The sequence below is a fragment of the Mesoplodon bidens genome (assembly GCF_964165515.1).
Source record: "Mesoplodon bidens genome assembly, contig: HAP1_SCAFFOLD_707, whole genome shotgun sequence".
Lineage (NCBI taxonomy): Eukaryota > Metazoa > Chordata > Mammalia > Artiodactyla > Ziphiidae > Mesoplodon > Mesoplodon bidens.
This window is the reverse complement of record NW_027672104.1, coordinates 7,172-151,033: the sequence shown is the minus strand read 5'-3', so window position 1 is coordinate 151,033 and position 143,862 is coordinate 7,172. Positions and strand designations below refer to the sequence as shown.

Genomic DNA, 143,862 nt, shown 5'->3' with positions numbered 1-143,862 from the left:
CCAAAACAATTAAGAAAATGGTCATAGGAACACACATATCGATAATTACCTTAAACGCGAATGGATTAAGTGCTCCAACCAAAAGACACAGGGTTGCTGAATGGATACAAAAACAAGACCCATCTATATGCTGTCTACAGGAGACCCACTTCAGACCTAGGGACACATACAGACTGAAAGTGAGGGGATGGAAAAAGATATTCCATGCAAATGGAAATCAAAGGAAAGCTGGAGTAGCAATACTCATATCAGGTAAAATACACTTTAAAATAAAGAATGTTACAAGAGACAAGGAAGGACACTACGTAATGATCAAGGGATCAATCCAAGAAGAAGATATAACAATTATAAATATATATGCACCCAGCATAGGAGCACCTCAATACATAAGGCAATCGCTAACAGCTCTAAAAGAGGAAATCAACAGTAACACAATAATAGTGGGGGACTTGAACACCTCACTTACACCAATGGAGAGATCATCCAAAGAGAAAATTAATAAGGAAACACAAGCTTTAAATGACACAATAGACCAGATAGATTTAATTGATATTTGTAGGACATTCCATCCAAAAACAGCAGATTGCACTTTCTTCTCAAGTGCGCACGGAACATTTTCCAGGATAGATCACATCTTGGGTCACAAATCAAGCCTCAGGAAATTTAAGAAAATTAAAATCATATCAAGCATCTTTTCTGACCACAATGCTATGAGATTAGAAATGAATTACAGGGAAAAACCTGTAAAAAACACAAACACATGGAGGCTAAACAGTACGTTACTAAATAACCAAGAGATCACTGAAGAAATCAAAGAGGAAATCAAAAAATACCTAGAGACAAATGACAATGAAAACACGACGATCCAAAACCTATGGGATGCAGCAAAAGCATCCCATAGTTCTAAGAGGGAAGTTTATAGCTATACAAGCCCACCTCAAGAAACAAGAAAAATCTCAAATAAACAATCTAACGTTACACCTAAAGGAACTAGAGAAAGAAGAACAAAGAAAACCCAAAGTTAGCAGAAGGAAAGAAATCATAAAGACCAGAGTAGAAATAAATGAAATAGAAACAAAGAAAACAATAGCAAAGATCAATAAAACTAAAAGCTGGTTCTTTGAGAAGTTAAACAAAATTGATAAACCATTATCCAGACTCATCAAGAAAAAGAGGGAGAGGACTCAAATCAATAAAATTAGAAAGGAAAAAGAAGTTACAACAGACACTGCAGAAATACAAAGCATCCTAAGAGACAACTACAAACAACACTATGCCAATAAAATGGACAACCTGGAAGACATGAACAAATTCTTAGAAAGTTATAACCTTTCAAGACTGAAGCAGAAAGAAATAGAAAATATGAACAGACCAATCACAACTAATGAAGTTGAAACTATGATTAAAAATCTTCCAACAAACAGAAGTCCAGGACCAGAAGGCTTCACAGGTGAATTCTATCAAACATTTAGAGACGAGCTAACACCCATCCTTCTCAAACTCTTCCAAAAAATTGCAGAGGAAGGAACACTCCCAAACTCATTCTCTGAGGCCACCATCACCCTGATACCAAAACCAGACAAAGACACTACAAAAACAGAAAATTACAGACCAATATCACTGATGAATATAGATGCAAAACTCCTCGACAAAATACTAGCAAACAGAATCCAGCAACACATGAAAAGGATCATACACCATGATCAAGTGGGATTTACCCCAGAGAGGCAAGGATTCTTCAATATATGCAAATCAATCAATGTGATACATCATATTAACAAATTGAAAAAGAAAAACCATATGATCATCTCAATGGATGCAGAAAAAGCTTTTGACAAAATTCAACTCTGATTTATGATAAAAACTCTCCAGAAAGTGGGCATAGAGGGAACCTACTTCACCATAGTAAAGGCCATATATGACAAAGCCACAGAAAACATCATTCTCAATGGTGAAAAACTGAAAGCATTTCCTCTAAGATCAGGAACAAGACAAGGATGTCCACTCTCACTACTATTCTTCAACATAGTTTTGGAAGTCCTAGCCACAGCAATCAGTGAAGAAAAAGCAATAAAAGGAATCCAAATTGAAAAAGAAGAAGTAAAACTGTCACTGTTTGCAGATGACAGGATACTCTACAGAGAGAATCCTAAAGATGCCACGAGAAAACTACTAGAGCTAATCAATGAACTTGGTAAAGTTGCAGGACACAAAATGAATGCACAGAAATCTCTTGCATTCCTATACACTAATGATGAAAAATCTGAAAGAGAAATTAAGGAAACACTCCCATGTACCACTGCAACAAAATAATAAAATACCTAGGAATAAACCTACCTAGGGAGACAAAGACCTGTATGCAGAAAACTGTAAGACACTGATGAAAGAAATTAAAGATGATAGCAACAGATGAAGAGATATACCATGTTCTTGGATTGGAAGAATCAATATTGTGAAAATGACTCTACTACCCAAAGCAATCTACAGATTCAATGCAATCCCTATCAAATTACCAATGGCATTTTTTAGAGAACTAGAACCGAAAAGCTTAAAATTTGTGTGGAGACACAAAAGACCCCGAATAGCCAAAGCAGTCTTGAGGGAAAAAAATGGAGCTGGAGGAATCAGACTCCCTAACTTCAGCCTATACTACAAAGCCACAGTAATCAAGACAATATGGTACTGGCACAAAAACAGAAATATAGGTCAATGGAACAGGATAGAAAGCCCAGAGATAAACCCACGCACCTATGCTCAACTTACCTATGACAAAGGAGGCAAAGATATACCATGGAGAAAAGACAGTCTCTTCAATAAGTGGTGCTGGGAAAACTGGACAGCTACATGTAAAAGAATGAAATTAGAACACTCCCTAACGCCATACACAAAAATAATCTCAAAATGGATTAGAGACCTAAATGTAAGACCAGACACTCTAAAATTCTTAGAGGAAAACATAGGAAGAACACTCTTTGACATAAATCACAGCTAGATATTTTTTGATCCACTTCCTAGAGTAATGGAAATAAATACAAAAATAAACAAATGGGACCTAATGAAACTTCAAAGCTTTTGCACAGCAAAGGAAACCATAAACAAGATGAAAAGACAACCCTCAGAATGGGGGAAAATATTTGCAAAGAAACAACTGACAAATGATTAATTTCCAAAATATATAAAGAGCTCATGCAGCTCAATATTAAAAAACAAACAACCCAATCCAAAAATGGGCAGAAAACCTAAATAGACATTTCTCCAAAGAAGATATACCGCTAGCCAAGAAGCACATGAAAAGCTGCTCAACATCATTAATTATTAGAGAAATGCAAATCAAAACTACAATGAGGTATCAGCTCACACCAGTTAGAATGGGCATCATCAGAAAATCTACAAACAACAAATGCTGGAGAAGGTGTGGAGAAAAGGGGACCCTCTTGCACTGTTGGTGGGAATATAAATTGATACAGCCACTATGGAGAACAGTATGGAGGTTCCTTAAAAAACTAAAAATAGAATTACCATAGGACCCAGCAATCCCACTACTGGGCATATACCCAGAGAAAACCATAATTCAAAAAGCCACATGCACCCCAATGTTCATTGCAGTACTATTTACAATAGCCAGATCATGGAAGCAACCTAAATGCCCATCGACGGACGAATGGTTAAAGAGGAAGTGGTACATATATACAATGGAATATTACTCAGCCATGAAAAGGAACAAAATTGGGTCATTTGTAGAGACGTGGATGCATCTAGAGACTGCCATACAGAGTGAAGTAAGTCAGAAAGAGAAGAACAAATATCCTATATTAACGCATATATGTGGAACCTAGAAAAATGGTAAAGATGAACCAGTTTGCAGAGCAGAAATGGAGACACACATGTAGAGAACAAACGTATGGACACCAAGGGGGGAAAGCGGCAGGGGGTGGGGGTGGTGGTATGATGAATTGAGAGATTGGGATTTACATGTATACACTGATGTGTATAAAATGGGTGACTAATAAGAAAAATATAAATAAATAAATAAACATTTTTAAAAAAGAGATAGAAAAAAAAAAACCGTAGTCAGTGCTTGGGGGCCTTTGTTCTCTTGTGCTCTGTTTACTGTCTTTCCCTCTGTAACCGATTCTAGGTACACAGTTTCAGTCCTAGAAATGGTGCTCTAGAAAGGGCACAGATTGTGTATGGTGAACCTAGGAGATTCTAGCAGGATACTGTAGGCTCCATGAAGGCAAAGGTTGGGCCCAGTAACCTTCTAGAACTCTGTTAGGACTGTGGCTGTTTGTTTGTTCTTTATTCATCCATCCATCCCTCCGTCCATTAATCCAAAGAAATATTTTGGGGGGCCTATTCCGTGCCATGCCCTCTTCCAGGCTCTGAGAATTCAGCAGAGAACAAGACAGACATGATCCTTCCCCCTGTTATGCTCTAGTGAGGGAGACAGAATAAACAAGTCAACAAATACATGCTCTAATATTTAAAGGAACTAATGACTCTCCTTCAAACCTGGTTTTGAAAAAACAATGAAAGTAACAGGTCCTGTAGGGATTATTAGTGCAAACAGCTACCTTGACATGTAGCTGACACATTAATGAGCACCTTTTTCTTGAACTGAACCCAATTTTGCTGAAATATTCCTTTCAGTTATTCTCCCATTTCAGAGCTTTCCTGAGAAAATGACATGTCTTTTTCAGGTACATGGATGAGGCTGAATTATTCCCACATACCTTTTTTTTTTTTTTGGCCGTACCACGCGGCTTGCAGGATCTTAGTTCCCTGACCAGAGATCAAACCCAGGCCTCCAGCAGTGGAAGCACAGAGTCCTAACCACTGGACTGCCAGGGAATTCCCCACATACCTTTTTTTAAATAATTGAAATATATTTGACATAGAATATTATATAATTTCCACGTATCTTTGAATATCAGCCGGTCCCAATTTGAGTATTATTTAAAGTGGCTGCCGATATCTGGGGGAAAAATGTTTTTTTACAAAGATATTATCTAGAAATAATTACACTGATGCATCATGCTGTTGCCGCCCCTACCCCTGGAGCTTCACTTATAACTGAAGAAGAATATTTTATAGCAAGGCATATATGAACCAGAGGCTCCATCGGTTTGAACTCAAATCGAGTTTCATCCACTGACATTTTAGTTTCTTAACTATTCTACTGCCTGCAGGGCATTCCACCAGAAGTGTAAGCCACATGGCAGGTTGATTTATGGTTCTGATTACTTTATGTGTTTTCCCTGGTCCCCGAAGGTGTGTGCATAATGATTTGCTCTCGCAGATCTTCGATCTGCTACAATATCACTAGAAAATTCTTACCTCCATGTGCTCTTATACACCTGTGGTAATTAGAAGCCAAATTATCATCCTGAAACAATCACTCCTCCTAGCACTCTTAACTTTCTTATGATTCAGTGCCCATTTTGTTACACAGCTTAACAGACATTAAACATCTTGGAATTTATGCCATTACAAACAATATGGATATTTACTTTGATAGTAAAAGTATCAAAGAGGTTTGAAGACTCGTTGGAGTTTTCCAGCAATCCGAAATCCTAAAACTCTGACACTCAGATTGAAATATTTTCAATCTGTCAAAACCACTGGAGTCTTAGAGGGGAACGTATGTTTTCCCTTCTGGAAGTTTGTCTCTGTGTGTTCTATCTCTGGTATCATGCAAATAAAAGCATCAAGCTGAGAAGAGCTTACAAACACTTTCAGTGTTCCAAGGACCTTTTATGGAAAAGTTGTATTTCCCCCCAACAGAGAAAAGTAAGATGTGAAAGAATTGTTTCACTCAAAGTTTCCAAAGCACAAACATGCAAAAGTATAGCCTTGGGGAGAGTGGGGGTCAGAGTGGCCTGTGTCCCTGCAACTTCTATCATAGACCCCCCCCCCAATAATGTCTCAGGTGCCCCAGGGAAAAGGTAAGTGTAACTGCCCCAAATGTCCTAGACTCTGAACCATGATGGTGCATGAAACGAGTCAGAAAACTTGTGAGACCTTGACACTTCTGTTAATTCTACCAGAGTAATAATGACAAGATTTCCAAGGACACAAACCAAGACCAAAGGCTGTGCGCGCCATCTGGTGGCCATATCAGCACGCCCGAACTCCATTACCTGGGCATGCCCACCACCTCCCCCCAATCTTTTTTTTTTTTTTTTTTTTTTTTTTAGTGTGATGCCTGCAACCTGGTCTGATGGTAAACAGGGAAATTCCTGTATTTCTTCTTTTGGAGGGATTATTTTTATTTAAGATAGTGAGTCTCTATTTACTCTTATAACAGTTATATTTAATTTAATGCACGTTTTTAAGTTTAAAAAGGGAGCTGCTTCTACGAAAAATGCTAAGAAATTATAGTGGGACTAGCCAAGAGACATGGGAAAAATGGTGAAAGTGGTATATGAATGACTGAAGTTTAGGAACTCTCTTCGGGTGGGGTTGCCAGATAAAGTAAGGACACCCAGTTAAATTTGAATTTTAGAATTTCGTTTTAGTGTGTGTCCCAAATATTGCATGGGACACATTTGCACTGAAATATTATTCATTATCTGAAATCCTAATTTAAGTGAACATCCATTTTTCCTCCCCTAAATCTGGCAAACTTACCTTAGGAGAACAATGAAATTGCACCCATAACTTCCCTGGTGGCACAGTGGTTAGGAATCCGCCTGCCAGTGCAGGGGACACGGGCTCGAGCCCTGGTCTGGGAAGATCCCACATGCCGCGGAACATCTAAGCCCGTGTGCCACAACTATTGAGCCGTCGTGCCACAACTACTGAAGTCCGTGCGCCTAGAGCCCATGCTCTGCAACAGGAGAAGGCGCTGCAATAAACCTGTGCACCGCAACAAAGACCCAACACAGCCAAAAATAAATAAATAAAATAAATAAATTTATTTTAAAGAAAAGAAAAGAAATTGCACCCTTCTCCTTGTCACTTCCATTTTGATCTATCAAAACAAGCTAGTGGGGCTTCCCTGTAGCGCAGTGGTTGAGAGTCCACCTGCCAATGCAGGGGACGCAGGTTCGTGCCCCAGTCCAGGAAGATCCCCCATGCCGTGGAGCGGCTGGGCCCGTGGGCCATGGCCACTGAGCCTGCATGTCCGGAGCCTGTGCTCTGCAACGGGAGAGGCCACAACAGTGAGAGGCCCGCGTACAGCAAAAAAAAAAAAAATAATACTAAAACAAAACAAGCTAGCTCTTGTCCTGTCTACGGATTGTGTGGCATTTATGCCCCAATAAACGTGTCCCTGTGTTAGTACTGAGGCCTCACATCTGAAAAATCACAGGGCAAAGGCCCACAGTGCACCTTGAGGTGGGAAAGTCCTGGCCACTCAGAACAAGCAGTCTGGCCACATCAGACCGAGAGGGAGGGGGTTCCAGGCCCAGCTCTCTTTCCTGGCCTCTCGGGTACCTGCTCTGTGGAGGCCGAGGCCTGGCAGCTACTTTCGGGCCCTTACCAACGTTGCCTTTGATGGAGAGCCTTCCACACCCCACGTGTAGACCTAGACCCCTGGAGGGGGGCCCGCCCTTGAGGGGGCTCTGAGCCATGGACTTAGAGGGTGCTCACAGCAGCCATAGATAGAGCCGACCTGTGGTCCTCCCACCCACGATTCCTGTATTTCCTCTTTTTTTTCTTTTTTTTTTTTGTGGTACACATGCCTCTCACTGTTGTGGCCTCTCCCAGTGCAGAGCACAGGCTCCAGACGCACAGGCTCAGCGGCCATGGCCCACAGACACAGCTGCTCCGCGGCATGTGGGATCTTCCCGGACTGGGGCACGAACCCGCGTCACCTGCATCGGAAGGCGGACTCTCAACCACTGCACCACCAGGGAAGCCCCTGTATTTCCTCTTAATAACAACCACACTGGCGTTTAAGTGAGCCTGGCAAGGCTTACAAATGCACACATAAAGATTACCAACTACCTTCCCCAGAGACGGACGAGGGAAGCTGAAGCTAAAACACCCCGTGAGGGCTTCCCTGGTGGCGCAGTGGTTGAGAGTCCGCATGCCGATGCAGGGGACACAGGTTCGTGCCCCGGTCCGGGAAGATCCCACATGCCGCGGAGCGGCTGGGCCCGTGAGCCATGGCCGCTGAGCCTGCGCGTCCGGAGCCTGTGCTCCGCAATGGGAGAGGCCACAACTGTGAGAGGCCCGCGTACCGCAAAAAAAAAAAACACAAAAATCCCCCGAAACAAAACAAAAAAAAACACCCCGTGGGTAGTCAGAGGAGAGGACCGTCACAGCTCATCCCCCTGTGCCGTGTGCCAGGCATGATCTGAGCACTTGTACACATGTTAACTTATTAAAATACTTCTCACAATCCTATCAGGTTGGGACTACCATCACCCCGCATACAGACTGAACAAAAGGAAACAGAATATGGTGTCCTCCTTGTGTTCACAAAGCCCGTTAACTGGCAGAGACAGGACTTGAAGGCCACAGTCCGGCTCCCGAGTCCATGCCATGCTTTACAGCCTCCAACTTCTCACGCTCATTCCTAGAGCCACCTGGGAAGGAGGAACCAGGCAACTAAAGACTGGGTTTGAATCAGACACCACGTCTGACCAGCCACATAATCCCGAGCAGGGGGCCTCGCCTCTTTGAGTCTCAACCTGGCTCCGTTGCAAAATGGGCACATTAATGGGAACGTCAGCCTTCAGCAACGCTGTGACGAGTATCAGTGTAGCATGTGTGAACGGGCTTTGTAAACTCTGGAGTGTTCTGTGAGGTATAAACTACCCTCTATTCTCATTAGAGGGAATTCATTTCATAACCTGCTCCCGGCTCTTGAACTTTGCTGTGCATCCAGTCAGTGCTGGATGATCTGGAACCAACAGCTGGTCTATTTATGGCTGAAAACCCACAGGTCATAGGAAGACAGCAGCACCGGAGCCCCTGGGTGGCCACAAAGATAAGGTTCGTGTCTCGAGGACCGATGACATGGTGGTCACTGAAGGAACAGGCCCCTCCTGCCCCTTCCACTAGTGACAACTGAAAACCTTGGTTTCCCCAACACCCCGATCCAATGTCAACCCGACTCTTTGCCCAACGTTGGAGAAGTACCGGCGTGTCCTGCAGGCCTGGCTGGCCCCCTCTGACTGTGTGTTGCCTCCTTCCACAGATCAGTGCCCTACAGCAAGGCTACAACCAGGTGCTGTGCCAGACCCTGTCTGAGAGAAAATTAGAAATCACCTCCCTGAAGCACGAGGTTGAGAACTTAAGGAGGGACGCCGCCATCACGTCAGGTGAGGCCCTTCTGCATTCAGGCCCCAGAGCTTCTGCCCTCCCCCTGCAGACATCACCAGTCAACCAGCACACCTGTGCCCTTGACCTGGGTGCAGCCTCAGGGATCACCCGTGTCGGTGCATTAGAGTTCTCCCTCAGTGGAGGTTTCTTGCCACCCAGTTCCGAGGGCAGGGCCAGGTAAATATTTGAGAGAATGGTATCTCTTGGCTACAAGGTCTCCTGAGCACTGGCCCCACCAGGGAGAACACAGGTCGCCTTGTGGCTTGGGTGGTTCCACAAAGCAGCCTGAGTGCAAACTAGAGCGTGGACAAAATGGGGTCACTCCTTTAAGGCACCCATTGTCTCACACATTTCAGCCGAGTGCACTTGGGCCCAAGGGAAACCATTTTCTAATTTGATCAGAGGTGGTTCCCTGATAAAGGGCTTGGGTTGGGAGAGGGGCAGCCAACGCACAGCTGTGACTGAGCTTTGATTCCCTGGATTCCTTCATTGCTTCAACATGTTTCTTGAGCTCCTACTAGGTGTCAGGCCCCGTTCCAGGCTCCGGGGAGGGAGAGCCAAGCAAGACAGTCAGATTCCTGTACTCACAGATTTGGGAGGGGGTGACAGACAATAAAAGTAAACGGATGAATAAACAAGCCCACTTCAGAGAGCAGTGGTGCTGTGGAGAAAATAAACTGTGTGTCGTGGTGGCCAGCGCTTCAAGGGGGGAGGCCAAGGGGGACCAGCTTAGTGGGTGTGCAACCATGGAACTCAGGTGGGACTTGAACCCGTGGGCTGGGACTCGAACCCAGTCAGAACCCACTATCTTTTAATCGAGATCACGCATGTGGTCTCGGGACTTACTAAAGCTCAGGTTCATTATGTCTCATCGCAGAAAGAATTCAGTGAAAGGCAAAGTAAGAAGTGGATTTCTTTAGAGAGAAACACACTCCACAGACAGAGTGTGGGCCATCTCAGAAGGCTAGAGGCCCCCAAATATGGGGCGGTTAGTTTTTATGGGCTGGGTAATTTTATAGGCTAATGAGTGGGAGGATTGGGACAACTCTAATATTTTGGGGAAGGGGCGGGGATTTCCAGGCATTGGGCCACCACCCACTTTTTTTTTTTCTTTTTCTGTACGCGGGCCTCTCGCTGTTGTGGCCTCTCCCGTTGCGGAGCACAGGCTCTGGACGCGCAGGCTCAACGGCCATTGCTCACGGGCCCAGCTGTTCCGCAGCATGTGGGATCTTCCCGGACCAGGGCACGAACCCATGTCCCCTGGATCGGCAGGCAGACTCTCAACCACCGCGCCACCAGGGAAGCCCCACCACCCACTTTTTGACCTTTATGGTCAGCCTCGGAAGAGTCCTGGTGCTGGTGCGTGTGTCATTTTGCTCATGTATTACAATGAGTCTGTAATGAGGCTCCAGTTCCCCTGGAAGTCGAATCATACACCCCCTTGGACCTAGCCGATTCTAACCAGTTTATGCTGCATCCTCCACGGCTATGTCCTTCTTTTAGAGAGGACCTGTTTCAGGTGGGCAAGGACAAGCCAAGGGCAAGCGAGGCTGCGTGGAGTGAACAGGGGATTGTGAGGCTGGGCAGGGTCGGGGGGTCTGGGTTTTTATTCCAAGGGTGTTGGGAATCCAGTGGAGTTTTTTAAGCAGAAACTGACATGTCTAGAGACCTGAAGAGGAGGGACCACTCACAGACGAGGGGAGGGAGAGAAGCAGGTGACAGGGAGGAGGCAGTGAGCCTCGGAGGGGCACATCACTCTGAAAGCAGCCAGCGCATAGCAGGAAACATGCCCACAGCTGTAGAAGGCAGGCATAGCATTGAGTCGCACGTGAATCCCCATCTCTGTATGAATCTGTGCTTTTCTTCTGCCTCACTCTGCAACTTAATCACACCCAGCCCCACCCCCTGCTACCCCCTGGTCTCTGCTTATGCTCCTCCCTCACTTGGGATGTCCTCAGATATTTTCTGAGCACCTCCCCCAGGCTAGGTGCTGTTCTGGGCACCAGGAATGGAAGGATGAACTCGCTGGTCCTCACCTTCCTCCCGTATGTCGCCCAGTGAAACCTCATCCAAGCATCAAGCCTGTCTCAGATCCCACCTTCTCCGATCAGGGAGTCGGACAGACCTGGGTTGGGATAACGCTTGAGATGGGCTGGACCCACTCAAAGTGTGGCAAGCCCCAGAGGGATTTCCAAGTAACTGAACTGTGTCCTGGAGGCAGAGCTCATTTTTAAAATGAAATTCTGGAGCATTTTGTGCTTTATTTCATAGACATTCTTGATTGATACCTACCACTAAAACTAGGCCTGATGTTCTTTCAAGAAAACAACTGTAGGAGATAACCCAATACCACTGCATTTATGCACCCTTCTTCCCACTTTTATTCAAAATGATACTACAATGCAAGAGGGAAGAGATATGGGGATATATGTATATGCATAACTGATTCACTTGGTTATAAAGCAGAAACTAACATACCATTGTAAAGCAATTATACTCCAATAAAGATGTTTAAAAAAATGGTGCTACAGTAATGGAGTAGTTATCTATTGCTGCATAACAAGTTACCCCAAAATGTAATGGATAAAACCCCAACCAATATTTATTATCTGCCCCAGTTTCTGTAGTTCAGGAATTTGAGCGGGGGGTGACTTAGTTCTCATGAGTTGCAGTCAAGATGTCAGCTGGGGCATCAGTCATGTCATCTAAAGCCTCGGGGGGAGCCGGAGGATCCCCCTTCAGAATGGCTGCTCATGTGGCTATTGGCTGGAGGCCTTAGTCCCTCAGCACACATGCTTCTCTCTAGGGCTGCTTGAGTGTCCTCATGACACAGCAGTTGGCTTCCCCCGGAGTGAGTGATTCGAGAGAGAGCAAAGAGGAGGCCACAGTGTATTTTATGACCCAGCCTGGGAGGAAACATTCCATCATTTCCACAGTATCATATTGGTTACCCATGGCAGCCCTATTCAGGGTGGGAGGGGCTACACAGGGCATGAATTCTAGGTGGTAGGGATCATTGGGGCCATTTTGGAAGCTGGCTGCCGAGAAAAATAATAGGCGCCATGGAACAAACATAATTTAGCCACTTTGAGTTCTTGGGACATACCGCATCATTTGACCCTTACAATAACTCTGTGTGGGACAGACAGTGGGAGGTGAAATAACTTGTCCAAGACCACCAAGCTAATAAGTGGTAGAGAGGGGTCCAAACTCAGAGGAGTGTGAAAACCACCACCCCATCAATAGCGTCCAGCAGTGCCCTCTGCCACACGCCCGTCTCCTGGCCTCTGGAGAAGAATTCCTGGACCTTCCCTGTGCTGGGCCTTTGTTCCCCAGGCCCATGGTGTGGCCTCTCCTCCCAGGTTTGCCTGGCCTGTGCCCACAAGGGGCCCCCAAAGGCTTCTCCTCTCGCTGGTGCTGACTGCCCCTCATTCTCACTGAAGCCTCAAACCCTGTTCCGTGGACTTTGCTCTCATTCCCATTCCTGCTCTGGGACCCTTGGAAAAAGCCTCCCCAGTTCTAGGAGGGCACCGGTGGTGGGCCAGACTTGGAAGGTCTTGTCCAAACGTTGGCTGACAGCCATGGTGTTGCCAATAATCCTTCCTGCCTCTTTCACCTCCATGAGTCTTTTGTTTTGGTTTGGTTTGGTTCTTTTACAGAGATGGTGTCATCTTTGCAAAGAGACGTGTTAGTAAAGGATGGTCAAGTTCAACAACTAAAACAGGAGGTGAATCAACTGAAAAGTGAGAACAAAGAAAAGGATCACCAGCTCGAAGCCCTCAGCTCCAGAGTGAGTGTCGGGTCATCAGCAAATTGTAGCTGCAAAAAGCAGACACAGTGGAGTCACATGACACACGGTGGTGAGATGAGGCCAGTGCCCAAGGACACAGGGAGGGTAGCTGCTGGGCAGGTGGCCAACCTCTCTGAAGCCTTTCAAAGGACAGTGTGTATGTGGCTCAGAATAAGCAATATATATTTTCAAATCCAGCAAACATTTTCTAACCCCTATTATAAATGAGTTTGTTTAATCCCAGCAACAAACACACCTATGAGCATATACTGCCAGTACAAAGTTTAACATTAAACAGAATACGATCTCTCTGTGAGCAAGGATGACCACACGGCTGCATCATGGTCCCAGCACCACTGGTTCTCATAATTGTCTTCAAAGCAGAATATCTGAAGATCCAGATGCAAACACGCAGACTCTCATTTTTTCCTTAGACTTTAGTGTGTAGAATGTCTCTATGGAAGATGAACGTGGTAGGCAAGCAAAGAGTTTTTTACATGTAACTGACTATTTGCAACTCTTGCCTTCAATGCTAACTTTAGAATCCTGCCTCTATAGGATACGATTTCTCAGTATTTGTATGATGTGCCTGTTTCTGTGAATCAAGGTAAAACCTCAAAGCTTTCATCTCAGGTGGCAACTCAGAGATTCCCAGAGGCTACCCGATAGCTAGGTCTGCATGGGGGTGGGGTGAGAACAGATCTTGAGGTTCCAAGGAAAAGGCACAATAAGTAATACCTGGTACGTAGTACCATATCCAGTTTGGAGCTGGTGAAAGGCACTGCATGAGCTTTGGGATCAGACAGACCAGGGTCCCATCCCAGAGCTTTCTTTTATTGTAACTTATTTGGCCTCCATTTCCCCATCTGTGAAATGGGGATGACAAAATCGTTTTCCGAGAAGTGGGAGGCTGGTTTTAGCTGTGCTGTTCTGCCTCTGCCCTGGGTTGGCTGCCTGGCCAAGCCCTCTGCATTCGTTTCTCCCAAGCAGAGTGTCTTCCCAGGCATGTGCTATAGCTGTTTTATGTGGGGTGTGTGTGTGTGTGTGTGTTTTGGGGACGGGAAGGGGATGCAGAGGTGGTGCTAAGTAGAAGGAATCTGCAAAGACAGCACCTGCTTGGCTCTTCTACCTCCTGAAATGCATTTGGATGATTTATGTCCCCGTTTCCCCTTCCTCGTTGACCTCGGAATGAGGTCCCTTCTCGTCTAGACTGTGCTGGCCAATAGAAGAAGGGCTCGTCACCACCAAGGGTTCTGCTCTTGTGAACATTTGATATGCCTTTTTTTTTAATGACATACATCATGTGTGTTAATTTTAGAAAAATAAGTAGATGACATTGAGAAGAAAAAATAAAAAGAGAGGAGAGGAAATGCAACCTTGAGAAATCAGTGTTAATATTTTCATGTATGTTCTTCCAGTCTTATTTCTATATATTGCCTAGAAATCAATCAATCAATCATTTTATAGTGAATTTATACTATGCACATTTTTAAAAATTTTAAATACTTACTATTTTCCCATGCTAATAAATCAATGCTCTTATCATTCGTCTTAAAAGCTACATACTTTCTCCTGGATGTACCCAGTGTTATAAAGTGGTCTGCTGTTCTAAACAACACTTGGGTTGTTTCCTCTTTTTTTTTTTTTCTTCCACTGTTACGGACAATTCTGTGAAGAGCATCCTTGAAACTACAGATTTACTTATTTCTCCAGTCATTGTCCTTAAGGTACATTCCTAAAGTGGGAATTGCTGGGTCAAAAGAAGGCACATCCATTCTGATGCCGTTAATTCCTGTTGCCGAGCCGCCTTCGGGCAAGACAGCTCCGTTTACCCCTCCACACCAGTCGGCGCAGTTGTGTCTTTGAGACTCAACCTGCACAAAAGCCGTAAGATGGACCCGAGCTCACTGGCTCGGGCCCCTCCACCCTCACCGGTCACAGCGTGAAAACATCCCAATTCCTGCACCCTAAGTACCCAGACTCTGCAAAGCTGGATTTCCCCTGCAGTGAAGTTTGCTAACTTTGAAGAGGAATTTGGATGCTCTATTCCTCAGAACTCATGAGAGGGGTGAACTGGGAATGACTGCAGGATCCCGTGCTCCCATCACACAAATGGTCTTACCTCTCAGAATTCAGAGGTGTGATTGGGTTATACAGCAGGAAACACTCCTGGGCGTGAACACAGGTACTTGGGACCCCCAGCCAAGCCCCTGTGGCCTTGTCCTTTTTCTCCACAGTGCTCAGTGCTGAAAGAAGAGTTACAGAAGGAAGATGCCCAGAAGGAGAAGTGGGAAGCCCAAGAGAAAGAGTTAAAACTCTGCAAAACCGTGCGTTGAACCTCCTGACCCCTAGGTGTCCACTGAAAGCCTAGATTGTGACCTTGAGTGTTTTGGAGGGGTTCCTTGGCTCATTAGCTAGCACAAGCTCTGGGGCTTTCTGGGTGTTTGTCTGTTAATGTAGTCTCCTAATTCTTTGATTTGCTAGCCTCAAAGAGATGGGTGAAAAGTCCATGGAAAACACACTCTCCCCAGATTTTCTGGGCAGTTGGCTCAAGGCCCCTCATCAGGTTTCCCCTGGGGAAAGGGACGGGAGGTGGCCACCGTATGCTGCTAGAAATTCAACGTGGTCCCTACCCCTGGACTTTGATGCCCAGACTTTCATGATCCACTGTCACAAGTTTTATCACGGCCCTGATCACTGTTATTAACACAACTCTTCTTGAATTATTTTTGCTTAAATACATTCAATTTTACAACAATTCATAAAAACAAAATAAAAAGCAAATGTATCACTGGCCTTCTATGGAAGGTGAACATAAAAATCAATACAGTGAAAAGATGACAACTCAATATAAATGTTCACCCCCTGTACCGGCCCGAACCCTCGTGCACATCACCAGGCATACGTTTTCCATCCGTTGGGAAGGACGGTGCCTGGGACGGGGAAAGGAGACGTGTGTTCTTCTCTCTGTCAGGAGCACACTTCTCTGCCTCAAATGAGATAAAAGAAAAATGTCATTGTTCTTTGCTTCCAAACTGTGCCCATTGTGTCTTCCAAACAGCCCTTATTTAGATTGAACTCAAAAATATACCCCAAGGAAAGAGACTCTAATGAGTGGATAGGTATCTTATACTGTTTAATCCAGGATCCATGCTGATCTTCAAAAGAAACTCAAATTTTCCCTCACCCAGCCCTTTCTCTGCATCCGTTGAAAGAAAGTCTACTTTGCCTCAAAGATGTGGAATTGTCCCCCAAGGGAAGGAATGAAGCGAATCCCGGACTAGGTTTCTGCCTTAATGAACCGGATGAAATGAGTTCTGAAGTTGACTTCCCTGTTGTTGGAACTCTTTCAGCAAATCCATGACATGGAAAAAGAAATGAGGAAGCTGAGGGTGGAGCTGAAAAGGAGCAGTACCGAGCAGAGCCTGATCTCTATGACGCTGCAGGAAAAGAGCAAGGTATGGCAGGGACAGGTCGGCCTGGGAACCACTCTGGGGCCAGCACTCCACCTGCATCATCTCTGTTCATCCTCACAATGACCCCATGCGGTCTATACTGGTATTAACCCCACTTTACAGTCGGGAAAACTGAGGCTCATAGAGGTGGAGGAAGTTATCCAAGTTCACTTGCATAAAGTAGTTGTGGCAGAACTTGAATCCAGGTCTGCCTGACTCCAAAGCTCCTGTGAGTAACCACTACCCTAGACTGCCTTCAAATCTTAATTGTGAAATTATCTAAGAAAGAATTGATCCATTAAATCAAGTTTGCCAATGATGTTTTTCCAACTTAAATTCTCATATTGATTTTTTTTTGTCTTTTTGTTCCATCATTGAGAATGTTTTTAAAAATCTCAACATGTTTGTCATTTGTGTGTTTCTTCTTTTAATATGAACGATGTTTGCTTTATATGTTTTGAGGCTGTGTTACTAGGTGCATATAAATTTAGAATCCTAACACTTCCTGTAGAGCAAAACTTTAGATCATCATGAAATGTCCCTTTTCATCTCTAGTAGTGTTTCTCCCTTAACGTCTCCTTTGTCATTTAGCTTCCTCACTGGCTTTCTGTTGGTTAGAGTTTTCATACCATATCTTTTTCATATGTTCTCTGTCAATTTTTGTCTTAAGGTTTAGACATATGCCTTCAAATAGCGTATCATTTTTACAAAATCCAGTTTGACAATCTTTGACTTTTAGTCCATTTATATTATGTAATTACTCGTGTACTGGGGTTTAAATCTACCTTCTTGCTCAATACCAGTTGTACCATCTGTGCTATGTTCCTTTTTCTCTCCTTTCTTGCCTCCTTCTGAGTGGATGGTTTTCTCTTATTCCACTTTCGCCCTCTATTAGCTTGGAAATATTTCACTTTTTTACTATTCTTTTAGTAATAGTAAGACAATAGCATTCATCCTTGACTCACCAAAATCACACATTAATTAAGTTTTTCACTCTTCTACTATTCTCTTAGTAGTCATCCTGAAGACTACAATATGCATTCTTTTTTTTTTTTTTTTTTTTTTTGCGGTACGTGGGCCTCTCACTGTTGTGGCCTCTCCCGTTGTGGAGCACAGGCTCCGGACGCACAGGCTCAGTGGCCATGGCCCACGGGCCCAGCCGTTCCGTGGCATGTGGGATCCTCCCAGACCGGAACACGAACCCATGTCCCCTGCATCGGCAGGCGGACTCTCAACCACTGCGCCACCAGGGAAGCCCTGCATTCTTAACTTACCAAGAGGCAATAGTAGTTGATAATTATGCCCTTCTCCTTGACAGTGCAATGAGTTTCAAACACCTTAACCTCACTTACCCCCTCCAGATTTATAAGCCATTGCTGTCATTTTCTAAACTCCTCTTGATAGTTAATACCCCCAAGACATTAGTAGTGTTTTGCTATAGTCAGTATCATATCCACACATTACCCTTACTGTTGCTTGTCTTTTCTGCATCTCTGATCACCCACCTGGGTTCATTTTTCTTGTGTCTGAAGAATACCCTTTAATGTTTTCCCTCATGGTGGCTCTGCTGATGACAAATTCTCAAATGTGCCTGTTTGTCTGTCTGGAGATGTATATTTAACCTCCATTCTTAAAACACATTTGACTGCGTATTGAATTCTACAATGGCAATTCTTTTCTTTCAGCACATTAGATACAGCATTAGATATGTCACTATTGTCTTGTGGCTCCTATTATTTCTATTTAGAAGTCATCTGTAAGCCTAACTGTTGTACCTTTGCATAATCTGTCTTTTTCTCCAGTTGCTTTTAAGATTGTCTTTTCCCTTGATTTCCAGCAGTTTTATTATGGTTTATCTAGGGGTGGATTCAGTTTTATTTACCTCGTTCAGAGTTCGTAGGGTCTTCTTGAATCCCTAGCTTGGTGTTTTGCCTTAGTTCAGGCACTTGGGCTCTGTACCACACAGGCAGTGGGGAGCTCCTAAGGCTTCTGAACAAGTGACTGATGCAATGACATTTGTGGACAGTAATCAGGGTGAAAATGATTGTTACAATTTCTCACGTACTAGGCGTTCCCTTGAACATTTCATCTCTTCATCTTCACAACAGCGCTGTGATCTAGAAATCATCCTCTCCATTTTACAGATGAGAAAGTCAAGGCTACTAGTTACTAGTAAAGTAACTAGCCCAATGGCACAGTCAGTTTTGTCTGACTCCAGGTTCGTCTGACTTCAGTGACGCTGGCGTAGCAAACAGCCACATGCTACTGTTTACACTGAAATTAATGAAAATTAACTAAAATTTTTAGTTCAGTTCCTCCGTCACACCAGCCCCATTTCGAGTGCTCGATCCCCAGATGTGGCTGGTGGCTGCCGTATTAGACAACACAGCCTCGCTCAGAGTACCTGTACCGCTGGAGAAATTTCTGTTGGACAGAGCTGCCTTACAGCTGGGTAACTCTCAGAGTACCGTTAAGATTGCACTGGAAGAATCTAAACTCGAGGCGAGGAGGCCAGTTGTCACAGTCCAGCTTGCATGTGAGAGGGACTGGAGGACAGGCGTGAGACCACCAAGTGTGAGGGAGGGAGCAGGGCGGCCGCTGAAGGTGACTCTGAGGCTTGGGGACGGGAACGGGGGCTGTTCATGCAGAACACAGATAAGGGCAGAGTCCAAGGCTGGACTTGGCTTTTGCAGCACATGAAAAAGGCTGCTGACATAGAAGTCCGAGCATGTTTAGACCTGGGAGAAAACTAAGGCCCAGAGAGCTTAGATGACTTTTCCAAGGTAACGGAGCTGGGTAGAGGCTCTTCCACTGGACCACACTACTCAGAAGAAAGCTCTTAAGGGCTTTTCTGGGTCTTTTATTACATCCCTGTGATCCCCCTCTTCAGATCCCTAAAAAAACAGCCTGTGAATTTGTTTCAGCACAAAAACTTTCCATTTATTTATGAGAGTTTGCCTCATTTCCTGTTAGTGCCAGGGCCCAGGGCTCAGCAGGTGCATCCAAGAATTGAGCAGCTGCAAGGCCTACACTGGCCAGCCAAGGGTAGCGTGGAGCACGCCCAAGCTTACCGTGCGTTGACTGTTACCCAAGCAAGGGGGGAAAAGTAGGCAAGCTTCTCCACTTTAAATACCTTCCTTGGCAGGCTGCAGTTCTTAATAGACATTGCTTTAGCAAGCCTCCAGAGAGGTTACCACCAGTGAGTGTGCTCAAAGTGGTAACGACAAACAGTTATGATAATAAACCCAATCATAACATTTCCAAGTACCCATCACGAGTTATTAGAACGAGACTGTACGGCGGACATTCCTGTCCACCTTTCCTAGGTTACAACAGTACTTAACACACTCACAGAGCCCTTAAGCACTATTCCAAACATTGAATCCCCACAATAACTCTATGCAGTGATACTAGTATCATCATCCCCATTTGACAGATGAGGACACTGAGTCACGGAGCAGTGAAATAACTTTCCGAGTGTCGTACGGCTTGTTTGGGACCGAGCTGGGATGGGAGTGTGCGGTAGAACATAGTTGAGTCCCGGGTGCAGAGCTCGGCCCTTTCCCGTAGGGGGCAACTCCCTGTGAGTTTGCCTCCACCCTGTGCATGCCTGTGACCCCTGCTGCTGGGCTGCAGCTGTCCCTACCCCTCAGGGACTCCCCCACTGCCATTAGCAGCCCCCCCAGAAGAGTTTCCCCAGAGGGCATGATGATCACATTAGCAGCAAGCCCACGCTTTCATCATCCTTTCAGGTGGAAGAGAAGCTTCGGGAGGATTCCAGAAGGAAATTGCTTCAGCTGCAAGAAATGAGGAACAGAGAAAACCTCATTAAAGCCAATTTGGAAAGGGCAGTAGGTCAGGTAGGCGTGCTGCAGAGCCCCTTCACGGGCCCGTGCTCTCCACGGAATCCCGCACCCAAGCGGCCGGCAGGGATGAATGAGGAGGAAGACGGCCTGGCTTAGTTCACCCGCTTATCTCAGGGGCATGGCTTTGTGCGGCTTCGGCATCCCCGTGGATTTCACTAAAGAGGCTTTTCCTTCTGGGAAGCTGCCCACTCCAGTGTTTGCTGTTGCCTGAGACCCTGACCAAGCAGCCAGTCCCAGCTCAAGGCCCACCCCAGGGAACCAGCTGTGCGGTTCCCTCTTGGGAAGGGTTTGAGCTCTTGACCCCGGTGGTGTTTCTAGCACTTTCTCCTTCACATTTTTTGTCCTGACATTTACAGCGATCTTTCTTCCTCTGGGACCCCAAACAGATGCTACAGTCAGTGTCCCCAGGGAAATGCCACATTTCTGTTTGTTGGTTTGTTTGTTTGTTTGTTTTGTTTGGCTGAACCGCGTGGCCTGCAGGATTTTAGTTCCCCAACCAGGGATGGAACCCGTGCCCCCTGCAGTGGCTGCGTGGAATCTTAACCACTGGAGCGCCAGGGAAGTCCTGCCACTTTTCTTAATAAAGTAAAACCCAGAATACCACAGCTTATGCCAGGTGGAGGTGGGCAGGGTGGGGAGAGGGCCATTTCCCAGGACTCTGACCCACGATGGCCCAGTGGCCCTTCCTCTGACACGTGGCACAGACATGAGGGCCAGAACATGCAAACGAGCCTTCACCAAAGGCTAAGGGAGAGCAAAGGAGAACCCAAGACGGGGCACTGGCCCTCCAGAACACAGCCCACCGAGGGCAGCCCATCTTGGACCCCCTCCACGAGGCATCCTCTCCTGGCAGCCACGGCTCCAGGGGGACCAAGAACGTTTTGCATGTATGTGTTTGTGCTTTTCTTTTTCTGGGAGAGTGAGTCCACCTCGTCACTCATTGGGTGCTCAGAAGGATCTGTAAACCACCAAAAAAGGTTAAGAACCACAATCCTCAAAGGAGCCCTCCGTCCCACCTAGCCCAGTTCCCAAAGCCCTTGCGTTTGGTAGCATCCAAGCCTGAACCATCAGTGTGACCGGAATTTGTCCCACGCGCTAAACTTCAGAGGCACCCACAAGTTAAAGGACGATGCTGACCCTCAGGTAGGTTTTAAAGCCTCTTCAACCAACTTCCACACCATCACCCCCGGTGTCCTTTCTCCTGCAGGGTGCCGACCCCTTAGCAAGGCAGAGAGCCCGCCAGCCTGGGCTTCCCTCCGTGCACCTGGGCTACCCCTCACCTTGCTGGCACTCTGCACTCACGGCGCACACCCGCCTTGAGGGCATGATCTGCGCCACTTGCCGAGCGCCTGGTCATGGCTCTGGTCAGGGGTCATCCGGGAAGACCCTCAAAGACACTGAGATTCCTCCAGGTCTAGACTCGAGAGAGAAAGGACGAACGAGGCTTCTCTGCGCTGCCTGGGCCTTCCTGCTTCACCCCCTTGTCTCCACAGCCCACTCCCGGCCTAAAGTCCTGCCCTTCCCCAGGCCAGTGACCACAGGACTCAGCCCATCGTCCAGCAGGACCTGTCCCTCCCCACCCCCACCCCCCACCAAGCAGTCCTGTAGGGCGCCTCTGGTGATAACGCGGGCCATTGCCCACAGGGCCCTCTCTACATAACCTCTTCCTCAGGCGAGCTAGGACCCTCCCTTGGCCATGAAACCAGCAGACGACCCAGAGTCCCTCCAATCACCCGGCTGGCTTCTGGCAGGATGACTGCAGAGGTGTCCTTAGGAGAGTCACAATTCCTCTACTTGGCTTCCCAGAGCTCCCTGGTGTGCAGCAGACTCCTGTGTCTTAGGACCTGTTGACGTTCTCATTGATTCCGTGGCCCTTGTGGTCCTTCAGGGCTCTGTTTTAGAGCCTTTCATGACCACATTTTGCCAGTGAGCCAAAAACCCAGGCCAAGGGCCATCACGTTGGGAAATTTCCAGAGAATCTTGGGCTTCTTTGCCGTTCAAGTCTCATGAGCCTGGGGCATCTTGAACTCGTCATTCTAGAAGCCCTGATTTAATTTAACTGCATTGTTTCATCATCCATAATATGAAGACACCAGCATCAGGGAGGCACTCAGTAAAAACTGGCTGAACTGAAGGAGAGGACTTTGAACATCTGACTTGACAGGTGTTTCTGTTCTAAGCATTCGATGAACGTTTATTGAGTGCCTGCTGTGTGCCAGGCACTGCACCAGGCTCCGGGGACCTGGAGAGGAATACAGGAGACGTCGTCTTCAGGACACAAGGTCTAAGGCACAAAACGGCAGCAGGCAGCTCCACCTTCTCTCCCCAGGAGCCCTTGCTGATGACACGAGTTACCCGGGCTGGCAGCCTCAATGTTTATCTCACAGCCTGGTGCCAACGTAGCAATTACGGAAGAGCACTCCTGGCCCTGGACTTCCCACTGGATAATTGGCAGCAAGTGGCTCTTCCGAGAGCCTGAGACGTGTGTGTGCTGACCGTGTGCGTCGGCTAGGTTAAGCGGGCACACCTGAAAAGTCATTAAAACCTGCTGTCCCCCTCTCTTGTGTGGGCACTGCCCCTTCCGGTGAGAGGTGAAGGTGTTAATTACCCATAATGACCACTAAAGGCGTGCAGAGCCTTCTCACCGATTTCTCCCAGACCCAGCGATGGAGGTGCCTCCCCTAGCCTTGCAGCTGCAGCTGCGCCACTCACCTCATCCCCTTCCCTTTCTTTGTGCTGCAGCTGGAGCTTTTCAGAGGTCAGGTCCTCAAGGCCACTTGCGGACGCATGAAACCATTCCAGGACAAACCTGTCTCCAATCAGACGGCTCGTCTCTCTTCCCCACTTTCTCCTTCAGGGACCCGGGGCTCCAGACACTGGGAGCATATGTTCCTGTTTTTTGTTGGTGGCACATATTTTTCACACTGTTGCTACACCATGAAATTTGTTTTGATTTTCTGGGATTTCCTGGCTTTTAAAGTAAAAGCCAGTTAAACTCCCTTGCAGTGTTTCTGTGAAAATCAAATTAAACCACCCAGGACTGTGTCTGGTCGGCAGACCCGCACGGTGAACCTCCGTTAGCCCCGCGAGGAAAGGGGCGGCCTCAGCATGGACGGTGCGTCCTCGCTCGCTCGTTCCTCCTGAAGTGGCAGATGGCAGTGAGGGTGGGCCTCTGGCTGTAACGATGCCTTATTATCCTTCCGTTTATCCTCTCCAATCCTGGGTGTCAGCGCGCGGGTCACAAGATCACACCACGGGCTTCTCTCGGACGACCTCCTTTTTAGGAGCCCACAGCATCAGGCTCAGCGTGATGAATCCCTCCCAGAATGCAGAAGAATCTAGAACACACTTGTGGCCACATGACAGGCCTTTGGCTCTTAAAAAACCATCTCTGATCCTGGGAAACATGCCCCGGTGACAGAGCCAATATCCACCCTCCAGAGCCATCCCCAAAACACGCCAGGACCTCCCTCCTCTGAGCTTAAGCTGAAGCCCTCCAGGTCCCCTCCCCCCAGAGCCACCCTGCATTTTAATTAATTAATTTATTTATTTTTGCTGGGTTGGGTCTTCGTTTCTGTGCGAGGGCTTTCTCCAGTTGCGGCGAGCAGGGGCCACCCTTCATCGCGGTGCGCGGGCCTCACTATCGCGGCCTCTCTTGTTGCGGAGCACAGGCTCCAGACGCGCAGGCTCAGTAGTTGTGGCTCACAGGCCCAGTTGCTCCGCGGCATGTGGGATCTTCCCCGACCAGGGCTTGAACCCGCATCCCCTGCATCGGCAGGCAGACTCCCAACCACCGTGCCACCAGGGAAGCCCCACCCTGCATTTTAAATCTTTTTTTTTTTCTTTTTCTCACCAGTTACTAGAGAAGAGCAGCAGGGTCACAGAGGACAATATCAACGTTTGGCAGAAAAAGCAGACCCTGCAGAAGGAGACCCAGCTCAGCAGCTGCAAAGAGGAGGAAATCACCCAGAACATCAAGAAGCTGAAGACATCCTTAGACCGTTGCCAGGTGCCCCCTTCTCCATTCCTCAAATGTCCCCTGTGTCTCATTTTTGTGCTCCTTGTTCAGGAAATTGTCCAGCTCTGCTTTTAGTCCACCTTTTCTCTTGTTGGAGAAATCTGTTTGAGATCAGAAAACAAAGGACCTCCAGAAATGCCTCCCAGGTGAACTTGGTGTGGCCAAGGAGAAGCTGCCCGACACACTCCAAGTAGTGCCTTTGGGAGGCCCCAGACCCCGGGGGAAAAAAAAACAGCCCCGTGTTATTTCCAGAGAAACCAAAGAAACATTCTGCTCTTTATTTGCAGTTTTCTTTTCTGTCCCAGCAGTGGAAGGCTGCTCTTACCCTTATTGGACCAGAGGGTCTGGCAGAGCCCCCACTTCATGGCTCCCATGCAGGGATCCAGCTTATCACATCAGGCAGCTGCTTCTGCTTTCTCTGGAAATATGCAGCTGCTATCTGGGGAGTCTGGGCAAATGTTGGCTTGTCAGCACTCTTTCAAATCAGGAAACCGCACTTTATGACCAGCTTGTGTGTTGATCTCAGCAGGAATTCTGTAACCAAATTTGCTTCCCCTTTCAGCCAAATCGTCCTTGGCAATTTGGCTTTGGAATTGCCTATACCTAAACAAAGGGTCTCTTTGACCATCCAGAGTCCCAATTAGAGTGCACGTGAAATAAAAGCTGCCTCCTTCCTTCCGCCCCCCCAAAAAGGGAAGTAGAACTGGGCCGTCACAGGGCGGCCAACATACGGCCCTGCCTGCTTCACGGGCCCGTCAAGAACACTGCTCTGTGCGGGTCACAGCCATCAGGTGGTATTTCTGGCGATGGTGCCCGGGCTCCTCACGACCTCATCTCTTTCCAGGCATGCATGACAATGTCTTGCTGTAGCAATGACCTGAAGAAGGAGGTCGACCTCCTGCAGCACCTGCAGGTCAGCCCACCTGTCTCAGGGCTCCAGAAGGTGGCGCTGGACATCTTGCGCCTGTCACTGTCCTGGCTGGAGGAAACGGAGCATCTCCTCCACGAGGTGGGGATCCAGTTCTGCAGCTCCGACAAAGGTGATTGAAACTCTTTTCTCACATAGTTACATGACTGAACTATTGCGTTGAATCTGATCACGATGGGACATCTGTTGAGGGAGGCTTCTTAGGTATGTGGCCAAGTGTTCCCTTCTCCAGACTTCACTTTGCTTCACCACTTGAGAAGCAGTGTTCCTGGAAACAAGTACACAAGTGCGACGTGATTACTGGAGAAAAAGGAGACGTGACAGAGTCAACAGGAAAAATCGAAATTATGCTCAATCTTCTCTCTCAGAAGTAACCCTGTATATACATAGAGAGAGCAGAGACGTTTTTCAGAGCAGTTTTATGTTCATGGCGAAATTGAGAGGATGATACAGAGATTTCCCAGGTACCCCCTGTCCCCACTCATACACAGCCTCCCCCATGTATCAGCATCAGCACCAGAGAGGTACAGTTGTCAGGACTGATGAACCTACATTGACACATCCGAATCACCCAAAGTCCATGGTTTATATTAGGGTTCACTCTTTTTCATTTTAATTTTATTGGAGTGTAGTTGATTTACAGTGCTGTGTAGGGGTCACTCTTGCTGTTGTACATCCTATGGGTTTGGGCTTGGACAAATGTGTGATGACATGTATCCACCATTATAATATCATACAGAATCGTTTCACTGCCCTGGCCTTTCTCGCCTTCTGAGGTGGCCCACGCTCTGTCTGTGGAGTGTGTTTCTCTCTAAATAAGTCCACGTCTTACCTATCACTTTGTCTCTCACTGAATTCTTTCTGCGATGAGACATCAACAACCTGAGCTTCATTAAGTCCTGAGACCAGCAGGTCCACCAATAATGAGGCCCACCCCGGGGAGGACCCAGAGGCCCTGTAAATCACGATGCTCCACCGGGAAGATGGTCCAGTCCTGAAGGTGCCTTTGATCCCAAATCTACTGCCCTAAGCAGAAGCCAGGGAGCATGGTGGGGGATGTGGTTCAGATCAGGCCATCTCTGAGCAGATTGGTGGATTCTGTGCACAAAGCCCTGGTATTAGGTCAACTCGATTTATGAGTTTCACTTCTCAGGTCACTCTGTAACTACACAGTAACAGAAAGGACAGAGAATTCATTAAAAGCCACCTGTGGAGTCCATAGAGGGGAAGTGGGGTGGGTGAAGTTACAGATCAGGGACGTGGTAATAAAGCAAAATGATGATAACCCATAAACCCAAATATCTAGAAACTGATATTCTAGAAATTGAGGAAAGTAAAGCTACAAGTTTAACAAAATAAAAAGAAGCAAAGGAGAAGCCAACTTCAAAGCCAGCCTATGCAATTCCTCCAGGGCAGCGCACATTTGTCTGATTGAACCCTGGCCCTGCTGTTCTTCAGTGCCCTCCTATTAGTGCCTTAAGTAATCAACATCTCCAGTAATCCCTCTGCAGTGTTCAGGAATTCAACTCGTCATGGGGAAACCTGTGGTTTGAGGACTTACGTTTTTAAGATAACGTCTTTTCTTTTCAAAACTGGACATTTTTATTTCAAATAAAAGAACCTATCCCCCCCCCAAAAAAAAAGAATAGTTTCACTGCCCTGAAAATCCTCTGTGCTCCCTCCCAGCCCCCGCGCAGCCCCTGGCAACCACAGATCTTTTTACCATCGCCCTAGTTTTTGCCTTTTCCAGGATATCATGTAGTTGGAATCATACAACTTTTCAGATTAGTTTCTTTTATTTAGTAATATGCATTTTCGTTTCCTCCAAGTCTTTGCATGGCTTGATAGCTCTTTTTTTCTTTTTAAGTGCCCAATAATATTCCATTTTCCATTCACCTACTGAAGGACATCCTGGTGGCTTCCAAGTTTTGGCAGTTATGAATAAAGCTGCCATAAACGTCCACGTGCAGAGTTTTGTGTGGACATGTTTTCAACTCCTTTGAGTAAATACCAAGGGCGCGGTTGCTGAATCATGTGGTTAGAGTACATTTAGGTGTTTTTTTTAATTTTAATTTATTTTATTTTATTTATTTTTGGCTGCGTTGGGTCTTCATTGCTGCGCACGGGCTTTCTCTAGTTGCCGCAAGCGGGGGCTACTCTTCCTTGTGGTGCACGGGCTTCTCATTGCAGTGGCTTCTCTTGTTGCGTTGCATGGTCTCTAGGTGCGCAGGCTTCAGTAGTTTGGCACGCAGGCTCAGTAGTTGGGGCTCACAGGCTCTAGAGCACAGGCTCAGTAGTTGTGTCACACAGGCTTAGTTGCTCTGCGGCATGCGGGATCTTCCCAGACCAGGGCTTGAACCTGTGTCCCTTGCATTGGCAGGCGGATTCTTAACCACTACGCCACCAGGGAAGTCCGTAGAGTACGTTTAGTTTTTAAGAAAACCACAAAACTCTTTTCCAAAGTGGCTGTTTTGCGTTCTCGCCAACAATGAATGAGAGTTCCTGTTGCTTCACATCCTCGCTAGCGTTTGGTATCGTCACTACTATCATATTTTGTGTGGAACTTCCAGGGCATTTTCCCATGGAAAGAGCTGTGTGATTCTAGGCAAGTTACTTCCCCTCTCTGTGCCTGTTTCTTTACCTGTAAAATGGGGATAATAGGGAATACTCACCCCGTAGGATTTTTGTGAGGATTAAAATGCATTGATATATGTAAAGTATTCAGAATAGTACCTGGCATAAAATAGGCACTACCTATCCACGTGTATTGATTTTTTAACTTTACAAAAGAATAATGTCATATTATACCCAATTTCCTTTAGTTTCATTCCTAACAGTACATCTGGAGCATCCTTCAATGTCAATACACACAGATCTACATCATCGCTGTCACTGATGGCAAGGAACCCCATTCTGAAGGATATACCGTAATTTATTTAGCCAGTCCTCTATCATGGGCATTTAAGTTGCTTCCAGTTTTTCACACTTAATAGATGAGTCTGACATAAATATTATTCACACATACCTGTTCATCTTATCTTTATCATCCTAGATGTGGAAGGATATGAACCACTTTCATTCAACAAAGATTTATCTCAGGCCTCCTAGATACCAGGCACAGTGCAGGATGGAAATATAATGGGGTCAGAAACAGGTAGAATCCAGGTTATGGGGTATATGGATGTTGGCTGTAAAATTCCTCCCTGTTCGCTGTACATTTGAAATCTTTCATTATAAAATATTGGGGAACTAACAGGCACTCTCCCTGCGCTTGTAGATCTTAGGGTCTCAGGGAGGAATAGGGTGGGGCATTAACTGAAAAATCACTCACATGTAAAACTTTAATCATGACAGTTGCTTTGAAGGAGAAGTGCAGGGCTCTGACCTGGTCAGGGACGGCAGGGCACCTGCAGGATGCATAGGAGTTATTTGCCAAAGAGGGGAGGGGAGGGCATTCTGGGTGGAGGGAGCAGCGTGGTGGGATCGAAGGAAGCATGGAGAACTCAAGGGGCTTAAAGAAATGGAGGCGGAGGGCAGGGACTGGTGAAGGAGGTCCACAGGGGCTGTATCATGGTGTGGCCAGGGGCTTGCAGAGCCCTGGTAAGAAGCTCTGCTTTAACCTGAGAGCAGAGAGAAGCCCACGAAAGGTTTTAAGGAAGAAACTGATGGAACAGGCTTGCATTTGGAGACAGTCATCTTGGCCACGAGTGGAAAATGTACAGGAAGGTGGCCAGCACAGAACCCCGGGAGAGCAGTTAGGAGGCTGTCACAAGACACGATGGTGGCCCTCACTGTGGCAATGGAGGGGACGGAGCAAGAGAGAAGATTCCAGGGGCATTTAAGAGATGAATCACCAGGCCTCAGTGATGGAGTTAGATATGGCTAGAAGGGAAGTGATGGAGAGAAAGGGGGCTACAGATCTCCAGGTTTCTGGCTTGTGTTAAAAGTACAGATGTGGTTCCTTCACTAAAATCCAGAGTAAGGAATGCCACAGGAGGACCGGGTTTGAGAGGGAAGATGAGTGTGAGGTGCCTGTAGACATCCAAAGTGAGGTGCCAAGGACGCAGCTGTCACCCTGGTTATCCAACCATATCAGTGATGTGGCCCCGGAACCCAGAAGAACATGTGCCACATAGCGGGTGCTTAGTCAGATGGGATGGATGGACGGGTGGATGGATGGATGGTGATTAAAGCCATACGTGTGAATGGTATCACTAAGAAGAAAGTATTGAATGAGAAGGGAGAGCCCAGGGCCACACCTGGGAAACTCCAACATTTATCGTTGATCCTTCTTGCCAAAGTGCTCTCCAGGGAGGCTGCACAAACTTGACATTCTTGCAATAATGAATGAGAATAGAGGAGTGATTTTCAACTCCGGTGATTAAACAACCCCAGCCAGGATATGTCTAAGGTAATCCAGAAGGTGGTGCGAATTTCTTTTAAATGTGTTTAAAAAGAAAGGCAAGGCTTCCCTGGTGGCACAGTGGTTGGGAGTCTGCCTGCTAATGCAGGGGACACGGGTTTGAGCCCTGGTCTGGGAGGATCCCACATGCTGCGGAGCAGCTAGGCCCGTGAGCCACAACTACTGAGCCTGCGCGTCTGGAGCCTGTGCTCCACAACAAGAGACGCTGCGATAGTGAGAGGCCCGCGCACCGCGATGAAGAGTGGCCCCTGCTTGCTGCAACTAGATGAAGCCCTCTCACAGAAATGAAGACCCAAGACAGCCAAAAAAATAAATAAATAAACAAATGTGGGGTTTAAGAAAAAAAAGAGAGGCAAAATCAAGATTAACTTTTCTGTAAGTGCCTGCCCCTCACAGAGAGCATAGAGAAGAGGGGCGTTGCATTTCTCCCGGCAACCCAGACCCTCCCCAACCACTGTATTACTGTTGTTGTAATCATGGCAGAGTCTGAGTGTGCGTGAAACCAAGAGAGATGTGGCCCACAGTTCTAGCTGTTCTTCAAAATCAGAACTAAAACAAGGAAAGGTCATGATCTCTATCCTAGTAATAGCGGGGCCAAGCAATGTGTGCACTGTCCCCTCCCCAGGCTTTAGGAGTCACTGAAGCCTCTGTCTCTAAATCTAGTCTTACATTACCGTAAAGAAACATGGGTTGCAAAATTAAGCCATCAGGGGCTTCCCTGGTGGCGCAGTGGTTGAGAGTCCGCCTGCTGATGCAGGGGACACGGGTTCGTGCCCCGGTCCGGGAAGATCCCACATGCCGCGGAGCGGCTGGGCCCGTGAGCCATGGTTGCTGAGCCTGCGCGTCCGGAGCCTGTGCTCCACAACAGGAGAGGCCACAACAGTGAGAGGCCCACGTACCGCTAAAAAAAAAAAAAAAAAAAGAAGAAGCTGGCTCAAAAACTTTTTGTGTGTTAGACCACCATGATAAGTGATTCAAGGTACTTCCCATTACTGAGGCCAGCAGGGGATCCCCCAGTCACTCATCACCATACACAAGCAGTCCTAAGAGCCTTGTGTGTTCACAGTTCCTAAGAGGAGGGTAGGAACCATGGTTTGTTTAATTCCTCCTCGGTACTTGTCACTGTGTTAGTTGTTTTACATGTACTGTGTACTTTCATCTTCCAACAGCCCAATGAGCCAGGTACTATTGTCGTCTTTATTTTGCAAGTAAGGAAACTGAGTATCAATAACATTAAGGAACTTGCTCAAAGTCACACAGCGGGTACATGGTAGGGTCAGGACTCAAACTGAGGTCGTTGTGACCCTAGCACTTGTGCTTTTTCTGTGACCCCACATGCCCTCTGAAGATCCAGAGGGGTACCAGGTACATGCCCAGTTCCTAGAGGACAGGTTCTGTCGTTAACTTGAACAGAGACAAACCTGAGAGTTTCATTCCCTGGAGTGAAGGGTGTCTGATGCGCACCGCGGGCCTCGCCCCAGCAAAGCCCCATTTGCATTAGAGCGAATAATTCTGAGTTCAGGCTTTGGAGACCAGCTGCTAAGGTGTGACTCTCAAGTGTGCGCTTACTCATTGTGTGAGCAAGTCTCGACTTCTGTGTGCCTCTGTTTACTTGGTTATAAAATGGGGTTAAGATCTCACCAGGTAGTTGTGAGGATTAAACGACTTGGTACCCAAATCATGGGGTCACACATAAGCCTTAGTAAATGGTAGCTGCCATCCGCATCAGCCTTGAATACTTGTTGATTGAATGTGAACTAAATGTGGATGGCAAGCAGATGGGTATGCGCACAGGCAGGGCAGCTTGATTTACTCACGCCGAGGTGCCTTTACCTGTGACCCCTGCCGCATCTCTATTTGACAGCTAGTCAGATTTTCTTAGCCGTGAGCACTCAGTTCTCTTCCCAGGCCTTCTTCCTCAGCTCTTGACAATGGGCTGCATTTCCTAGCTGCCGAGTGGTAAAGCTGGGACTCCATCCAGGTCCCTGTGACCTCAAAGCCCCTGCTCTGAACCACCATACTACCTGCCTTTTAAAATATTGTCCTAAGGGATAAAACACACGTAACGAGCTAGCTCTGTAAAATCCTGGAATAAATCCCTCAGGGAAATCCAGGTTGAGTAACTATTGTTGGATCATGTCATGAGCAGCCCAGGAGATTGGGGTCACTACTAAAGATCTGATTGGTTAAGATATCACCTAACACCTGTCAGAATGGCCGTCACCAAAAAGAACACAAATAACAACTGTTGGCGAGGATATGGAGAAAAGGGAACCCTTGTACACTGTTGGTGGAAATGTAAATTGGTGTGGCCACTACGGAAAACAGTTTGAAGGTTTCTCAAAACACTAAAAATAGAACTATCATATGATCCAGCAATTCCACTCCTGGGTATTTATTCCCCTAAAATGAAAACCACTAATTCAAAAAGATACATGCACCCCAATGTTCATAGCAGCATTATATACGATAGCCAAGACATAAAAGCAACCTAAGTGCCCATCAACAGATGAGTGGATAAAGAAGATGCAGTAGGGAATTCCCTGGCGGTCCAGTGGATAGGAGTTGACGCTTTCACTGCTACGGCCCAGGTTCAGTCCCTGGTTGGGGAACTAAGATCCCACAAGCTGCATGGTGTGGCCACCCCCCAAAAATAGATGTGATATATCAATATCTATATCTATATCTATATCTATATATGCAGTGGAATACTACACAGCCATAAAAAAGAATGCAATTTTGCCATTTGCAGCAACATGGATGGACTTGGAGGGTACTATGCTTAGTGAAATAAGTCAGACAGAGAAAGACAAATACTGTATGATATGACTTTTATGTGGAATCTAAAAAATAAAACTACTGAATATAAGAAAAAAAGAAATAGACTCACAGATATAGAAAACAAACTAGTGGTTACCAGTGGGGAGCGGGAAAGGGGGAGGGACAAGTTAGAGGTAGGGAAATAAGAGGAACAAACTACCGTGCTCACTTCAGCAGCACATATACTAAAATTGGAACAATACAGAGAAGATTAACATGGCCCCTGTGCAAGGATGACACGGAAATTCATGAAGCGTTCCATCCTTTTGTGACCAGAATGGGAAGGAAATTCAAAAAAGAGGGGATATATGAATACATAGAGCTGATTCACATTGCTGTACAGTTGAAACTAACACAACATCGTAAAGCAGCTATACTCCAATTTTAAAAAAAGAGGTACAAACTACTATGTATAAAATAAATAAGCTACAATGATATATTTTACAGCACAGGGAATATAGCCAATATATTTTTTTTAATTTCACTTTTTCCTAATTTTTTTTCTTTTTTTTTAAACCCCACATTTGTTTATTTATTTTTTTTTTTGGCTGTCTTGGGTCTTCGTTTCTGTGCGAGGGCTTTCTCTATTTGTGGCAAGCGGGGGCCACTCCTCATTGTGGTGCGCTGGCCTCTCACTATCGCGGCCTCTCTCGTTGTGGAGCACAGGCTCCAGACGCGCAGGCTCAGTAGTTGTGGCTCACAGGCCTAGTCGCTCCGCGGCATTTGGGATCCTCCCAGACCAGGGCCCGAACCCATGTCCCCTGCATTAGCAGGCAGACTCTCAACCACTGCGCCACCAGGGAAGCCCATAGCCAATATTTTATAATAACTATAAATGGAATATAACCTCTAAAAATTGTGAATCACTATGTTGTACACCTGAAACATACAATATTTTACATTGACTATATCTCAATTAAAAAATTAAAAAGCTGTGACCTAAAAAAAAAAAAAAACTGATTGGTGAAGGATTACTGTGTGGTCCCACTGGAAGACAGGAAACATGTAAGGAGGACCTTAAAAGTCAGCTCCCCTCTCCTCCTGCCTGGTTTCTCAGCTTCTTTTGTTAAGGGAAAGAAAGGACTTTTTACATTGATCTTTGCAAGCTCAGTTGATTGTGTCTATGTCTGCAAGATTTTGTTGCAAATAAAAGGATTCCCTGCATACATAGAAAATCGCTCTTTCTCAGATATCCAAGATACGCAGTATTTTTATGTGAAAAAAAAGAAAGTTGTAATACAATATGCACAGTGTTCTCCCCTTTTTTTTCTTTTTTTTTTTTCAAATGCCAATATCCGACCACAGGAGAAATCTGGAGGAAAAGACATAAAAGTGTTGAGAGTATTATCCCAGCATGATGAGACTGCATGAGCCATGACTTTCACTCAGTCGTTCAACAACTATTTATTGCAGCCCTACTGTGTGCCGGCCACTGAGGATACAGCGGGGGGACACTTTCCACTTTATGGGTTTCTGCCCTGTTTGGATTTGTGTAACAGGCATGTGTAACTTTTGTATCCAGAACTATAATCAAGAATTGCTTCTTCTCCCAAAGAAGAAAATCCCTCTTTCCAACAGCCCAAGTCCGCATCACCCATCTCTGCCATCTCGGGATCCGCCCAGCGCCCCTCTCCTCACGCACCCTTCACATCAGCCAGCCCAGCCCTTCACTCTCCAGCCTCTAGTCTCTCTGAAAAGAGAATGAGAGACCTAGGTCTGAATTCTGATCCTACTGCTTACCAGCTCCATAGCTTAACCTTGCTGGGCGTCTGTGTCTCACCTATAAATGCAAACACATTTCCTTGCTGGGCTGTTTGTAATGATCAGAAAATATCACGTGGTAAACTTCTGGCATGGTGCCTGGCACACGGCAAGTGGTTAATACTGAATAGCTATTATTATAATATTATTATTCTCACTCTTCCAAGCTGGAAATTCTCAACAAGTGGCAATGTCAGAGGTCAAGGGCCCAGGCACGAGCCTATTCAGCTCCCCTCCTGTCTCTCTCCGCACCCACCTTTCCTCCTTTCCCTCCATCTTCCCTCACTACATTCTCTTTCCAAATGCAGCTCTTCCCTCCCTGAGTCTCCCCTTCTCTCTCCCTCCCAGACGACCTTGTGCACAAGCTCCTGAATCACGACCTCCTTCTTCAGCGTCTACAGCCTCCCACTCCATCTTTCTCCTTCATCATCAAACATGCACTTCAAGCTGGTGTATCTTCACTGGGACCACTTCTTCTTCAGCTCCTTTTCTACTGCTTGTACTCCTGTCCCACTAAGACCTTGAAGTGCATTACACCCTGTGTGCTCACCACCAACTTCCCACATTGTCTTTGCCTCTTTGGCAACTGACGTGGCCCCCCTGCACTGAAGCCCCAGCTTCCTCCCCCCACCATGTTCTCCCTGGCCTACCCAACCCTCTCGGTTTGCTTTCTTGAAACCCTCTCATCTTTGATAATTACAGCTTGGGTGGGTGATGCTCCTGGCAGCCAGTAGGTGGAGGCCAGGGATGCTGCTAAACGTCCTACGGTGCCCAGGACGGCTCCCACAACGAGGACTGTCCAGCCCAACACGTCGAGATGCTGCAGTTGAGAAATGCTGCTGGCTCCTTCGTCTCTAATACATCCCGGTTATTTTTCTGAAAAAAAAAATCACCCTTCATTAAGCCAGCTCACTGCTCCATCAGAAGCTGAAATAGCAGTGACTCAGACCCTGGAGTCACACCACTGTGATCCCAAGCCCTGGCTCAGCCATTTGCCAGCTGTGTGGCGTCCAGCAGCCACAGGTCTCAGAGCCCGACCGCCTCGTGTGTAAAAGGAGGCGATGGCGGGACAGTACAGTGGGGTGATGCGTTGATTGCTTGGCAGAGGGCCGGGCACACAGGTCACACTCGTGACATTTCAGTGATGTTTAAATCAAGTTTATACTCTTTAGGCTACTCTTCTAGGCTGGCCACAAACTGAGCTCAGCTTTCCATCCCGACTCTTCCCTCTACTCCTCCCCTCCCCCATCATCTGCTCTAACCCAATTAAGCTCTTCCAGAACATGCACTGCATTTCCCTACCTCTCATCCTACCTCCTGCCTTCACCCCCCATATTAGTTTCCTATGGCTGTTCTAACAAATTACCACAAACTTAGGGGCTTAACACCACTCATATTTATTCTTTTACAGTTCTGGAGGCCAAAGGTCCAAAATCAGTTTCGCTAAGGTAAAGGCAAGGGGCTGGTTCCTTCTGGAGGCTCTAGGAAAGAATCCGTTTCCTTGCCTTTTCTAGTCTCTAGACTGGAAAAGGCGAGGAAATAAAAATTCCCCGCTTTCCTTGGCTCACGGCAGAGGAGCACCTTCAACTCTCTGCTTCTGTCACAACACCGTCTCTGTCTGTAGTCAGACTCCCTGTGTCTGCTTCTTGTAAGAACCCATGCGCCTATGTTGGGTCCGCCCAGCTAATCCAGGATAAGCCCGCATCTCAAGATCCTTACCCTCATCACATCTGCAAAGGTCCTTCTGCCCTGTCAGGTAATGTTCATAGGCTCTACGGATTAGGACCCAGACATCTTTGGGGGGGAGGCATCATTCACCCAACCACCTCTTCCATTCTGACACGCCATCCCCTCCAACTCTGCATACCCACGCGTGCCCACGCCCAGTGGGGCCTCAGCCAAGCAGTGATCACACCAGGTGAATGATGGCGCCTCCCCTGGGACTCTTTCATAGACGGATGCTGTGCAAGGACCAACCTTGGGGTACTTCCCAGGATAAATACCCTGTTTAGAGAGAATAGGGCTTTCAAGAAACCAAGCTTGCTGCTGGGTGGAGCCCTGGGCTAGGACACAGAAGCCTGCGTTCAAGTCCATCCTCACACCTGTGGCTGAAGGTTCCCCCTCAGTGCCCCCGCCCTGGGAGGCTGCAGCCTCATATGAGCTGTGTGGCCTTGGACAAGTCATTTCACCTCTCTGGGCCTCGATGCCTCACCTGCCAAGGGAGGATGGTGAGCTAATTAGTACTGGCCTGTGGTAAGTGTCCAGTAAATACCAGCTGTGACTTTTACATGCAGTAACTTCTTCCTGAGCCTTTCTTTTGAGTGTAAATTATTTCTTTTATAGATCACAAGGACCACATGGATGGATCATTTCTAGACTTAAAGACCCTCGGGATGGAAAAAAATGTTCGGAAAATATTGGAGGTAAAACCTGACTTGCCAACTTTTTCAAGAGTAGAGATCGGAATGGTAACCAAAGAAACTTTGTCTCTGCATTGACTGACACGTGGGGAGGGTGGGCGTGAGGACAGACACTAGCCGTGTGCCCTGGCACCACTGTATACATCATTGGTTCGAGGCCAGGTCCTCCCTGATGGGCTGGCACCTGTATGGACTGGTCGGTACCTGGCCGTAACAGCGATCCAATGTTTGAATAGAAAGGCGGCTTCCCATCATGTACAGCATGATATAGCATTGCACTGATGCTGGCCAGGTCAATCTCTGGGCCCTCCTTTTCACATCACATGTTGTATTCTGCAGAAAATATCCAACAAGCTAATGTACAACAGTATGTCATGAGCTAGCCTAACATTTGCTTTTTGCTATAAACTGAAAAACATGAACACATAAAGGGCAGCAGAAGGGAGCCATGATGATTAAGAAGACACAAGTTCTAGAATCAGAGACCTGTGTCCTAATCCCAGCTCTGCAAGCTCTGTGACCTTGGGCAGCCTCCTAACCTTTCTGGGACTTCAATTTCACAGCTGTAAAATGATGATGGAAAAATTAAAGGAGATCATTATGTAAAGTGCTTATCCCAGTGCCTAGCTCATAGCGAGCACTTTAATAGATGATAGTTATTATTGTCAAACAGTATTTAAAGAGTATTATCCAAGAAAACCTTCCTTTCTTAGGGAGCATAGTTTGTGTTTTCCAGGATTTTCAGAGGTAATTTGATTGCTAGGTTGAAGGTGCCCTGTATCCTAAATGGATGTTTGACCGGGTGTTTGACTGACACATGACAATGGACAGCTCAGGCCAGCGTGGCTTGCTGCAGCAGCTGGTCTAAACCAGCTTTTGGAAAACATAATAAAGCCATCCTCTCTGTACCAGCATTTTCTCCTACAATTTTTCTAGACATTTGCTCACACGTCTAGAGATGTGAGTCTTCAGAAACTTGTTGGTCTTCCTGATAAAATCGAACCTTCCTTCTCTGAGGTTGGGAGTAGAGGGACCGTCTCCAGGTGGGGAGCTCAGCTGGATCTCACGTCCTGATGGTCCTGCTTCCAAGACCTTCTCCTTGGCAACAAGCCCTCATCCCACCACTGACACCACAGAGCAGGAAACCTCCTAACTCTCAATCCTCCAAGGTTGGCAGTAATTAAATGAAAGAGCAGGAGGAAGAATAGCTGACATCTGTGAACTGCTTACTGTGTGCCAGGCGTCGAGCTCAGCCGGCTCCATGCCTTATGTCATTTAACCATCATAGCAGCCTTGTGTCATAGTTACTATTATTGTCCCCATTTAACAGATAAGAAAAATTAAGGCTTCAGGAGGTCAAGTACCTCACCCAAGGTCACAGAATAATGATTGAAGACACACCAGGGGTGTGTCCCTGGTGGTCTGTCTGCGAGCCTGCAGAGACCGGGTGGGGACTGTGTGCTTGGATCCTGTAGCCCAGGCTCTTCCTTAGTGACCCTCCCCTCAGGAAAAGAGGGGGCGTCTGGAGCGGTACAGAGGATGCAGCTCAGGGTAGCTGAAGACACTGAGCAGCATCTCAGGTTCTTTTTGCAGCAGATCTGCCCGGTTTATTGTCATCTTCAGATACCCTCTTTTATTCTCATCTCCATAGATACATAGACAAATATGTCCACTCTTATCTATCACAGTCACTTTGGGGGCCATTATAGTTTTTTAGTTGTTTTGTTTTTAATCTCAGAGGTTTTCAGGGTAGTGCCAACAAATGCTAGGGCTAAGAGGTGCTCATGGCAAGCATTAAAAGCCAATTTATTTTTTAAGGAGGCTTATTATGGTTATTTGTAGTCATTCAGATCGGGTAACCTATTCAGACTGGTGGCCATTCCATGCAGTCATTTGGGCTTCCAGCAGCCAGCTGGCTGGTTGGGGTCTTAGGGAGATGCAGCTGCAAACACTATCTGCATTGTCTCTGGAAAGGGTCTGAAGGGATGCCCACCCACTAGGTTCCAGAGCTAGGAGAAGGTTGGGCCAAATTTTGTGAGGGTATGGTTTCTGCTGCACAGAAATGAGATTCCTTTAATAAAAAGGAGGGAGGCTATTTTCCACTTAACCTTCATTCGTTCATTCAACAAACATGCCCACTATGCACCACTCGGTGCCAGGTGCCATGCTGGGCACAAGGAGGGAGATAGTGAGCAAAAGCCACATGGTCCCCATTTTTCTGGAGCTTGTCTTCTCAACATCAGCGGTACTGATTTTTTGAGCCAGGTAACTCTTTGTTTGGGAGACTGCCCTATGCATCGTGGGGTGTTTAGCAGCATCCTTGTCCTCTACCCACTAGACGCCAGCAGCAATTATGACACCCACAAATGTGTCCAGGCATTGCTAAATGTCCTGGAGTGGGTAGGGTGGACAGAGTCACCCCCAGTTGAGAACCACTGGCCTAAAGGGAAGACAGACGAGACGGTGGCCAAAGAATGGCACAAGTGATGCATCATTTCAAAGGCAGTCGTGCTCTGAAGGGGTAGGAACACAGTCATAAAGAAAGCAGTTCACAGAGTCAGACTGGATTTAAAACCAACTCTCTTGGCATGGACATATATACACACACACGCTACCAAAGGTAAAATAGATAGCTAGTGGGAAGCAGCTGCATCGCACAGGGAGAGCAGGTTGGTGCTGTGTGTCTACCTAGAGGGGTGGGATAGGGAGGGTGGGAGGGAGATGCAAGAGTCAGGGGATATGGGGATATATGGATACGTATAGCTGATTCACTTTTTGATACAGCAGACACTAACACACCATTGTAAAGCAATTATACTCCAATAAAGATGTTAAAAAAATTAACTCTCTCAAATTATTCTTTAGTATCTTTCCAGTTCTTCCATTATTCTTTGGGTTATTCTTCTGGATGTAGAAAATCATAACGGAATGCCAAGAGAGTTTTTCTTCTTTTTTTTATTTCAGCCTCAAAATGGCCTTTCCAGCCCAGGGTCCATCATGGTCTCTGAGAAGTTAAGGAAAATGGATATGGCTGACGCTTTAGATCTTAGTGAAAAGCTGGTAGGTATACCCAGCATCAGTCCCCTCCTGTCCAAACGTGCGTGCCCTGCAGATAGTTTAAACATCAACTCCACATACATGTTTAGTTGTTACAGTAGCTCCACGAGACCCACCTCCTATCCCAGCATGGGCTAGAAATTGCAGAGCCCAATTCCTTGGAAGACTGGGTAGTAAGAATGAATGTTTATGTCTGTTGTCATTCCCCCTCCCCACTTCCCCCCAATTCTCAAAAAGGCATAGTGTAAATGGATGCGGGGGAAAATGAAAGTCGTACTAAAAGCCCCAAATGCACTCATTTGCAAAGCATGTGTTTCTTCTCTGCAACTGCAGAAAATGAATGAAACAGAATTAGACGTTTGCCTCCTCAAAGTGGCCTCCAGCGGTCTTGGGCCAGGCCTCTTACCTGAGAAATGCTTTCTCGTAGTACATGGACATGAGCAAAACCCTCGGGACTTTGATGAACATCAAAGGTATGTCAGGTCACGTGTCCATGAAACACCTCTCCCGAAAAGAGAGGGAGAGAGTCTACCAGCTTCGACTAACAGACCTGTACCTGGTGTTTGATAAGATCACCCTACTCAAGAACCAGCTGCAGAGAAAAGAAGAGCTTTTGAGACGATACGAGAAGGACATTGAACAGCTCATGTGTGGCCCATGTCTCCGGCAAAAGGCCCAGGCCTCCATTCTCCAGGCTAAACCTCGGTGCAGCTGCAGACCCGTAGGGACCAGGACAAGAGGACAGAGGCCTGGGTGTGGAGGGGGGCAGGCGGGATGGTGACTCAGGGCCTGATGGACCCAAGTCTCTGGGCAAGAAAGCAGCAGTTAAAGTACCCTACTGTTAAGGAATAAGGTGCACCTTTTATAAATGTGTCTGATGTTTCACCATGTGTGTGCTTTTCGTAATTCCATCCTATTTTCAGTGGTATCCGTTCCCCCACCCTCTCTGGGAAATTGGGAGGGGCTGGTAGCATAACCGTTGCCCCCTTCATGGTGCACGTCCACAGCCAATGGGCTATTTATTCTGCCCTCTAGTCCCCACATCTTCAGCCTTCCCTCCACTTGTAAGGAAACCGCGAAGCCAGGCATATATGGAAGTGTTCTGAGGATCTCCCAGGTCAGGAGCATTGGTGGTGAGTGAGAAAGCTGAGGAGAAAAGAGACTTTGTCTCTCCTGTGTGCTCAGGCAGAGCAAAGTGTCGGTTCAGATGTACCAGTCACAGGTGGCAAAGCTGAAGGACATCTCCAGAGAGGCCGAAGAAAAGGCGCTGCTGAAGGAGGCCCTGGCGCACATGGAAGAGTGGCTGCACCAGGAGAAGAGGGTCACCAGGGCGATCAGGCAGCAGAAGGTGAGAGGTCCCTGCTCGGAGCAGAGCCTCTGAGGCTGCCCCTCAGCTCCCTTTAGAAACAGCCAACTGAGGCCCCAGTGGGATCCAGGCAGCAAAGAATGCATTCACTCATTGCAAAGGAAGGTGGCAGAATAGCTTTAGCTTTAGGCAGACTTAGGTTTAGACTCTTGTTCTGCCATTTACTGTGTGACTTCAGGCAGCTTTTTGTTTTTAACATCTTTATTGGAGTATAATTGCTTTACAGTGTTGTGTTCATTTCTGCTGTGTAACAATGTGAATCAGCTATATGCATACGTATATCCTCCGATCCCTCCCTCTTGCGTCTCCCTCCCACCCTCCTTATCCCACCCCTCTAGGTGGTCGCAAAGCACTGAGCTGATCTCCCTGTGCTATGCAGCTGCTTCCCACTAGCTATCTATTTTATGTTTCGTAGTGTATATATGTCCATGCCACTCTCTCACTTCGTCCCAGCTTACCCTTCCCCCTCCCCATGTCCTCAAGTCCATTCTCTACATCTGTGTCTTTATTCCTGGCTGCCCCTAGGTTCATCAGAACATTCTTTTTTTTTTTTTTTTTAGATTCCATATATATGTGTTAGCTTAACCTCTCTGAGACTCATAGTCTAGCTTGCCTCTATTTTTTTTAACTTTCTTTTTTTTAATTTAATTTTTATTTTATATTGGAGTATAGTTGATTTACAGAGTTGTGTTAGTTTCACATGTACAGCAAAGTGATTCAGTTATACATGTACATATATCTATTCTTTTTCAGATTCTTTTCCCATAATAGTTATTTCAGAATATTGAGTAGAGTTCCCTGTGTTATACAGTAGGTCCTTCTTGATTACATGTTTTATATATAATTGTGTGTATATGTTAAACCCAAAATCCTAATTTATCCTTCCCCACCACATTTCCACTTTGGTAACCATAAGTTTGTTTTCAAAGTCTGTGAGTCTCTTTCTGTTTTGTAAATAAGCACATTTGTATCATGTTTTTTAGATTCCACATATAAGTGATATCATATGATACTTGTCTTTGTCTGACTTACTTCACATAGTATGATAGTCTCTGGGTCCATCCATGTTGCTGCAAATGGCATTACTTCACTCTTTTTTATGGCTGAGTAGTATTCCACTGTATATTTGTACCACATCTTCTTTATCCACTCCTCCATCGACATTTAGGCTGCTTCCATTTCCTGGCTGTTGTGAACAGTGCTTTCTGAGACTCATAGTCTAGCTCATCTGTATTTTTTAACTTTTGATAATTTGTGTATTTTATCTTGTTTTTTCTATCCAGATAACTATTTTTTCTACCAGTTGTATTGAGACATAATTGACACACAGCACTGTACTGAGCTTAAGGGTGTCCAGCATCATGATCTGACTTCCCTGCCTCCTGAAATGATGACCACAATCAGTTGAGTGAACAGCCCGAGTGTTTTTAAAGGCGGCGCTTCTGATTTTCATTGTTCTGCCAGGTGCCAGGGATACACCGAGGAATAAGCTTTCTGAGAATAAAGATTTGGGTTTGCTCTTCTGAGTAGCCAGAATAGTACTCCAGTCTTTCTGACTTGGGGCTGTGTATTTGTACACGCATGCTTGCGTGTATCTGTGTACATGTGAGTATGTGCTGTGTGTTTGCATGTGTGTGTATTTGCATGTGTGTGTTTGTTTCCTGCATGAGCTCTAAGGAGGCCAAGGTGATAGAAGGGTGCCCTTCTCCTTAACCAGGAGGTGATGGTCAGATAGTTCCTTGCAGAAGCCTGCCCTCCATCCTGCGAACCTTCCAGGCAACAGGTTTCCAGACAGCAGGCTCTCTGACTTAGAGCCCCAGAAATGAAAAGTGGCTGTCCTGCTCTGAGGGAGCCTGGATGCGGTGTTTCCAGTGCTCACTGCTGTGAATTAAACATCACAGGCCTTAGTCTGCATGTGTCATGGGGCTGCCTCAGGCAGAGGACAGTTTCCTTTCACACCAAGCAATGCCAGGGAGAGGTGGGCCAGTGACAGAGTTGTGACTTTCCCTTTGATCTGCCCTCTGGAGAGCTCACCCCTCCCCGAAATGCCCCCCCCGCCCACAGGGCTTGGCAGACTAGGCCCCAAAGCAGAGACACCAGACCACAGAATGGGAGAGAGAAGGGCCCAAAAAAAGCCATTGTCATGTACTGAAAACCTGAGGATTTACATAATCAGGCTTCACATGCATTATTCATGGGCTGCCTCATTCATACACAATGCAAGGGACGTGCCAGCCTGTTTGTCAGGAAGAAAACAATAATACATTTTAAAGTTTTGCTGGATCCTAAAGGGCACTTGTATACATCTGTCTTGGCATCCATTCCTTCAAGGGAGTATATCTTCGTTGTCTTTAAGCAGAAATGAACAGAAAGCAGAATTCCTCTTTTCTAAGTTTTACACTTAGTATTTTCACAAGGAGCCTTAGTTCTTTAGCTTCCTGTATAAAACTTTGAAACTCTTCACCCGTTCACAGAGGTGGCAAGGTTGAAGCACTGAGATGAAATTACACATCTTAAGCTTCAGAATTGCCCCCCCCAAAAAAATGGAGTTTGTAGTTTTAATGTTTGATCATCTCTTCACCAAGCAGATCTTTCAAGAATCAAAAGTCCTATTTCCACACTAATATCTTTGGCTGTGAAAATGAGACTTGGTATAAGATGCTGGGCCTTCACAGCGAACTGGGCCTGTGGCTCTGTCCATGTGGCAGAGGGACGGGAAACGCGGCCCAGGCCGTGCTCACTCGAATCCACTTCCCACATCACTCGAGAAGCCGGCAGTGTCTCTCAGAGTTCAGAGGCCAGATTTGGAGTCAAACAAATAGGGGTCAATCCCCACCGCTGCCCCGAATGACCCTGAGTAAGTGGCTTGACCTCTGTATCGCAGGTTCCTCAACAAAAGCAACCAAAACTCTTAGCAAGGGGCCTACTCCATGGGGCAGTGGGAGGGTTAAATGGCAAAATGCCTACAGTGCCTGGCATATCACAAGCCCTGTTTCTAAGGGGGAAGAATAGGCAGCTCATGGATGGGTGGGGATTCCTCTATTTTTTTCAGGGAGCTTCCTGCCAGCTGACGCCTTCCCCGGTCCTCCCAAAGCCGCCAGCTCTTATGGGACGCGCTCTTCTCTTTGGTGAATACGACTAGGGCCACGGCCAAGAAAGGACCCAGATACCTTTTGTGAAAGGGCTAAGGCTGGGATTTTCAAGAGGAAATTTTTAAATGCACAGAAGTTGCCACTTGGGAAGCACGCAAGCCCTTTCTTAGGGCTTGAAGTGTAAGAAAGGCTGAAGGGCACCAGCTGCTTCTGGCAGGAGAAGCCGCTCAGCTCTCCTGCCAATCAGATCTCCAACCAATCAAGTCCTGGCTAGGGGGCGTGACCACCGCTTTGCCTTGTGGTCTCAGCCAGGAAAACCCCCTAACCTTCCCTCTGCTTAATTAGCTCAGATCCCTCTTCTTTAAGATGAGAATAAAAATGGCACCTAGCTCGTAGCCTTCCCAATGGGAGCTTGTATACAAAACCCTTAGCACATAGGACCACAAAGCATACATGCTCTCCTACCATCGTCATTATGCTCACTATTCTCTTTAACTCACTATCTTCCAAGATTTCCTTGGGCCCAGGTATTCTCAAGATTCTGGCTTCCTCCGTGCCACTTGTGTGTTTTGTTTGTTTGTTACTTTGTTTGTTTTTGCGGTACGCAGGCCTCTCACTGTTGTGGCCTCTCCCGTTGCGGAGCACAGGCTCCGGACGCGCAGTCTCAGCGGCCATGGCTCACGGGCCCAGCCGCTCGGCGGCATGTGGGATCCTCCTGGACCGGGACACGAACACGTGTCCCCTGCATCGACAAGTCGACTCTCAACCACTGCGCCACCAGGGAAGCCCCACAATTGGTAGATGTTGTGTAGGAGGGGCGTGGGATTGGAGGGGCTTCGGGTGGTGCTCTTCCGCCCACAATGATGAAGTAGAACCATGTGGCCAGGCCTATGCAGCATACGGATAGAAGAAGGCTAAAGAAAAAGACCCTCCCGCACCCCCTTCATCACATCCCAGTGAGTTCAGTAAAGTTCAGGAAAAGCAGGTGCACAGGGGCCAGGCTCTGCCCTCAGTGCCCAGCTGCCCACTGATGGAACTTAATCCAGGAAGGAATTTTGCAGCAATGTTCAAACTGGGGTTCCCTGGAGCCTTTGGGTGCCATGGAAGGGTGTGACTCTCAAAGCACACACACCTTTCTCCCGCCAGAGAAGCTCTCCGTTATCTTATACCCCAAGTTCCTCATGGGATTTTGCTTGGATAAACGGTTCTGCAAACAAAACGGGGGGGGGGGGATGGGGTGGGAGAGAAGAAGGCTGTTGGTTTAAAACTAAGCCCTGCTCTGTAATATCTGGGAATTTGGATAGTGATTGTCTCAACGGAGTTTGTGATAAATACCGAGTGGCCGCAGGCTGGAGGCCTTCTCCACGGAAAACGCCTGGAGGGCAATTGTCAGTTCAATACGGGCCCATCAGCCTTCACGGACAGTCCTCTGAGGGTAGAGTTAGCATCCTTCTGGGAGAAGGGAAGAGGCTCGTAAGCACCTATGCCCTGTCCCAAAAGACAGCCTTATTTCCTCCCTGAGTTGTGTGACTACCCGGTAGGGTTGCCAGATTGAGGGGAAAACAAACAAACCAAAAACACGATGCCCAGTTAAATTTTAATTTCAGATAAACAACATAAGCTATTCGGTATAAATGTCCTAAATATTACACGGGGCATATTCACACTCACAAATTTGTTGGCTTCATTCTGAAATTCAGATTTAACTGGGCATCCTGTATTTTATTTGGCAACCCCTCCAACATTTACTGAGCACCAACTAGACACCAAGCAGGGAGGTTCTGAAGCGGGTGTCGCAAGATGGCAGCCCACAGATATATTCCATTTGGCTCATGGGAGTTTTTTTAAAGTTACATTTCAAAATAGGGCAGTTTCCTGGAATACTCTGGATTTCCAGCTTCTCTGGGAAACTTGGAAGATCTGGCGACCCTAGGCCCACAGACCCACAAGCCACCATCACAAGCCTCCATCTTCCAGGCCCCTTAGAAAGGCGCTGGGCTCGTGTGTTTGCTGCTGTCCACCACCACCCCAGCTCACTTCACCCACTTCTTTTACTTTCCTGGCCGCTGTAGGAATCAGGTTGGCGACCCCAGTGGATGCTCAGGGCTCTAGGAGAACGTCTCCTTCCTGACACCACTGCACATTCACCTGCGGAGTGTCAGTCTGCAAGGGAGACCCCAGTTCCCTCTCACTTTTGTGTCTCCAGTGCCTAGGGGGTGCTCTTTCTTTGATGAGCTGCCCCTGAGGTGCAGGGTCTTGAGCAGATCAGGGTCAGCAATAGTCATCAAACCCCAGGGGAGCGGCAAGCTCCAGGTTTTCAGTGATGCTGGCTTCCCAACAGGCCCCTGTAGTCCCTGCCAGGGAGGTTAGCCACTGGGGCTTTCAACATTTCCACTGGGTGGAAAGCCACTGGACATCTACAGCCTCTTCCACTGATCTAGGAGGCTCTGCTTCCAGCTAAAGCAGATCTGTCCTCCAAGAAGAATACAGTATCCTTCGTAGCCTTCTTGGTTGACCACCTCCTTCTCTGCTGGAATCTGGAACAGAGATTCCCTAAAAGGTGCAGCAGGACAGTGTAGCGTTACCCCAAAGCCACACCCCCTTCTGCAGACCTCTATCCTCACCTCCTCACCTAGGAAGGCTCAACATTCCATCCAAATGGGTAGCATCTGAAAGTTGAGAAAAATCCATTTTTCTCTGATGCAAAAGGCAAAGAAGAACATAAGCTAAATGTTGTCAATATTCTTTCTGTGTTAAAGAGACGAATGTTTGGAGAGCTGATGAAGAACTCAAAGATGCAGAACTCACATTTCCAGGTGAGCCAGAAGAGAGAAGAGAGAAAACCCTAGAACGTCAGCAGGAAGCCCAGTGGACAGTTATCCCACATCTATTATGTACTGAGCCTTTGGCATGTGCCGGGCACAGAGCCAAACACCCGACGTGCAGTATCTCCTTTAAGCTTCACAACAACCCTATGGGGTGGGTGTTGTTATTATACCCAATTTACATATGAGGTGTCTGAGGCTCAGAGACTTTCTTTGTCCAGAGCCACACAGCTCAGTAGGAGAGCTGGGAATCAGTGCAGATCTGACACCCAGGGGAGTGCTAGCTTTTCCTCCTTTAGGTTATAAACCTCCAGGTAATAAACCTGATACATTTCCAGTGGAATTTGTCTTAAATTTCAAGGAAGCATCCTCTAGAATTCTCTTCAAAGTCGAGAATTAAGACTATGAAATCTTGAACATGTTGAAACATTGCCATTGACAAATCAGCCCTGGAACTGGAATTAAGCCAGTCCACGTTCCCACTTTGCAGACAGTAGAGGCGAGCTCTCAGGAAGCTAGAAAGCCAAACACATTTTGGTTGAATATGAGAGAGGAGACATTCAAGTTTGATAAAAGGCCACAGTCATGCTGAGGCAACCAAATTATCATGGGAAGAAACGAAGATATTCTAGGTGAGGGATATATTTGAAAAATAGAAGCTTCTCAACCAGCATCCTTGTGCTAAGACCAGAAGGTGGTTACTCCCCAGAGCAGGATGTTAAGAGGATAGAGAGCATCCTGAGGGCCCCACTTGATCTGAGACGTTTGCCACCCTGCAAAGTGGAAACGACTGGAAGTTTGTTACTTATTCACTCACATATATGACTGAGCTGGGAGGAGGCAGAAACTGCCCTACATCTAGGTTTTGTCTGAGGACCACCTGCGGATGTAAAATGGCAGAGGAGATATTGGGATGGGCCCCGGATGTTGTGGGAACATTGTGCTTCTCTGAGATGTGAGACGCCCTGGAACTTCACGCTGCCTCTGGCTTTAACAGAAGCGGGGCAGATGGTGCTTCGGCTAAGAGCAAAGAGCCAGCTTCCCATTCTCCCTGCCCTCCAGCCTGAGCTTAGAAGTTTGGTGTCTAGGATCTCCTCAGTACAGAAAGGTTTCCTCCAGGTTCCTTGCCAAGTGTAACTTGGGCGACTCCTTCCCCAAGAGTGGGCCTTGGGCTTCCCTGGTGGCGCAGTGTTTGAGAGTCCGCCTGCCGATGCAGGGGACACGGGTTCATGCCCCGGTCTGGGAAGATCCCACATGCCGCGGAGCGGCTGGGCCTGTGAGCCATGGCCGCTGAGCCTGCGTGTCCGGAGCCTGTGCTCCGCAACGGGAGAGGCCACAACACTGAGAGGCCTGTGTACCGCAAAAAACAAAAAAAGGTGGGGAGGGGGCTTTTTTAAGGATATAGGGGTGAGTGCCTCATAAAAACTGGGAGCTGAAAGAGAGCCTGGCCTCGAAATAGAACTGGTAAGCCATCAGATCTCAGGCATCATCTCTTTTACACACACACAAGCATGCGCACATGCACACACAGGCCGTATCTCCTCTCTGTGTCTCTGTGTGGCTCCCCTGATCTCTGCTCTCTCCAGCCATGTGACAGGAAGGAATGACCTCATGGTCCCCCAGTTCAAAGGACCAGCCCAGGAAGCAAGTAGCACCTTAGAACCCATAACCCAAATCCTGGGAGTGACCATCTTAAAAGCCCAGCCCGTGCCAAGTGCCCGATCAGCTATGACCAGGGACAGAGTCACACACATGGCTGCCTGGATCCAGGAGTAGTGCTCAGAAAAGGGTTAGACAGACCCCCTAGAGTATGCTGCATTTTACCCTCCTAAGACATCAGAGACATAAGGCATTCAGTTCAGTAACAGCTTTTCGAGAGAAAGTCCATCCCAATGAAATTGCCTATCATCAGAAACTGCTGGTTCAAAAAAAGATGCAAATGTCAGAAGAAAACGTTATCTGTGTATCTGGAAGAGTGTACACCAAAATGTGAATAAGGTTACCTGTGGGTAGTGTGATAATGGTGGATCATTTTACCTTCGTTTTGCTCACGTCTATGTGTGTATATAAATACTTTTTACAACAAAGATTTTATTTTCAGTAAAAAAAAATGCCATTTGAGAAATATTTGGGGATCTCCCTACAATTATAGAGTTTGGGCATTTGTTGCTCTTGCTTGTTGTAGGTTGGAGCCAGAAAAGGCACCCCAAAGATGGACCAAGGAAGGGAGATGCTGAAGAGAGAAATGTCCAGCAAATCCAGCCAGAGCCTTCTGTTTACTAAACCTGGTGGAAGGAACTAGAAACGTCGTCCCGCTGGGCCTCGCGTGATCCTCCGTGAGTCAGTGTAACTCTTCTGCGTCAAACTACTAAGATGCTTTTTTAGGACATTAAAGGTTGCTACCCTAGTGTGTTGCTTCCTAGACTGGTATTTTGCACAATACTGTATTTTGGAGTGTGTGAGGAGAGGGGTTCTTTTCACAGATATTATGAATGTAAACATACGCAGGCATATGAAGAATAAGTTTGAAATTCAGACTCCTAGGCCTGGTAGATGCAATTATGTGTTTGGGTAGTGACAAACCCAAATGTCACACCTCCAAGGAGCTCTGAGAAGCCCGCAGTTGAGAAAACCCAGGGCGTGTACTGGGGCCACAGGACAGAATGGTAACCTCAGGGCTGTTGGGGCCATGGTATAGTGCATTTATATCTGAATTGATTATAATAAATGTGAACAGCAACCAGTTTTATCGCTTCCATAACAGTGAGTCATGTTTATATGGCGCTCTGCGGTGTTCAAAACACTTCTCGTCTAATCCTCTCTCAAGCCCTGGGAGGTAAATAGCATTATGTTCCCCATTTTACAAATGAGGAAGCTGAGGCCGAGAGAGGTTAAATGGCCCGTCTAAAGTCACACAGCTAGTAAATTCAAGAATTGGGTCTGGAACCCAGGTTTCTAACGTCATCTCACGCTGCCCATTCTGCCACACCAAGACAGCCCAGTAGGTCAAGTCCCAGGCCATCAGGACAGACCAAGTACCCAGTCATCAAAGAACACACACTGCCCAGGTGGACACACCCCTTTCCCGTGGTGTTTGAAGAGACCCTCATTTTTGCCTTCTCTCCAGCCATCTGTTCTCTCCCTGCCTTTCTTGTGTGGCCAGAGACCACCAAAAAAAAAAAAAAAAAACCCAGGAGGAAGAGCCAGAAGCCATGAATATCATTTATTTTTATTTTTAAAAAGCCACAATAAAAGTATTTTGATATTTTAAAACCAAATGCATTCTTTATACTGATTAAAACTAGAAGGAAATGGGAAAAATGATTTGCATGATCTTCCTCTAAAGGTGCTTCTTACACAGTGAGAAGGGTGAGCATCACCTGACCTTAAAAATAATCTTGAAAATCCCAGCAGTTTTCCATAAAGAACATATTACTTATACTGTACCATATCCCCCAAATCCAAAACAGCCATCTCCAGCACCAGAAAAGATCACTTGGTCAGGCAGTAGTTAAGTAGCTGGCTCATGTTTGGAAGCCAAATTGTGTGGGAAAAAAACTACTTTGGTTGAATACAAATATTTGAATTTGCATAAGTTAAATGTAATGCCTATGTGACTCCACTGTTTTTGAGGTCTTTCAAAGGACGTGTTAATCTTTACCGTATCAACATTGCAACCCACAATGGCAATGTCCTTTCTTCACTCCTTGAACTAGATGGTTCTTTAGGTGTCTCCTCAGCCACACACCCCTTTCTCTGAGAATGCACATTCCCCAACCAGGTTTACCCTACCTACTGCTGCTCTCTTGGCCACACCTGACTGGCTGATCAGTAGATAGTCTACCCAAGCCAGACCAATCAGGTTTCTCTTATAACCCAAGCTGGGCCAATCAGCACCTGTGCCCCTGATATTTGGAAGTGGGACACGGAGTTACCACACAGGTCATTAAGGGTCCGGAGCTGAAAGTCTTGATGCAGTTCCCAGCTGGGGTGGCCATTTCTCCTACTGTGTTTGGAGAAACAAAGCCAGTCTTAGAAAGAGATGGCCAGGATAGATAAGCAACAGGTAGAGACAAGAAACCAAGACCCAGGGAATTCCCTGGCAGTCCACCCTGCCCTTTCACTGCCAAGGGCCCGGACTCAATCCCTGGTCAGTTAGCTAGGATCGCATAAGCCACACTGTGTGGCAAAAAAAAAAAAAGTAGAAGAAACCAAGACGACCCCCAGAGAGACAGTGCAGCAGACACTACAAGCCCCTTAGTCATTGCCTCCCTCTACTGTATAAGCAGCACGCGAAATGCCCTCATTTCCCAGCCTCCCTTGCAGCTAGACCTGGCTGTGTTGTTCAGTTCTGGCCAGTGACATGCAGGTGAAGGCCCTGGGCAGGGCTTCCCTTCTGGAATTAAAGACAAGGCTTTGCTAGGAGAAAGTTTTTCTCTTTGTCCCTTTGCATTGTCTCCTTTTCCTCTCCTGGAGCTCGGACTTGGAGCTGGAACAGCCATGTTGGGGATCACCAGGTAACAAGCAAGAGACCAAAGCCAACCTCAAAGGACAATGGAGTGGAAAGACATGAAAAGCCTGGTTGGGAGCCTAGTGGCATCACTGTGCTCTGCACTGTACCTGAACTGCCTACCTCTGTACATCCTGTTGTATAAATAAATCAATCCTCTCAGTTTCAGCCACTGTAGTCAGATGTACCTGTTTGTGCTGTGGAGCCAACCACTCAAAAGTTAGTGACTTAAAATGGCAACTATTAGTTCTCATGATTCCAGGCATCAAGCTGGCCCCTTGTACTGGTCTGGTTGGTTTGGCTGGGGCTAGTTTAGGGTGGCTTCGTGTACATGCCTGCCTGGTCATTGCCAGGCAAGCTGGGTTAGGACAGTGGTTCTCAACTGGTGACGATTTTGCCACCCAGGGGGCATTTGGCAATGTCTGGACACACTTTGGTTGTTAAACTGGGGTGGGGGTGATCCTGTCCTCTAGGGGTAGAGCCCAGGGATGCTGCTAAACATCCTGCAGTGCACAGAACAGCTGCCCACAACCAAGACTTATTTGATCCAATATGTCAATAGTACCGAGAATGAGAAACCCTGGTCTAGAAAGGCCTCAGCTGGGACGTCTGATTCTGCCTGGTGTGGTCCCTCATCACCCAGCAAGCCAGACGAGGCCACGTGTGGTGGGTACAGGTTTCCAAGAGCAACAGGAGAGAGAAAGCCCCAAAGCACACTTTTCAAGTCTCTACCTGCCATGTGTTTGCCAACATCTCATCAGACAAAGCAAGCCACATGGCTAGAGTTCATTTGGGAGGGGCTCCAAATTTTTACCATCTACCCACATCCAGGTTTCTGTTATTTTAAGCTGAAGGCAGCGCGCGCCCAGAGCGTTAACGGGCGGGGGCGGGGGTGTGGAGTTGGGAGGTCAACTGGGCCTCCTGGTAGCCTCCCTGAGTTCAACCAATCCAGTGAGGAGAAGCCGTGGGCGGGGCGAGCTCCGCTGCCAGAGTGGCGTGAAGAATTTCCCAAGGCAGAGCGAAAACCTTTCCTGAGCCACTGAGCATGCCCGCTGGTGAAAGGTCCAGCCCAACTTTCACCACATCCCAGACTCCAGAGAGACTTTTCTGAAACCCAGAGAAATGACCATGTCCTCAAACAGCTTAAAAATCTTCCATGGCTCCCCCATGCCTCCTCAGGAAAAGAAGATCACACTTCAGTGGATTTTTTATGCTTCATCCTCAACCAATTTCTTCAGCCACGTCTCCCACTACTTTTGCAAGAACTCTTTTGCTCCACGGATGTTGCAAACTTGCAGCTTCTCATACATACCATGTTCTCTGTGCACACAGGTTCACCTACCTGCGATTCTCTGCCCAGGCCCTCTCTACCAGGATAATTGCATCTGGGCTTTCTAGGTCTATGAAGACAGTCATGCTTCATCCCTCTGGCATAGTTCTTGTTTTTTTTTTTTTTTTTTTTTGCATCTTTGTTGGAGTGTAGTTGCTCTACAATGGTGTGTTGGTTTCTGCACTGTGGCAGGGTGAATCAGTTATGCATGTGCATGTGTTCCCATGTCTCTTCCCTCTTGCGTCTCCCTCCCTCCCGCCCTCCCTGTCCCACCCCTCTAGGTGGTCGCGGGGCGCCGAGCTGATCTCCCTGTGCTGTGCGGCTGCTTCCCACTAGCTATCTATTTTATGTTTGCTGGTGTATATGTGTCCATGGCATAGCTCTTCGTATTCTGTGTTGTGAATATACTCTATGTGCTCACATGTCTTACCTTCACTAGAATGTGAGCTACTTGAGGGCAGGGGTCTTGGCATATTTTACACCTGTATGGAACTCTAAGACCTAGCAGGGTGCCTGGCACAGGATAGATACTCAATAATTGCTTATTGAAAAAATGAATGGATTATGAGCTCCATGAAGGAAAAAAAAAAAAGCTGTAGGCATTCCAACTGATGCAGAAAGTTGCCCTGATTCCTGATGACATTCTGGTTCCTGGTTTCTTTCCTTGGAAAGGCCCATTCCAATGCCTGCCCTTGGGTTCCACTAGGACGTTTTGTATCACTCAAGATTCTCTGGTTGCAACCAACAGAAATCTCCTGTGGCTAACTTAAACAGAAAAGGAGTTTACTGAAAGGAAATGCGGAAGGTTAGAGACTCAAAGGGCAAGCAAAGCTGAGGAGTCTGAACAGGCAGGAGCCATCTTTTCTTCCCCGTAGATGTCCCCTTTTTTGCTTCAGCCAGTTTGAGTTTCTGTTATTTGCAACCAAAATGGCATTTACTAAGACGCTCTGCACAGCCCCAACTGGTAGCTCTGAGAAGCTACCAGCGACCTTTCGTTCCCCTGACGTTGTACCAAGGGACAGCAAGGTACCTGCATTCCCCCCCCCAGAACTCCCAATCTTCTGATCCCCCAAGAAGCTAAGCCAAACAACTTCCTTCCACCCTTGCCAATGGGGGCCCATTTGGATTCGTGACTTTGCAGATAAGGTGCCCTTCTCCAGCAACTTGGCAGAGCCAGCAGTGCCTGCTGTTGTGGAAACTGGGGTCATGAAGTGTCTACGGAAGAAAACAGCTTCCCCTGGATCCGTGTTGCAAAGTGTGTTCCTGGTAAGTGGAGTGGTTTCCAATTTTTTAGGATCTTAGGAATGAAAGCAATATACTAACGATGAGAGGAAACCCAAAATCTGCTAATGCATTTATTTTTTTATTTTTATTATTATTTTTTAAATTTATGGCTGCTTTGGGTCTTCGTTGCTGCGCCCGGGCTTTCTCTAGTTGTTGTGAGCAGGGGCTACTCTTTGTTGCGTTGCGCAGGCTTCTCATTCCATGGCCTTCTCTTGTTGCGGAGCACAGGCTCTAGGCATGGAGGCTTCAGTAGTTGTGGCTCGCAGGCTCAAGAACGCAGGCTCAGTAGTTGTGGGGCACGGGCTTAGTTGCTCCGCGGCATGTGGGATCTTCCTGGACCAGGGCTCGAGCCTGTGTCCCCTGCATTGGCAGGTGGATTCTTAACCACTGCACCACCAGGGAAGCCCCTCATTTACTCTTAATGCTTCCCCCTGTTGAGGACAAACAAGAGAAAAAAGAAAGGGCAGGGCTTCCTTGGTGGCGCAGTGGTTGAGAGTCCGCCTGCCAGTGCAGGGGACACGGGTTCGTGCTCCGGTCCGGGGGATCCCACATGCCACCGAGCGGCTGGGCCCGTGAGCCATGGCTGCTGAGCCTGTGCGTCCAGAGCCTGTGCTCCGCAGCGGTAAAGGCCGCAACAGTGAGACACCCACGTACCGAAAAGAAAAGAAAAAAAAAAAAAGGGCAATAGCAAGGTTCCAAATGAGCTGAGAAATGACCTTCTAAAAGGGCTCTCAATCTGGCCTCTGGTAGATGTCTGTCGGGGTTTCTGCCCAGCCTAGACCTTCCTCAGGAGAGAAGACGTTTAGGGCTTACAGTGGGCTGACTGGTGGCCCCAAAGATCTCAGGCTCTAATCCCTGGGACCTGAGAATGTTACCTTACAAGGTAAAGTTTTGCGGATATAAGGATTTTGAGTTGAGACTATCCTCGCCCTAAGTGCCATCTGTAAGTGTACTTATAAGTGAGAGACAGGAGGAGATTATATCCAAAGAAGAGGCGGAGGCAGTGACCACAGAGGCAGGACTAGAGTGCTGCACCTACAAGTCAAGGGATGCCAGCAGCTTCTGTGGTTAGAGTCTTTTGAACTCCTTGGCTTTTCAGCTCCTAGGCTGTAAGATTTGAATCCGCAAATGCCCCAAGGAGAAAAGCTGCACCAAATGTCAAGCTTGCGTCTGTGTTTCCCTTCTCTCCAGAACTTGGCCCACATGTCTTGGTGTCTCTCTAACATTCAGATGCCAGCGAACAGATGTTTTCTTACTTTATCCAGGTTTTCTAAAATTTCTTTAGACTTCACCTGATCTTATGTTATTATTGAACTACCATCTCAATTACCCCTAGGAAGAAAATTGACAATTTTTAGAGAAAATGGAACCCCGGTACAGTGTTGGTAGGAATGTAAACTGGCACAGCCACTGTGGAAAACAGTATGGAGGGTTCTCAGAAAACTAAAAATAGAACTACCATATGACCTCGAAACTCAACTCCTGGGTATAAATCCGAAAAAAACAAAAACACGTGTTTTCAAAAACATGTATTTGAAAAGATACATGCACCCCAATGTTCAGAGCATCATTATTTGCAATTACCAAGATATGGAAGCAACCTAAGTGTCATCAAGAGATGAATGGATAGGGGCTTCCCTGGTGGCGCAGTGGTTGACAGTCCGCCTGCCGATGCAGGGGACACGGGTTCGGGCCCCGGTCTGGGAAGATCCCACATGCCGCAGAGCGGCTCTGCCCGTGAGCCATGGCCACTGAGCCTGCGCGTCCGAAGCCTGTGCTCCGCAACGGGAGAGGCCACAACTGTGAGAGGCCCGCGTACCGCAAAAAAAACACACAAAAACCCCAAAACAAAACTAAAAAACACCCCGTGGGTAGTCAGAGGAGTGGACCGTCACAGCTCATTCTCCTGTGCCGTGTGCCAGGCATGATCTGAGCACTTGTACACATGCTAACTTATTAAAATACTTCTAACAATCCTATCAAGTTGGGACTACCATCACCCCGCGTGCAGACTGAACAAAAGGAAACAGAATATGGTGTCCTCCTTGTGTTCACAAAGCCCGTTAACTGGCAGAGGCAGGACTTGAAGGCCACAGTCCGGCTCCCGAGTCCATGCCGTGCTTTACAGCCTCCAACTTCTCAAACTCATTCCTAAAGCCACCTGGGAAGGAGGAACCAGGCAACTAAAGACTGGGTTTGAATCAGACTCCACGTCTGACCAGCCACGTGATCCCGAGCAGGGGGCCTCGCCTCTCTGAGTCTCAACCTGGCTCCCTTACAAAATGGGCACATTAATGGGAACGTCAGCCTTCAGCAACGCTGTGACGAGTATCAGTGTAGCATGTGTGAACGGGCTTTGTAAACTCTGGAGTGTTCTGTGAGGTATAAACTACCCTCTATTCTCATTAGAGGGATTTCATTTCATAACCTGCTCCCGGCTCTTGAACTTGGCTGTGCATCCAGTCAGTGCTGGATGATCTGGAACCAACAGCTGGTCTATTTATGGCTGAAAACCCACAGGTCATAGGAAGACAGCAGCACCCGAGCCCCTGGGTGGCCACAAAGATAAGGTCCGTGTCTCGAGGACCGATAACATGGTGGTCACTGAAGGAACAGGCCCCCTCCTGCCCCTTCCACTAGTGACAACTGAAAACCTTGATTTCCCCAACACCCCGATCCAAGATCAACCCGACTCTGCCCAATGTTGGAGAAGTACTGGTGTGTCCTGCAGGCCTGGCTGGCCCCCTCTGACTGTGTGTTGCCTCTTTCCACAGATCAGTGCCCTACAGCAAGGCTACAACCAGGTGCTGTGCCAGACCCTGTCTGAGAGAAACTTAGAAATCACCTCCCTGAAGCACGAGGCCGAGAACTTAAGGAGGGAGGCCGCCATCACGTCAGGTGAGGCCCTTCTGCATTCAGGCCCCAGAGCTTCTGCCCTCCCCCTGCAGACATCACCAGTCAACCAGCACACCTGTGCCCTTGACCTGGGTGCAGCCTCAGGGATCACCCGTGTCGGTGCATTAGAGTTCTCCCTCAGTGGAGGTTTCTTGCCGCCCAGTTCCGAGGGCAGGGCCTGGTAAATATTTGAGAGAATGGTATCTCTTGGCTACAAGGTCTCCTGAGCACTGGCCCCACCAGGGAGAACACAGGTCGCCTTGTGGCTTGGGTGGTTCCACAAAGCAGCCTGAGTGCAAACTAGAGCGTGGACAAAATGGGGTCACTCCTTTAAGGCACCCATGGTCTCACCCATTTCAGCCGAGTGCACTTGGGCCCAAAGGAAACCATTTTCTAATTTTATCAGAGGTGGTTGCCTGATAAAGGGCTTGGGTTGGGAGAGGGGCAGCCAACGCACAGCTGTAGCTGAGCTTTGATTCCCTGGATTCCTTCATTGCTTCCACATGTTTCTTGAGCTCCTACTAGGTGTCAGGCCCCGTTCCAGGCTCCGGGGAGGGAGAGCCAAGCAAGACAGTCAGATTCCTGTACTCACAGATTCGGGAGGGGGTGACAGACAATAAAAGTAAACGGATGAATAAACAAGCCCACTTCAGAGAGCAGTGGTGCTGTGGAGAAAATAAACTGTGTGTCGTGGTGGCCAGCGCTTCAAGGGGGAAGGCCAAGGGGGACCAGCTTAGTGGGTGTGCAACCATGGAACTCAGGTGGGACTTGAACCCGTGGGCTGGGACTCGAACCCAGTCAGAACCCACTATCTTTTAATCGAGATCACGCATGTGGTCTCGGGACTTAATAAAGCTCAGGTTCTTTATGTCTCATGCAGAAAGAATTCAGTGAGAGACAAAGTAAGAAGTGGATTTCTTTAGAGAGAAACACACTCCACAGACAGAGTGTGGGCCATCTCATAAGGCTAGAGGCCCCTAAATATGGGGTGGTTAGTTTTTATGGGGTGGGTAATTTTATTGGCTAATGAGTGGGAGGATTGGGACAACTCTAATATTTTGGGGAAGGGGCGGGGATTTCCAGGATTTGGGCCACAACCCACTTTTTTTTTTTTTCCTGTACACAGGCCTCTCGCTGCTGTGGCCTCTCCCGTTGCGGAGCCCTGGCTCCGGACGCACAGGCTCAGTGGCCATGGCTCACGGGCCCAGCCGTTCCGCGGCATGTGGGATCTTCCCGGACAGGGGCACGAACCCGTGTCCCCTGCATCGGCAGGCGGACTCTCAACCACCGCGCCACTAGGGAAGCCCCACCACCCACTTTTTGACATTTATGGTCAGCCTCGGAACTGTCCTGGTACTGGTGGGTGTGTCATTTCGCTCATGTATTACAATGAGTCTGTAATGAGGCTCCAGTCCCCCTGGAAGTCGAATCTTACGCCCCCTTGGACCTAGCTGATTCTAACCAGTTTATGTTGTATCCTCCACGGCTATGTCCTTCTTTTAGAGAGGACCTGTTTCACGTGGGCAAGGACAAGCCAAGGGCAAGAGAGGCTGCGTGGAGTGAACAGGGGATTGTGGGGCTGGGCAGGGTCGGGGGGTCTGGGTTTTTATTCCAAGGGTGTTGGGAATCCAGTGGAGGTTTTTAAGCAGAAACTGACATGCCTAGAGACCTGAAGAGGATGGGACCACTCACAGACGAGGGGAGGGAGAGAAGCAGGTGACAGGGAGGAGGCAGTGAGCCTCGGAGGGGCACATCACTCTGAAAGCAGTCGGCGCGTAACAGGAAACATGCCCACAGCTGTAGAAGCCAGACATAGCATTGAGTCGCACGTGAATCCCCATCTCTCTATGAATCTGTGCTTTTCTTCTGCCTCACTCTGCAACTTAATCACACCCAGCCCCACCCCCTGCTGCCCCCAGGTCTCTGCTTATGCTCCTCCCTCACTTGGGATGTCCTCAGATATTTTCTGAGCACCTCCCCCAGGCTAGGTGCTGTTCTGGGCACCAGGAACGTAAGGATGAACTCGCTGGTCCTCACCTTCCTCCCGTATGTCGGCCAGTGAAACCTCATCCAAGCATCAAGCCTGTCTCAGATCCCACCTTCTCTGATCAGGGAGTCGGACAGTCCTGGGTTGGGATAACGCTTGAGATGGGCTGGAGCCACTCAAAGTGTGGCAAGCCCCAGAGGGATTTCCAAGTAACTGAACTGTGTCCTGGAGGCAAAGCTCATTTTTAAAATGAAATTCTGGAGCATTTTGTGCTTTATTTCATAGACATTCTTGATTGATACCTACCACTAAAACTGGGCCTGATGTTCTTTCAAGAAAAGAACCGTAGGAGATAACCCAATACCACTGCATTTATGCACCCTTCTTCCCACTTTTATTCAAAATGATACTACAATGCAAGAGGGAAGAGATATGGGGAGATATGTATATGCATAACTGATTCACTTGGTTATAAAGCAGAAACTAACACACCATTGTAAAGCAATTATACTCCAATAAAGATGTTAAAAAAATGATGCTACAGTAATGGAGTAGTTATCTATTGCTGCATAACAAGTTACCCCAAAATGTAATGGATAAAACCCCAACCAATATTTATTATCTGCCCCAGTTTCTGTAGTTCAGGAATTTGAGCGGGGGGTGACTTAGTTCTCATGAGTTGCAGTCAAGATGTTGGCTGGGGCATCAGTCATGTCATCTAAAGCCTCGGGGGGAGCCGGAGGATCCCCCTTCCGAATGGCTGCTCATGTGGCTATTGGCTGGAGGCCTTATTCCCTCAGCCCACATGCTTCTCTCTAGGGCTGCTTGAGTGTCCTCACAACACAGCAGTTGGCTTCCCCCAGAGTGAGTGATTCAAGAGGGAGCAAAGAGGAGGCCACAGTGTCTTTTATGACTCAGCCTGAGAGGAAACAGTCCGTCATTTCCACAGTATCATATTGGTTACCCATGGCAGCCCTATTCAGGGTGGGAGGGGCTACACAGGGCATGAATTCTAGGCGGCAGGGATCATTGGGGCCATTTTGGAAGCTGGCTGCCGAGAAAAATAATAGGCGCCATGGAACAAACATAATTTAGCCACTTCTTGTTCTTGGGACATACCGTCTCATTTGACCCTTACAATAAATCTGTGTGGGACAGACAGTGGGAGGTGAAATAGCTTGTCCAAGACCATGAAGCTAATAAGTGGTAGAGAGGGGTCCAAACTCAGAGGACTGTGAAACCAACCACCCCATCAATAGCGTCCAGCAGTGCCCTCTGCAACACGCCCGTCTCCTGGCCTCTGGAGAAGAATTCCTAGACCTTCCCTGTGCTGGGACTTTGTTCCCCAGGCCCATGGTGTGGCCTCTCCTCCCAGCTTTGCCTGGCCTGTGCCCACAAGGGGCCCCCACAGGTTTCTCCTCTCGCTGGTGCTGACTGCCCCTCATTCTCACTGAAGCCTCAAACCCTGTTCTGTGGACTTTGCTCTCATTCCCATTCCTGCTCTGGGACCCTTGGAAAAAGCCTCCCCAGTTCTAGGCGGGCACCGGTGGTGGCCCAGGCTTGGAAGGTCTTGTCCGAACGTTGGCTGACAGCCATGGTGTTGCCAATAATCCTTCCTGCCTCTTTCACCTCCATGAGTCTTTTGGTTTGGCTTGGTTTGGTTCTTTTACAGAGATGGTGTCATCTTTGCAAAGAGACGTGTTAGTAAAGGATGGTCAAGTTCAACAACTAAAACAGGAGGTGAATCAACTGAAAAGTGAGAACAAAGAAAAGGATCACCAGCTCGAAGCCCTCAGCTCCAGAGTGAGTGTCGGGTCATCAGCAAATTGTAGCTGCAAAAAGCAGACATAGTGGAGTCACATGACACACGGTGGTGAGATGAGGCCAGTGCCCAAGGACACAGGGAGGGTAGCTGCTGGGCAGGTGGCCAACTTCTCTGAAGCCTTTCAAAGGACAGTGTGTATGTGGCTCAGAAGAAGCATAATATATTTTCAAATCCAGCAAACATTTTCTAACCCCTATTATAAATGAGTTTGTTTAATCCCAGCAACAAACACACCTATGAGCATATACTGCCATTGCAAAGTTTAATATTAAGCAGAATACGATCTCTCTGTGAGCAAGGATGACCACACGGCTGCATCGTGGTCCCAGCACCACTGGTTCTCATAATTGTCTTCAAAGCAGAACGTTTGAAGATCCAGATGCAAACACGCAGACTCTCATTTCTTCCTTAGACTTTAGTGTGTAGAATGCCTCTATGGAAGATGAACGTGGTAGGCAAGCAAAGAGCTTTTTACATGTAACTTTGACTATTTGCAAATCTTGCCTTCAATGCTAACTTTAGAATCCTGACTCTATAGGATAAGATTTCTCAGTATTTGCATGATGTGCCTGTTTCTGTGAGTCAAGGTAAAACCTCAAAGCTTTCATCTCAGGTGGCAACTCAGAGATTCCCAGAGGCTACCCGATAGCTGGGTCTGCATGGGGGTGGGGTGAGAACAGATCTTGAGGTTCCAAGGAAAAGGCACAGTAGGTAATACCTGGTACGTAGTACCATACCCAGTTTGGAGCTGGTGAAAGGCACTGCATGAGCTTTGGGATCAGACAGACCAGGGTCCAATCCCAGAGCTTTCTCTTATTGTAAATTATTTGGCCTCCATTTCCCCATCTGTGAAATGGGGATGACAAAATCGTTTTCTGAGAAGTGGGAGGCTGGTTTTAGTTGTGCTCTTCTGCCTCTGCCCTGGGTTGGCTGCCTGGCCAAGCCCTCTGCATTCGTTTCTCCCAAGCAGAGTGTCTTCCCAGGCATGTGCTATAGCTGTTTAATGTGGGGTGTGTGTGTGTGTGTGTGTGTGTGTGTGTGTGTGTGTTGGGTACGGGAAGGGGATGCAGAGGTGGTGCTAAGTAGAAGGAATCTGCAAAGACAGCACCTGCTTGGCTCTTCTACCTCCTGAAGTGCATTTGGATGATTTATGTCCCCGTTTCCCCTTCCTTGTTGACCTCGGAATGAGGTCCCTTCTCCTCTAGACTGTGCTGGGCAGTAGCACAAGGGCTCGTCACCACCAAGGGTACTGCTCTTGTGAACATTTGAGATGCCTTTTTTTTTTAATGACATACATCATGAGTGTTAATTTTAGAAAAATAAGTAGATGACATTGAGAAGAAAAAATAAAAAGAGAGGAGAGGAAATGCTACCTTGAGAAATCAGTGTTAATATTTTCATGTATGTTCTTCCAGTCTTATTTCTATATATTGCCTAGAAATCAATCAATCAATCATTTTATAGTGAATTTATTCTATGCACCTTTTTAAAATTTTTAAATACTTACTATTTTCCCGTGCTAATAAATCAGCGCTCTTATCATTCGTCTTAAAAGCTACATACTTTCTCCTGGATGTACCCAGTGTTATAAAGTGGTCTGCTGTTCTAAACAACACTTGGGTTGTTTCCTCATTTTATTTTTATTCCACAGTTACTGACAATTCTGGGAAGAGCATCCTTGAAACTACAGATTTACTTATTTCTCCAGTCATTGTCCTTAAGGTACATTCCTAAAGTGGGAATTGCTGGGTCAAAAGAAGGCACATCCATCCTTATGCACTTAATGCCTGTTGCCGAGACGCCCTCGGGCAAGACAGCTCCGTTTACCCCTCCACACCAGTCGGGGCAGTTGTGTCTTTGAGACTCAACCTGCACAAAAGCCCTAAGATGGACCCCAGCTCTCTGGCTCGGCCCCCTGCACCCTCACCGGTCACAGCGTGAAAACATCCCAATTCCTTCACCCTAAGTACCCAGACTCTACAAAGCTGGATTTCCCCTGCAGTGAAGTTTGCTGGCTTTTGAAGAGGAATTTAGGCGCTCTATTCCTCAGAACTCATGAGAGGGTGAACTGGGAATGACTGCAGGATTCCGTGCTCCCATCACACAAATGGTCTCGCCTCTCAGAATTCAGAGGTGTGATTGGGTTATACAGCAGGAAACACTCCTGGGCATGAACACAGGTACTTGGGACCCCCAGCCAAGCCCCCGTGGCCTTGTCAATTTTATGCACAGTGCTCAGTGCTGAAAGAAGAGTTACAGAAGGAAGATGCCCAGAAGGAGAACTGGGAAGCCCAAGAGAAAGAGTTAAAACTCTGCAAAACTGTGCGTTGAACCTCCTGACCCCTAGGTGTCCACTGAAAGCCTAGATTATGGCCTTGAGGGTTTTGGACGGGTTCCATGGCCCATTAGCTAGCACAAGCTCTGGGGCTTTCTGGGTGTTTGTCTGTTAATGTAGTCTCCTAATGCTTTGATTTGCTAGCCTCAAAGAGATGGGTGAAAAGACCATGGAAAACACACTCTCCCCAGATTTTCTGGGCAGTTGGCTCAAGGTCCCTCATCAGGTTTCCCCTGGGGAAAGGGACGGGAGGTGGCCACCATATGCTGCTAGAAATTCACCATGGTCCCTACCCCTGGACTTGTGATGCCCAGACTTTCATGATCCACTGTCACAAGTTTTATCACAGCCCTGAGCACTGTTATTAACACAACTCTTCTTGAAGTATTTTTGCTTAAATACATTCAATTTTACAACAATTCATAAAAACAAAATAAAAAGCAAATGTATCACTGGCCTTCTATGGAAGGTGAACATAAAAATCAATACAGTGAAAAGATGACCACTCAATGTAAATGTTCACCCCCTGTACAGGCCCGAACCCTCGTGCACATCACCAGGCATACGTTTTCCATCCGTTGGGAAGGACGGTGCCTGGGACGGGGGCAGGAGACGTGTGTTCTTCTCTCTGTCAGGAGCACACTTCTCTGCCTCAAATGAGATAAAAATGTCATTGTTCTTTTCTTCCAAACTGTGCCCATTGTGTCTTCCAAACAGCCCTTATTTAGATTGAACTCAAAAATGTGCCCCAAGGAAAGAGACTCTAATGAGTGGATAGGTATCTTGTACTGTTTAATCCAGGATCCATGCTGATCTTCAAAAGAAACTCAAGTTTTCCCTCACCCAGCCCTTTCATTGCATCCGTTGAAAGAAAGTCTACTTTGCCTCAAAGATGTGGAATTGTCCCCCAAGGGAAGGAATGAAGCGAATCCCAGACTAGGTTTCTGCCTTAATGAACCGGATGAAATGCGTTGTGAAGTTGACTTCCCTGTTGTTGGAACTCTTTCAGCAAATCCATGACATGGAAAAAGAAATGAGGAAGCTCAGGGTGGAGCTGAAAAGGAGCAGTACCGAGCAGAGCCTGATCTCTATGACGCTGTGGGAAAAGAGCAAGGTATGGCAGGGACAGGTCGGCCTGGGAACCACTCTGGGGCAAGCACACCACCTGCATCATCTCTGTTCATCCTCACAATGACCCCATGCGGTCTATACTGGTATTCACCCCACTTTACAGTTGGGAAAACTGAGGCTCACAGAGGTGAAGGAAGTTATCCAAGTTCACTTGCATAAAGTAGTTGTGGCAGAGCTTGAATCCAGGTCTGCCTGACTCCAAAGCTCCTGTGTGTAACCACAACCCTAGACTGCCTTCAGATATTAATTGTGAAATTATCTAAGAAAGAATTGATCCATTAAATCAAGTTTGCCAATGATGTTGTTCCAACTTAAATTCTCATATTGATTTTTTTTGTCTTTTTGTTCCATCATTGAGAATGTTTTTAAAAATCTCAACATGTTTGTCATTTGTGTGTTTCTTCTTTTAATATGAACGATTTTTGCTTTATATATTTTGAGGCTGTGTTACTAGGTGCATATAAATTTAGAATCCTAATACTTCCTGTAGAGCAAAACTTTAGATCATCATGAAATGTCCCTTTTCATCTCTAGTAGTGTTTCTCCCTTAACGTCTCCTTTGTCATTTAGCTTCATCACTGGCTTTCTGTTGGTTAGAGTTTTCATACCATATCTTTTTCATATGTTCTCTGTCAATTTTTGTCTTAAGGTTTAGACATATGCCTTCAAATAGCGTATCATTTTTACAAAATCCAGTTTGACAATCTTTGACTTTTAGTCCATTTATATTATGTAATTACTCGTGTACTGGGGTTTAAATCTACCTTCTTGCTCAATACCAGTTGTACCATCTGTGCTATATTCCTTTTTCTCTCCTTTCTTGCCTCCTTCTGAGTGGATGGTTTTCTCTTATTCCACTTTCGCCCTCTATTAGCTTGGAAATATTTCACTTTTTTACTATTCTTTTAGTAATAGTAAGACAATAGCATTCATCCTTGACTCACCAAAATCACACATTAATTAAGTTTTTCACTCTTCTACTATTCTCTTAGTAGTCATCCTGAAGACTATAATATGCATTCTTTTTTTTTTTTTTTTTTGCGGTACGTGGGCCTCTCACTGTTGTGGCCTCTCCCGTTGTGGAGCACAGGCTCCGGACGCACAGGCTCAGTGGCCATAGCCCACGGGCCCAGCCGTTCCGCGGCATGTGGGATCCTCCCGGACCGGAACACGAACCCATGTCCCCTGCATCGGCAGGCGGACTCTCAACTACTGCGCCACCAGGGAAGCCCTATCCTGTGGTTTTTAAGTATCCCTGCACACTCTGCCTGTCTCTAGAGTATTAAGTCCAGTTGCGCTGTTTTTACCTCTTTGTTTATTGAGATTATTATTTACTTGCATTAAAATGTACCAATTTCAAAGGTACAGTTTGATTAATTTTGGTAATTGTATACCAGGTGTAACCACCACCACGACCCAGATATAGAAAAGTTACTTACCCTTTAAAAGTTTTCCATCCCAATTTGCCCCAATTCAGTTTTGAGACACTTTATTGAGTTTTACTGCTTTCTCTAACATCGACTCTCCGGGTGATTTAGGAAAGTCACTTTACCTCTCTGGATGTGTTTTTGCTTTTATAACATGAAAAATGCCAGAACAGATGTGTTACCAAGGGCCCTTGCAATACTTTCAGAAAATGAGGGGGTAGGGTAAGGGCGGGGATCTCAGCCTTGCGTCCTCATTCTTCACACAGCACACGCATGTGGCAGATCCTAGTGGGAAAAGCCTGTGGTCGCACCAGAGAGAATTAGGTTTCCATCTCCTCTCTTGCTAGTGTGTATGTAACCTTTTGTAAGCATCAGCTTTCTCATCTCCAATATCAGGCTTATTAACAAGGTCTATTTGTTTACTGTTGTGAGGATGAATTGAGATGCACCGGCAGCCTTAAATGTTAGTTGGTATTTGTATTATGGCATAATAGAAAGGCACTGCATTCAACCATCTCAGTTACTACACGTTTATGCAGGCTGATTCTCACAGCCAAAACAGACGCACAAAGTACACCCACCCATTGACATACCTGGGGAAGCCCGAAGCCTCCCTTGCCTGCCTTCCTTACGGGGCTCAGAGAACAGCTGCGCATGCGTGCGCGTGCTTCCAAAGCGCCTCGCTAGGGGGCGGAATGGGAAACAGGAAGTTCTAACGCCTGTCGTACAAGCGCGACGTAAAGCGGGTCTGCTTTATGGCACCCTGCTTCCGCCGTAAAGCGCCGTTGGCAATCCCGCGTGAGTGGGTTGACGAGACGACTGCCAGGTGAAAAACGCGGTTCTTGGAGGTTGGCTGACTTGACGTCTTCCCCATGGGCAAACGCGGGAGCCGGAGCCGGAGCCGGAGCCGGAGCCGGAGCCGGAGCCAGAGCCAGCTGCTCAACTCCCTAACTAAAAAGCAGAAGCATCATCTAAGGGATTTCGGCGAGGAGCATCCCTTCTATGACAGGTATGGAGAGGCAAGGCTGGGACCGGCGCTGCCGGCGTCCTTTCCCGGTGGGAGCCCGCGTGTCCCCGCGTTTGGTCCGCCGGTGCCCCGGGGGTAGTGACAGGGCAGCTCCCGCCGCGTGCCACGCTGCCCCGGCGCCGGCCTAGCTCGCCCGGGGATCCTGGCGGCTTCCCGCCTGAGGTGGGGTTCTTCGCCGGTCTTCCTACCCTTTGTTGAGCCTGTAGTTTTATGCTAGACGGCACGCCTCCTGTGTGGCGACTGGGCAGAGGTTTTATAAGCTTGTGTTCGTTTTCTATGTTTTTAAAGAATTGCTTGGGGGCTTCCCTGGTGGCGCAGTGGTTAAGAATCCGCCTGCCAAGGGAGGGGACAGGGGTTCGAGCCCTGGTCCGGGAAGATCCCACATGCCGCGGTGCAAGTAAGCCCGTGCGCCACAACTATTGAGCCTGCACTCTAGAGCCCGCGAGCCACAACTACTGAGCCAGGTTGGTGCAACTACTGATGCCCGCGAGCCTAGAGCCCCTGCTCCGCAACAAGAGAAGCCACCTGTCGCCGCAACTAGAGAAAGCCCGGGCGCAGCAACGAAGACCCATAGCAGGCCAAAATAAATAAATTAAAGAAGTTAAAAAAAATAAAAAAAGAATTGCTTGGGACCCTCGACATCACCTATCTATTCAATGACCATGAGGAAACTAATGTTTGGGTAGTTGTGGGTTCCTCTCTAAGTGTCCAGACTCTCAGTTATGATCTTAGTGCTCATCCCACCCCTTTGGGCTGCTTTATCAACAGTTAGAGGGATAGTCTACTTAAGAAATTTGCTAGAAAAGGTGAACCCCGAGGGCTTTTATTTGCCAAAATTTCCCATCTTTTGGATGAGAGCCTGTTACTGTGTGACTGTAGTATTTGTCATGTGGTCTTGTTAGACTTTTTCATTCGTCTCTTATTATCTATTTGGCGTATCCTTCCAAAACCTGTCCAAATGCATATGGAGTTTTTACTTGACAATAGATATAATGTATTTATAACGGTATAGTCTGCCATGTTCATTTAAAGTTGTATCATTAGACTTTTCCTAATTGCTACCTACTAGTAGTTAAAGTTTAACATTGCCTGTTTCTTCTCAGGGTTTCCAGAAAGGAAACAAAACCACAGACTTGTCAACTGGTAATGCTTTATACCTTCTTTATGATAGTAGATTCTGGACTGTTACTTTTAAGATTATATATGGTACTAAAGTTTGGCTACATTTCCACTCTCTTTGATTTTAGATGTAAGCTATATTTTAGTAATATTGCTTAGTTTTAAGTGCAGATGTCTGTTAAAATGCCATTGTGATAACTAATGTAGTATAGAGTATGGAACTGTCCTGAGAGATTAGCCTGTTAGAACCTGTTAAGGAGGCTTACCAGAGGGCTCTTGGTGAATCCTAAGAGGGAATGTCATGTTTGCTTAACATAAAATAGAGTGCAAAATCATCAAAGGTCTTATTTCATTACCACAGACTCAGAAATAAAGTACTTTTTTGTTGTAAGTTTTCCTGTTGCTCCTTTAAAGGTGCCAAATGTCTGACACATAGGTTAGATCGCCTTATAACCTAAAGCTCCATGTGTTTAGTTTGCTGTCTTCCCATGTGGAACATGAGCAGTTCAAAGAAGAGGAAGCGCTTCTAGAATCATAGCTAGATTAGCTGTTTTAAACAAATTTGGTGCTCGGTCTGGTTGAATAGATAGGATTGCATATTTGCAGAAAAGCTAGTTTTTATTTAGAAAAGTCTGAACTTGGTTCCACTGTGGGCCTGATGATAGTCGTGGGGTAGCAACAAGACCAGTATAATTTTTGTTTTTAAAATCCCCATTTTCCTTTTAGTCAGAGAGTTTATAGATACTTCAAGTTCTGAAAGTGAAGCATAGAGTGAACCAGAACAAGTTTCTGGTTACAACAGACTACTTGCCACATTAAAGGATGTCTCCAAGGAAGATGAGGAGGAGGAAGAGGAGGAAGACAGTGTTCTAGATGAGACAGAAATGAATCTTGAAGATGGCGATAGTGACGTCATTGTGGAGGAAGAGCTGGCAGTGGAGTCCACTGACATGCAGAAGAGTGAGTGTCTGTGATGTGGGTTTATCATCTTTGCAGGGACCACAGACAGATTGCCCCAGGGGCAGGGTGCCTTGTACCACAGAGCTGGGTCAAAGCACATGGATTCAAAGCAGAGATTCTTAGCATTGTTGGGCTCTGTGATATCTTCAAGAATCTGATGAAAACACAGGACCCTGTGGCCATAAAAATGCAGAAATGACATTTTTGCTTACGATTTCCAGGATTTCATCAATCCTACTTCAAATTCCCCTGATTGGGAGGAAAGGGAACATAATTCTGTTTTTGTAATGGTCTCAATTTATGAAAGAGATTATTGTTCCTGCCTTAGAGGAACCAAGTTTAATGGAAGCTAGACATAAAATATACAAAACTTTTCAAGCATCCAATCTGAATGGAACCGATAAATATAAGGTGTTAAAGAGATGCAAAGTGGTCACATGCTGCCAGGGTAAACGAGGGGAGGCTTCAGAGAAGAGCTGGGACTGAAAGCTGAAAGGGACTCTGTCTCACTCAGACATCTAGGTGACTATTTTTTTAAAAATTATCATTAATTTATTTATTTCTGGCTGCATTGTGTCTTTGTTGCAGTGCGCCGGCTTCTCACTGTGGTGGCTTCTCTTGTTGTGGAGCATGGGCTCTAGGCACGTGGGCTTCGCTAGTTGTGGCACACGGGCTCAGTAGTTGTGGCTCACGGGCTCTAGAGCACAGGCTCTGTAGTTGTGGCGCACGGGCTTAGTTGCTCGGCGACATGTGGGATCTCCCCAGACTAGGGCTTGAAACCACGTCCCCTGCATTAGCAGGCGAATTCTTAACCACTGTGCCACCAGGGAAGTCCCCATAGGTGACTTTTTAATTTAACTTTAAAATCAACTTTATTGAAGTATGAATTACATTCAACATGGTGTACCCATTTTAAGCGTGTAATTTGATAAGTTTTGACAAATGTGTATATCTATATTGTCATCGCCAAAGTCAAGATACAGAACACTTCCAATACCTGCAACAAGTTCCTTCTTATCCTTTTACAGTCAGTTTCCCAGGCCTGGCATCAGGCAACCACTGACATGCTTTCTTTCACTATGTATTAGTGTTTCCTTTTCTAGAAATTCATATGAATGGAAGCATACAATAAGTACCCTTTTGCACGTGGCTTCTTTGGCTCCTCATGTTGTGACTCATCCGTGTAGCTCATATTAGTAATTCATTTCTTTTTATTACTGGAATAATAGTCCATTGTCTGAATATATCTGGGTAACTTTTTATATTCTATTATCTTAATGCCTACTTGCCTTACTGTATTTTTTTCTATACTTTAAGGTGTCACACACCATTCTTAGTATTTTCATTCATCACTTGGACTCGGATAAAAAAATCGTTGCCTCAGACTTAGGGATTGTTTTAATTTTGTTGGTTTTCCAGTTTTCTTTCATGTTTTAGGTTTTTAAAAATGAAAAGTTTGGCTTTTTAAATTATAAAAGTAATATATATTTACTGTAAAAATTTAAGAGGGTAATACAGTTAACGTATATCTCCTCCACCGTGGGATGAACACCTTTAACATTTTATAGAACCTTCCAGACTACTTTTTTATGGATATATGAGTGAATATATATTTGTGTGTATGTGCATAATGGCCTCATACATTTCTGTAAGTTACTTTTTTCTTTAATAATATAACGTGTGTAACTGTGGGTTACTGCCGCTAGAACCCTGGTGTCCAAACTCCCAGGCCAAATCTCCTTCTACTACATTACACTACCATGGGGAAGCTTAAAAAAGAAAGGGAAAGTATGAAGGGTGATTTTTCCATAAATTAAATCAACTTGAAAAGGTGCATTTGGAGAGTCAGAGAGTACTGATATTGTTAGAAAGAAGAAAGGTTTAAAAGCTGGTTAAATCTCATTCAAAAAAAATCCATATGTACCACATTGTAAAAAAGAGAAGGAAGACGGCGTTCATGATTACTGGGCTGGCAGGGTAGGGGACAGTTGCATGCTGGGGGTGGCTCTCGTACTGGCTCTTCCACTCTTCACACTTGTGCTCGGCCAGGGCCAGGGACCGCTGAGGGAGATCAGAGGAGAGGGTGGTGCCTTGGGGGTTCCAGGGAGTTGTGCAGCTGGCTCCCTTGCCACCCAGACTGCCCCAGGGTTCCCAGCCCCAAGGATTATGGAGCATCCCCACACCTGTTTGCTCTGCAGTTGCTGTTGTGCACGCATTTTCTCCTCCAGCACTTTCTGCAGTGTCTCCTTGGCCTTCTGCTCATAGCTGTTTTCCTGGTCTTCCATCCGTAATAGCAACTTATTCATTCCCCAAGAAGTGTATTTCTGTAAATTTGAGGCAATTCAACAAATACACATTGACCTACTGTGTGCTAAAGCCTGAGCAGGGATACAGAAATGAAAAGAAATTGGTCCTTGCCCACAGGGCAGAGATGTCAGTAATCTGGTGGACCTTCTTCCAGGCTGGAGGCAGGCAGGGAGAGTCCCTCAGGTGATGTGAGAGGTGAGTGGGGATAAGAAACTGCCCTGGGCATGCTGGGCCTCCTCCCCTAGGCCTTCCACAGGCATTTGAACTCCGACATTTCCAAAGGGAAATCATCTTTCTAAACCTGCTCCTATCTCAGTGGCCAGCATCACCCCCCACCCAGTCTCCCAAACCCTAAACCAGGGAATCATCCTTGATTTCTCTCTCACCTTCTTCAAGGACTCAGTTCATCATCAAGCTGTGTCAAGTCAGCGTCTTTAACGGCTCCTTCGTTACCTGTATCCTCTATCCCTACCGCCACCTCCTTAGTTCAGACCCTAGTGACACTATTATATGGTTTATATAGAGACTATGTGTTATCTTCATGCCTTGCCTCCCTCTAAACCCTTTTCAGTCCTGCAGCTAGAGGGTTCGTTCTAAAACTTAAATCTGATCCCATCACAACCTGCTTAAATCTCTCAGTGGTTCTCAGTGTTCTAAGAATCAGGTCCAAACTCCTTGGCATGGTTCCTACTTACAAGCCCAGACTTTCATCTCATGCTGCCTCCACGCAAGCTGAACTGCTTGTAGGTCCCCTAAGCACTGTGCTTTTCAGCCTCTGCCTTTGCCCATAAAGCTTCTTCTGCTTAGAGTATCGTGACCCACGCTTCTCACCTGGTTAACTTCTACCCATGTTCAAGATTCAGCCCTAGAATCATAAATTCTGATAAACTTGGCCAACCATACCTACCCCCCGACTCTTTATGGATTAGGCAGTTTTACTGGTGTTACATAGTATCTATATTTCTGATCTATTGACTCATCTGTCTCCTTTAAGAGATTGTAAACTCCTTTGAGGCAGGGAGCATTTTTATTTTTGTATTTTTTGTATTTTATTTATTTATTTATTTATTTATTTATTTATTTTTATTAGTTTCTGCTTTATAACAAAGTGAATCAGTTACACATATACATCTGTTCCCACATCCCTTCCTCATGCATCTCCCTCCCTCCCACCCTCCCCATCCCACCCCTCCAGGCGGTCACAAAGCACCGAGCTGATCTCCCTGTGCTCTGCGGCTGCTTCCCACTATCTATCTACCTTACATTTGGTAGTGTATATATGTCCATGCCTCTCTTTCGCTTTGTCACAGCTTACCCTTCCCCCTCCCCATATCCTCAAGTCCATTCTCAAGTAGGTTTGTGTCTTTATTCCCGTTTTACCCCTAGGTTCTTCATGACATTTTTTAAAAATTCCATATATATGTGTTAGCATACGGTATTTGTCTTTCTCTTTCTGACTTACTTCACACTGTATGACAGACTCTAGGTCTATCCACCTCATTACAAATAGCTCAGTTTCGTTTCTTTTTATGGCTGAGTAATATTCTGTTGTATATATGTGCCACATCTTCTTTATCCATTCATCCGATGATGGACACTTAGGTTATTTCCATCTGCGGGCTATTGTGAATAGAGCTGCAATGAACATTTTGGTACATGTCTCTTTTTGAATTATGGTTTTCTCAGGGTATATGCCTAGTAGTGGGATTGCTGGGTCATATGGTAGTTCTATTTTTAGTTTTTTAAGGAACCTCCATACTGTTCTCCATAGTGGCTGTACCAATTCACATTCCCACCAGCAGTGCAAGAGTGTTCCCTTTTCTCCACACCCTCTCCAGCATTTATTGTTTCTAGATTTCTTGATGATGGCCACTCTGACTGGTGTGAGATGATATCTCATTGTAGTTTTGATTTGCATTTCTCTAATGATTAATGATGTTGAGCATTCTTTCATGTGTTTGTTGGCAGTCTGTATATCTTCTTTGGAGAAATGCCTATTTAAGTCTTCTGCCCATTTTTGGATTGGGTTGTTTGTTTTTTTGCTATTGAGCTGCATGAGCTGTTTATAAATTTTGGAGATTAATCCTTTGTCAGTTGCTTCATTTGCAAATATTTTCTCCCATTCTGAGGGTTGTCTTTTGGTCTTGTTTATGGTTTCCTTTGCTGTGCAAAAGCTTTGAAGTTTCATTCGGTCCCATTTGTTTATCTTTGTTTTTATTTCCATTTCTCTAGGAGGTGGGTCCAAAAGGATCTTGCTGTGATTTATGTCATAGAGTGTTCTGCCTATGTTTTCCTCTAAGAGTTTGATAGTTTCTGGCCTTATATTTAGGTCTTTAATCCATTTTGAGCTTATTTTTGTGTATTGTATTAGGGAATGATCTAGTCTCATACTTCTACATGTCCCTGTCCAGTTTTCCCAGCACCACTTATTGAAGAGGCTTTCCTTTCTCCACTGTACATTCCTGCCTCCTTTATCAAAGATAAGTTGAGCATATGTGTGTGGGTTTATCTCTGGGCTTTCTATCCTGTTCCATTGATCTATCTTTCTGTTTTTGTGCCAGTACCACACTGTCTTGATTACTGTAGCTTTGTAGTATAGTCTGAAGAGGGAGCATTTTTAAAAAAATAAAATTATTTTTGTAGGCTTGGGGATCTGAACAATATTCAGTAAAGTCAAGTTTTAAAAATTAATACATTTGTATTTTTAGAATTTCTCCTGGCTTCAAGGTCAAAAAGAAAAAGACACAAGAGCAGCTTTGCAAATTCACTGGGGGTCTTGCCTTTCCAGTGCTTTTCATCTTTATGCCCTGTGATTTTTGGGAAAGCAGGAGCCTCTTACTGTCGCTTCTGGGTTACCCAACTGGGTAAGAGATAGTCTAGATAATGCAGATTTAGAGTTCAATATCAAATCATTTCCATTTAGCTTTGGAGTCATCTGAAAATTTGGATTTAAATGTTGAGTGGGTCTTATGTTCTTGGAATTGTCATTAGAAACCAGATACAGGAGTTACTGGTTGAGATCATACATGGTTATGTCCAGGTTATTGGACTTAACCATGCTGGTCACTGACCAGCTTTATCCCCCTTTGAAAACGAGTAGACTGGCATTCTGGATTATATGTCAGTGTCTTACGAGCTTGGTTGGCATTACTGAAAAAATAAAAGTTGTGGATCCGCAAACCCATAGACTCTATAGGCTATGTTCCCCTGCAGAATTCTAACTACATGGCCACCTTATCTTCCTAACATCAAGTGGGAGCAGTCTGGCCGGTCCATCTCGTTCTCTTGATCTTGAGTCCTCTGCAAAAGACATCCCCCTTTTCTGCACCAGCACATACGTCACAGCCCTGAAGAAAGTGTAGACATCTGAGATACGTTAACAGTGGGGGAGGGCTGATATCCCGTGAACAGACACATAGATGCCTGTTAGACCTGGAAATTGAAAACCAGAGAGGCGGGGCCACACTGGTTTTGGCCCAGGCCACCAGCCACTGGTGTTCCCAGCAAAATGTTCCCAATGTGGGAGTTTGAGGAAGCAGGGAAAGGCAGGTGGTGTGAGTTTATTAGGACTTGAGGCCCTCAGCCTCGCACTGAGGCCAGCTGAACCCCCAGAGCGTGCTTCCTGCCCTCCTATGGGCTGCTACTCCTAAAGGTACTTGGTTTCAACAGTTATTTGTGCATCAGGTTAAAGACTGAAGGGAGAGGGAACTGCAAGCCTAAATTCTTCATATCATATGCCACCTCCCTTTCTCTTCTTATTATATAAGCAATTCATGTGAAAAACAAATAAGGCAAGCCAAACAAAACAAAATTACCTGAAATCTTGCTATCCAAAAGTTGCCATTAGTATTTTGGTGTATACTTGTTCCAGATTTTTCTTTATTTTTAACCCTTCATTAAGGCCATTGTAGTCTTGACAGATGATGCTGGCACAAGCACTTGAGATGAGACTCCTCTTTTTAAAATACTGTATTTGCATTTGGCTGAATTTGTCTCAGGCCCTGCCTTGCTTGGTCCCCAGCGTGGTGTTTTCTGCTGCAGTCTCTGTAAATTGGAGTTGGGGCGATGGGGCGGTCAGGCAGGGCTGTGTGTATCTGTGTCTGTATGAGGGAGGGCGGGCACACTTTCCAGTGTTTCTGGGCAACAATCAGGCACTCACTGCAGTTTCCTATCCCTCAGGCCTGGGCTGTGGAGACAGGGGAAGTACCAGGAAGGGGTGGACGACCCTGACCCAGCTAAATGGAAGGCCCAGCTCCGCTGTGCGCTCAACAAGAGCAGGGAATTCAACCTGATGTACGACGGCACCAAGGAGGTGCCCATGAACCCAGTGAAGATATATCAAGTGTGTGACATCCCCCAGCCCCAGGGCTCTATCATTAACCCAGGTGAGGCCCCAGCTGCTGGGGAGAAGGTGGACAGTGTGCCAGGTTCCGGGCTGGACCCTTAAAGCGATAGTCGACTTGAAAGTCGCCTCGCTTACAAAGTTGAAGACTGGTAAATAAAGCAAGAAATGCTGTCCCTAGAAAGAACCCAGAGAACAAAAGATATAAACTCAGCACAGTCTTCCTGCCCACCCAGTGGAACAGTAAAGCATTAGAAAGAAGAGGGGGTATTGAGTTCTATAAAAAATAACTTCTCTTGGGACTCAACACTGAGAACAGAGGCCAGGTAGTTTAGAAGAAGGAGGGCTTAAAACTTAGAAGGTCTGAGTTATAAACCTCGGTCTTTCTATTTCACTACTTGTGGGACATTGAATCAAGTCATTCAACATTTTGAGCCTCAGCTTCTTCCACTATAAAATCTGGGTTCTCATCTTTCCTGCGTATTTCAAAGGCTGTTCTAAGAATCAATTGCCATGACATTATGAAGGCTATTAAGTTCTCTTTATAAATGATGGGTAAGTGATCATTTAATTTGTATGGTATTTTTCCTAGGAGAATACCACCTGATCCCTATATTTACTCAATGTTGAGCCAGTTCCGACTAAGAGCCAGATAATTTAGACTTGACCTCCAGTGAATCTAGTGAGGCTCTGCCATGAGGGAAGGGTCTGTCTTCACAGTAAGCTTATAGAGGAGAGAAGCTGTGCTCCTTGGGTCCTTAGAAGGGATGCGAATGTGTAGAAAGGGGTTTAGAGTAGGAATTAAAAGGTTTCTAGGAGAAGGGAGTAGGGTCTGCAGGTCCTGGATAGGGGAGGGGATGAGAGCTTGCACTGGGGCTCCGTAGGAGGAGCTGGGAGTGGGCTGCAGGGATGACAGTGCAACGTGAGCGCCTCACTTTTGACCTTTGTGTGTGTGTGTGTGTGTTTCTCGGGTAGGATCCACTGGATCTGCTCCTTGGGATGAGAAAGATAATGGTGTGGATGAAGAAGATGAGGAAGGTGAGCTGGACCAGTCACAGCACCACGTTCCCATCCAGGACACCTTCCCCTTCCTGAACATCAATGGTGAGTGGGGTGGGGGGTGGGACCGAGGCATGGAGAGGATGTAAGGGGCTTTGATTTTGCAACCGTTGACACCATATCCACCATTGCACTGGGAGCAGCGACCAGGCCCTGGGGCCAGGCTGCCAGTCTGTTAGCAAGTAGGAGTCATAGGCAAAGGCACTCCGTAGGCATAGTTATCCCAGTGGGGTGGCTTCTAGGCAGAGAGAGCATCTTCTGAATCTTACGTGATAATTCAGAGAAATTAAAAAATTAAACTCGTTCTCCATCCCGCATACAAATACACAAGCTGTTACAAATTTTGCTGATTTCCTTCAGGCCAAGTGCAGGGAGCATTTTCGTGAATTGTAGGCAAACTCTTCTGCTATTTCCCTCGGTACAAATTTTCTGTCACTGCCTTAACAGCCTCTGCTAAGGCCGTATCATGGGAAACTTGTGGCTCTACAGCTCTTAATACTAGGCTCTGATACAATTTCTCTACTAGAGACTTTTATCTTTTTAAAATTTATTTATTTATTTATTTATTTATTGTGGTACGCGGGCCTCTCACTGTTGTGGCCTCTCCCATTGCGGAGCACAGGCTCCAGACGCGCAGGCTCGGCGGCCGTGGCTCACGGGCCCAGCCGCTCCGCGGCATGTGGGATCTTCCCGGACCGGGGCACGAACCCGTGTCCCCTGCATCGGCAGGCGGACTCTCAACCACTGCGCCACCAGGGAAGCCCTATCTTTTTTTAAAATTGACTTTTTGAATTCAGCTTCCCAGGAAAGATGCGTTTAGAGGTTGGAGGGTCCCTGTGAGACAGAGCAGGTACTGCACCTCCCATTGCACGTTCTGAGGACGCTCAACCACAAGGTGAACTGCTCTTCCACAGCATCTTCCCTTGAACTTTTCACTGACATGCTCCTAGTCTTATGACTTGCATTCAGTTGAGTAGCTTTTCACTACTTTTCTAAGTTCCATCTGGCTGCTAGGGTCAAAGGAGATACTTTTGCCACCTAGAAAATTTAGTATATGAAGAGGATTCCTGTAGATTTTGCAGTCCCCTTCCCTAGGTGATGCCCCTTCTTTTGAGAATCAGGAAATGACTCTTATCTGTCTACTTGCCCTCCTTCACTTACCCTGTCATTTATAACCTTGCAACCAAGTGATGAGTAAAGACAACGATCATAGAGCTCTCTCAGGTTAATACTGCCACAGCTACATTCCCACTTGGTGCAAATTTAAGATTTGGACGTTTGGAAATGTGAGATCCTTTCCCAAATCTTTGGCTCACTCATTCTGTTATTCTCACCCCTTAAAAGGATGCAACCCATTTCCAGGATCATGATTTCCCTTTTTTTTTTTTTTTTTCCATGTTTTTTTAAAGCTAATATTGTGTGTCCTTACGTTATGGGCCACCTTGGATCCTTTATGGAAACATGTGAACATATATTAAAAAATAAAAAAGTAAAATATGGCCCTACAGCCACACCGGGATTTCATTGCCCTGAGAGAGGAGTTGGGGTGCATCAGTGACTTCCACGAAGCCTATACTTTCAAACAGGCTCCGGGCCAGCCAGTTTCCGGCTTAAGCAAGGAGAATGTTCCAGCGGTAACCAACAAGGAGAACCTGGTGACGCCGGTCTCGACTGCATTCCTGGAGCCGACCCTGGGGAGCGACGGCTCTGCGGTCACGTTCGGGAAAACCCAAGAGGATCCCAAACCATTTTGCGTGGGCAGTGCCCCACCGAGTGTGGACGTCACCCCCACCTACACCAAAGACGGAGCTGACGAGGCAGGATCAACCGATGGCAAAGTTCTGAAACCGAAGCCATCTAAGCTGGCAAAGAGAATCGCAAACTCCGCTGGTTACGTGGGTGACCGGTTCAAGTGTGTCGCTACCGGACTGTACGCAGACTCCCGTCAGCTCAGTCGGGAGGAGCGGGCATTGCAGGTGAGCCCCCAGCACCCGAATTTCAGGAGCCTGACCAGTTGTCAGGTTTTTTTAATGTGTGAAGAGGAGGGGGCCGGGGGTATGATAGGGCAGGACACTGGGCTGATTTGGTTAATGAAGCTTAGGATAATTTAAATGTTTGAAATGTGTCCAGTAAGGGGACGTAAGTGGATACTTGAAGTTATTCTGTAGATTTTAAGCGAACTCCACTCGAATGCTGATAACGGAAGTTTTAATTATTGCGAAGGATGTCTAAAAGACTGCATGACATTTACCTATCAATCGCTTTGATTTCTCTGCCGTTACTGTACGTTAACAAATATACCTAAAAGCGCTGCTTAGAATGCCTTACGTGATACTTGGTGGAGGTGTGTAGCGGCCGCATGTCTGTGAGATTCGTGCAATTTTTTTTTCCACCCAAAAAACAAACAAACAAACAAAACAAAAACACAAACCTTGCTTAATGGGATAGAGTATGTATTTAACTTGCTAGTGAATGATAGATGTTGTATAGGAATTTCCTTAAGATATTTTACTTTTAATTAAAAGACAAATAAAGCCAAATTGTTTTGCAATGTTAAGAAAAAAATTGGTTTATGCTTATAAAAATGGCTGAAGTTATCTAAATGATCCATTGAGTGCCCATTTTAATTACATAGATGGAAGGATTACAAGAGGACAGTATTTTATGTCTACCCGCTGCTTACTGTGAGGTCAATTCTTCAAATTTTTATTACTAGAATCTTCCATAAACCTTTTGAGTTAAATTTCATTTCCAAATATACAAAGGGAAGTTTGTGGGCCATGGTCGTCTTTATTCACTGTGCATTTGTTTTCTTTTCTGTTGTGTTTTTGTTTCGCTTTCTTTGCGTTGTGTTTTTGTTTTGTTTTATTTACCTTCGAAAGAGAATGTCTGTCTGTATGCCACAGTGTATGTATGGCTATATATACACACCACATATATCTCTACATACGTATGGCTTTACGAATAAAGAGTGTGTGACTAGTTACACATAGACACTCTTACGTTTTATCGTTCAATTTTAAAATATCTCAGTTGTATCATAAATTGTGGTTGGTTTTGGGCAAACTTTTCTTTGAAGATACTTTCCTTTAAGGTAAGGGCAGTGAAATAGCTTTGGTGGTAAGGTGTGTCTTTTTTCCATCTCCGTTCTCTTTGTAGCGTGCAGTGATGCGCTTCTCAGAGTTGGAGATGAAAGAGCGAGAAGGTGGCCACCCCACGACCAAAGACTCCGAGGTGCGCAAATTCAGCCCCGCTGACTGGGAAAGGCTGAAAGGAAGTCAGGACAAAAAGCCAAAGTCGGTCACCCCGGAGGAGGCCATTGCCGACCAGAACGACAGTGAGAGATGTAAGTGAACCCAGGCGGCTCGCGTGTGGTACCACGTCGGTGGGAACGGGGCGGTTCCGCTCCCAGTGCCGAGGGAGGTGAGAGGAAGCAGTACGCTTCCGACGGCCCAGCGTCTGGGTGCTGGCTGTTCGGAGAACGGGCTGCTCTGGCCACCCTTCCCAGCTGTGGATTGCAAGGCTGGCTGTCCTTTGGAGCGTTGCGGCATCCAGGAGTGAAGCACCTATGAAATGCTGTTCCCTGGCACGCATCTCCTTTTTCCGGAGCAATGCTAGTCCTGTAGTTAGTAATAGTCTGATACAGTAGAGCAGAGGAATGGCAGTGCAGGACCTCCGGCGTAGCAGGTATGTGTTCTGTTGTGTAGCAGGTACGGACACGGGTTTTTGGTAGCAGTGGGATAACACTTGCAGCCAGAGCCAGACCCTCCAGAGTGACAGTCTCCTGTGGGAGGGTGTGGAGAGTACTCGGACTCTCCCTCCAGAGGCAGAGGTTTCGTTCACGTGCGATGAGGGCTGATGAAGGCCCCAGAGAGATGAGCATCATTGTGTTCTGTGGAGGCTCGTTTGCAGTCAGGAGGAGCTGACACCACGCTCCCAGGCCGTGGGACCAACGAGGCCGTTCTTCCCACCAGACGGCTGTGTTCTGTTCTGGAGGCCGAACTGGAGAGAAAGCTCGTGTTGGCCTCGAGTCACACTCTGCGGTCCCCTCGGCTGCTCCCCCACTGGGCTTGACTTCGGGCTTGGCCCTCGAGACTTCCTGGGCGAATGAGATGCGTTGGCAGCAAGTGGAGGTCTTTCTCCCGCTTTCTTCAGTGTGCGTGCTTGTGGCCTGCAGCCTGCTCCGGACCCCAGAAACCTCACCGGTGATGGTGAGTGAGGGCACCTAGGTGAACGTCGAGGACAGGGTGGGCGTGCAATCCTCCTGAGACGGGACAGTCGGGGGTGGTGGGCACGTTTGGGAGGCCCAGGCCCTTGGACCCAGTCGTAGGGTCGGCGTTGGCCCGCACGCTTAGGTCGTGGGTGCCTGATGCAGTTCGGGAAAATTGTGGTCAGCAGCAGCGTGTGCTTCTCTCTGCTGCTTGGAGCACTGCCCTCCCCCAGCTCATCTTTGGGGTCAGACAAAGGCCTGTGGCCAGGGTTCTGGGTAAGCCACACCGGGACCGGTGTGTCCCACGTGGCTCCTGTAGAAGGGGATTTCTGGGGCTAGTCAGTGGCGGCCTTACCCGAGGGATGGGGCTCTTGATGTGCCTGGAGTAGACGATTCCGAGCTCCTCCCCCTCGGGATTGGAATGAAAAACGGAGGGTCCAGGCCACCCTGGAGTGAAGCAGCAAGAAGGCCTCCCTCCTTGCCTGTGCTCACAGCTGACACGCAGCCCTTACCCTCCTGAGTGGCCTCATAACTCAGCTCCTAGGGAAGTTTCTCAGAGAGATGTGGTAAAAGTGGGCAAGGCCAAGTTCACGGGGATGCACTTTTCTGAGGAGGGAATCTGCCTGTTGCGGGTGGATGGTGAGGGAGGCTGGAGGAAGGGAGCGGGCAGTTAACCGGCCTCGAGTCTTCTCGCCCTTTTCTCCAGCAACGTGGCCAAACCCAGGGTGGCCGCTGCCCTTCATGTCTCAGTGGCCTCACCCACCCTTCTTCCCAGAGACGTTAGTGTGCGTCCTTCCCAGTCTTTCCTGCTGACCGTGGAGACGAGAACTCGGTGTGGCTGATGGGGAGCAGGGCCTGAGCCCCAGATGATTCCGAAAGCCCCCTCCCCCCACCGCCTGCCTCCAATCTCAGACCGACCGACGGGTCTCTTCCTGGAGCACCCGGGACGTGGCCCAGTGAGCCATGAATCGCCACCATGGGAGGGCAGGAGAAGGGTTGGGGAAGGTGAGGGGCTCCGTTTGAAAGGTTGGGGCAATGGAGGTGGGTTCCCCACCCACCCTCTGTCTTGTAGAGACGTGGGGTTTGTAAATAGCTGGTCAGGAAAGGTCACCTGAAGGGGCCACTGTTCTTACTGCAGCCTCCATGTCCAAGGCCCAGCAGGTGTTCATTCCATTCAGCTGGATATGAACGGGCCTTCTTGTTCTTGGGCCATCACGTCTTCAGCTGATATGGGCTCAGGTCCTTCTCATGGGTGTCGGTGTGGCCGAGAGCCGAGCTGTGAGCACATGGGAGCTGGGGCGGGGATTTGGGGCGGGCATGGGTCCCAGAGAGGGTCCAGGACGCCTTCAAGATGCCTTCCCCCTTCTGAGGCAGCCCCTACCCATGGAGGGCCCAGGAGCTTCTAAGGTGGTGGGTGCTGTTTGCACGGCCCTGGTTGTCCTGGCGCGGGTGCATCTTGTTGCTAGGGGTTGTTTAAAAAAAGGAATTAACTTGAAAACACAGTGGCCGAGATACTCATTTATTCTTTATGATCACATGGGTGGCTGAGTGAAATTTTTATTTTGGAAGTTCACCAAATGAGTTTGGAGGTTCCTCAGACTTGGAAGTTCATCACTAGGAACCCTCAGTGGCATTTGAAGATGGGGCGGGGCAAGGAGGCATTGGTCCCTTCCTTCTCAAACTTGGAGTAACCATCTCCCTTGCGAACCACTTGGCTGGGACAGGCCTAGGTCCTGCTCAGTGGCAGTGCCTGGCCAGGAGCTGGAGGAAGGCTCAGTCAAGGGGCTTCATGAAACTTCTTTGCTCAGGGAACTTCTCTTCCAGCTGAGCACCTGCACGTTTGTAAACTACTTTGGAACAGAGATCCCCTGCACTCCTTGTGTAGCGGGTGTAACTTTGAACAAGGTTAGCCCTGACTGGAGGTGCTATTACAGTTAAGCTACAGAGAAGGGGATTTTAATCCTGGGGAGCCTTGCAGCGACTCAGAACCCTCTCACCTTGTTTAGGCCTCACTGGGCATGGCTCAACAGTGGTGAGGGTGCTTTGTTGCCACAGTGACTTGTAAATGTTGCTGTGGTGATGCTTCTGTGAGGTGATGCTATGGTACAACCATAATGAATTTGGGATATATGTGCTGTGAGTCATAAGACCATGCTGCAGGGACCACGTTCACATCTTGCTTAGACTGGGTGACCAAGGGCACATGGCTTCCCACTTTTAGAAGGGCCAAAAGTAGCAATGATGGCAAAGCCTGATGGTTAGGATCCCCGTGCATCTATTTATCTCCCCATCTCTTTTGCCCTTAAGGGTCATCCTCGTGTGGGTCGTGGTTAGAACAGTCTTTGAGAAGCTCCAAGTGACACGGAGCCTCTACCCCATAGCTGGTGGCCATGGGCATCTTGGGCAGTCGGGGTGGGTGTCCTTCAGGGTTATTACTGGCCTGGGTAAGGTCACACTAGCGTAAGGTCTTGGGGGGCCTTAGCTGAGGGGAATTGAGATCTTTGCCCTAAAAGGCTCTGGGGTTGGGGGAAGGGTGGATGGACCTAGTTTGGAAAAAGAAACTTTCAACTTGGACATGGGGGTTCTTAAGGTAGCCCTTCCATCCCTCCATGGATCCCCTCCCACGGAGCTTTTAGGGAAGGCTGATTGGACCAGAGAAGTCCAATGGTGTAACCAGCAGGGCTCACCTCTTAAAATTTCCTACATTTCAGGCCTGAGATTCAGGCTGGTCTGAAAGTCTTGGCATCTTTTGGTTAAAGGGATTTTTCCAGCCTTTCTCTGTGCTGAGCCCGGCCCGTGATTATGAAGCCCACCCTGGAGGGAGGCTAGCAGTAACATTCCCACTTTTTTTTTTTTTTGCGGTATGCGGGCCTCTCACTGTTGTGGCCTCTCCCGTTGCGGAGCACAGGCTCCGGACGCGCAGGCCCAGCGGCCATGGCTCACGGGCCCAGCCGCTCCGCGGCATGTGGGATCTTCCCAGACCGGGGCACGAACCCGTGTCCCCTGCATCGGCAGGCGGACTCTCAACCACTGCGCCACCAAGGAAACCCAACATTCCCACTTTACAAGTGAAGGGGGCCGAGTTGTAAAGCGGCGCCATTCCTGCCCGAGTGTTTAAGAGGGTCACAGAGCAGCCCGAGTGAGAGTTGCAGCACGCCGTCTTCACCGGGCCTGCGGTAGCCTGGGCTGCATCACCCGTAAGCACAGGCCAGGAGTTTGGGGTTTCTCCTGCTGCCATGGCAGGAGACCCTCGCGGTTGGGGTGATTCCACCATTCCGGCAAGACTAGATGGGGATCTCTCCCACCTTGGGATACCCTTGAAGAAAAGCTAAGTGTGTTCCACCCTTGAGAACACAGGTCAGGCTAGCCCAGGCCAGGGTGAGGTTCATCCCCACAACTGGCTGCCATTAAATGCTGGGAATGCTCCCAAGAGAGGCTGATCAGGGGACCAGCCTGCTGAGCAGAAGTGGGAGTGATACTTGAAGTGGTCTAGGGAGAGGAGGAGGAATGCGAGCAGCATGTGAGGGGTGTGTCCATGATTTCATCTAGAAAAACGGGCTGTGGGAGCTTAGCTCAGGTGTTAACGAAATACCAAACTCATACACCCACCCCCACCCCCGGCCGGTGATGGACACAGGGTCATCTTCGGGGAACTCTTTACCAGCACAGTGATCATTATGGAATTATTTGTGTGTTAGAAACAATGTGACTAGCAAAGCAGTTGAACTGTTTCTTTGGCTAGAGCAAAAGTGAGGAGTGATGTTAGGCTGGGGTGATTGGAGGAAAAGCCCTAAGTGGATGCTAGATTGAGCAGAGGGGCAGGAGCAACACAGGCGGAGCTGAGGTGTGAGTACTTCAGCCCTGCCCGCCGCACCCCCCCACCCCACCCCCACGAAGGGGGTTGGAGTCTTGTCTTTGAAATGTCCTTAGATGCTTGTTGCCTGGGAAGGAAGGCGTGGAGACGTGCCAGGTGGGTGACTGGTGTCACTGAGGGCCTTCTTCGTAGACAGGAACTAGGAGCAGCCCCTCGATGGCAGTGAAATGCTTTCCCCCCACGGGTGTGGAAAGAGGACAGACGGACTTGTAGCAATCTGGTTGAGTTCTTTGAAATTGCCCTTGACCCTTGTGTGTGCACCAGGAAGCCTTTCCTTTCCCTTTGCCAGGCTCCTCTTGCCTTGGTCTCCCCAGCTTCCCAGCCTCCCACCATTCTTTCCCTACCCTTTTTCTTCACCCTCGCCCCTGCTGACCCAAGTGAACATTGGTGCTATGTCTGTGTAGATGGCAGTTGGGGGCTATTTGGTCTCTTGATGACATCAGCCTTTTTTGTTGACTAGCAGCTGTTTCCATAGTCATTTGTAGCTCTGCCCTGATTGGTTGGATCTTACTGTGAGGTCACTCACCCCCCGTTGTAGCTCTGCCCTGATTGGTTGGATCTTACTGTGAGGTCACTCACCCCCCCTTTAAAAGTAAGCCACCTTGGAGAGTTAAGCAGTTAGGGAGTGATCTCACATGCCTATAGACGGATGGTGTAGATGCCTCACCTTGACCCTTGAAGGATGGATTGTGAGTGGGCTACGCGCCTCATTTTCTGCTTTCTTTGCTGGTTGTGTTCAGCTGTCCTTCCTTTGGGACGTCTTTCTGAGGGTTTTGTGCTTCTGGCGTGTGAGGCCCCTGGTCTCCAAAGGGGGGTGGTCTGTTGGTAGCAGATTGCCTTGGGCGTGGGGGTCCTGCCTGCTCCTGGTGACCTTTGTTCCCTCCTTTCCGGGTTGTCTCCCCTCCCCTAGGGGAGTGTTATGATGGAAGCAAACCTGACCGCTTTGAAGCCCCAGAAGACAGTGATCTTCCTGAGGATATGGACACGGAGCCCCCCAGAGAGTCCCCCGCCGACCAGGCGGCCCCGGACGCGTCACGCAGCCCCACCCTCCGGCTGAACAGAAAGCGCAAGGTCTCTGGCAATAGGAACCACACTGAGACCACTGTGCTCCCGGAGGACTCTCTGCTGAAAGCCAAGCGGAGACGGGTCTCCAAAGGTGAGCTCGGTTTGGCTTCGGGCCCGCAGGGCACCCTACGGAAGTCCTGGAGCGGAGCAGTGGAAAGTTCCAGTCCCACCCTGGATCCCTGGGGGGAGCCACTCACACCTCCCCACCCCCCACCCCCATCCCACCCCCCACCCCCCCAAAGCCAGGTGGCGGGGCTGGAGCCCAAAGGTGGCCAAAGGCAAATAGACCCCCTCCCGAGACTTGGTGACAAGTTCCAGCCAACACAGTGACCACACCCCTCCCCTCCCCCACCCCTGTTAGTGATGTGTAAGACAGTTTGTTCCCCGCACCACCACCCCCGGCCCGGGGGGCTTCTTCATTAATTTGTAGTTATTTCTCCATTAGCTGACTGGCCTGAGAGGGAAATGACAAACAGTTCCTCTCACCACTTAGAAGAGCCACATTATAGTGAGCTGACCAACCTGAGGTGTGCATTGAATTAACAGGGCTCCATCCCAGAAAGCAGCGCCGCTTGCTGCACCTTAGAGAACGGCGGGAGCAGAGAGCAAACCTGGCCGGCAGGGCAGGAAGGAAGTGATCCAGGCGGTTCAGCCTGCGGTCACCCCCCAGGGCAATAGCATCTCCGAAGAGAAACCTGGCAGGAAAAGGGCAGAGGCCAAAAGCAACAGCAGCTGGTTGGAGGAGTCCCTTAAACGCAGTGACAATGAACAAGGTACGCACGGGGCGGGGGGCGCTCCTGGAGGGTGGATCACCCGCCCTCTGTGGGAAACGGCCCTGGAGGGGACCTGAGCGCCATCCAAGTTGACAAGAGTAGCGTGTGGCGAGCGGGGAGTTTTCTTCCTGAGGTCCTTTCAGCCTGCACACTTCCTTATGGAATGGACAGTGAGGCGGGAGCTCGACTTCCTGGGCTGCTCCTCATCACCCAGCCCACGGCTGGGCAGGAAGGGAAGTCTTGGGTGACCCCGGGCGCTTGTCAGTGCCCTCATTCCAGCCTCAGGCTGTCCCCAGTTGCCCTGTCCCGAGCACCCAGGCCCCCCACGGGTGGGGACGGGAGCGCACGAAGGGCTGGCTTCTGCCCTCTCTTGCGGCCCTTTGAAGCGACTTGCCATTTGGCGTTTCGTGGGTTAGCCTATTTGCCGGTTGAATGTGGGATGATTAACATATTAGCGCTTTGAAAACATAATTGGTATATCTTTAAAAACTGAAGCTGCTCCAACGATCAGTGCTAACAATGGGCTTTTCTTTCCTCACCAGCTACAACTGTGTAACGCCCGCTGCTTCTCCCCCTGACAGATGTGCTGTGCATGGACGAAGAAATGGATCGGCAGCCTTCGCCCCTGCCGCAGCAATACACCGACAACAGCGAGAAACCATCCGGGAAGCGACCGTGCAAAACCAAGCATTTGATCCCTCAGGAGCCCAGGCGGGGCTTGCCGCTGCCAGGGGACTCCTAGGTGGACAATGCGGATGGCAAGGTACCTCTTGCCCCTGGCTCTCCCCCGCCCCCTGGGCCCGTGCAGGCACATCCCGCCTGCCTGCTTCTCTGCTTCTGGGGACAAAGCTTTCCTTTTCCTGAACCCCTCCCCCCAAAACGTCCCTGCCCCTTCCTAGGGGACGTGTCTCCTGGGTGGTGGTGAAGTTTCCAGCTAGTAAAAATGCAACCCCTTCCTCGCGCCCCGCCTCCCCCAGACTGAGAGGAGGAAAAGTGCTTTCCTCCACTCAGGTTTGTAACTCAGGGAGGAGGCGAACCAGGCGGGTGGAGGAAGGACAGCCTGAAATGTGTGCGCTGCCTGGTTTCGTGATAGGTGACCGTCCGGAGATTTTGAAAGCGGCCTGAGCCCAGTTTCGGCTATGATCTTTCGCCGGCCAAGCAGGACCAGAAGCCCTTGGACTGTTTGCAGCAATTGTTACCAGCTTCCCAGGCCTCGCAGCTGACATGGTCAAGCTCCCCTCCAGAGACCACCCAGTCCCGCCCGATGCCACCGGAAGCGCGGAGACTTATTGTCAATAAGAACGCGGGCGAGACCCTCCTACAGCAGGCCTCCCGGCTTGGCTACGAGGTGAGCATCCTTGTGGGTGCCCCGGATCAGGATCCACCGGCTGCTGCTCCTTGGGTGGGGGACACACTGGCTGGGGATGGGGGGCGGGTCTCAGAGCCCAGCCCCCTCCACGTGGCGGGCTGGGCTGGGTGTTCCAGCAGGGTGTTTGCGTTGGCTCCCGCTCACACTGCGGGCTCTTTGGTGGCTTGTTCAGTCGTGGTGTGAAAAGAAAGGCAGGCCTCTCTGATGTTCTGTTCCCGTTCAGGCAGGCAGGCTGCTTCGGCCAGTCTGGCTCACTTATCTCTGATATAAAATCTGACCTAACCCAGGGCTTGGCGACCAGGGGAATTTTAATGAGCCCTTTTGGATTCTGAATAGCAAGAAGGAGAGTAGGAGAGTAGTTATTAGCTCTACTAACTTGTGCTGTTTGGGGCAGAGTGATGCCCCTGTGGGGTAGCGGGTGGGAAGTGTCTGTGCAGAGTAGGGGTGGGAGTGGGGCAGACCTGAGCAGTCTCTTTCTGAGAGGGCATGGGAGCCGAGGGCTGATGGGCGGGGAGCAGGGGTTGAGCCTTGCACAAAACTCCCTGTCCACACTGCTGTATCCCAACCCAGCACGGCTGATGACAGTGATGGCCTCTTGCTAGAGCAACATAGAATGATAGCTGATATCTGCCTAAGCCCGTGTGATCTGTAGTAACTCCTTTCACCCTTTTAACATGTTCACTTGGGAGTAACGCGTACTAGCCCACTCTCGGATGAGGAAACTGAGCCTCAGAGGGGTTAGCTGATACCCGTACAGGTAGCAATCCAGCAGTGCTCCACAGCCCACCACGCTCCTCAGCAAGACTGGCTCACACTGGAATTGCCCTTTTGACAGTTCAAAACCTCTGTGAGACAGATGACTCTCCATGCCCTGTGCAGTTCCCCCACCATACTTGTCAGTAGCAATTGTGATGTAATAGCCCACAGGGCAAAGGCATTTTTCTGTGCTGGCATCAGCCCTCTGGGAGTTGAATGGTGACAGTAAAACGCGGTTCAGCAGGCTGAGCGTGGAGGTGTGGCTGAGCACTGGGGTGGCAGGACCCAGGCTGGCCCGGAGCCCTGGCGCCCACACCCTCAGCCAGCTCTGTGCCCCTGTCCCCCGTCTCCCGTCGTGTCCCCCCACCCCGGTCCATAGTGCCGTGAGCCCTTGGAAGTGTGCCTGCCTTGGCCTTAAGGCATGACTGTGGGTGGGAAGTTGGAAGCACTAGGGCTATGCTTAGTTTGGGGTGTTTTGTTGTTGTTGTTGTGGGTTGAATGTGCTGTTGTTTATATCTACACGTCTCTTGGAGACCTCTCCATTAGCTAGAGAGCACTTTCTGGTAGTTAGCGCAGTTACTTGCAGGTGAAGTCCAAGGAGCACCCAGTTGGTTTCCCAAGAGCTGAGAGCGGGCGCCTAGGAGGACAGAGCAGATGTTGCACATAGTGTTGAGCTAGACCCCCCCGTGGTTGAGAAGATAGTCTCCTTGCTTCCAGCAAACGCTGGAGGTGGGGGGGAGACCCCTAACCCCAACTTTTGGGTTAGGGTTGAGAAAGTAGACTCCCGCTTCCAGCAAATGCTGGAGATGGGGGGGCGGGGTGCTGCTGCACCCGCCGTGGAGGGCGGGGCTCCGAGCCCCACCTGTGAACTTGGCATCATTTCCAGCAGCCTCCCTTTGGGACCAGAGAGGTCAAAAGACCCTCGTTGGTCCTCTAAGACAGTTTCCATTTTGGTTTGGTGGCTCTGAGGCCTGCACCAAGGGGCACTTGATCCATCCTTTTTTAGGCTACCTGGCCTTTGATTGCACAGGAAGCCTTGGGAATGTTTACGGTCGGATTTGTTTTTTTCTTCAAATGTAAATTTCAATATGTAGATTCCACACATCACCAGTGTTGATGCTGAACATTGTGACAAGTAGATGAACGCTTTCAACTTTGAATCCAAGTTTCTGGGATTTCTCTGGGCAGAATTTTAAATGTTGGGATGATGGCCCAGTTGGGAGGTGTGGCAGCTTCAACCTTTTCAAATTGAAGGACAGTTTGCTTAAGCAGATAAGGCTGTGGTTTGGGAGGGTTTTCCTGAAGTTTTGTCTTCAGCATTCTTGGTTATTTTCTTCTGCTTAGCCAAAGATACCATGTGCAGTATAAAGGCTGTCTGAGCTTTATGTCATGATAATGTGGTTCTGGAAGTTTAGAAACACACTCTGGCTTCAGATCCGAGTTAAATAGATCACTTGCGTGGCCAAAGACCTCAAACCTTTCCCTCCTGGGAAAAAGGCTTCTATTTCTTAGGCTAAAACGCTAGTGTGCAACCACATGCTTGTGCCTTTAGCGGTGATGGTTAAATTTTCTATGAATTGAATAAGTCATGTTTTTTAAAAAGTTAATGAGGCATTTAATTAACTCACAACGTCGGGCTTATGGCCTTTATGGTTACATTTTGCGGGTAGTGGCATTCGGCTTATAGCCGCTGAACAGAGAGCTGTCCGACAAAAGCAGTTTGACTTTGCTCTGGAATGGCTGGGCTGCCCTTCAGACACTCCCGTTTATTTCTAGCAGAGAAAATAAACCAAGGAATGTGTTGCGTCGACAGACTCGCCCCGCCTCTTCACCTTTCAGTTAGAGAAAGTGTTGGTGGCGACGGTTGCCATCCATTTAGAGGCCATCACCCTCTTAGCTAGGAGAGTGTAGTTAGCCCACTTGACCCCCAACAGAGAAGGCCTGTGGGGTGCTCGTCACAGCTGGATTGCATCCCTCTAACTGGGGCCCTCTTGGGCCTTTTGAATCTTCCCAGCTGACCAGGTACCAAAGACCTGAGTTTTAGGTCTAGTACTTCATGTTAATTGAACTTGGGGTTTAATATCTCTGGGCCTCAGTTTCCAAGTGTTGAATGAGGATAGTACTACCTTCCTTTCCTGGTAGCTCCTGGGTTCCTGTGGGTGACAGAAGACGTCCTCATCTGGGGAATGAGAAGCACTGTGTAAACAGTGGGATCAACGTGGTTGAGTTAGGACAGCCCGTGGCAAAAAGTCTGACCTGGCCGTGGGGCTACTGCTGCCTTTGCTGCCATCTTCCAGGAGAAGAGAGTTGACTTACCCACCAGCTTGGACGGCCTTTCATTTCTAGGTACCCTTGAATCTGCCCTAGTAGTGATGAAGGTTTCCAGGTGAAGGCCATGATTGTCACAGCAAATAAACCCTGGGTTGAGTAAATTGATGTGTGCACAGCAGTTGGTGGCGTTCAGACCTGATCCCAGAGCCACGTGACAGGGCCTCTCCGTGGCTGGCGCACACAACTCATTAGCTTGCAGCCGTCCACTCAAGTCTGGCTAGTGAGGGCCTGCTAAAAGAGCAGCAGCTTCATGCGGTATCCTGGATACCAGGGCTCGGGGCAGGTGGCCTGGGAGCCCAGAGGATTGTGGGCTTTCTGGCAGGTTGGGATGTAAACGGAGAAATGCATTCGTGGGCGTGCCTTTTCTCTTCCTCCTCTTGTTTTGGAAGGGAGCTGCTGCAGTGACCTGAAGTAACAGGGCACCAATGGCCAGGTTTACCAGCATGCCCCATTAGGTTCACGTGGTAAGCAAATGGAACATTCTAGTTCGCTCCCAAGTGAGTGGTCACCTTTGATTGGCGTGTCCTCCAAAGGGCATAAAAGGTTTTACAGAACCCATCTCGCACTTATGGGCGGCTAGAATGACCCCCGTTTTAGGTTTAACAGATGAGTTACCTGAGAGATGTCACAAGGAGGCCTGTTCTGACCCCATCCCATCCCCCCTTACCCAGCAGACCATGTGTTGGGCCACATGCACGTTCTGCCTACTCCCAGCTCTCAGAACCTGACGGCTCTCTGCTGGGCACGACTTACCCAGTATAAACAGTATAATGTGTTTTCTGGTGGCAAATGCTTTCGATGTGTCTGAAAACTTTCTTAAGGTAATAAAACATTGAATAAGTTCCTGCTCTGCTTACTGGGAGTGGTTCATATTAATATTTTAACAAGCCAAAGAAATAAGGTTAATAACAGTGATTCTAATGCACAGTGTTGACACAGAACATCTCCGGGGGCGGGGGTGAATGTTTTATTTGATTCTTGAAATGTGGAGGTTGCAGCCTGTGGTGTATCAGGTTCCTGTCATTAACTTGAGTAAATATGAGAATATTAGACTGATTCTGCCCCGAGAGGGTGGAGTGAGGCAAAATAGAGGGTGGGGTTATTGGAGGCATTTTGTGTCATTCCTCGAGGATGGAGGGAGAGAGCTTCTCTTTAACTCTACTTAACGTACAGACAAGAGCATCTGAGGCCCAGGTTCTGATTTGGGGTCTTAACAGGGGGCGCGAGGATGTAGCTGACCTGTGTGTCCCTGCTTCTCTAAGCTGGGGAATGTTCTCTGGCTGATTTAAGCTCTCTTTAAGTGTTGGTCATCCATACTTTGATCTAAACTTGTGTTATCGTCCACTGCCACTGACTGAACAGACCCATCAAGTGAGAATGGTCTGTGCTTGGCAATGTGTCATCTAAGATGTTAGCAGCTGTGACACTTCTGTACTGGTCACGTCGGCCCCTGGGCTGAGGGCTTTCATCGCTATCCGAATGCGTCCTCTCAGCAGCCCTGTGGAAGCTTGGAGAAGTTCAAGGGTAACTTGCCCATGGCCAGGCCACTGGTGCAGCAGAGCCTTAGACAACACTGTCTGCATCTCCAAGCCCTTCTCACACACTCTCACCCCCGACCAGGATGCCTGCCGCCTGCCCGCGCTATGGTGGGCTTTTGGCCCCAAGGATGTATGCCTTTGAAAGTGGGCACCGCCAAGCTATGGGGAGGTCACCCTTACAAGGTTCACTGTATGGTTGTCTGATGGTATCTCCTCTCCTCTCCTCTCCTCTCCTCTCCCCGTAGGAAGTGGTCTTGTACTGCCTGGAGAACAAGATTTGTGATGTGAACCACCGCGACAATGCGGGTTACTGTGCCCTGCACGAGGCTTGTGCAAGAGGTTGGCTCAACATCGTACGACACCTCCTTGAATATGGCGCCGATGTCAACTGCAGTGCCCAGGATGGAACCGGGTCAGTGGCGGTCTTGCTCTTGGCCTGGCCCTGCTGGGGCATAGGCAGTGGTTCTCAGGGTGTGCGGGGAACCCCAGAAGGAAAGATGGAGAGTGAGTGCCATGTAAGCACACTGGTGGTGGAGTCCTCTAGAATGGAATCGGACAGATCTTTCTGGCAAATTTACATAGAACTTTAAAACTCTGTGACACTCTTATGGACAGAGGTCCCTGAAAATGTTGAGCCTGCATGAATAATCAGGGGTGTTCTCTTTTAAGACCCTGGACTCTTCACCAGCGTCTGTTGAATCTCACTCTTGAACATATATGTGAGTTGAAAGTTGCAGGAGTACAGACAGGTCCAGTGGCAACTGGCTTGATAGGACCTGCCGTGTCCACCCACATCCCCGGGCCTGGCCCCCACTCTGTCCTTGACCTCGGTTTATTGGCCAGAGGCCCAGGTCTGAGTCAGCCCAAGCATCTTCCTGGTTGTACCTGGGATGCCACCACGAGGCAGGGCACTGGGGCTTTCCTGACGGTCATAACATTAGCAAAACTGTAAGGTATTTGGTGGTTCGTGGTTTCCAAATCGCATCCTTTCTGGATGGGACTGCGGACAGTGTTCCTGACCCCAGCGGACACGGGCAGGAGGACTCTGTATCCTCCTGAGAACTCGCCCTGCCTGTCGACTGCTTCTGGGCGAGAGGGTTGATCACTCATCTCCAAGTTGGTTTCAGGAGAGGTTCCACTTTGCCCCCAGTTTCTTTGACAAACTGCACTTTTTGGGTTTTGTTTGTAATGGTATAACAATGGCTTGTCGTATCTGCTTCTGTGATGCTGGGATTCTTCCCCCCACCCCTCCGTACGTTACCTTCTTACAGTCTGTCACTATTTAAGTTCATTGGAAACGTTTTCATCTAGGCCTGAGTTCCTCCTTGGGCCATGCATTAAGAGAGATTTGCATTGAAGAATTAGGCCTGAGATGGTCCCTTCACCTGTCCCGTAAAGGGTTATGTGTGGAAATAACAGAGTAATTTGTCGCAGCGACCGTACACTCACCTCCTCGGTGAAACAGCGCGCCTACGAGGCTTGGCCGCACACGCTCGATTTTGCCCCGTGTCCTTAGAAGCAAGCGTCGCGTGCACGGGTGTAATCCCCCGCACCTCTCCTAGGCCTCTCCACGATGCTGTCAAGAATGATCATCTCGAAATTGTCCGCTTGCTCCTCTCCTACGGTGCTGTTCCTACCCTGGCTACATACTCAGGTAGAACCATCAAGAAAGTGAACCACAGCGAACTTCTGGAGAAGTTCTTAACAGGTACGGCAGAGGTCAAGACACGGTCTTGTTCAAGCATCTAGACGGTGACTTCACAGCCTTTCACCTGGGTTCCCCCTACCCCCACCCCCCCGTTTACTCTAAGTGACCCTTTACTGGGAAAAGCGGCCCAACGTTAGTCTGTCAAAGAAGAGATACGTACTTTGAGTTTTGCGAGGTGGGGGGCTGGAAAACTCTTAGCTAGCCAGGCTAGCTTTTGTTTGGCAGGCTGGGGCGGTGAGGCGGGCAGTCCCTCAGGAAGGCGGGTGGACGCGTGGGGAGGTTTCAGTCAGATACCTGGAGGCGTGTGCAGTGGGACTTGTCAGGAGGTGACACCAGCCCCAGCGTGAGATGTTCCCGAACTCCAGCAGCATTTGCCTCTTACCAGCAGGCGTTATCTTGTTTCTCTCTCTCTGTCTCTCTCCCCCTCTCTCTCCACACTGTTGAAATAACCTGCAGGCTCCTGACGACGGTAACCCCGGTTGCTCTTCGGAGTTCTCTGGCAGCTGTGTGTGTGGTGAGCAGCCTTGTTCGTTTCAGTTGGGCTTGTGGGGGTGGGGGTGGGGGTGGGGGTGGTGCTGTGAGCAGGGCTTGCTTGGGAAAGAATTTTTCCAGGGTCCTTTTTGGAGAACAGCTGGAATCTTGCTCCAGCTTACTGACCTCTCTCTTGTTTGCCCCCCCGGTTAGAACCAGATGATGAAAGTGGTTACGATGTTTTAGCAAATCCCCCAGGACCGGAGGACCAGGATGACAGCAACGAGGCCTATGGTGACCTATTGGAATCTGAATTTTCCGAAGACCCCGTTTTGCCGTGTTATAACGTCCAGGTGTCCGTCGCTCAGGGGTGAGCGTGGCCAGCGTGTGGTCGAGAGCCAGCCCAGCTGCTCTGTGGGGTGGCAGGAGTTAGAAATCCCCTTCAGCAGATGAGGGTGGATGGGTTGGGGGGTGAGTGAATTCCTCACCAAGTGTCCACCGACCTCACATAATGCAGTGGAACTTTTCCAGAAAAGTTTGGGGGATGGGAGGGCTCCCCAGCCAACTGCCCTCATTGGAACACACCCCTAGAGCCCAAAGGACACGGGAGTCAGCGACTGCAATTGTACAGTTTCAGTCACTAAACTCTTGGGGAAGGGATCCTCCCCAAACGGCTACCATAGGGGCCTTCCAAGGCGCGTGAGGTCCACGGGACAATACTGATGTGTACCCTCTTCTCGTATAAGATTAGAAAAAGCTGTATGTGGCACCTGGGATCTTATGTGTCTTCAGATTTGCTTAGATCGAGTCTTGTCCCCACAGTCGGGCCACTGTGCCCCATGACCAACCCTTCGGAGTGAACACATCAGGAAACCTTGCTCTGCTGTGTGTTGACCCCAGTGCTTAAGGAGTAGCATCCTCCTTGGACTCTGAGGCTGGGACCGTGTCTGCCTTTGTGGTGACATTGTATTCGGGATAGAGATCATAAAGCGTGGCAGGGTATCAGGAAGGATTGTACCACCTCCCTTCTCGAAAAAGCCTCACTCCCGGCAGCATTGAGGGGCGGGTTGGAGGTGTGGGAAAGGCAAGGAAAGCCAGGTGACCTCGAGTGTTTCTCATGCTCTCTTCGTGAGGGCCGGAGGAGAGGAGAGGTCAAAGAGGTGTTTGCCATCTCCCTTGGGTTGGCATACAGACTGGTTTTCCCCAGTGACTAGAACGGGGTGCACTTACTTGGAGAGGGGTGACCTGAGTTGTGGCCAGAGCCAAGGCAGCACTGAGGTGGCCTGCAACGAGGCTGGTTCAGGGGCGCTGCTCCTGCTTTTGTCTAAGTTGGCTGATCTGCCCTAGGTGGTCTCTTAACACATGCACATGAGTCCAGAGTTCCCCCGCTAGAAGTAGATCTTCCGGGCTTCCCTGGTGGCACAGTGGTTAAGAATCCGCCTGCCATTTCAGGGGACACAGGTTCGAGCCCTGGTCCGGGAAGATCCCACATGCCACGGAGCAACTAAGCCCGTGCGCCACAGCTAATGAGCCTGCACTCTAGAGCCCGCGAGCCACAACTAGAGAAAGCCCGTGCACAGCAACAGGCCCAATGCAGCCAAAAATAAATAAATAAATTAAATTAAAAAAAAAAAAAAGTAGTAGATCTTCTAAGGACAGTGAGAAGTGGGGTGGGGGTGGGGTAATCAAAGTGGAAGTAGCAGGCCCTTTCACCGCCAGGAGACGGGTAGTTTATAGTTGGGAGCGCCTCTAATTTTGCCGGAAACTCAAACCACTGTCCTTTCTCTGGTGTAGGCGTCGTAACTGGCTGTTGCTCTCAGACCTGCTCAAGAAACTGCAAATGTCCTCCTGCATATTCCGCTGCAATTTTCCAAATGTGGAAATTGTCACCATCGCGGAGGCCGAGTTCTACCGGCAAGTGTCAGCAAGTCTCTTATTCTGTTGCCCCAAAGACCTGGAGTCCTTTAATCCGGAAAGTAAGGAGCTCTTAGATGTGGTGGAGTTCACGAACGAGCTTCAGACTCTGCTGGGCTCATCCGTGGAGTGGATCCTCCCCAGAGACCTGGACTCAGACGACGCCTGGTGAGCTCGCCGGGGCCCGCCGTGTACAGTGTGTCATGGTGTTAATCCTTGTGCATATGTGTCCTAATACGACTATTTCTGTAAAGAAAGGACACGATGAGACACGACTCCAGTCGGAAGGACTTTGAAACATGTTTTTTTCTTTTTAAAATTTTAAGTCAGTTTTTATGAAGTTGTTAATAAAGTTTCTTTACTTTTCAATGTACACATGCTTCGGAATATGTTTGTTTTTACTCGGAACAATTGTTTCTTTTCTTTTTTAAGGAGAAAAAAAAAAGGCAAAGGAGCTCCACACTTTGACTTAATTTCATACAAAGCTCCGACGACAGAGGCCATAACTGTTGAGAGTTGCTTTGGGGGCAAATTAAACCAGTAAAATTTTAAACTCTTCCTCCATATTAAAGGGATTGAATAAATTGGCCACTTTGGTGCACCTGTGTCCTGCGAATTGTCCAGTTGGAGATGGAGGTTTAGGAAGTGAGTTTCAGTCTTGTTTAAGTCTCTTCCCATCAGACTGGTCTCGTGATTTCCTACACACCATGTTACTTCCTGTCTACCTTTCCTTGGTGTTGTTCATGCCTGGATTATCTCCTGTACCTGCTCAAACCTTGGTCCATTCTCATTTGTACCATGGAAGTTTGTCATGCTGGATACTGTCAGAACTAATTTTACTTAAGTTTGTGTTAAGGTGCAAAGCACACGTTTTTTATATTTTCTGTTTTTTGTGTTTGTCTATATTTTATGGTTTCGCTTCAAGAAATATTATGGGAAGGGAAATAGCAAGATGTAAAGAGCAAAAAAGTCATCATTCTCTTTCAATTGTTAGAACATCTATCTGCAATCATAATTATGATGCACTGTGGTATGTGTTAAAATAGTAAATACATGTAACGTCCCGTAGGAGCAGCAAACTCTGGTGTTGGTGAGGGTGTGTCATGGAAGTAATCACAAAGCAGGTGACTGTTGGTTGGGGTCCTGAAACATTAGTGTGCCTTCCCTGTGTCCAGTAGTGGTCTGGAGGGGTCAGGAAGCCTGCCTTTGAATTTGAGGGAACAGAGGGTTTGAGGTCCTCTCTCTTCTATTGCTCTAGTACACTGCATAGCAGCAGTATACTGGGTTTGCAGTTGACGTTTAAATCGCTGATTGATCATTAAGATTGGGATGTATCTTTGGAAATGAAAATAGGAAGAATCGTATGCTTTTTTTTTTTTCTTTTTTTTCCTATATCTGAAAAGGTATGTAGTACTTTGCTGAGTGGTTGGGAATAAAGTTTGCAGTATTCAGTGTATTCAGTTTTAGTATCTAAATAGAATTAAACTGTTGCTGTAAAGTGGAATAGCACTTTGTTATTGACAAGTTTTAGAATGCATCTGTTCGTCAATTACCTGTTTGGGAAGATTGTAGTTAATGATTTTGAGAATGTGGCTATAAACCTCCAACTGACTCAAGAAAAGCAAATAAGTCAAGATTGACAAATGTATAGGCTCTTCATCTTTTGTGTGTGTGGGTTTTTTTTTTCCTTTTAGTTATTTGTCAAGGTATAAAGAATTCTATCACACTTAAGACAAGTTAAGTAAACGTCACGGGGTGTATTCTGACATGGCATGGAGCAGATCACATGGCCTAGATCTTAAAGGTGATTTTATGTTTAAACTTTCATGAAAACATATGTGATTGAAACACATTAATATATTGATACAGAGGGCAGTTAATTTTTGTCTTTTTTTGTGTGTGTGTGTGGTACTGTTGTGGCCTCTCCCGTTGCGGAGCACAGGCTCTGGACGCGCAGGCTCAGCGGCCATAGCTCACGGACCTAGCCGCTCCGTGGCATGTGGGATCTTCCCGGACCGGGGCACGAACCCATGTCCCCTGCATTGGCAGGCGGACTCTCAACCACTGCGCCACCAGGGAAGCCCTAATTTTTGCCTTTTGATACATGTGAGCACAGCTTTCATTTTGCTGAAAGAATATGACCAGTTTTCAGTTTGGGATTCTACCATTTAGTAAAGATAGTCCACTTAATTTTAGAAATAAGAGATTTAATATATAATACGTAATAATACTTTTATGTATTTTTTTACTGAAAACATTTATTGTAATACTGTGAAGAAACTATGCCATTCTAGTCTTCAAGACTTAAATGAATCAAGTGTTTATTAGCTGTTGTAGTTTTTAAACTAATAAAAGTCAGTACATCAGCAATTTGTAAATACAGTTTTTGAAATAATGCCTTAACAACTTTACAGTGGTTATAATGACTGTATTTAGGCCTAAAGTTAGTTAATAATTTGACATGAAGGCTTTTTAATAGTTTGATGGTGCAGATCAGGGATAGGTAAACTCTGGCTGGTGGGCCAGATCCAGCCCGTCGCCTGGCTTTGTAAAGGAAGTTTTTCTGGAACATAGTCGCACCCATTGTTTACGTGGTAGTTATGGCTCCTTTCACCCTACACCAGTGGGGCCGAGTAGTTGCAACAGAAACTGTATAGCCCACAAATCTGGAAAAATGTTTAAATTTAGATTTTAAAAATTGAAAACTTCTTTGAGCCTATACAGGGCAAGTCCATTGACCCCTGAGGTAGAAAACAGGAACTTGGGTGCGGAAGCCAAATGGCCTAGGTTCAAATTCCCTTTCTCCCATTTCATAGCTAGTGACCATGGGCAAATCACTTAACCTCTATGCCTCATTATGAGGTTTAAATGCACTTATTTGTATAAATAGTGCCTGGCACATACTAAGCTCTGTGTAAGTGATTGCTGTTGTTTCTGCTTGGAGCTTTAATAAGTTATTGTTAATAGAAAAATGACACTAATGATTTTCCTTATAGAGTAACAAAGGCACTTTGAGTCTTTTACATTTTCAGGAATGTAATAAGACTTTTTTCATTGACAGTCAGTGTTCCCTGTTACCAAAATTTACTTTATGAATATAAAGAATTGAATATCTTCAAGACAGTACTTTTGCTTAAATGTCAAACCATTATTTTCCCAAGGCACATCAAACTGGCTCTGCATAGTCCAGGCCTCTAAAGCTTGTGTGCACACCCTAGGTAGCATGTGAGATACATTTTGTAAATATAGTTTTTTAAATAATGCTTGAGACTTCCCTGGCGGTCCAGCAGTTAACACTATGTGCTCCCAATGTAGGGGGCTTGGGTTCGATCCCTGCTCAAGGAACTAGATCCCACGTGCCTGCCATAACTAAGAGCCCACATGCCACAACTAAAAGATCCGGCATGCTGCAACTAAAGACCCGGCACAGCCAAACAAACAAACAAGCAAATAAATAAATAAATCTTTATAAAAAAATAAGTAAAATAAAATAATGCCTTAGGAGTTAGGAAAAGAAAATATTAGAACATTTTTACCTTTGTATTATTTTTAAAAATCTGTGTAGTTTATCATGTACATAAATTCTATGTATGGAACTTTGTGTATATAATTTGTTAATAAATAAGATGCATATTAAAAAGTTTTCTTATGATTTGCCCAGTCAGGTGTTTGGAGGCCATTGGAGGACAGGATGATGAAATATAGGGCCTCAGCAAAGATAGAATTTAGAACCAATTCCCTGACTTAGAAGATAAGGAAAATAATTCATAGACTGTAATTGAGTTGTCCAACTTTACATAAGTGTTCAGAAACAGGAAATGCAGTGGCTAGAATCTAATCACTGACCGAGCAGAATCTGGGTCACTCACTGGACTCGTAAACCAGAAGTGACTGTTGAAGTTCTCAGGTTGATGCTCCTGGCATATATGCTTGATCTGTGTGTGTGTGTAACTCTCTGACAGAATAAGCCATACTCAGGCACACCCTGTTTCCTTATTCAAGCATCTTAATTTCATCCCATTAAATCTTTGAAGTATCCGACTACCAGAAGGCATGAAGAAACCTGGGCTGAGAGTCTTCATTCCAGGAGACGTGATCTTGACTGCATGGCTGGTTTGAGGCGCATCACTCTGAACTGCAACCCGCTCATTGGTGACCTGGGTGCAAGTGCTTTGGCAGAATCTCTTAGTGAGGATTTATGGCTTAGAGGGAAATTCTAAAATTGAAAATACTGAATTTTTAATATGCTTAGCTTTTGGCATGATACTATTGTGATAGGATGTTTTAAAGCCTCATTTTACTGATAGCTTTTATTTTGCTTTTAAACTTTCTCTAAGAGTTGCATATATCCTTTACAGAAAATACAGAGTTACAAGAGAACCTATAATTTTAATACCCAGATATAATCACTGTTCATTTTGGCGTATATACTTTCAGTCTTTTTTTCTTCTACAAATATATATGTACACTTAGGGATTACAAAAATAGAATTGTAGTATACTTGCTATTTCACATTCCTGCTTTTTTCACTTAAAGATGTATCATGTAGTATTGCGTCGTATTGATGTCCCATAGTTTAATCAATTCTTTGCAATTCTATTTAGACAGTTTGCTTTTCCCTGTCAGAAACAATGTGAATACGTTGTATATACATCTCTGTGTCCATCGGGATTACTTCTGTAGAATAAGGTACTACAAGTGGAATGACTAAGTGTGACCTATTTTTAAGACATTTGATACACATGGCCAAATTACCACCCAGAAAGGCTATGCCAATTTGTAGTCCACCCCAACAGTAGATGTGAAGCCTGCCTCTCACAAACACTGGCCTGTAGCAGTTGTAAAAAAATGTGAAACTACAAAAATGAGTACCTCTCCATTTTCTATGCAAGTGGGATTACTCCAAATTTTATAACTTTTTTCAATTAATTTAGTATGAGCATTTTAGCAAGTCAGTAAATTTGCATCTCCTACATCATTTTTTGTGATTGTTCAGTATTCCATTATATGAATATGCCACAGTGCACATAGCTTATCCATTCTTGTATATAAGCTTTGTCCAGTTTTTCAGTTACAAATAGTACTCTGATATATATCCTTACCTATATCTCTGACTATTTCTTTTGGTTAAATTCTTAGAAAGAGAGTTGTTGGATCCAAAGGGTATAGACATTATTTAAAGGCTTTTCTTACAGAATCTTGGCTTCATCTGATAGGACAATAACCACATTTTGTTTTATTTTGTATTCATCTGATTGACTGGTGAGGTTTACTGGCTGTTTGTATTACTTTGGCTATTTGGTTAATTATACCCTGTGTCCATTCTTCTGTAGTGAGAGTTTGTAAGGGTTGTATCATATCCTGTCAGATCCGTATGTCTGACTTGCTATTTCTGTGCGTCATGGGGGTGTTGAAAGACTCCAGTTATTTTAATGTGATGGTCCACACAACACTTAAACAAAAGACTCATGATAGTTTCCTTTCATGTAATATTTTTTAATACCTGTGCTTTAGTGATGATCCCTTTGGTTTAAATGAGTAGGTTGTTCAGCCCCAGAACTACTAGAATTCATGATCAGTTTTTCTGGGTTTTGTCTGACCTTTTACTGCGAGGGTTCTTGACCATCCTACTTTCATGATAGGTTTTTAGTATGTATTCTCTATTCACACATTGTTGAAAGTTTTTATTATTTGTATCCTCTTAGATTTGTCTTTTTTTCCTCTAAAACTAACAGTTATTACATTTCTTCTATTTTGTTTTCCCCTTTGAACTAGTTTCAAGTGTGATTTGGAGCTGAAGATCATGATCAAAAGAATGCAGTGCATTTCTGAGCTCCACCAGGTTTTGCTTGTGAGGTTTACATGCCCCTGCCGCCCTTGCTAATTATGAACTGAGATTCATTTTGTGATGCTTTTTGCTCATAGGTTATATACAGTTATTCTTCAGTTCTGTAATTGTAAAATACGTTGTATGATTTATTGGTACTAAAGCCAGGGTTATCACTGCACATCCAAGAAGAGGTTTTTAAATTGGATTATGCATTATGTGTGTGCATATATGTTTCTGTTTTTTTCCATACCCAAAATTACAAACCTGCCATGACTTGTCTTGTGCAGGACTCTTCCACACGTGAGAAAATGAGAGTTGTCTATATGTTAAATCTGTAGAGTTAGCAAGTGACGTTTGTCTTTCATCGAAAGCACTTGACCTGCAGCAGTGCGGCCTCACCAGTGAAGGAGCAAAGGCTTTACTAAAGGCCCCTGAAACCAACAGAACTCTGCTCGTTCTGGATATAAGAAAAAATCTGCTTGTTGGTATGTGGTCACTTTTTTTAAATTGATGAACACATAGCAAAACAAAAACAATTTGTTCAGGTATTGACAGTTTTTTAAAACAATGTGTTTAACTTTCCTCATCATATACAGTTGGCCCGTGAACAACGTGGGGTTAGGGCTGTCGACCCCTACACAGTTCAAGATCTGGGTATAAGTTTATAGTCAGTGGTTCCACATCTGTGGATTCAACCAACCTTGGATCATGTAGGACGATAGTACATATGTATTGAAAACTATGCGTGTGTCAGTGGACCCGCGAGGTTCAAACCCATGTTGTTCAAGCTTCAACTGTACTTTTCTAGTGTTGCACTTCCCTTATGTTTTTAGCAGCTACTGTACTAACTAAAGTGAATTATACTTGTCAATTTTTCTTATCTCTACTCTGAATAGAGGTGAACCTAGATACTAAGCCTGCTTCCACCAAGAGCATTCTTTCTTTCCTGTGCAGCCTCTGAATTCTTGCCAGGAGTACTTTATTCATTTGTCAGATTCACAAGTAATTTTGTAATCATCTTCTGTGTGCCAGATACGGGTTTAGGGACTAGGGATAAAGCAGTGAACCAGACAGACAAAAGTCTTGCCCTCATGGAACTTACATTCTAGTGAAGGACATCAGATAGAAATGAGTAAAGAGATAAGTCATATAATTTTAGAGAGTAGGAAGTGCAAAACTATCTTAATGTAAGGAGAGTGAGGGAGAGCAGGTAGGACTCCATTGGATAGGTTTGTTAGGGGACAGCTTCACTGGAGAAGTGGCATTTGAACGGAGACCTGAATGAAGAGAGGAGCAAGCCATGGAAGATGTGGAGTAAGCACATTCCAGGACAAGGAGGCAATGAGTATGTAGGCATGTAGGTGGGTGGAGTATTTAAGGAAAAGCAAGGAGGCCAATCTGGGCAGAGTACTGAGTGAAGAAGAGTGTGGTATGACATGAGGTCAAGGAGCTAGCCAGGGGTCTGCTCTTGTAAAGTCTTGAAGGCCAGAGTAAAGATGTGGATTATTCTAAATGAGTAGAGGGGTTTGAACTGGAAAAAGGCATGATCCAAATCGTATCTGAATAAGGTGACCTGGTATAGAGAAGGGACTTGGGAGGATAAAGAAGAGGAACAGGGGGCTTCCCTGGTGCCGCAGTGGTTGAGAATCCACCTGCCGATGCAGGGGACGCGGGTTCGTGCCCCGGTCCAGGAAGATCCCACATGCCGCGGAGCGACTGGGCCCATGAGCCATGGCCGCTGAGCCTGCGCGTCCGGAGCCTGTGCTCCGCAACGAGAGAGGCCACAACAGTGAGAGGCCCGTGTACAGCAAAAAAAAAAAAAAAAAAAAAAAAAAAGAAGAGGAACAGGGAGACCAGTTAGGAGACTATCACAGTGCTCCAAATAAGAGATGTTTATGGCCTAGGTTAGGTTGGAAGTTTGCAGCAAATGAAAAGTGGTTGAATTCAGGTTGTGTTTTGAGGGTGTAGCTCTCAAGACCTGCAGATAGATGTGAGGTATGAAGGAAATAGTAACAAGGAGACAAGTCGTTGATGATTATGTGTGCAACTGGGTAGTATCACTTAGAAGAAGGGAGCTGATGGGAGGAGCAGCTTTTGAGGGAATATCAGGACTTGGTTTGTTATCTTGGATGCCCTGGTTTGATATCTTAGATGCTCTTTAGGTATCTAAGCGTCTGGACGGTGCTCAGACTGTACTTTGTATCCAAAGGTATCCAAAGCCACTTCAGATGCAAAATGTTTCAAGTTGACCTTTGCTGCTGCCAAAATAGTAGCCACTGTGGGCAGTCTGCAAGATGGCATCTTAGGTTTCTGAGGAAGAAATTAGAATACACAAAGGGGGAAATAAGTGTATAATTATATAATGTAGATTTCATATTTAAATGTCTGGGAAAAGCAATAATTAGTTGGCTTTTGGTTTTAAATGGAAATAGCCACTCATTGGAAAATAATTACTCTAATTTCAATTCATTTTACTTTAGATCATTCTGTGATGAAAACAGTTACCAAACAAGTTCTCCAGATAGAAGGAGTGCCAAGTCAGAGGTATATAGCATGTTTCAGTTCTCTTGGAAGAATTTCTCTTTAATGGCTTGGTTTTCTTTCTTTCTTAAAAGAAAATTATCAAGGTACTTTCTGCCATCTTAAAACTAAGATTTTAGTCAAATCAAATGGCTTTTCTGTTTTTGAAAATGTTGTGTGATGCTTTAATTTAGGTTCCCAGATATGCAGATTGAAAACCTTTTAACTTTTTATTTTCTGTAACATATTATCGTTAGTCACAAATAGTCTTTTTTTTTTTTTGGTGATAAGAATGAATAGCAGGAGCAGCATTTGTGAAACCAAATCTAATATGAAACTGACTCTTTCTTGTGAGTAAATTTGAATATTGAAACAGCAAAACAATAAGGTTTAATAAAAAGCAAAATAAATTTTTTATGTTTATGATCTGCCAATTTCCCAGAAAGGGTTTTGTGGTGACTTTAGTTATATACCAGATACATTAAAATCACCAGTGGACAACACATCTTTTATTCAGGTGCCCTCTGAAAGTTTAAAAAATTTGTTGACTTCATATCAATGAACGGTCCACTTTAAAATGGTTAAAATTATAAATTTTCTGTTTTGTGTCGTTTACCACAATTTTTAAAAAATGTGTTGTTTGAAGATTTTTGGGTTTTATAAAGGTATTAGCATAAAAATGAAAAATGTAAAAGACCACCTCTAATCCCATTATCCTATCAAGCAATATTTACATTTTAATTTTCTCTTCCTGCTGTCTATAAACATAATTCCACATAGCTTCAATATAATTTGCCATTCTTATCTTTTCATACTAAATTTAAATTCTGTGATTCATAGTTATACTTTTTAACATTGCATTCACATGGTTTCATTGAGTAGGTCAATTTTTTAAATTGGTGAAAAATTGGAAATAACCTCAAATAAACTATTGTAAACATCTTCATAAATACAGCTTTTTTTTTTCTACTTCAAGTTGTATGTTTTTGATTCTCTATTAATCAACTTGCTTGGACAATAGTGTATTAAATAAGTTGTTAAGAGTGTTTATGAAGTCAAAAAAAAGCTTATGATCGTCTGCCAATTGTTATTTCAAGAGTGATATTTTATTTTTTTTAAGGTGAAAATTACTTGCTTTTATTTATTGTTAAAACAACTTTATGAAATGATTTGCAATGCAAAATGTGGAAAACTGCTTTGAATAACTGGGAAAATAGCTACAGCATGGGAAAACGTATGTAAACAAACTTCACTGCCACCAAACTAGAATCTACTAATTTATCTCAGATGGCATCACAGAGTAGCAATGGCAGCTTCTGGTAAACGGAGAAACAGCAGCAAAGTCCTGCAGTGAAGCTGTGATTAATTACCAAACTGAACTGTTCACTCCACTAATCCTACAACTTCCCTACATTTATCTGTCTATACATTCCTACTTACTACAGGACAAACACCCACCGAAGTGGTTCCAAAAAACAAATGAGATAGAAATTCACAATTATAAAACAAATCCAATAGAAGGCAGTGGAGGAAACTGGGAACTACTGCAAAGTTTTACTGTCTAGTCCAGGTGATGAAAACAAAGTTTTTCTTTCAAGGCTGACCACTGTCAGGAATGAAATTAAGTATCAAAACTCTCCTCACTTCTCTAGGAGTGATTCTAGCTCTTCTTGCAAAGAGCTGAGCTGCTCCTTTTCTCGGTCTTCCTTTTGTTTCAGTTCATCCAGCACAGCCTGAAATCTGTTCTTGAGAGCCAGGTTCTCCACTTTCATGATGAGATCCTCCTGTCGCTTTGCCCTGTCCTGGGTCTCTTGGAGCTTGCCTTTCATGTTATCAATCTGTTTCTGAATTCCCATAACCAGCTGATTAGTTCCCTCGTTTTCTTGGTGGTGTTCATCTGACTCATTTAGCTTGTGCTGTAGCTGCCTTTCCAGATCTTCCTCAGTGTCAATGATGTTTATATCTTCTTCATCTTGATGCTGTGTCTCATCTTCATCTTCACTGCTGCTGCTGAGGTCATTGAATATCTCCCGAAGCTCATCATGTTCTAATGAGTCATGGCCCTGCCTGTGGCCAGACATTCCTGGGGAAGAGATATCAAGGCCTTGACTTTCTGCTTCTTTTGTTTCATCTTCAGCAATTATTTCCCAACGGGTACTGACAGCTTCAGCATCTGTGCTCAGCAACCGCTTTACTTCTTTTTCCACATCTGGAGACTCAATATATTTCTTCTTTGCTGTCTTACGGAACCTTCTCTTTCTGACATTTTTTAGAGGCAGAGTAATTCCATGGTTCCATATAAACTTTTTCTCTTTGTCCTTATCCTTTTTCTTGCTTGCTTTGGGATCAGCAGTGGCAACTGGTTCCTCAACAGGAGGATAGAGATCACCATCAGCTGTACAGACAAGCATCTGAGAGATATCAGCTGTCTTGTAAAAGGTTTTTTTATCAATAGTTTTCAAACTTTCCATAACACATGGCAGATCTACCAATTTTGACGCCAATGGGACCTGGTCCACTCTGACAATTCCATGACGCCCATCAGGGTGTAACTCAATTGTCAGTCTGTCCTTCAGGTTGACATGACCAGACTGTATCGCCCGCCTCACAGTAGAGGCATACTCCGGAGGTAGGCGTAAGATAAACTGGCTCTCTACTTCGTGAGGAGCATCATCTTTGCTCTTACTCATCTTTACTTCTTTGTGACTCAGTTTTTCTCTAATAACCACTTGTTGCACTAAAAAATTTCAGCTATTTCAACAGAAAGACCAGTTCTTTATAAATTGACGTCTTTAATTACAAAGAGTTCTAGGTAGAAGAGCAACTAAGCGTCTATTCGGAATTAAGTTCCAAGTCTTTCTAAATATGCTGTGACAATACCAGTCGTTAATGACGCATTGCCTTACTCAGGTCCATTTAAATCTGTTAGCTGCAATGCCAAGTTCCAACCTCTAGATAGAGGTTGTCCTGCCGCTGCAGGACAACGCAGGGAAAGCAAATGGCGGCTCCTACGGAATGATTTTCGGCACAGAAAGTAAGGCTCAGCAGATACTCCCAATCCACAAACTCTCCCGGAACAAAGATACGCAAAAAGCGGGGCGTAGTGAGCTCTCTTCGCCTCGGGTACTTACAATCCAGTGACGGTTATAAGTCCAGTTTCTCCGGACAGGCGCGAGCGGGAAACGAAGCCACTCAGAGAAAGGCGGCCGGGAGCCGAGAGTCTCCTTCCGAATTCCTTTGTTCTTCCCGGCACTTGACAAAGCGATCCGCTGATTATCGGTGAAACGGCTGAGGACGGGCAACGCGAAATCTCGCCAAGAACCGCAGCTCCGAACGCCAGATTCTGCAACTCCGCAGCTCAGGCGGCCTCCGTCCGTTACAGCAGACCTAGCCGAGAAAAAACAGCTGCGTCACCACGCGAGACCGGCAGCTGCTGTGAGTCGCAACACGCCTCGGGCGGAAGTGCGAGCTGCCCCAGCGCGCGCAGGCACAACGTGCGATTAAGCTATCCGGCGTCTTGTCGTCTCGCGAGAACTTAGCCTTAAAGGGATGAAGACTTTCGCCAAGAGCTGTTGGTTTAAAAGTATTTAGAGGAAACGGTTCTAAGAAGGACATGGATTCTCCCGCGCGCCTCCGCTACCCCCTCCGCTAAAGAGAGTGATATTTTAATAATCAAATAGTACATTCAAAGAAGTTAAGATTTGTGATATCACACTAATTAGATATTATTATTAAAAATTTATATCCTATGTAAAGCATTCTTAAAATAGCTACATTGACTTTTGCTATGATATTAGAAATGGAAGGATATATAAATAAAACATGTATATGTACAACATATTTGGAATTCTGTAAAATTAGTACAGAATAATAGGGCATCATGGAATGAGAACAGTTAAACATTTTTTTTTAGTTAGCATGATTAAACAAAGTGGAAATGTAACTGCAGTATACAAGCTCATTGAGCTCTTTTAAGAGTAATTTTATTTCTTGGGCTTTTTTTTTTGTATTTCCCTCAGTTATTTGGAGACATAGAGGTAAGGCAAATCAGTATCTGGGTATATACCTAGATCCAGGGGAGTATAGGGGTGAAATAATGGTGTGAATTGTGTCCCATTTATATTGTACTTATGTATGCCTAATAAAAGATGGGAACTTTGGGCTTCCCTGGTGGCGCAGTGGTTGAGAGTCCGCCTGCCGATGCAGGGGACACGGGTTCGTGCCCCAGTCTGGGAAGATCCCACATGCCGCGGAGCGGCTGGGCCCGTGAGCCATGGCCGCTGAGCCTGCGCGTCCGGAGCCTGTGCTCTGCCATGGGAGAGGCCACAACAGTGAGAGGCCCGCGTACCACAAAAAAAAAAAAAAAAAAAAAAAAAAGATGGGAACTTTTATTAGAAATTTTTTAATCTCCTAACAAGAAAAGTGTAATTTTAAAAAATTTTAATACATATATATATATATATATATATATATTTGTGTGTGTGTGTGCGTGTGTGGTACGCGGGCCTCTCACTTTTGTGGCCTCTCCCGTTGCGGAGCACAGGCTCAGCGGCCATGGCTCACGGGCCCAGTCGCTCCGCAGCATGTGGGATCTTCCCGGACCGGGGCACGAACCCGTGTCCCCTGCATCGGCAGGTGGACTCTCAACCACTGCGCCACCAGGGAAGCCCTCCTATATATTTTTAAGAGGCATGTAAATCACAGAGGATCGTGTGGTGATTATCAATAAGCTACACTCTATGAAATATTTGTCCTATATTACCGAATACACTCCATTTTACCCTGCATCCTAATGCTGCTAAAATATAGTAGAAAGCAGCAGCATAGCACAGGGAGATCAGCTTGGTGCTTTGCGATGACCTAGAGGGGTGGGATAGGGAGGGTGGGAGGGAGGCTCAAGAGGGTGGGATATGGGGACATGTGTATGCATATGGCTGATTCGCTTTGTTGTGTAACAGAAACTAACACAGAATTGTGAAGCAATTATACTCCAATCAAGATCTATTAAAATAAATAAATAAAATAACATAAAATATAGTAGCTTTGAAGGATAAATATAACCATTTTAACCTATGATGTTTGTTTTCAGTAAATTCAAATTAAATATTTAAATGTGAATTTTAATATATGGCTTGTTCTAAGTAAAATATTAACACGTAGGTCTAGTTTTTGCAACCAAATGTTTCCTATAAAGATACTTGCCTCTTTACTACTGAAATATAGGGTAAGTCTCCACATTTCACTCTTTCATCCAGTGGGTTTCATTTGTTTTTTTGTGCGTTTTCTATATGAAATCAAAGGAGCAGTGAAGGTTGACAGGCTTATAGGAGGGTAAAATTGACTCACCTACCCCCCAGCAACTTGCAGCCTTATAACTTGTATTGTTTTTACATAGAAAAATTCATCTTAAATTTAACTTTTGGTCTACTTCTGAAGATTCTGTTTGGCAGAAGTCATGGGTGTATCTGTGTTTCTGTGTCCTTGAGATTCAGAAATGCCAAAGGTGTTCTAAGATTCAGGAAACTTGAGTGTTTCTGCATGATACATAAAATGTATCATACTTTGGGATTTTTTTTAAACTTTTATTTTTGCATTTCTGCACATCTCAATACTTTTGTTTTAGTTAAAATAACTTGTTACTGTAGAGAACTTATGTTTTTTTAAAATGCTGGCTTATGGAAAACCTTTGTACAAAACCGATCCTCTTTTTAATGGGCTTGGCATCGTTGTCAAGTGCCTTTTTGATTCCTTTCGACGTGTGCACGTGTGACATTTGCTCTGTAGACCTTTGGTGCATCTTGATTCCTTCTTTTCATGCTTTGTCAAACGTAGTCTTGGCCGCAAAGAAGCCTGTAAGTAATGGAAGGAAATACTCTGCTGGTAAAGAATGTTACCCTCCTGAAGCGCTACCACCTGGAGTGTCTGGTTTCCGGCCATTGTGTCCTGCAGAAAGTGCAAAAAGCAACAGGTAACCTGTTTGCATTCCCTGTCTTTTTCAGTCATTTAGAGTTCTTTATTTTGGAACTTGTATTATGTGGGTGGTCTCTGGTATTTTGTGTAGAGGAAAAAAGGTAACTCACACATGGCTTCTGCCTAATGAGCCCTCTAAGGAAGAAAAATTAAAAGTAATTGGGAGTTTCAAGTTGTTTCTCAAGTGTCACAACAGAGGTAACTCCGTGGGAGTCTTGAGGAGACTAAAATGATCACCAATTGTGCATGTGAGAGAAGTTTGATTAAAGGCAGGTGTAGTTGAGCGAAGCCCTACAGCACAGAAGTAGGAATTTGGATACGTATGAATGGGAAAAAAGACATTTTAGGCATGGGAAATAGTTTAATGCAGAATGGATGAAAAATGTGCATTAGACCTATTTTAAATCAACTGGCTTATTAACTCAGTAAATCAGATTTAGTGAGTCAAACTAGCATTAGCTGATTTCTTATCCAGGGGATAGCTGTTCATAGTAATTTTTGTCACAGAACAGTAAATAAAATGGTTGAATTATAGCTTTAGGCTTGCTAAGTGAAATAGATGGCTCTAGATGATCTTCAGGTGACTTACTTGGTAGTAATCAGGAAATTGGGGATTAACAATTGCTTAAGAAAACAAAGAGAATTGATTTTAAATAGTACTTGAAGTAGTTACTGTGTAAAATATCTGTTCAGTTGCTCATGTTAAATGGATGTTTCTAATCCCCACTGGACAACCGACTACTTTTTTGCAAATGGTAATGTGAATTGCTGTTGCATAAACTATAGTGTTGAATCCCCAGTGTTTGCACTTGAGTTTCACAGCTCTGTGGTCTCCTGTCTTCTTCCTGAGACACTTAATCGCAGGTCCATCCTCCTCACACAGGGTGGTAAATTAGAGAACGATTAATATCACCATTTAAAGAAGTGAGACTGAAATCTCAACCATCCTGAACATAGGAGCTGAAGGGGCCTCTCAGCAGTTCAGAGAGTGATTACCAAGCCAGTAGGCTGAATTCTGTTCTGTTTTCTCCGTAGCAGAGCCCTCCAGGTCCTTGTTTTGAGCTTATTTATTTTTATACACAATTCTGTATGGATACTGTTCATACTACTAAATAGTTGTATTAACTGGGTTTAACTGGTGATGTATTTACATGAAGATCTAACTTCGTTTTGTTGCTATCTTTTTAGGGGCTTTCTATTCATCAAAGCTCGTGATGTATGTAATCAGTTGGTGGTGTGTAGCTATCATATTTATGATATATAGGGCTTGAATTGGGAAAGGTGGATGGTCATTCTTCTTGCTTTTTAAACTGACAGAGCCTTACATGAAGCATTTCCCTCTCTGAAATAAATCCATGTAAAACATGTTTGGGGCCTCCCTGGTGGCGCAGTGGTTGAGAGTCCGCCTGCCGATGCAGGGGATACGGGTTCGTGCCCCGGTCTGGGAGGATCCCATATGCCGTGGAGCGGCTGGGCCCGTGAGTCATGGCCGCTGGGCCTGCGCGTCCGGAGCCTGTGCTCCGCAACGGGAGAGGCCACAACAGTGAGAGGCCCGCATACCGCAAAAAAGAAAAACAAAACAAAACAAAACAAAAAAAAACATGTTTGGTCGCTCTCCCAATGCAACTGTGTATTTGTGTGGATTTAGGGAACACCTGGCAGCCTTGTGGTTATGTCTGTAAACAAGGAAGCCTGTTTTCCAGTCCGCAAATCAGCTGTTACCCAGTGAAACGAACTTGACTGCCATTTCTGACCCCTCACATGGAGCTGTCATACTCAAGAATGTTCACGTTTTCAAGAAACGTTGTTTGCGGGCTATATGTACAAATTCCTGATCTGAAAGCCAATATAAAGCAACATCTCCCAAACCTCTGCTCTCTCACCAAGACCACACACATTCCCTCGCTTATGGCCTCGTGGCAAGCTAATACTGTCAGTATCAGACTCTCCTTCCCAGTGGTCTTGGGAGACTGCATAGTTGCTCTGTGAAAGGCACCACTGCTGAGGTTGAGAGAAGAGCATCTTGGGTGTCAGTCCTGGCCTTGCATTCCCAGAGAGAGGGGTGTGCACCTCGTTCTCCTGTTAGGGTTTTCCTATGCTGCAGGGTTTGCTGCTTGTTGTCAAAATGATGTCCTAGTGACTTGTCTTCTGCGTGGTTTATAATCCCAGCACAGTTCTTTATGATCTGTAGACTTTTATGGGGTTGTGGCCAGGTCAGTTTTTAAATGTTTGGAAATGTCCTATTGAACAACATTGCAGTGGCAGTGAAGCTTGCTGGGAGAATTGTTGCCGTAGTTTTGGCTTAAGGGTGGTGAGAAGATGAAATTTTTGATGGGTCAGTTTTAGTTGTGTATGTGTATGTGATTTATTTTTTTTAATTCTAATGTCTATTATTCACAGCTTAGATATGTTGACTTCCTGATTATTCATCAGTCCCTTTACTGATGTATTTTCCTCTGAAAAACTACATTTTCTTCCAGACTGTTTTTGTCTGATGGTGAAGAATAAATTTTTCATTTGCAGTATAAAGTTGATCTGAGAAAAAATGTTTACCTTGGATCTTCACTTGGCTTCTGTGAAAGAAACGTAATAAAATAATATGGGCAATTCCCATTACTAATCCTAACCACGTACAACAGAGGTCTGTACAGTAACATAGCAAAAATAAGTTCCTGTACTTTTACTTAGTCATTGCCTGTTTTACACTAAAGAGCAGTGAGAGACATTTATAAAGAATGATACCTCAGATCACTTTTGTTAAATGTCCTCTAATATTTGGATATTTGGTATCTGGCTTGTGTTGTCTTTTATACAATCTTGTCTTCTTTCTTTGCACTTTAGTGTAACAACTCTGTGGTTTCCTATCTTCTTCTTGTGACACTCAGGTCCATCAGAATTTCCTGTGACTGTGACAGTAGAGAGTCCTTCCTCCTCAGAAATCGAAGAGGTCGATGATTCCTCAGAACGTGTTCAGGAGGAGCCAGAGAAAATCCGTTTGAAACAAGAAGCATTGCAGGTACAAAGTTATCACTTTAAAGCTATAGAGAAGATTATTTTTCAAACGGAAGGCTGATTGCAACACAGCACAGCTTGTGTGAGGGTTCTGTTTTCTCCTCCCATCTGCGTTGTATCCCCTTGAATGGTTCCTTAAGCTTAGACCAAGGTGAATGGTGGACATTTGAACTCTAAGAAACTAAAATCAAAACATGTCGTTAGTAATATATTTTCCTTTGCTTAGAAGCTTAGTATTTTAGATTTAGGGAGAAGCTTAGTGATCATAAGATAAGGAAATTGAGTTCTGAATGAATACAGTCAGCTGATTCAGTGCTCTTGTTTTACAGATGAGAAAATAGACAGTTCTAGTTGAACTCTCTTTTTATAAGAGGAAAATATGGCCTCATTTTAAATAAAAGTAAAGTTGAAAAAAGTTTTGATGTTGATAGTCTCCTTTCCTAAAATCAAAAATATCAAGAAGCTACATTCTATTACCAAATAAACCTGACCTCTAATGTCATTCCATACTTTTGTTTGTATGGACAGAAAAGAAAAATTGATTTTCATAAGAAATTTTTGCAGCTCAAAATTAATATATATTTCAACTTTAATGCAGAGCTGAACATTTCTAGTAAATAAAGGAACACCATTTGTGGGGGACCTTGTCTTTGTGCTACAAAGTCCATGTTTAATTTTTTAAAATTATTTAATATGATTTTCTCTTCGTATGAAACATGACACTTGACAGGTTTCAGAACTAATTATCCCATTATTGTAGGACTACGGGAACTACTCTTTGATTTTCAAAAGAGAAAGTTAGATTTTTATTTTTTAATTAAAATTAATGATAATATAGAGAAATTTTAAGAAAATAACTTAGAAAATTATGAAATGTTAGAGTAGGAGAAATCTATAGTTCATGTAGAGTTACTCCCTTTCGTTTTATAAATGCGCACCTACAATTTGTAGAACGTAAGTGGTTTATTAGTAAATGGCAGAGTATGACTAGACCCTAGAGCATGTAACCCGCATTCCTTGTTATTTTAGATGTGGTGTATTCATTTCCTTCACGAATAGACCATGAGATTGTATTTGTAAAAGCAGTAATAGACAGTGGGGAAGTCCAAGAAGTTTAAACACTGGGACCACAGAATAGCAGATTCAGAATGCACTGAGAACCCTTTTAGCTCTTCTCTGTTTTGACAAGACACTACAATGATGGTATCAAAGTGTTTAAGTATATATGCACACAACTATCAAGAGATTTCAACATAGTTTTGAAAGAAGACAGGTGGAAGAGTGTGAAACTGAAGCAGTAGAACAGAGGAAAAGCATCACCTAGAATATGCACAGGGACCACGTGCAACTGAGGAGGATTCTGACCCCACCTGAAAAAGTAGCCCCATGCTCAGGTGCGCATGTAGGAGAGAGGGTGGAGTTAGTTAAAAGTGTGACCAATAGGGGAGCTCATTGAAGGGATGTGTTTGGAGGAGTGGACTCCCTGCCCCGCCCTCACCCTCCTGAAATGAGATGATTTCATTTTGAAGACAGTGAAACTGGCGAGAACTGGGGCAGCTACTGTGAGTTTTTACACCCTAGAAAACTGTTTTTGGGGGAGATCCTGTTACAGTTACTCCCCGCTTCTTCCTGCATAAGAAGCCAATCAATCGTTGACTTCAGGGAGCTTTCTGCGCTCATTCTTAAATAGAAAATAACTGTCATTTGCCTGTTAGTTGAGTAAAGCTTACAACATGAGAGAGGGGGAAAGAGTGCAAACATATCCTAGTAGGACCAGGGACAATTTAGGGCACAGAATAATTTAAGAAAAAACCCTAATTAGCATCCTGAGAGAGGTTTAAAAAGAGCTAGCAACTATAAAATAAGACTAGGGTATTAATGAAAAGGAGAATGGTCAGAAAGCAAGAGAGGTCTCCTGGAAATGAAAATATGGTTGCTGAAATAAATTCAGTAGGAATTTAAAAAATTTCTCAGTATATAAAAAAGAAAGACACAATGGAAAATGTGATAGAAATATGTTAGAGAGGCTGCATCTGGGAGATCCCACATGTTACTATTAGAAAGTCCAGACCCAGAAAAAAAATGGAGGGAAGCTGTCAAAGGGCAACAAAATTCCCCACAGCTGAAAGTAGACATCAGGCCTCAGATTGAAAATAGTTATGCAAGATGAGTAAGAATAGACTCATACCTAGGCACCCTTCATTGTGAAACTTTCAAATACTTAAAAAATAAATTAAAATAGAATAAAATACTGAGAGGATACATCCATTCCAGAGAGAAAAATACTGGTCACCTAAAAAAAAAGGTTACAATCTGACTTTATCATACTTGTCATGAGCACCATGGATCCTGGAAGGCATTAGAAAGATACCTCCAAAGTTTTTCAGGCACATAATTTTCACCCTGGGGTTTTGTATCCAGCCAAACTATCAGTCATAAGTGGAGGCTGAAGAAGATATTTTGTACCCAAAGAAATTTGAAAAATTGACCTCCTGTGCTACACCTTAAGCTATTTATAGACATAATCCAGCAAAATGAGGCAATAAACCAAGAAGGAAGGTAATAGGGGATTCAGTGCAGATTGCAGCTAGTCTATAGTGGAGAGGCTTCTATTGATTGTGTGATTGAGAGCTTAGAAACACCTTGAGGCATATCGTACTTACTAGGTGTTAGGCACTGTTGGAAGGGAGGATGGAGAGGAAGAGGAGAAGGAACTTGAACTCCAGAGGAGAAAAGGCTATACGGACATAAAGCTGAAGCACACTGAACTATGGTTGATTTTTAACCTAATATTGGTGAGGAAGGGAAGAATCCACTTCAACTTGACACTATAGATGTCCCCCTTTTCAGTGACACACAGGGGTAATGACCACCTATATAATTTGTTGTCCAAACCGGAACTTGTCCAAAATCCTTACACTTCAATAGTGTAAGGAAGCATTCTAATGCTGTAACATCAGGACAACAGGTATAAACTGGAACAGCCCAAGGCGGCTTGGGGTATGTGGTCACCCTGCACAAGGGCAGTGACACTGGCACAGTATGGAACGAGGTATAGTCTATACACAGAGACACAGTACATCTGCAGTGGGCAATATTAATTTCATTGTAATAATGGCAATACTGTCTTGGTTTGCAGCTTTTATTGCCAACTTGCATGTAATCACAAATAACTAAAGTAAACTATACTTAGTATGTATTAGTATTAACTTGGTATGTACTGAAATGTATTGTGTACTAGTATGTACTTAGCATATATTAGGCTCTAAGTGTTTTTGCATATATTAACTCATTTAATCCTCTGAATAGCCTTATGAGGTTGGTGCTAATATCATTCCCACTTTTGAGAGCAGGAAGCTAAGTCAGGGAAGGAACTTGCCCAGGCTGTACCTAATTTAAGGTTGGATCAAGGCTTTGAGTTTAGGCTCTCTGCCTGTTCTCTTAAACCTTACTCCGTACTGACTCTCAAGTAACAGAAGACTTAACTGCACATAGAACAGAATATAAATTTCAACTTTGACAACGTAACAGCTGGGTTTGGAAGGTAGACAGGAGGTAGAAAAAAGGGAAGATGGTAAGAATGTCCTCATTTTACAAAGCGTGACGTTGAGAGAGCTTCTAGTTGATCAACAATGTAGGTTTTTAAGTATATGACTACAAGTCAAAGCGATCATGAGCAGTGGAATAACTCATGATGACATAACTTTACTGAGCAGTGTGGACATAGGAAAGAGTGTAGAGGAACTAAACCCTTACTTATTAGTAAGTTAGAAAGTGAACTGATAACGCCTCCAATTTAGTGAGAAAATAGTCATGTAAGAGTATTACTTGGACATGGAGAAGAATTCAAAATAACAATAGTTGGACCTCCCTGATGGCGCAGTGGTTAAGAAACTGCCTGCCAAGGCAGGGGACACGGGTTCGAGCCCTGGTCCGGGAAGATCCCACATGCCACGGAGCAGCGAAGCCCGTGCACCAGAACTACGGAGCCTGTGCTCTAGAGCCCGTGAGCCACAACTACTGAGCCCATGTGCCACAACTACTGAAGCCTGCGCGCCTATATCCTGTGCTTTATAACAAGAGAAGCCACCGCAATGAAGAGTAGCCCCCGCTCGCCGCAACTAGAGAAAACCTGCACGCAGCAACGAAGACCCAATACAGCCAAAAGTAAATAATAATAATAAAATAATAAAAAATAACAATATTTGATGTAAACCTCATAAAAAAGGAAATCCATACAGCCAGTAAACACAGAAAAGTGTACGACTTCATGAAGTAATAAGTGAAAAGTGAGTCAAAACCAAGGAAACTACATGTCAATCAGATTGACAAATACATAAATAAAAAGTCTGGTAGTATCAGGTATTGTAGACCTGAAGTACTATGGGAATCTTCTACCCTGTTTATACTGGAGTATAAATCGACACAACTACTTTGGAAAGCATTTAGCCCTCTCCATCACCTGAAGGTATATAAATAGCCTGTGAGCCAGCAGCCCTCACCCCCGCCCTGTGTAAATGCACCAGAATAACGGGTACAGCAGGATTCCTGTCCATGATTTGCATTAGCACAAACTGAAAACAAACCAAATGTCCATTAAGAGTCAAAAATTAAATAAATGATGTGTATTTGTACAGTGGGAAAACTATCCAGCAATAAAATTGAATGAACTAGAGCTACAGGCAGCAATGTGGATGAATTTTTTAAACCAACGTTGAGAGAAAGAAATAAGATAGAAAAGACTTCATATACTATGATCCTGTACATAAAGTTAGATGTTGACACAACTAAACTCTTTTGTTAGGGATGCATGCAGGTTAAAGGAAATGACTGTCAAGAAGTGAGGTTGGTGTTTAACCGGGAAGAGGGAAGGAGCTTGTGATGAGAAAAGGATATGGGGGGTTTTTGCGATGCTGACAAGTATCAATACTTTCAGCTTCGAGTAGTGCTTATGTAAGTATTCTCTTTTTCTTTGTCACATTGACAGTTTTGTTCTGTGCACTTCTCAGTACACATATCGTATTTTACAATTAAAAACTGCATAAAGAATCGGTCGCTTCTTGAGTGCTGGATGTGGGAGTGGGATGAGACCGTTTCATTTGAAGCCCTTCACTACTGTTTGCATTCGCATGTTCATTCATTCAGCATTAATTGCACATATTCTATGTACCAAGCACTCTTCTAATTTTATATGTGTTTTAACTCATGTAATTCTCACAAGAGCTCTGTAATATGGGAGCTTATCTCCATTTTATAGATGAGGAAGTTGAGGCCTAGAGTTATACAACTTGTCCAAGGTTATGTAGCTAATGGGTAGTGCCAGGCCCATTTGCCTCAGAGAATCTGAATATTTACAATATAATCTAAAAGAGAAATTTAATGACTAATTATAAGCAAAAAAATTGCACATTAAAGAAGATGACAAGTTTTCATCTATCCAGTTAGAGAAAAACACACAGTCTGTCTTTCACACACGTACATCTTATATGTACGTGCGTGGCAGGGATTTTCCTTATTAAGCAATTATTTATTGACCGTCTACGTTGTGCTAGGCACAGGTGCTGGGGATAAACACTTAATAAAATACACCCCCTATCTTCAAATAACTTGCACTCTAAGTGAGGAAGTAAGCCAACAGTTACAGTAGAGGTTATATACCAAGTGATACATCGCTGATGGCAGTGTAAAATCTCAGAAATCTTTTGGAAAGAAGTCTGGAGATAGGTACCTCAGAGCCTTAAAAATGTTCATTTGCTTTGATCTCAAACTCATTTTTATGGATTTATTGTAAGAATGTTATTCTCAATATGGAAAAAAGCCTTCATGCATAAAAACGGTTATTTTGTCTGATAATACTGAAAAGTTGGAAAGAATTTAAATCTGTAAAATGGTTAACCAGTAAACCCACTCAGTGGAATATTTTGTAGCCCGCACAAAAAAATCAAGGTTATGAATCCCCTGATTATAGGAGAAATGATTGATTTCAATGTTAAATGGAGAAAAGTTGAACATAAAATTTGATATCCAATATGATGGGAGCTTTGCCCCAGAAAAATCACCCTAGCTGGTGTACAGAAGGGTGGAATGGAGAGCAGATGGAAGGAAGGAAAATTATTCCAAAGCCTTATCATTAGTCTTACTTAAGTAATAGAATATCAAGCAATTTTACTTTCTAACTTTTTTGGTTCCATATTTCCATGTAAGGGACATGAATTCTGAATATTTTGTAGGAGGAGGGTACACTTTTTCACAAAAATTGAACACTGTGTTCTAATTCCCTCCATTAGAGGGAGAAACTGTTGCATGTAATTGCACTTTGATGTGCTATTTAGAACCAGTCAGGAATTTTAGTCTACTTTCCTCTGACCGTGCTGAGGGTTTTTTGTTTTTTTGTTTATTTGTTTAGAATTTCTTTGAAATCAGTTTTAGAAGATTGACTAAACCATTATATTAAAAGTAGAGGAATTTTGCAATTTTTTCCCCTTTTTCCCCATTGAAAACTTGACTGGCTTTAGTGATGAAACATTAAAGAATTTGAAGTTCTTAGACTGTCAATTTTTTAAACATGTTCTGAATATAAAAATATATGTTCATTGAGCAAATGTTTGAAAACAATGAATAACTTCTTGAAGGAAATAAAAGCCACCTCTGCATGTACACACACCTAATCTGTTCTTTTGTCTTAAAAAAGTATCAGAAATATTTTGCCATGTCACTAACTACTCTTCTACATCAGAGAATTTGATTAAGCTTATGCATCATCTCCCAGGAAAAACGCACAGATATATTTTGAATGTAGCACTCCTGAAGCCCATTCATGAACTCTGGTTGAGACCTCTTGTCATTCTTAGTGGCTTCATAGAGCATTCCTTCAGACGATGAGCTGTTTTTATTTAAACCAGTCCCAATTCGGAGGCTCTTAGCTTTCTTCTAGGGTTTGGTTATCAACAATCTTATGACATCATGTTGGTAGATAAATCTTTGCCCACATCTTTGATTTCCTTAGGGTAAACTCCTGATGTAGGATTGTTGTTAGGTACCAAAAGCTACTCTCCAGAAAGTGATACCAGCTCCTCTCCCAATGATGGCAGGTAATAGAGTTCCTCATTCTTTAAGTGATTGTTCAAAGCAGTTAACATGTATAAATATACCTTACTGTTTTCATAAGTATAGGTATTATGATTGTTTATCACTGCATAAGAAACCACCCCAAAACAGTGGCCTAAAACAATGACAATCATTTATTTTGTTCACGAACCTGGAGGTTGAGTAGAATATTAATTCTTTTACTACACTCTTACTGACTGAAAACAATACCTATTTGACTAGCTCAGAGTTCTGTAGGTCAGAAGTCCAGGCACAGCGTGACTGGGCTTCCTGCTCAGATACACACGGGAACATGTGGGTTCCCTCCTGAGAGTGTTAAAGCACGTGAAATTTAAGTGTAAGATATTGAGCCCCAAACGTTGGATGTTCACCATAGTTTGTGTGGGCCACAGAGCTGAAATCAAGATGTCAGTCTGGCTGTGTTAGCGTCCAGAGGCTCTGGGCAAGAATGCCTACAGGCTTCTTCCGGCTTGTTGGCATAATTCAGATTCTGGAGTTGCAGGACAGAGGTCCCCATTTCCTTGCTGGCTGTCAGTCGGGGGAGAGTTTCAGCTCCTAGAGGCCTCTCGCTTGCCTTCTCTGCCGCAGCATTGGACTTCTTCAGAGCCAGCAATGGAGAGTCTCCCTCTTGTCCATTTTGTACTTCAATTCAGGAAGAGTTCAGGTCCTTTTCGTGGGGTGCCTGAGTAGGCCACATCCACCTAAAGTAATCTCCCTATCTTAAAAGATCAACTGATTTTGAACCTTAATTCCATGTGCAAAATCCCTTCACTACAGCACCTACATTTAGAGTTTGATTGGATAAGTGGAAGGTTTGTGTACTTCAGTAAGTGGTCATCTTGGAGGCTCTGTCAGAATTCTGCCTATTGCAAGCAGTGTCCCCACTTCAAGGACCGAAGTGTCTTAGCTCCTAAAACTCCTAAGATAGTTTATCAGTGTTCATTTTATTTCAGTGACCTTGGTGAAGGGAAGACTACCACCGCCGTGAGCAGGAATGGCAGCCAGCTTCCTGAGTCCACAGTGTGGCTCTGCTACTTAGTGGTGTGACCTTGGCTGTGCTGCTCTACTTACTCTACTTCTCTGCCTCTGTTTCCCTCATCTGTAAAATAACATGGAGTTAGTGATCGTTCTTTCCTCGTAGGGTTTTTTGTTTTATAAATTTATTTTTGGCCGCGTTGGGTCTTCGTTGCTGCTCGCCAGCTTTCTCCAGTTGAGTCGAGCGGGGGGCTACTCTTCGTTGCGGTGCGGTGGCTTCTCTTATTGCGGAGCACAGGCTCTAGGCGCGCAGGCTTCAGGAGTTGTGGCACGTGGGTTCTAGAGCGTAGGCTCGGTAGTCGTGACGCACAGGCTTAGTTGCTCTGCGGCATGTGGGTTCTTCCTGGACTAGGGCTCGAACCCGTGTCCCCTGCACTGGCAGGCGGATTCTTAACCACTGTGCCAGTAGGGAAGCCCCCTCTTAGGGTTTTGATGATTCGATTATTTAATACCCAGGGAACTCCAGGAACAGTGCTTGACTGTAAATTGCTTTAAAAGTGATTACTTTTTTAAAACATGCTTTTGAATCTGCAATTATGCAATTCAGGTATGCTAAGCAGGTTCGTTAATAGGACTTCCTGCTATAAAGAGACCCACAAATAAAAATAGAATTTTTCTTTCTTGGTCGTAACTTCTTATTTCTGACTTACTATGTTATATGCATATGCCTTTTATGGTGGGCTGCCACAAATTTATGTTGGAAAGAGTGGAATTTAAATAAATCTTTGCAAATTTGATAGATTTTGATCATTCATTTCACTGGCATGGTATAATATGACCAGTAGCAGACTAAAATCTGAGTTCACTTCTGGCTCTGCCCCTAAATCCTGATGAGACCAATAGCTGGAAAGGCTTTTGGATATTATACTATGAATTACTTATAATATTGACTCTGTTTGTTTAGGAAACCCTGGAGGAGTGCCTAAAGCAGTTAAAGGAGGAAAGAGTAATAAGACTGAAGGCTGATAGACGAGTCAGTGAGGTAAACACGTTTCATCTGCTTTTGAGAGTGTTTTGGTTTTATTTTGATTTGATTTTAAGCCATATACACATATTTTGTAAGCTTTAAAACTGTAATATGTTGCAAATCGGTGGTATCATATGGACTTTTGCATTTACTGGTATTTAGTGATCATATGATCTATATTCCAGAAAGCATGTTTTTTTTTTTTTTTTTTTTCTTTTTGCGGTATGCGGGCCTCTCACTGTTGTGGCCTCTCCCGTTGCGGAGCACAGGCTCCGGATGCGCAGGCCCAGCGGCCATGTCTCACGGGCCCAGCCGCTCCGCGGCATATGGGATCCTCCCAGACCGGGGCACGAACCCGTATCCCCTGCATCGGCAGGCGGACTCTCAACCACTGCGCCACCAGGGAGGCCCCAGAAAGCATGTTTTTAAAGATGTGAAAATCTGGTTTTGTGTATGTGTGTGTGTGTGTGTGTGCTTTTATATGACATTAGCTTATTTCCTGTTCATGATTCTTTGATTCAAGAAGGCACTTTCTGTGCATGTATTGTATATACAGTAACATAAAAGACATGATGAGACTCTCCTGGCAATGAATTAGGAAAGTGAATCATTTAAATAAATTTAAGATATTGGAAAACTTCTAAGAATGCAATGAAAGATAAAAATATATACTATGAGAATTACATTAGGTAATGTGCATGAAAGCAGGGCATAATCTAAAAAGTTCTATCTAAATATAATTTATCACAGGGTGAGTGTAGGGAGGAATTTTTAAAAGTGCATCCAGTGGATTGGCAGACACTCATTCAATAAATGTTGAGTACCTGCTCATGTAAGGCAAAAGGGGCATCATGAACATTAACGGCCTTTCTGAGAAATACGAGAGTTGAGCTTACAGGGGGTTTTAAGTGCGTAGATGCTGAGCGGAAGGGGAAGAGTGCACGGGGGTGAATATGTTCAAGAAGCCAAAGAAAATATTGGTGATCGTACATTTAATAAATTGGGTTGGGTATGATTTAGGACTTTTAAACGTAAGCATTAGATATTTTACTCACTAAAGTTAATTCTTAACATTCATCAGAGTTGTAATATGTTTTGTTCAAATCAGATTCTATAATTCACTTTCTAATTTAAGGGAAACTTAAAGCAGGTCATTTTCTAATGTGGAATGAGGCTCCATTATGAATTGAACCAGTTAGAAATGTGATCTTTTGTGAAAGATCATTAATAAAACGGTAACTTGGGTTTATTTATATACCACCTAAGTGTTATATAGGAAACTTTGTTGGGTGCCTGTGGGCTTTGGTTATTATGTGATATGGTCTCTGTCTTTACTGGCGGAGGGTTACATTAATTATAAAATAATTACATTTTGAGTGTTTTAGTTTTGTTCCTTGAAACTAGGCAAGACTACTTTTTCTTTGTTTGTTGTTTTTTGGGTTTTTTTTTGCGGTATGTGAGCCTCTTACTGTTGTGGCCTCTCCCGTTGCGGAGCACAGACTCCGGACGCACAGGCTCAGCGGCCATGGCTCACGGGCCCAGCCGCTACGCAGCATGTGGGATCTTCCCAGAGTGGGGCACGAACCCGTGTCCCCTGCATCGGCAGGCGGACTCGCAACCACTGCGCCACCAGGGAAGCCCAAGGCAAGACTACTTTTGATGACAATGAGAAAAAATCATGTCAGACGTTTTCAGTCTTCTTGTATAGCTGGAACATGAAAATGCCCAGTTAAGAAACACAACTTTCTCTTTGTCTGAAGCCCTTCATGCCCACTCATTGACAAGCATGATCCTGGATGATGAAGGTGTTTGGGGCAGCACTGAGAATTCTTTTCAGAAGTTCCATGCTTTCCTGGTTCTCCTTAAAGATGCTGGGTTAGTTCATTTCTCTTCATGGCATTCTTCTCTTTGCGACTCTAATGGTAGTTTGCTGAGGAACTGGAGCAATTTTCATCACTTACGTGGCTATATTTAGCCAAATTTAGTGTAATTATAGGTAATATAGTTGACATTTTAAAATGAGGAATTAAATTTTTTAAGAAATGCATATAGGGAAGCCTGCTTTGGTAGAGTGGGGAGCCCAGTATAAAAGAGTAACCTGTAGACAGAGTAATTAGTAGGTATAGTTGTTTTGTAAAGACTAAATTAAAGGCAGTTTTCATTGAAAATAGTCGGGAATGCATAAGAATTTTCCTATCTTTCACTTCTTTTGCTTGTTTGATAAGTTTGAATTAAAGTTATCTTTGCCTTAGACATAAAAATGATTATTAATCTGCAGGGGAGATAAAGGTCAGTGGTTCTCAACCGGGAGCAATTTTGCTGAAAGAGGGAAGTGGAGATTGATAGTTGATGGAGTGGTGTTTTGTCAGTGAATGAATTGGTGTTGGTGTTGGGAAGGAAGGAACAAACACATTCTTGGAAACTGGAGGAAAGGTGGTAAAGAAGTGTAGGAATGGAGGTGTGACAGGCAGTGGACAGGGTGCATGGAACATATTGAAGCTTCTAGTGAGACAGTGGGATGTCTCCTAGAGGATGAATCTGGAAATGGCTGAGGATTTGGGGGAGAGAGAGGCTTGTAGTCTGGAGTAGGATGTTAGCTTTTAAGATTTTAGAAGTAGGGCTTCCCTGGTGGCGGGGTGGTTGAGAGTCCGCCTGCCGATGCAGGGGCTATGGTTTGTGCCCAGGTCTGGGAGGATCCCACATGGCACGGAGCGGCTGGGCCCGTGACCATGGCCGCTGAGCCTGCGCGTCCGGAGCCTGTGCTCCGCAATGGGAGAGGCCACAGGAGTGAGAGGCCCGTGTACCGCAAAAAAAAAAAAAAAAAAAAAAAAAAAAAAAAAAAAAAGATTTTAGAAGTATTTCATGATTTTAAGTCTGGGGAAATCTAAACTGCTCTTCTGTGATTATAATAACCTTTGTCTTTTCTCCTTTCCTCCTCTTGTCTAGGCTTGGGCAGTTGGCCACAATGGCTGGTATAGATCAGTCAGATTTTCATTTACTAGGTCGTCCCCAGATGAATTCTCCTGTTAGTAGTCCACCTAAAGAAGAAAAGAAGGCACTTGAAGAGGAAAAATCAGAATCAAAACAGGGTGCCCCATAACAAATGCAAAATAGCCAAGTAAATGGACAGAACAGCACTTAATGATTCTAAGAGTGATTAGCAAAAAGGAAATGTCCAAGTCAGCGAGAAAACAATAACGATCAGTCTCTAATAGTTCACATGCCCGGGAGCTAGAAGACTCTGGAATCCTTTCGAAATCTGAGATTAGTAAATGTGGGCCCATTTCATGATACTGTACTTTTGTAAATAAGGAGACTGGAAGTTCTTGAGAAAATTTATGAGTTAAAGCAAACTATCCTTAATGAAGAAAGAAGACATTAGAGAAAATATTCCAGATTTTAAATTGTATAAATGTCTATTCTGTTCATATTTTATCTAGGTTTCTATTTGTATGCAGTCAGCTTACAATGAAGGAACAGTAATGAAGGTACACATACTGATATAATTTTTAAAATAAGTAATCCAGACATAGCTAATAGGTAACATATTAGAGTGAATCACCTGGTTATGGGAATGGGAGGGGAAAACCTGTCAGCTTTTCCTCCAGCCTTACTTGGAGCCCCCATCAGCCCATCTCAGAGTGGTCTTGGGAACTGACAGCTTGAGAACACAGTCTGGTCACAAACTACATACGGTTTACATGTGCCTGGAGGATGGAAAAGACATTAATTATCCTACAGAATAGGGTTTTATTTTTAGTGAGGGAAAGGAAATGGGTAATAACTACCCCAATCACCAAAGTCTGAAAACGTAGCGGACATAGCCTTGGATATAGCTAGGTTAAGCTGAGAATCACTTGGCAAGATATAATTACAAAAAAAACTGGCTCTGAAATCTTCTGATTAATCAATTGACTGTGTTAATAATAAGATTACAGAGTAACATTGAAGTTCTGAACTCTACTTTTTAATGGTTGGCTTTGTTCATCACTGAATTTTTGTCTTGTCTTTTGTCTTCCCCTCCACTTTCCGAAAATTACAGGTGATGCTAGGATTCCTTTGCCTCTCGACTCCTTCCGTGTCCCAGCGTCTACTCAGGAGGCCTTAGAAACTTCCAAAGACAACCTGGGGGTCCCAGTCACAGAGCAGCGGCAGGAGTCTTTTGAAGATTTCATTGCTAGAACATATTCTCCTTCAGCAGACGTCATTTCTGGAACTGGAAGTCAAAGAAAAGAAGAGGAATTATCTAGAAAGAGCAGGTCTTCTTCAGAGAAAATGAGCAAAGCAGATGAATAGACCAAAAAATACTCTGCTAAGAAACAACCTGGGAAGGACCTGCATTCCTGCTCTGACTCACCTGTAAAGCAGAAAAGCAAAGGAATTGGGCAAAATAATTCTTTGGTTAATAAACCAATTAAAAGTGAGTCTTCGAGAAAACACATTTCTGTTAAGAAAGAGAGTAGAATAGTGACTGTGTCATCAAAGACAACTAAAAGTAAACTCAGTGTACTAGAACAGTCTGAAAGTGATACTCTTGGATCTGATTGTGAATTTCAAGAAAGCATCCATACTCTATCACACCTAACGTAGGTCTAAATCTTTTAAAATTATGTTTTTGCCTTCAAATTTTAATAAATTACTTATGTTATTATTATAGCATATGGTGTTTTCAGTTACTTGACTGGAAGCCATTAGAGAAAGATTTTTTTATCTATACTTTTTTATTATAATGAAAGTTTGGGTGTACTTTTCCTTGTAACACTTTGCACCATTCATTCAGCTAGTGTTTACTGAGGGCTTCATATGTACAGTACTTTTCTGGGTGCTGTTGCTTTCAGCAGTGAACAAAATAAAGCCTTTACTCTCCTGGAACTAGCACTCTGTGGTGGCAGAAAACATAAACAACAAAGCAGGCTAAGGGTTAAAAAGAGATGGGAATAATAAATGGAATAGTTTTACCATTTGGTTAAACATCAAACTATTATATAAATCACACAGCCAGAAGCCATTGACATATTTTAATTCATAATAACCAGAGAGCCTCAAACATTTACCAAGACACTTAACCGTGTTTATGGATTACAGCAACGCTCTGAGGTAGGGAACTCTTACCATCCCCATTTTATAGATGAACAGTCTGAGGAGACATTATGTGAGTTGCCCAGAATTACACAGCTATAAGTAAGTGGGAAGTTGCAATGTGACCCGAACCCATGCTCTTTTTTTTTTTTTAATGTATGGACTTTATTATCTTTCATTTGTTTCTGATTTATGTGAATTTTTTCTTTAAAGATTTTTTATGCTGTCAACCATTTTTAAAGTGTTTATTGCATTTGTTACAGTATTGCTTCTGTTTTATATTTTGGTTTTTTGGCCTCAAGGCATGTGGGATCTTAGCTCCCCGACCAGGGATTGAACCCTCACCCCCTCCATTGGAAGGCAAAGTCTTAACCACTGGACCACCAGGGAAGTTCCCCTTATGTGACTATTTTTCTGGCAATTTTTTTAAATTTTATTTTTTATTGACATACACTTGAATTACAGTGTTGTGTTAATTACTGCTGTACAGGAAAGTGACTCAGTTACACATTTATGTACATTCTTTTTCATATTCTTTTCCATTACGGTTTATCACAGGATATAGAATATAGTTCCCTGTGCTCTACAGTAGGACCTTTTTGGGTTTTTTTTAAATACATGCACTTTTTAAAAATAAATGCATGTATGTATTTATTTTTGGCTGTGTTTGGCCTTTGTTGCTGCACGTGGGCTTCCTCTAGTTGAGGTGCACATGCTTCTCATTGTGGTGGCTTCTCTTGTTGCAGAGCACGGGCTCTAGGTGCCTGGACTTCAGTAGTTGTGACATCCGGCTTAGTTGCTCTCTGGCATGTGGGATCTTCCCGGACCAGGGCTTGAACCCATGTCCCCTGCATTGGCAGGCGTATTCTTAACCACTGCGCCACCAGGGAAGTCCCATGTAGGACCTTTATGTTTATCCATCCTGTATATACACCAGTTTGCATCTGCTAATCCCAAACTCCCAATCCAACCCTCTCCCACCCCCTCCTCCTTGGCAACCGCTAGTCTATTCTCTATGTCCCTGTTTATGTTTCTGTTCACACATAGGCTGTAACCAGGCTCTTAATTACTTTGTTATCCTGTTCCCTTGTTAAGAAGGGTTTAAGGAAGGCACAGAGAGAAGCCAGTGACCACTAGAAGTGCAAAAACAGTGGGGCTGTCAGAAAGCACACCTGTCTCCTTCCCCCATTGTGAGCAGAATTTTTAAACGGCAGAGTATGTAAGAGTATGTGATGACACATCTCTGGATTAAATTATGTCTCCCTGGTAAAACATGTACAGATAAGTCTTTAGTTCAATCAGAGTGAAAGGTGAGATCAGAGAAAAGCTGGAGTGTCAGATTTCTTGTAGAAGGTCCTGCCTGATTGTTACTAAGAGGGCTACTACAGTACTAGTTAGTTCATTAGTCATGGGTTGAGTGTAAGAGGAGTGAAACAATGAGCAAGATGTAGTGTTGGCCCTTTAGCAGTGGAGTCAGAGGGGAAGACGCACAGCAGATGTCTCATCCTGCACGTGACCTGCTGTGACGGGCATATTCAGGGCGTTTAGTCAGTGTTTGTGGAAGAAGAGGGGGAGCCGTGAGGCAAAGAAAAGTCATCAAAAGGGGCAGTCCCTAAGCTAAGTCTTAAAGGACTCGTGAGAAACTGGTGAGTCAGCCGGTGAAAGGCAAGGATACTCAAGGCAGAGTGGACAGCGGAAGTCCAGAGCCGTGAGTGTGCGAGGGGTGTGTTACAGAGCCACAGGCACAGGCTCTGGAGGATCAGTGCAGTGTCCCCAGGCAGCGGCAAGTGCCCCTAAAGGAGGCAGTGAGGAGGAGGAGAGCATGTCTTAACCAACCATGTGCGTGGAGCTGGTTTCCTCAGAAAATAGCTAAGAATGGAAAGGACAAGTTCGGGTGGCATTTTAGACCACTGACGTCAGTATGGATGAGGAATCTGAAGAAGCCTGGAGATAATTATGCCCCACTCTTCTGAGGAGCAGTGCTTTATATTTTCAAGTGGGATTTTCACGCTGCCACCTCCTCTCCTGTCCCTACTGAAAGGTTTATAGGCCGGCAGAAGGGAGAACCTGGCTTAAGTAGAGTTAATCAGGTTCCTTTACTGTACAGCTTCTCGGGGCTGCTGTAGGCTAATGTTCATTCTGGATCGTCACAGTAGGCGTATGGTACACAGCCATCCTCAAAGCTATTTGACCCTAGAGTCCTTTTTTAATAGAATGTCTAACAACTGGTTCCACCGAAGAGCAATTTCGTAACTTCTAGACCAGGTAATAGCAAGAAGAAAGGGGTCTGAAATAAGGTATAGATGAAGGGAGGAAATAAGTTCTAATTGTATTTAGGAAATTACCAGCAAGACTTGACCTTGGGAAGTACGGAAGAAGTAGGAGGCGGAGGCTGAACCCCCATCTGTGTGACTAAGGTTGGGTGGTGGTATCATTGAGTTTGGAAATAGGGGATAAAGAACTGAAGTGGGGAAAAGACTTTAGTTCTGGACATGTAGAATTTTGAAGCACCTGTAGAATTCCGAAGACAAACTGGTAGATAACTGGACATGCACGTGAAGACATGGAAAGATAAAAATTTGAATGTCCTCAGCACATAGCAGCAGTCATTAAAATCATGAAAATGGATGAGATGTCAGAGAATTGTGAGTCCTGACAACGTTTCAGTGATAAGCAGAGAAAGAATTCTGGGAAGGAGAGAGGTGCTAGAGATTCAAGAAGGAGGAAGGAGATGCCAGCGTCGTCCTTCAGAGACTGTGAGTGTCCATTGGATTCGGGCAGTTAGGTCCCCAGTGACCTGAGAGCAGTGCAGGGAAGTGGTGGACAGAAAGCCAGATGGCAATAAACTGAGGGTGTAGGGCTGCCTGGCGGGGCCAGGCGGGGCTAGTGAGGACAGTGGGAATAGGCTGCTCTCAAGGAGTTTGGATGAAAAGAGAAAATAATTAGCAAAAAAGAATTTTTTAGAATGAGAAGGACTTGTATTTTATATGTTGAAATGGAGGAACCGATAAAGGAGATCCTGAAGATGTAGATAATAATTTAGAGAATTGGGGAAACACGGACATATGAATAAGAAAAACACCTTGCACAGTATATAAAAATCACTTGTATCCTTCGAGCTGGATGGATACTGGTAAGTTTGGGAGGAAATAAAGGTAAGAAGAGATAGAAGTTAAAGAAGTTTATACTGATAGCCTCAGTTTTCTTTGACAAAGATTTTTCAGAGACACATATATACACATACATAATTACCGTTTGAAAATTCTTTCATAGTTACATGTTTTATTAATCACGTCTGAGAAAAGTCACTGATTTTCATTTTGTACAGCATTATCTTGTAAGGACAAGATACAGTGACAACTTCCATGCTTTTTGCATATCAGAGCTGACACTGAAAGTATCTGCATAACTGAATTTTCACTTCTGATTTGTAATAAGTTTATCCTTAGGAGGATACTTTCATAGTGTTTGATCACAGATGAGTTTGGGCATTGCTATCACTCAATAATGTGAAGCATCTGTCAGGTTCTCTCCTACACTATATATTCATATTTTGTCCGTTAAGCAAATATTTATTGGCGGCCTGTGGGAATAAGATACACCTAGGTCCTCTTTCCTTGGTATATTCACAAAAGCCTCTGAAACTAAATTTCCAAGTCAGGCCATACTAAGGCCTGGCATAATAAGTTTTCGTTGTTAACAGTTTTTTTGTGTTTGTGGGGGTTTTCTGTTTTTATTTTTTTTAAGCAAGGATAAGACACTGTCTTAACTCAGTAGTTGTCCATTCATTAATAAGTCAAAGAAGACATTGATGAAGCATGGTATTTTGAATATCCTTTCCACAGAATAGGTAATGGGCCATCCTGAAACTCTGGTGAGATGCTTATCATTTTCAGATTTTGGAGTGGCTGAGAAAACCCTATTACACCTTGAATTATCACTAGAAACATGAATTCAGCCAAATAAAAACAGTGCCTCTGCCTACTGAGGTGGTCAATTTCCATCTCAACAAAAGTGACCATTTCTCCTTTAGATTAAAATCAAGAAAATCCCCTCTGTCCAGGATGCAATAATGGGGTGCACGAAAGAGGAAAACTGAAGCTATTCCCTCTTTACACCTGAACAGTGAATTCATTCTGATATCAAATATTTGTTATGATTCTGTTATGACCAGGTGCTTTATTGTTTAGAGATCAAGTTACTGTTCATTCTTGGTAAGTAAGAAAAATCCACGTTTTAGGACTCTGAATAGTAACTTTATATATATTATATATATATATATTAAAAATAAATATGTATATTATATGTAATATATATTCCACCTATTAAACAAAATTGTAACTTTCATCATCTCTTACGAATGATGAACTGTATTCACTCTTTGGAAAGGGCTTATAGGGAATTAAAGTCTCCATATACTTTTTATATAAGACCGTGGAAACCAAATTCTCAACTGGGAGCAAACTTAGGTTTTGCTATGAAGGTTTATGCTTGCCTGGCCTTAGAGTGGTAGGCCAGGAACTCAAGTTTTTTTCCTCTAAGTTACTTTCATTGATGCCACCCTGAAAAAATTTGGAGGGAGTATTTTTGAAATAGCTTTATCTCAGTAACCCTTTAAAAAGGCTTCAGGGTATGGGGAACATAACTGTCAAAATGTTCAAGCAACTCTTGTTGATTTCAGTGTAATGGATCAGGAGCAATACAGGAAGGAGCTGGGTACAAAAGACAAAAGGCGTGAGGCTATTTCATGTATTGTTTTTGGCTTATTGTACAAAACAGAGAAAGTCTCATACACTCGCGCAGCCAAGGTCCCCTACTGTTCTCTCCTTTTAGTAGAAATAAAAGAGAGCTCGTTTCTCAATAGCAGCATTCTATCCTTAAGTGGGTACACAGTGATATTCTGATGGTCTCTGGAGCAGAGAATAATTCCGTGGCAGCTCTGACCTCCAGTCACCGGGTTCTCTGTAACTTAGTCTTTCATGGCCAAGGACTATAATCATTATTTCGATTTATATTTAGCATCTCAAAATGGAAAGGATTCCATGGACAACAAAACAGGAAGTGATTTCATGAAGTGTTTTAGTATGGATAAAACAATAAACTATAAAAATACAAATCATCAGTAAAGCTTTTTCTTTCCGGAGAACTATATTCAGAAATTAATGTAAGCCTCTAAGGTGCGCATGTGTGTTTTTTCACCCATGATCATGTTTGTATGTGTGCGCATTCCACTGCTACAGGAGACATGCAAAATGATATCAGATTTGCTACTATATGCAGTACTGGTTTCTCCCAAGAACTGTGTGCTCGCAGGGTTCGTTCAGGAAGGTGAGTGTCCTACCACCTCATCACAGTCATATCTCATCACCTTCGGCAGGAATAGTTGACACTTTAACCTCACATGCAGGCTTATTAAATTAGTATTACTCATCAGAACTTGCTTACTCATAAAACAAGCTGAATTAGCCACTGCAGAATCATATTTGGAAATTCAATGAAAATTTTACCTTTTTAATAAAGGCCCAGAAATATTATTTCAGAGCAGGTGGTACAGAAAACTGTGGTCAAATTTGACATTCATTCATCATTGAAGTGTGGAACGTGACAGGTGAAAATTGATATTGATTTCTTTCCTCTAATATTTGGAAGAGTTCTAACAGGTAAATCAAATGGGATAACAAGACATATCAAGTCTCACTCATTTCTATGATCACATCCTCCCCACATATCACTCCTTCGCCTGCCATGTTTTGAATAATTCAATGCCCATAGTCTTTCCAGTCCAGTGTATTATAAGACACACTCAAGCTGGGTTTCAATCATATTAGACTGAAAGCTGAACATTTTAGGAAGGATTATTTAAAACCAAATGCGTCTTGAGCCCAATAGCCTATGAAACCAAACAATCCTGGGAGTTCAGTTGGATTCAGAAAATTCAGTAATCCTATTTGATGTATGTTAACCGTATCAATATTAACAACCTTCCACTGGATTTCAGCACTGATTTGAGAGCTGAGTTACTACTGGTCTTGTATTTTACCTAGTTGTGAAAGCACTGAGAGAGTTGTTCTTGGGTTGGACTTGACCTGCCTCTGGGAATGCTCTCTGTTCTATCCATCTTGAAAAACTTTATTCAAGTGCCATTTCTCTGCCTGCCTTCTCTTCACTTGCACCCCTTGGGAAAACGAAAGATGCTCAAATATAGATGTGAACACTGCAGGTGCTATGCTTGGCAATGGTGTCTTTCAGCTTCCCAATAAAAAATTATATTGCTGACCACCCATTTGACTGAAAAGTGACTCATTTTACTGACAGATATCTGGATTGAGATGCCAAAAGAAATAGGTCATTTCAAATTTCCTTTTTAAGTCATAGCTTTGTGTTGCAACACTACTTGTTCAAAACTTAGATCATGAAGGTTCCTTCCTATGACCTCCAAATAATTAAAATGTTCTTCAATACGCTATATAAAAAGCAAGCAGAGGGGCTTCCCTGGTGGCACAGTGGTTGGGAGTCTGCCTGCCGATGCAGGGGAGACGGGTTCGTGCCCAGGAGGATCCCACATGCCGCGGAGCGGCTGGGCCCGTGAGCCATGGCCGCTGGGCGTGCACGTCCGGAGCCTGTGCTCCGCAACGGGAGAGGCCGCAGCAGTGAGAGGCCCGCGTACCGCAACAACGACAACAACAAAATAAATAAAATAAAGCAAGCAGAATATTCCTAATTATCAATCTTTCTCTTGAGTCATATAGTTCTTGTAATTTCAAGGAAGAGAAACTCAAATGTAAAGTGTTACAATAGCCAAGCATACCAGCACTATTATCTAACCATTCAGCAATTTTCTCTGCCAAGTCACTCTGAACCTTAGACTACTGAGGATGTCTTCTTAATTAATTTTTAAGGTTCTCCTCTTTTGAATTAAAAAATGGTCACAATTTTATAAGTAAAATTAAAGAAAAATACCAAAGAGAACATCTGAGATGTTTCCATTAGGCATTATATATATATACATAAATTTAATAGATATACATATATACATGCACTGGGATAAATCTCCATCTTCTGTGTCAGTCGGACATAGGTCCATTTTCTTAGGAATAGGGAACTCCTTTCACAGTGGAAGTGAGGAAATTGGCTGGACCATCCTTCTTGAAAATAATTCTGTGAAGCCGCCATTCCTTCTAGCAATCTACTACTCCATCAGTGTGTAGTTCATCAAATTCAGGTCTTCTGAAGCCAGGCTAGAAATACAAAGTGAGGTGGACGACTAAGGTAACTGACCAAAAAGGAGGAAAGGAAGAGGAGCAAAACAATTTCCCAATTTCATTCTTTCCCATATTCTCTGTGCTTGACAAGGGAAAAAATATTCGGGTCTGAGTGCCTCTCATTCTTAGCCATTGTTAGTTCAAAGTCTGAGAAAAAAAAAAAAGGTAAAAACGAAAATATGGAGTCCAGAATTCCCTTAGCTCTCTTGCATGCAATATCTCAACTTAAAAGGCCTTCCAAAATGGAGGGATAAACTTTTAAAAATATAGCCCAATCTTTTCAATCTAAACAAGTAAACACTAAAAATATATTTTAGAAATCCAGCAAACACACTAACCACAGTCAAAGCAAAGGAAGGCTTATGGCTTACCAAATGACAGTGGCTGTCTACAAGAGAGAGAAAGAGAATAGTCCAAAATTCTATCTGACCTGGCAGAGCTAGGAGGGTGCCCTGGTTAGGGTCTTTCATATACAGTTATTCAAGCTCAGACTTGATCATCTGTCAGGGATGCTACAGTAGGGAGAGATTTGCCATAACTGTGAGACTCAGCAAGATCACTTCCAACTCTAAAACCTACAACTTTAATCACCAACACCAGCCATCATTAAGAGCGACCTCAAATAACTCCAAATCTCTTCATCTACTCACATATTCTTTACACAGTCAACAGACCTCGAGTGATTACTACATGCCAGACACAGTTCTAAGACCCAGAATAAGGGATAAGAAAGGTAACAACCTCTGTCACTGGGGGGCTTGAGTTCTTTGGGAAGAAGTTCATCTAAATACAAAGAGACACCAAAGATAATATTTGGTTTGATTATTATTCTGTGAAAGAAGTAAGGTAATCTGTTAAATTGGGACTGAGTTAGGCTAGTAGGACAATCAAGGAAAAAATATCTTTAAGAGATGAGTGCCAAAGAATAGAAAGGAATCAGTTATGGAAAATTTTTCTGGAAATAATATTTCCAAAACATGGGAACAGCGAATACAAAGTCCCTGAGGCAAGATGAAGCTTAACTACAATCAAGGAGCAAAAAGAAGCTAAAAGGTTAGGTCAGGAGATAACCACACAGATTTACACCAGCTGGTCCCTAACTTCAAGTCTACGTGGGTATATTCTTCAGGTGAGTTACATATATATCATCCAAAAAACACAAAAAAAATGGACTCCAAAATTACCCTGGAAATTCTGAGTGAGATTCTTTACAAAGGCACAACCATATTAAAGATCACAGGCATCATTCTCCAAACTCCACTCTGGGCATCACTTGCAGGCATTTAACGGGGGTGTTTCATATCCTCTCTAAAATATTGGGCAGGAAGAACAAACACCCTAGCATGTCTGCACTGTGCACCTAGTGTCTCACAATTGAAAAGTAGCCGGAGCTCACCCTGCTGATGGCTTTGCTGGTTTTTTTTAACCATTTATTAAGAGTCCCATCTCTTTTAAGAACTGGGATATATTTTTTGAGGAAATAAACTACAGGAAAATTCAACTGACAGAGATCATACTGTAGTTGACTTTTCTGTTCTTTGTTACATTTATTCGTTGAGACAAATGTCTGTTCTTAGTCTTTTTTTAATGGCTCTGTTAAATAGAATGGACACAGTACACTGCACATACTTAAAAACACAATTTAAATTCTGAAATATGCATATACCCATGGAACTGCCAACACAATCAAGAAAAGGAACATATCCATCACTTGCAAGTGTTTATGCCTCATTCATAAAGCCCCTTTTTTCCCCTCACATTCCAGCCCTCCACATCCCCAAGTGAGCACTCATATGCTTTCTTTCATTAGAGACGTGTTTGCATTTTTCTAGAAATTTAGATAAAAGGATTCACACACTGAGGACTCTTTTATCTGGCTTCTTTCACTCAATGTAATTATTTGGAGAGTAATTCATATTTTGGTGGGTGTCAATAGTTTATCACTTTGTTTTGCTGAATAGTGTTTCACTGTATGGGTATACCACAGTATATTTCTTCATTCTCTTGTTGATGGGTGCTCGAGGTTGTTTCAATTCTGTCTATTAGAAATAAAGATGCTATGATGATCCATGTACAAGTCTTTGTGTGCACATATGCTTTCCTTTTTCTTGCGTAAATATCCGGGTGCAGAAAGGCTGGGTCATACGGTAGGTGTACGTTCAACTTATGAAGAAACGGCCAAACTGCGGACTGAAGTGACTGCACTCTTGCCCTCCCACTAGCATGTAAAAGCCGCGCAGTTCCTACACTGCCTCACCAGTACCTGGTGTGGTTGGACTTTTCTAATTTTAGCCATTCAGTAGGTGTGTAGTGGTATCTCCTGGGGCGTTCATTTCCATAGAGCTAATAATGGATTACATTGAGCAACGTCATGTGCTTATTTGCGTCCGTACACCTCCTTGGCAGGATCTCTTTTTAAATATTCTTACCCATATTGTTAATTTAAAATTTTTTTTCTAATTACTGAGTTTTGAGAGTTCTCTACGTGTTAGAGGCACAAGTCTTTTCAGGTGTATAATTTGTAAATATTTTCTTCCAACCTGTGGCTTTTCTTTTATTAATAATGGCTTCCAAAGATGAAACCCAATTTATTACTTTTTTTCTTTTATGGATCTTGTTTTTGGTGTCATCTCTAGGAAATCTTTGCTTAACCCAAGGTCAAAAAGATTGTGTCCAAGTTTTAGAGATTTATGTTTTGATCTACATTTAGTTAATTCTTTATATGGTGTGAAGTAGGGATCAAAGGTCATACTTTTGCATATGGTGAACTAGGCACTATATCCATGTACTACATGCTTCCAGCACCATTTGTCAAGAAGACTATCCTTTCTCCTCAAAATTGGCTTTGCACCTCTGATGAAAAATCAATTGTCCTTATATGTGTGGATATGTTCCTGGGATCTACATTCTATTTGATTGACCTATTATATCTGACTCTTGGTTATAATATATTCTTTCACTGATTTCTTTTCACTTGCTCATGTAAATAGTCTCCCAGTAATATAGCCTTACCATATGACTGGACATACCTAGATATACCTGAAATGCATTTGATAAATCGATGGAACTTGCACTCAAACTAGGGTTACTTTCCAAAAACTCTTAAAATGTTGAGGTGTAAAAACGATGTACTCTACAGCCTTCCTGCCTCAACCAAGTGTATGTTAACACATCCCCACACAAGCTATTTTGCATGTGTATGGGGCTGTAGAGTCTGGGGAGTATGAGAGTGGTATGTGCTGTCTATCCCAAAAGATCATCATAGGAGGCAAAGGAAACATTAAGGAAGTAGATAAGAATAGTCAAATGCCGAATGTTAACATATTTCTCATGCGTTTTAAATATTTACATTGAGATAAATAAGTAAATTATTATAAAATAAAATACAAAACTTTAGAGAATATTTCAAAATGCTCTTTTTTGCCAGATGCAACAAGATACTAGGAATAGAGGGATTTTCTGGAACCGGCTTATCTTTCCTTTTCTTATCACCATCGAGTGATGGGCTTGTATTTTATTCAGTGTATTGTACATGTGGGTGTGAAGAAGATGGAAGTTGTCTCAAAAAGAGAAATGAGCAAAGAATATATGTCGTCAACTTGTCTAAAACACTTTTTCATGTTCTGACTCATTTTTCTTTGTATTGGCATTTCAAGGCATTTTGTTTTTTAGTGACTATTAAAAAACCTTGATAATTTCAGTGAAATCCCATGAAGATAATATAAACAACAGTAATGGAAAATGAAAAGATGATATAGCAACCAGCACTGTGCTATTTCTTGTCAGTGTTCTTTACTATTTAGAATAGTAACAAATCCCATATTAATTTGACTTTTTGAACTTTGGCCTTTACTTTGGTGGAAGAAATTCCTTACACTTTGCTTATTATCTGTTTGCAATTAAAAACAATTAATGACCATACTTTGATATGATCATCTTAGAGTTGTATAGAGGGAGGATAGTTATGCAACTATTTATATATCTATGGGTTCAAGGAAGTTTAAAGGCTTGATATTTGAATCCTGTGGAAAGTAGCCTCCTTTCCCAGAGGGAAATGAACATATACATGTACTTAATGTAGTTTAAACTAAAGCAACACCTGTTCGTAGAGGCACCTTCTATTCCAGGTATGTTTAGGTATAGGGAAGGGGAACAAGAGCTATAAAACATAATTCTTGTGTATAAGAAGTTTACAGGGGCTTCCCTGGTGGCACAGTGGTTGAGAGTCCGCCTGCTGATGCAGGGGACACGGGTTTGTGCCCCGGTCCGGGAGGATCCCACATGCCGCGGAGCGGCTGGGCCCGCGAGCCATGGCCGCTGAGCCTGCATGTCTGGAACCTCTGCTGCGCGTCTGGAGCCTGTGCTCCGCAACAGGAGAGGCCACAACAGTGAGAGGCCCGCGTACCACAAAAAAGAAAAAGAAAAAAAAAAGTTTACAGTTTAGGGGGGTTGAGGGCACTCAATGACTCAATGCGGATGAGCCTGATGCAGGTTACGAAAAGGTCACCCTTGAATAAACTCTGCTTTAGGAAAGACCAGCCTACTCTTATTCTGTTAAACTCTTTAATGTGGTGCTCAATATACCTGAATATCAATGTCAAAGGCCACTTTAGAAATGTTTCCAGGGGTGCTAACAGCCAACAAGTTAATATGATTCCTATACACTTGACACAACTCACCAGAGGTCTTGAATTCGGTGAGCATATTGGCCTCCTTTAAGAAAGATCACCCGTTAAACTTCGAATGCTAAGTGCTAAGAGAATGAAGTAAGTAATAAGTGATATTCAGGTTCAGAGGCGGAAGAGAAAAGACGTCTCACCTTGAGTAGAACATTTTGTTGGATTCTCCAAAGTGGCAAACAATAAGGAGAACACTCAATAACTAAGACTGAATAAGTTGAGAAATAAGATGAAAGCCTAAGATGGAGGTCAAAATGTCCCCTAGATTTAAGGATACATTTAGGCTGAAAGGGAAACTATTGAAAAAGATGTAGAAAGTGCTAAATATTTCACAAAAAATTATTAGAACAAAAAATGTATTAGAATAAACTTAGCAAAGTTTGTTTGCAGAATATGAAATCAACATACACACATCACTTGCATTTCTGTACATTAACAATGAACAATCTGAAAAAGAAATTAGGAGAACAATTCCATTTACAATACCATCTAAAAGGATAAAATACTTAGCAATAAGCTTAACCAAAGACATGAAACACTGGTACACTGAAAACTACAGCAGTATTGAGAGAAATTAAGGAAGACATAAATAAATGGAAAGACATCCCATGTTCATGAACTATTGTTAAAATGTCCATGTTACACAAAGCTATCTACAGATTTAATGCAATGCCTATCAAAATCCCCTGTTTTTGCAGAAATAGAAGAAACCACTCCAAAATTGATATGTAACCACAAAGGACCCTCAATAACGAAAGCAAACTTGAAGACCTCACACTTTCTTTTGAAATGAAGTTTTCTTGTTATTGTGGGTTAAAAATCCAGTCCTAAGTCTCCATAAATTATCCTCCTAAATTTATATTTTGGTTCATTCTCAGTGACAGGGCTTTCAGTGCCTGAGTGGTATTGAGGGCCCCTTCAATATCTGTAGCTTGGGCTCCTGTCACTGACATGGTGTGGGTATCTCACAGCCTTGGCTGTTTTTACCAGTTTATCAAGTCCCAGATGAACCATGCTCAGAAGGGCCCCACACTTGCTTGGTTTCATGCTCTGATATTGCTGTCTTAATATTCTTAATGATTTTATCTTTGAACTTACGTTCTGTAAGTAAAGTTTATGGGACAATAAAATATACGCATGAGCAGAGGAGACGTGTGCAATATGTGTGTCTGCCACCATTCCTGCTGCCCCATTCACATCTAGTTTTCACCCTGCTTATGGTGTGCTTTCCATGACATGCTTATTTGGTACCCATTTGGAGTCTTGCTGTGTTCCACCAGAATTCTGTGCTACTGGTCACATCCAAGACTAAGTGAAGGTGTTAACAGATGTGGAGGCCATGCTTTCCATTTGAATCTGAACTTACTTCTAACACAGAAAGAAAGTGTTGTTTTTTAAGAAACAAGAATGTCCAAGGAATCTTATCATATCCTTTCTTACTCGTGTTACTTCCCAATATTAGCCAAACAGTCTGCTGAAAAAGATGACATGTATGAAAAAGAGAAGAGAGAACAACCCACAGAACCCATTTAGAACTCATCCTAATCTAGTATGATGTCATCTTATCTCGATTCTATCTGAAAGAAGAATTTACTTGGGCACATTCACAGGTTCCAGGTGAACATGAATTTGGGGAGGACACTATGCACCCCAGTGCAAATACTTTCAACAAGACTTTTTCTTTGCAGTTTGAACAAGAGGCACTATATTTTCATTTTGCACTGGAGCCCACACATTATGTCACTTGTTACCGTTAGAGCCCATGTTGGAAAATGGGGCTTCATGACATAGCCAAGTGAGTCTGTCAACTGAATTCTAGAGTTATCCAGACTTACCCACTTTGTTGCAGCAAGTTGGTTCCAGGCAAAGCCAGGTGAGAGGGGCATGTCCACAGTGGAGCAGAGAACTTCTGTCTCTCTATCACCAGACTCACTCCCAAGATGAAGGAAAGAAGAGCTTAGCAAAGCATGGCCAGTTATTCTTCCCAACTTTGCCCGTCAGGTAGGTCACCTCACCTAGCCAGTGTCAGTGAACCTAAGAGCAGGGAGGTTAAAAGTTACACTAATCAAATTCCCTTCACATGCTGGTACCCGTAAGAATGAGAAGGGAAACTGTCACTAATGCTCCCCTGGTGTTTTCAATCTCTTAACCCACTCAACGATGCTTTTAAGCCTATAATTAATGGAATATGGCTCTCCCTTCAGGAAAGAATAGACCTTTATCAGGACAGCCCTGCTCACACTTTTATGGGGCTACTCGTTTGAGTGGCCTCCAGGAACTGCTGGTGGATGCCTTAGAGTTTCATCCCAGAAGTCTCTGATATGGATGAGAAATTGCATTAATTCAAATGAACTCCAAGGCTACTCATATCCAATGATCAGAAACAACTTTTTGTTCTACCAGCCATCCACAACATAGCTAACCATAGACATTTGATGAGGTCAAATGACAAACTAAGATTAAATACATAAAAGCATCCAGTAATACAATTCAGAAATCATAGAAATGTTGCAAATTTGTAAGTACACCTTTGCCAGTATCAAATTCTTCACAGACAAATTAAAAGGGCACACATGACACACTCTTATGAATTAAGGTTCCAAAGTATTAAATCCCAATTTTGAAATCAAGTTTCCTTGTTACTGTGGGTTAAAAATCCGAAGTCCTAAATGTCCATAAACAATCCTCCCAAATGTACATTTGGTTCATTCTCAGTGACAGGGCTTTCATTGCCTGAATGGGACTGAGGGCTCCTTCAGTATCTGTAGCTTGGACTTCTGTCACTGACACGGGTGTGGGTCTCTCAGGGCCTTGGCTGTTTTATCAGTTTATCAACCCTCTCATGAACCATGCTTTTAAAGAGTCTAAAGAGTTACTAAGATACAATTTGATTTTACAGCACTATCCCCAAAATTTAAAAACAATCTCAAAAGCAAGCCAATCCCCCACTCTTAGAAGAGTGAAACTAGGCACATTTTTGTTCCCGGAATCCAGTAAAGACTCTGATCAAAGAACATAGCGGAAACTCAATGGCATTTGAGAGAAAGAGAAAGTCTCTTTGGTTTTAGCCTCACTAGAATGTCCATTAGTCTATGCCATTTAACTGAAATTTCTGACCTGCGAACTTCGAACCAGGAGGAAACTTTTAGCTTGACATTGATTTGTCACTATGAATTTGCCATGTGCAGTGCACAGCCCTGAGCATCTGTCACACATGGACTCTTGCGTTATCCTTCCTCTTTGATGACCTTGTTGTTTACACTGCAGTACTGAACTGTTTATGGGTTCTGTCGAGTGACATTACACCTCCAGGTCTGAGGCGTAGATTTGACAGTCCTATGCCGCCATGGCCATTTTCACTGCCTCCTGCTATGGAACTACATAGACCAAAGGCGGCTGCCTTTAGGACAACATTTCTTTCTCCAATATAATTGACAAATCCAGTGTCAGCTTGGGTCCACATGTGAAGGGCGTCACTTGAGCCTACGGTAGACCATATGTGTCAGTGCCGACAAGTTCTATAAAACATGTTTTCCTTATAATTGAGTCTTTGCCTCAGTCAAGCCTGCTTGGGAAAAACTGTACCTGAAGAGTAAGGCAAGGTGGACGGCTGCCTGAGACTTTCCTGCCCTGTAAACTCCTGCACACTCTCAAGTCAAGTGCCAGGTAAAGGTCTCTGTATACTAAAGACCCTCCAGGTGCCTTATTCATTCCGCTCCAGGTATTGCTCAGTCACCTGCAACTCCCTAATGCCCCTTTT

At 45.1% G+C, this 143,862-nt stretch overlaps 3 protein-coding genes and 2 pseudogenes across 6 annotated transcripts; 4 read left to right on the top strand and 1 right to left on the bottom strand.

The window, feature by feature from the left end:
• Positions 1–66,609: 66,609 nt before the first annotated feature.
• On the top strand, positions 66,610–77,731 carry LOC308610573 (interferon regulatory factor 6-like; the record flags this gene model as incomplete). Its single annotated transcript, XM_081259657.1, has 4 exons — positions 66,610–66,827; positions 75,411–75,616; positions 76,549–76,624; positions 77,728–77,731. The coding sequence occupies exons 1-4, from the start codon at positions 66,691–66,693 to the stop codon at positions 77,729–77,731; spliced, it is 423 nt and encodes a 140-aa protein (XP_081115783.1). The 5' UTR covers positions 66,610–66,690.
• A 308-nt stretch (positions 77,732–78,039) lies between these two features.
• On the top strand, positions 78,040–87,971 carry LOC308610574 (BCL-6 corepressor-like). Of its 2 annotated transcripts, none has more exons than XR_014014585.1 (5): positions 78,040–78,608; positions 79,792–79,978; positions 85,627–85,872; positions 86,328–86,554; positions 87,136–87,188. XR_014014585.1 is itself a non-coding variant. In XM_081259658.1 (5 exons), exons 1-4 carry the CDS (start codon positions 78,129–78,131, stop codon positions 87,294–87,296), a joined length of 1,074 nt encoding a protein of 357 aa, XP_081115784.1. In that variant the 5' UTR covers positions 78,040–78,128; the 3' UTR covers positions 87,297–87,317; positions 87,648–87,971. The 2 variants fall into 2 exon arrangements, 1 of the variants encoding a protein (XP_081115784.1); XM_081259658.1 differs by lacking the exon at positions 86,328–86,554 and adding an exon at positions 87,648–87,971 and having other exon boundaries at positions 87,136–87,317.
• Positions 87,972–98,343: 10,372 nt separating this feature from the next.
• On the top strand, positions 98,344–105,015 carry LOC308610572 (centrosomal protein of 78 kDa-like; annotated as a pseudogene). Its single transcript has 4 exons — positions 98,344–98,445; positions 100,676–100,829; positions 102,816–102,956; positions 104,952–105,015. The product of its transcript is annotated as a centrosomal protein of 78 kDa-like (transcript).
• A 1,025-nt stretch (positions 105,016–106,040) lies between these two features.
• LOC308610570 (transcription initiation factor TFIID subunit 7-like) lies at positions 106,041–107,852 on the bottom strand. Its single transcript, XM_081259656.1, has one exon. The coding sequence runs from the start codon at positions 107,679–107,681 to the stop codon at positions 106,632–106,634; it is 1,050 nt and encodes a 349-aa protein (XP_081115782.1). The 5' UTR covers positions 107,682–107,852; the 3' UTR covers positions 106,041–106,631.
• A 154-nt stretch (positions 107,853–108,006) lies between these two features.
• On the top strand, positions 108,007–127,672 carry LOC308610571 (centrosomal protein of 78 kDa-like; annotated as a pseudogene). Its single transcript has 10 exons — positions 108,007–108,025; positions 108,319–108,453; positions 110,824–110,959; positions 112,150–112,199; positions 113,847–113,977; positions 123,020–123,097; positions 124,791–124,957; positions 126,029–126,200; positions 126,523–126,570; positions 127,109–127,672. The product of its transcript is annotated as a centrosomal protein of 78 kDa-like (transcript).
• Positions 127,673–143,862: the final 16,190 nt, after the last annotated feature.

Bases quoted from the DNA above. Each gene is read 5' to 3' on its own strand.
- LOC308610574 (XM_081259658.1), top strand. From the start codon at position 78,129: ATGGCCCTACAGCCACACCGGGATTTCATTGCCCTGAGAGAGGAGTTG. The intron at 78,609-79,791 runs GTGAGCCCCCAG...TTCTCTTTGTAG, and splicing joins GGGAGGAGCGGGCATTGCAG to CGTGCAGTGATGCGCTTCTC. The intron at 85,873-87,135 runs GTGAGCTCGGTT...TCCCCCTGACAG, and splicing joins GCGGAGACGGGTCTCCAAAG to ATGTGCTGTGCATGGACGAA.
- LOC308610570 (XM_081259656.1), bottom strand. From the start codon at position 107,681: ATGAGTAAGAGCAAAGATGATGCTCCTCACGAAGTAGAGAGCCAGTTT.